Genomic DNA, 144179 nt, shown 5'->3' with positions numbered 1-144179 from the left:
TGCTGGCTTCTTCATGCCACACTCCTGGGCCAATATCGTCACAATATTTTTTTATTAGTTTCTTTACTTAAAATGTTTTAACGGCGCAGCACCAGCCATTCCTTTTATAGGTCAGGTAGGTAGGTCAGTGTGTGTATGTCAGGTAGGTCAGTTTAGTGGTCAGCATTGGTGGACACTGATAAGCCAGTCAGAAACCAGCAAGTGAGCTTACCCCCCGCCACACAACCCCGCACCACTGGAGTCCCCCCGCCCAACCACCAGCATCAGTGCTGCCCATCAGTGCCGCCAATCAGTCCTGCCAATCAGTGCCCTTCAGTGACACCTTTGAGTGCACATCAGTGCCGCCTATCAGTGCTCATCAGTGCTGCATATCAGTGTGTGACAGACCTAGCTGGGACCGAGGCTCTTGGAGGGGACTGAATGCGAGCCTCTTGACTTGTTATTATGGGCCCTCGCATTTGGGGGAACGGTGTTTTTTTGTGAGCTGTATGCCTGGGGACCCCTGAGGTGGTTTTACTTGGATTCAGGTCAGTGCCCCCCGAAGACACACAGACTCTGGATATGTAAATGCCATGTTAGCAATAGACTGAATCACACTATTAGGACACAAACTCTTAGATGCTAATATCATCACCTGTGTCTTGTATAATGTAAATGAGTCTAGTCTGGCTTGACACAGATTCTAAAGAGTATTTCACCTATTGTTGTTTTGTTGTTTGTGCTAATTAACCTGCAATTGAATTGTTAGTGAGCTAGGAGCCGAAAAGTCTTTTCCCTCAGTCAGCTAGTCTGGGTGTTGATTTCAATAATTAGCTCATGCTAATTAGGTTAGGTTTTAGTCTTCTACTGTATTATAAATACTTGGCATTTTGGTTCTAATAAATCAGTCCATGTTGAGCAGCTAAGCAAGTGTCGTCTTGTTTTGGGCTTGTAAGCGGTTGGAATATCTGATTGGAGTCAGATTGGAGGAAGCGGGATATACTGACGGAAGCACTCAATCGGAGTGTGGGATCGGTTCCATCACACAGTGCCACCTAACAGTGCCCATCAGGGCTGCATATTAGTGCCTTCTCGTCAGTGCCACCTCATCAGTGCCCATAAGTGCAGCCTCATCAGCGCACATCAGTGAAGGGGAAAAATTATATATTTACAAAAATTTCGAACAGAAACTAAGAAAAGCAGGGGTCCGGTGTATCCCTGTTCAACGTTTCAGGTCTGATTTCAGCCAGAATTTTGGGCTGAATTCAAACCTGAAATGGACCAGAAGGGGCACTGGACTCCTGTGCAATTTTCTTCGGTAAGTGAAAAAAGCTGCCCCACCACTGGGTACGGGGTGCACTCCCACTGGGGCTCCAGCTTGCTTCCTATGGTGGATTTGGTATGGTTTACCAACACCTGGTCCCCCGACCACAGTGGCAGTTGTTTCAAAACAGGTTCTGGAACCATCTCCTTGTTCTTGACCACCATCAACTACTTGGCCTTTTTCATCTGCAATGTTCCTGTACCCAAAAACTAGGTGTTTGGGGTAGAAGGTGTTCCAGTTTCATCAAAAGGAGGGGCAGAAGGTGTTCCAGTTTCATCAAAAGGAGGTCCATGGGCATTCTGCCATACTGCACAAACATTAAGAGAATAAACTTCAGACCACCTCCATAGGCCTGACATCAGAAGAGCAGCATCTCTTCTCCAGCCGGTGACATGGTCTGTTCCTACCTGCCCCAGCACATAGAGAAATCTTGGGGCAAAACACTAACTATCCTCCACCAATTCTCTAGCACACTCCACTTGTCTTGCTCCAACCCATAAGGTATAGAAGGGGAACACCTTTCACCTGTGATGCCTCGCATGTTCCGTGGTCTAGACCTTGGGTTGCCACCTCATTGCTTTAAAACTGAACACCTATTAATTACCCGGGTTCTAAGGTTAATTTAATGCAGATAAGGCACTGAGTTTAATTACCACATTAATCAGCCATAGAACTTGTGTAATTATTACGTGTTCGGTTTTAAAGTGATGACCTGGCAACCGCATCCGGACCCTGTCCCTAAAAAAGCTCCACAGCAACCCTAAAATGGGGACTCATGCAGAGAAGGGCATATTTAGACTAACAACAAACTACCCTTCTGAGTGGAACCTTCTGTCATTAGCCACCACCTTTCCCGCTTGTAGGAAGGTGTAGTTCAGCCTCCCTGCACATGTGGCACTGTTCAACAGCAGCCATGCGTAGAGAGAGGAGGACAGGGGGAACTCATGTTCCTATGAGGAATCCATAGGTGTCATCAGGAGAGCAGTAGTCCAATTGGATGGTACTGAACTGGATGACCTTAGTGGCCATCTTTAGTGTGGGCATGTCAGGGCTGGCTTAGCCCTTCCTCCTCTGGGCTGGCCGCTTAGCTGTCGGATAATTGCCAGCTCTCTTCTCTTTCCACATTTACCAGCTGTTCCCGATGATGCTCGCCTGACCTGCCTATTTAAAGCCTTCCAGCTCACTCTTTCCTTTGCCTTCGCGTTGGTCACATCACTAGGAACCATCTCCTGCTGTTTGTTTCAAGACTGGCTTGCTGACATCCCTCCTGGCTTCTTATCCTTCTTGCAGTTGCTCTCCTTGGATCCCTGACTTAAGGCCTGGCTGATTACCCGATCTGGTTAATGAACTTTGGACTGGCTGACTACCCGATCTGGCTACTGGACTCTGGCTATGCTTGACTACGCTTTTTCCTATTTACCTTTTTATTTTTATTAATAAACAAGTGTGATTTGATTGTACTTCTGTCTCAGTCTGTTTCATGGTTTCTGACAGGGCAGTGGTAATACGTAGCACTGTCCCCTTTTAGTTGGCACACATTTGAGGAGTAGCTAGTGAGGGACAGTGTGTTTAGTGCAGGGAAAAGTTCCAGTGGAGGAGGGACAGATAGGGAATGCCTGATGCTTGCACTGCCTGTCCATAGCTTGTTGCCCAGGCTTAAAAACCACATCATGGATGCCAGCTGCCAAAGGTTTATGCTAAGGTGCCCCCCTTTCACCAACTAGCTATGGGTTGGTGAGCCGTGATATCACAACTCTATGTAGAGTTAGTAAGAGCTGCCACAAGGAAGCACACCGCAGACCACAAGACATTTGTCTGACATGGATAGTGATGATAACATCATTTCTATTATATATAGAATAATCAGAGAACACAGAGAGGAAGATCGGAGGATTACAGATCAGAATTTCCTGCCCTCATGTTCTGAGGTTCATGATAAGTGAGGATTCAGTTATGATAAAGAAATCATACAATAAACCTCAAAAAATTGGATTTTATGGGCAATTTAAAGAATATATTTAGAAAAAGACTTCACATATAGAAAATGTAATTTATTATAGAAAAATTGTTTAAAAAAGTCTCATATTAATAATACAAACCATTGAATGAATAGTGCAATCAACATTGCAAATGATGTTTGTAAACATTGCACATTTGGCTGTTTGGCCATAGAGTGGTAATCCCCATCTTACTTGCTGTTCCCTTGAGTCATGGATTTAGACAAGGAATACCGCAGAGGGGGATATCCAACGCGTTTCAAAAATATTGTTATGAATCTTCTTCGGGGAATAATACCACTTCTGAAAAAAAACAGCTTAACCACTTGCCGACCAGCGCACGACGATGTACGTCGACAGAATGGCACGGGCAGGCAAATGGGCGTACATTTACGTCCCTTTAAATTTGCCCCCACAATGCTGCAGTCACAATAAAAATCGCTGATCGCCGCCATTACTAGTAAAACTGCGCAAACCAATCAATAATCGCTTATTGCATTTTTTTTTTACCAAAAATATGTAGAAGAATACGTATCGGCCTAAACTGAGGGGAAAAAAATGTTTTTTTATATATTTTTGGGGGATATTTATTATAACAAAAAGTAAAAAATAATGTGTTTTTTTCAAAATTGTCGCTCTATTTTTGTTTATAACGCAAAAAATAAAAACCGCAGGGGTGATCAAATACCACCAAAAGAAAGCTCTATTTGTGGGAAAAAAAGGACGTCAATTTTGTTTGGGAGCCACGTCGCACAACCGCGCAATTGTCAGTTAAAGCGACGCAGTGCCAAATCGCAAAAAGTGGTCTGGTCTTTGACCAGCAAATTGGTCCGCTCTGCAAGTGGTTAAATTAGTAAAACGTGGATACAAATTCATATGTGAGTATGCATCTAAATTATCATTGACATGCACTTACAAAGAATGTGTATGTTATAGCAGAAGCACTTCTCCAAAAGACACGGATGCCACATGACGGCCATTGAAGGCCTGCCCTAGGTGGATGCCAGTTGTCCACGTCCAAAAACTGCCAGATATCACTGCCCTGAGTGGCATTGAAGGGGCACTGTGGGCTGGGGGAAAAGAAGCAAAAAAATGACGATAAATCCCCGGGAAGAAAATAAGTATGATTCAGAGGGGATGAAGGGTCAGCCTGGGGTGTTATTCCCCATAAGGCTGGCCCAGTACCTAATAAAAAATTGCTTACTTGAGATGTTCTTAAGTCAAATGAGCATGGGTCCAAAAGGTCCCACATTGAGATGTCAAAGTTGCGCTGGTCGGGACCCCCGTGGAGAAGTGCCGTTGTAAACAACATTTCTCCATTCTGCCTAGCAACTAGTGACGCTGATCTCTGCTCCATGTGATTGGAGCAGAGATCAGTGTTGACTAAATGAAAGCCCAACCCCCCCACAGTTAGTAACACACCCCTAGGAACACTTAACCCCTACACTGCCACCCACTGGTTAACCCATTCACTGCCAGTGTCATTTACACAGGAATCAGTGCATTTATATAGCAGTGATTACTGTATAAATGACAATGGTCCCAAAAATGTGTCAAAAATGTCCGATGTGTCCCCCACAATGTCGCAGTCACAATAAAAATCGCTGATCGCCGCCATTACTAGTAAAAAAAAATAATAAAAAATTATTAATAAAAATGCTATAAAACTATCCCTATTTCGTAAACGCTATAACTTTTGCGCAAACCAATCAATAATCACTTATTGCGATTTTTTTTTACCAAAAATATGTGGAAGAATACGTATCGGCCTAAACTGAGGGAAAAAAACGTTTTTTTATATATTTTTGGGGGATATTTATTATAACAAAAAGTAAAAAATAATGCGTTTTTTTCAAAATTGTCGCTCTATTTTTGTTTATAGCGCAAAAAATAAAAACCGCAGAGGTGATCAAATACCTCCAAAATAAAGCTCTATTTGTGGGAAAAAAAGGACGTCAATTTTGTTTGGGAGCCACGTCACACGACCGCGCAATTGTCAGTTAAAGCGACGCAGTGCCGAATCGCAAAAAGTGGTCTGGTCTTTGACCAGCAAATTGGTCCGGTCTGAAAGTGGTTAATCAGTCTTTTCAGAGAAAAATCCATCCGAAAAGGGTATAAAACTTTCACATTCAATAATAGTGATGGACGAACTTCCGACGGGACGTTTCGCGAACGCGAAATGCGAACGGACCCAAACGTTCGCGAAACCGAACGTTCGCCGCGGGCCCCATTGACTTCAATGGGAGGCGAACTTTGCAAACCTTCATGTCGAATTTGCGGCCACGTGGTAATTATTAGGGGGTAAAACGTAGTCCCACCATCTGGACAATGACATAATACATGTATGAGGTGAATTTGGGATCGATAACTACAAGCATTTTTATTTTATTTGGGAAATTGTTCTAACAATTCAGGACTATGGAGCTAATGAAGGCAATGGAGGAGAGGGAAGGTCAGGGACCAGGGTAGGCAAAGAAGAGGGTGCAGGAGATGATCACCAGCAGCGTGACATACCGGAATGACACATGCACCGTGATAGAGGCATCTGACAGCAGCACCGTAATACAGAGCACTGACAGCAGCACCGTGACATACAGCGCTGACAGCAGCACCGTGACATACAGCGCTGACAGCAGCACCGTGACATACAGCGCTGACAGCAGCACCGTGACATACAGCGCTGACAGCAGCACCGTGACATACAGCGCTGACAGCAGCACCGTGACATACAGCGCTGACAGCAGCACCGTGACATACAGCGCTGACAGCAGCACCGTGACATACAGCGCTGACAGCAGCACCGTGACATACAGCGCTGACAGCAGCACCGTGACATACAGCACTGACAGCAGCACCGTAAGCAGCCCCAGGAGGAAGTCAGCACAGCACAGGGATGGTGTGATCCCCTCATAATAAGAACCCCCAGGAGGAAGTCAGCACAGCACAGGGATAGTGTGATCCCTTCATAATAAGAACCCCCAGGAGGAAGTCAGCACAGCACAGGGATATCATAAGCAGCCCCAGTAGAAATATGACACCGCTCAACCTCTTCAAAGAGGAGGGTAGGGGCATATAGTACGGTGTGCTTTTTTGGGTCAAGGAAGTGAGCCAAATGAATTAAGAAGGTCTGTGTGCTTGATTAAAAAAATAGTTTATAGACATATACATGGTCTACTGGTCACATGTGTTGAATTCCTCCGAGATCCATGCCTCATTCATTTTTAGAAATGTGAGGTAGTTAACACTGTGGTGAGCTAGGCGAGTACGCTTATCGGTCACAATCCCCCCTGCTGCGCTGAACGTCCTTTCGGACAGGACACTGGATGAGGGGCAAGCCAACAGTTCGATTGCAAATTGGGCAAGCTCTGGCCAGAGGTCAAGCCTGCCCACCCAGTAGTCTAGGGGTTCATCACTCCTCAGAGCGTCCACATCGGCCGTTAACCCAATGTAGTCGGACACCTGACGGTCTAGGCGTTCCCTGATGCTGGATCCGGATGACACCTGTCGATGGGTCGGCTGAAAGAATGACCTCATATCCGAAGTCACCAACACATCTTCAAACCGGCCTCTTCTTGCAGGCGCTGTTGGATTGGTACCCGCAAATCCTTCTCTGGGAGTGGGAATTGCTCCTCTGCCAGCGCACACAAAAGCAGAATGCAGCATTTCTCGAAGCAAGGCCTGGAAGTGCTGCATTCTGACAGCCCTCTGCGACGGCGGTAACATTTCCGCCATTTTGTGTTTGTACCGGGGGTCTAAGTACGTTGCCACCCAGTACTGGTCCTTGACCCTCATGCTTTTTATACGGGGGTCCCTATTAAAACACTGGAGCATGAAGGCCCCCATTTGCACTAAAGTGGAAGCGGTGTGGTGGCCTGGCTCCTGCTCATCATCCAGGATAATGTCGTCCTCTTCATTCTCCTCTCCCCATCCTCGCACAACAGGGATCCCAGAAAGGTTTAAAGCATGCTCTTCTTGCTCCTGCTCATCCGCCCCGGCACCATCCTCCTCTGACTCCTCATCAGACTCCTGTTGTTGACTTGTCTCAGATAGAGTAGCCCCCCCTGGGAATTCATCCAGCATTGCGACTTCCTCATCTTCCCGCTCCTGCTCCTCCACAGCCTGATCAATGACACGACGCAATGCACGCTCCAGAAAGAAGGCATAAGGTACCATGTCACTGATGGCGCCATGGCTGCGACTGACCAGTTTGGTGATCTCCTCAAATGGCCGCAGAAGTCTGCATGTGTCGCGCATGAGCAGCCACTGGCGCGGTGAAAAAAAACCCAGCTCCCCAGAACCGTTTCTTTCGCAGAGTTCATACAGGTAGACGTTAACTGCACGTTTCTGCTGGAGCAGCCTATCAAGCATATAGAAGGTTGAGTTCCATCGCGTCGGGCAATCGCAAATAAGACGTCTGACCGGCAGATGGTGTCGCCGCTGAATGTCAGCAAGGCGAGCCATGGCCGTGTAAGATCTTCTGAAATGGGCCGAGATTTTCCTTGCCTGCCGCAAGATGTCCTGGACCCCAGGGTATTTGACAAGGAATCGCTGCACGACCAAGTTTAAGACGTGTGCCATGCACGGCACGTGCGTGATTTTGCCCTGTTTCAATGCGCTAAGCAGATTGGCACCGTTGTCACACACCACTTTACCAACTGTCAAATTGAGCGGTGTTAGCCACTCATCTGCCTGTGAACGCAAAGCTGAAAGGAGTGCCGGGCCAGTGTGGCTCTTTGCTTCCAGGCACAACAGACGCAGCACGGCATGGCAACGTCTCACCTGGCATGTGGAATAGGTTCTGGGGAGCTTGGGCGGTGCAGTGGAAGAGACGCTAGCAGCGGAAAAGGAGGAGGCAGCTGAGGAGGAGAGGGAGGAGGATGGAGTAGGAGGAGGAGAAGAAGAGTCAGGCCTGCATGCAATCCGTGGCGGTAAAACCAAATCTACACGGGTGCCACGGGTTACATGCTTGACGGCCGTCAGAAGGTTCACCCAGTGGGCAGTAAAACTGATATACCTTCCCTGCCCGTGTTTGCTAGACCACGTGTCTGTGGTCAGATGTATCTTGGCACCGACACTGTGTGCCAGAGATACATTCACTTGCCGCTGAACATGGCCATATAGCTCTGGGATGCCCTTCTCTGAGAAATACTTCCTTCCTGGGACCTTCCATTGTGGTGTTCCAATGGCCACAAATTTGCGAAAGGCCTCCGAGTCCACCAGTTTATATGGCAGTAGTTGGCGGGCTATGAGTTCTGACAAGCCAGCCGCCAACCGTTGGGCAAGAGGGTTATCCGGCATCATCATTTTTTTACGCTCAAACATTAGGCCCACGGAAGCCTGCCTTTTTGCAGAAAAATGTGAGCTTGGCGTGATGGAAGGTGGAGTGGAGGACAATTGTGAGGAGAGAGGAGAAGGAGAAGTAGAAGACGAGGCTGGACGGTGAGAGCCTGCAGTGTGGCTTTGTGTGTTCCGTTGCTCCCACTGGGCTCGGTGATGGCTGCTCATGTGCCTTCTTAAGGCGGTCGTCCCTAGGTGAGTATTGGGCTTACCGCGACTAACGCGTTGACTGCAAAGATTGCAGATGGCAACGCTATTGTCAGCAGCGGACACGTTAAAAAAAGCCCACACTGCGGAGCCATGTGCCGGTGTCCTGGGAGCGCCAGATGTGACCGTACATGGTCGATGACTCGCTCCTGATACATTTGCAGTCTGCTTTGTCCCTGCTGTGCAATGTAAGTCATTGCTGCTTCTCCTCCCTATCTGCTGGTCCATATCTCCCTCTGAACTCCCCTCCTCTTCCTCTCTTGTGGGCACCCACGTGACATCACTAGACACGTCATCATCAACGTCACCTTCCCCACCGCTATAAGTAGAGATCTCGGAGTAGGCAGCAACACCGGGGACCAACCTCCTCCTTGGGCTGATCTGGGTACTGGCGTCAGACTGCTGAGTAGCGCTTGTTGCTACCTCCTCTTCCTGATCCAATACCAAGAGTGGCTGCGCATCAGAAATGTCCTCTTGATATGGATCGGAAAATAATTCCAGTGACTCAAGCGGAAGGTATGTGGTGGTGGTGGTGGTGGTCGTGTTGTTGGTGGTAGTGTCTTTGGGGGTGCACATAGCAGAGAGTGAAGAAGAGGGTGCAGATCGAGAGGATGAGGAGGGTGCAGAAGAGTAAGGCTGAGCGAGCCACTCAACCAAGTCTGGTGCATCCTTTAAAGTAATTGAACGCACCTTCTGCAACTTCCCACTTTGGCTCAAGCCTGTTGCTCCTGCCCTACCCCTACCACCCCTGCGGAAGGGCCTGCCTCTTCCTCTGCCTGTCATTTTTTAAATGACCCTGTGACAAAACTCTTAGTCCCTATACCGCTGAAGGACTGCTGCAGTATAGGTGAGCGGTCAGCAGTGGTGCACGTCAACCCTATCTATTGTGGACCTATAGCGGTCCTTACAGAACAGCAGACTGTACCGCACTCAAGCCTATGTACCGTAGCACCCTATACCAAGTTACCAGTCCTTATAAGAACTTTTGTGGACCAAGCAGGTTGTGTATTAGTGTTTAGCAGACTGTACGTCAGTCCCTATACCGCTGAAGGACTGCTGCAGTATAGGGCAGCGGTCAGCAGTGGTGCACGTCAACCCTATCTATTGTGGACCGATAGCGGTCCTTACAGAACAGCAGACTGTACCGCACTCAAGCCTATGTACCGTAGCACCCTATACCAAGTTACCAGTCCTTATAAGAACTTTTGTGGACCAAGCAGGTTGTGTATTAGTGTTTAGCAGACTGTACGTCAGTCCCTATACCGCTGAAGGACTGCTGCAGTATAGGGCAGCGGTCAGCAGTGGTGCACGTCAACCCTATCTATTGTGGACCGATAGCGGTCCTTACAGAACAGCAGACTGTACCGCACTCAAGCCTATGTACCGTAGCACCCTATACCAAGTTACCAGTCCTTATAAGAACTTTTGTGGACCAAGCAGGTTGTGTATTAGTGTTTAGCAGACTGTACGTCAGTCCCTATACCGCTGAAGGACTGCTGCAGTATAGGGCAGCGGTCAGCAGTGGTGCACGTCAACCCTATCTATTGTGGACCGATAGCGGTCCTTACAGAACAGCAGACTGTACCGCACTCAAGCCTATGTACCGTAGCACCCTATACCAAGTTACCAGTCCTTATAAGAACTTTTGTGGAACAAGCAGGTTGTGTGTTAGTGATTAGCAGACTGTACGTCAGTCCCTATACCGCTGAAGGACTGCTGCAGTATAGGTGAGCGGTCAGCAGTGGTGCACGTCAACCCTATCTATTGTGGACCGATAGCGGTCCTTACAGAACAGCAGACTGTACCGCACTCAAGCCTATGTACCGTAGCACCCTATACCAAGTTACCAGTCCTTATAAGAACTTTTGTGGACCAAGCAGGTTGTGTATTAGTGTTTAGCAGACTGTACGTCAGTCCCTATACCGCTGAAGGACTGCTGCAGTATAGGGCAGCGGTCAGCAGTGGTGCACGTCAACCCTATCTATTGTGGACCGATAGCGGTCCTTACAGAACAGCAGACTGTACCGCACTCAAGCCTATGTACCGTAGCACCCTATACCAAGTTACCAGTCCTTATAAGAACTTTTGTGGACCAAGCAGGTTGTGTATTAGTGTTTAGCAGACTGTACGTCAGTCCCTATACCGCTGAAGGACTGCTGCAGTATAGGGCAGCGGTCAGCAGTGGTGCACGTCAACCCTATCTATTGTGGACCGATAGCGGTCCTTACAGAACAGCAGACTGTACCGCACTCAAGCCTATGTACCGTAGCACCCTATACCAAGTTACCAGTCCTTATAAGAACTTTTGTGGAACAAGCAGGTTGTGTGTTAGTGATTAGCAGACTGTACGTCAGTCCCTATACCGCTGAAGGACTGCTGCAGTATAGGTGAGCGGTCAGCAGTGGTGCACGTCAACCCTATCTATTGTGGACCGATAGCGGTCCTTACAGAACAGCAGACTGTACCGCACTCAAGCCTATGTACCGTAGCACCCTATACCAAGTTACCAGTCCTTATAAGAACTTTTGTGGACCAAGCAGGTTGTGTATTAGTGTTTAGCAGACTGTACGTCAGTCCCTATACCGCTGAAGGACTGCTGCAGTATAGGGCAGCGGTCAGCAGTGGTGCACGTCAACCCTATCTATTGTGGACCGATAGCGGTCCTTACAGAACAGCAGACTGTACCGCACTCAAGCCTATGTACCGTAGCACCCTATACCAAGTTACCAGTCCTTATAAGAACTTTTGTGGAACAAGCAGGTTGTGTGTTAGTGATTAGCAGACTGTACGTCAGTCCCTATACCGCTGAAGGACTGCTGCAGTATAGGGCAGCGGTCAGCAGTGGTGCACGTCAACCCTATCTATTGTGGACCGATAGCGGTCCTTACAGAACAGCAGACTGTACCGCACTCAAGCCTATGTACCGTAGCACCCTATACCAAGTTACCAGTCCTTATAAGAACTTTTGTGGAACAAGTGAGTTGTGAATGTTTAGCAGACTGCAGCAGAAGGGCAGCAGTCAAGTATAATATCCTTTCTGTATTTGGAAGAAAGAATATTATACATGTACAAGCCTATTACTGTACCACTGATACCAGTCCTGAAAAGAACCTTTGTGGAACTAATAATAACAGCAAGTCTTTAAAATTACCCTCACTGCCTGACAACACTGCTTCCTTCCTGTCCCTATACAAATTGGCAAAAAAAGAGAACGATTAGTGGTTACTGGAACAGCTCTTTTGTGGACCTTGATAGTAACAGCTAATGATGATGATGATGATGATGATGATGAAAGACTAATCTGGCTGTCCCTGTAGCATACACCGTCCTTTCCCTTTCTCTAAACTAACAAAAGACACTCAGGCTGCTGCAAGAATCAGCAGCACAGCAAACCTATCAACACCTAACACCTATACCAGTCCTGAAAAGAACTTTTGTGTACCAAATAGCTAGTGGTTTATCTCTCCCTACTCCACACAGGAACCTGTCCCTATCGTAACAGAAGAAAGAATGTAAAATGGCCACCGGATCGGGTGTATTTATAGGTTAGGGGGAATGTACAAGTGTCCATGTGCTGTCATGTCTCAATTGGCTGTCCTGTATCACATGATAAACGTGTCACCAAAGGTTAAAGTTCTTGTATACATTAAACACGTAAGTCCGCCGCGGCGAACGACGGAAAAAGGCGTTCGAACGTGCGGACCGCGAATGTCGGAAATTCGCAGCGAAACGACCGCCGGGCGAAACGTTCGTCCATCACTATTCAATAACGCAAGTCTTAGCCCTTGTACACACGGTCGGAGATTCCCGACGGAATGTGTCCTATCGGACCGTTTTGTCGGATATATCCGACTGTGTGTGGTCTTCATCGGACTGTTTCCGTCGGAGTATCCAACGGACCAAATTTTCCAACTTGACGGTAAAATTTTCCAACAACATGATCCGATTGGACCTTGTCCAATCATGTGTAGAGAATTCCGATCGGACAAAGTGCCACGCATGCTCAGATCAAATTCCTACACCAAAAGCTATTGGCTACTAGCCTGAATGTAGTCCCGTCGTAACGAAATAACGTCACCACGTTCTGAACGATCAGATTTTTCGACAACTTTGTCCGACCGTGTGTATGCAACAGTTTCGGACTAAATCCGACGGATTTGGTTGTCGGAATGTCCGACTGTGTGTACAAGGGCTTAAACAATGTCATTGGTGCTCTATACCCCGTCCTTCTCTGCTCCACCGTTTTTGGGACTGTCCCACCATTACCAGGTACTGGGACTCGGTTTTAACCTACGCTGGTAATATTAACAAAATGCAGATCCCGAAAGACCAGCTGTTATGTATCTTTGGCTATACACCCCAACTATCCCCCTCAACGATAAAGGGACCTGTGAATAAGGTACATCTTACCCTTCTTATAGCTCGCCGAATGATTATGACCCGCTGGATCTCCAAAGACCCACCTACTCTACCCGCAGTGCAAAGAGCAATGGAATCGCTTTTCTACATGGAAAGACTGGACACCATCACAAGGAACTTTCGCCCTACTTCCCTTTTTTTGCACGATGGCATACTTACATGGAAGCCACACTAACGCAGGCAGACATGCAAACGGTCATGGATCCGTTCCGATACACAGCCTGGCACCTGAGAGGGAAGCTCTCTGGGCCCCTAGGCAACCAGCGGCGGACTGACAACTCATGGGGCCCCCGGGCAATAGGAGATTATGGGGCCCTCGGGCAATAGGAGAAGATTATGGGGCCCCTGGGCAATAAGAGAAGATTATGGGGCCCCTGGGCAATAGGAGATTATGGGGCCCTCGGGCAATAGGAGAAGATTATGGGGCCCTCCGACAATAGGAGAAGATTATGGGGCCCTCCGGCAATAGGAGAAGATTATGGGGCCCTCCGGCAATAGGAGAAGATTATGGGGCCCCTGGGCAATAGGAGATTATGGGGCCCCCAGGCAATAGGAGATTATGGTGCCACGTAGTATACACACACACACACATACTGTATACACACAGACACACAATATACACACAGTATACACACACAGAATACACATACACACACTGAAAAGGTACTGGAGAGGCGGGGCAGCTATTATCTTGGGATTTAATAAAAAACACAGATACTGGCATACTTTTTTGACCCGAAAGTACGGCGGACTTAGAAAGTAGTTTTGCACTCCAATCTTCCCGCCGGACTCGCATTTTGGCGGACAATCCGGCCGTGTGTATGCCAGTCCGCCCTACTTTTGAAATGAACGGACTTTTCCCGCCCGGAGAAAAGTCCGCTCATTTCGAACGGGTCTCCAGGTAGGCGGGGCCCGCGAAGGAGACGTCGCTGGCCCCGCCACCTGGTATGGACTTAAAGGGGAACACCAACGCCAAAAAAAATCGGCGTGGGGGTCCCCCCAAGTCCACAACAGACCCTTGTACGAGCACGCTACCCGGCCGGCCAGGAAAGGAGGGGCGCGCGGCCCCCCCACCCCAAAGCACCTTGTCCCCATGTTGATGAGGACAAGGGCCTCTTCCCGACAACCCTGGCCGTTGGTTGTCGGGGTCTGCGGGCGGGGGGCTTATCGGAATCCGGGAGCCCCTTTAATAAGGGGGCCCCGGATAACCGGCCCCCCACCCTATGTGAATGAGTATGGGGTACAATGTACCCCTACCCATTCACCTGTAAAATAAAGTACAAAAAAAACCACAACACACAAGATAAAATAGTTTATTGCACAGCTCCGGGGGTCTTCCGTCTTCGGTGGTCTTCTCGCCGGACTCCTCCGCTATCTTCTGCTAGCTCTTTTGCTAGCGGAGGAGCCCGGCATTCTTCTTCGTCGCCGCGGCCTCTTCTTCCGACTTCGGGGGTCTTGTGCCCCTCTTCGGTTATTCTGCCGGGCCACCGCACCTTCTTATAGCTCTTTTACAGGCGGTGGCCCAGTTTTCTGTCGCCGCCGCCGCCTTCCGTTCTTCTTCTTCTTCTTCTCCTTCTTCTCCTGGAGATGTTGACTCGAAGTTCTCTCCGGCCGCAATGCCAGGGACACGCTGCGCGGCGACTTATATAGGGACAAGGGGCGGGGTCATTGGTTGATGTCACATGGGTTGAGCCGTGTACATGAGCAGCGGGTGGGACGTTCTGTCTCTGCGCCCTCTGAGCTCAGCTCACCTCCCATAAAGCTGAGGCGACTGGGAGTGAAGACTGCTGGTGGTAAAGAGCCTGACAAACAGCAGACATTTGCATGTCGCCAGCTGTTCCAGGATTTACCTCCTAGAACCAGCAGCACAATTCATAGCAAAAGTGGCACTACCACCTCTGCCACTGCTGCTGGTAACATGCTGCCCATTGGTACCTTTTATGAAAGAGGGCAGGCCAAAGGGGTTCCCAGTGCACATACATTTGTGCTGCCAAAGCTGGAGATCCTGGCCATGCAGCAGGAAACGTGTCAGGAGGCCGAGGCTCATGATGATGTCACCGCCACCATTGCTGCCAGTGCCATCACCACTACAGGGAGCTTGTCCCAATGTGCTCCAATATGCCCTGATGTTCCCCGATGTGCCCCAATGTGCTCCAATATGCCCTGATGTGCCCCAATGTGCCCTGATGTGCCCCAATGTGCCCTGATGTGCTCCAATGTGCTCTAATATGCCCTGATGTGCCCCAATGTGCTCTAATATGCCCTGATGTGCCCCAATGTGCCCTGATGTGCTCCACTGTGCCCTGATGTGCCCCGATGTGCCCCAATGTGCTCCAATATGCCCTGATGTGCCCCAATGTGCTCCAATATGCCCGGATGTGCCCCAATGTGCTCCAATATGCCCCGATGTGCCCCAATATGCTCCAATATGCCCTGATGTGCCCCAATGTGCCCTGATGTGCTCCAATGTGCTCTAATATGCCCTGATGTGCCCCAATGTGCCCTGATGTGCTCCACTGTGCCCTGATGTGCCCCGATGTGCCCCGATGTGCCCCAATGTGCTCCAATATGCCCTGATGTGCCCCAATGTGCTCCAATATGCCCGGATGTGCCCCAATGTGCTCCAATATGCCCCGATGTGCCCCAATATGCTCCAATATGCCCTGATGTGCCCCAATGTGCCCTGATGTGCTCCAATGTGCTCTAATATGCCCTGATGTGCCCCAATGTGCCCTGATGTGCTCCACTGTGCCCTGATGTGCCCCGATGTGCTCCAATATGCCCTAATGTGCCCCAATGTGCTCCAATATGCCCTGATGTGCCCCAATGTGCTCCAATATGCCCTGATGTGCCCCAATGTGCTCCAATGTGCCCTGATGTGCCCCAATGTGCTCCAATATGCCCTGATGTGCCCCAATGTGCTCCAATATGCCCTGATGTGCCCCAATGTACCCTGATGTGCCCCAATGTGCTCCAATATGTCCTGATGTGCCCCAATATGCCCTGATGTGCCCCAATGTGCTCCAATATGCCCTGATGTGCCCCAATGTGCTCCAATATGCCCTGATGTGCCCTGATGTGCCCCAATGTGCTCCAATATGCCCCGATGTACCCCAATGTGCTCCAATATGCCCTGATGTGCCCCAATGTGCCCTGATGTGCCCCAATGTGCTCCAATATGCCCTGATGTGCCCTGATGTGCTCCAATGTGCCCCAATGTGCTCCAATATGCCCTGATGTGCCCCAATGTGCCCCAATATGCCCTGATGTGCCCCAATGTGCTCCAATATGCCCTAATGTGCCCCAATGTGCCCTGATGTGCCCCAATGTGCTCCAATATGCCTTGATCTGCCCTGATGTGCCCCAATGTGCTCCAATATGCTCTGATGTGTCCCAATATGCCCTGATGTGCTCCAATGTGCCCTGATGTGCCCCAATATGCCCTGATGTGCCCCAATGTGCCCTGATGTGCCCCAATGTGCTCCAATATGCCCTGATGTGCCCCGATGTGCTCCAATATGCCCCGATGTGCTCCAATGTGCCCTGATGTTTTCCCCGATGTGCCCCAATGTGCTCCAATATGCCCTGATGTGCCCCGATGTGCCCCAATGTGCTCCAATATGCCCTGATGTGCCCCGATGTGCCACAATGTGCTCCAATATGCCCTGATGTGCCCCAATGTGCCCTGATGTGCTCCAATGTGTCCTGATGTGCCCCAATGTGCCCTGATGTGCTCCAATGTGCCCTGATGTGCCCCCACCATTCTTCTCATTTACACATATGACTGCTAGAACAGATAAAAAGACATTTAGGGAAATTGATCAAAATTGGAGCGAACAGGGGGGCGTGGCTAACCGCCGAGCAGGATGGACGTCTGACTCCTCAGCTCCCGCACCGACCGGACTTTCGAACGGAGCATCGCCGTACAGAGCACACGTACGAACTCCCTAACACGACCGGGTGACTACCGAAGAGCCCAGCTATGCCTCAGGCGAACCGAAAGCGGAAGGAATACCGGACGCCGAAGAAATTGACCGATTATTTTACTCAGCCGCCTGACACAGAAATCCAAGATGGCGCCCGCGGCCCTGTCAGAAAACCTTTGGATTACACTGACCTCCCTGATGCGGACGAATCTGCAATATCCATCCAGCAGCACTCCCCTGCAATATCTCCACAGAATTCTCCCTCTTCAGCCAGTAACAGCCCTGCCAAAGCGCGGATGCGAATGGATTCTGCAGGGCCCAACTCTGAGGTAAGCCCTGCATCCATCTTACCCACACGCCAGCCCTCAGCTATTGCGGCCTTCCCCACATCAGACCAGCCTGTCCTGGACACTACTATGAAGGAGATGCTCATCTCCTTGCAATCTTCTATACATAATGAACTATCATCCATGTTTACCCAGTTTTCATCTCATATGCTACATATGGGGCAAAAAATCCAACGTATTGAACACCATATGAGTGACCTGACTATTACGGTTAATGACCTAGTGGATGCCCAAGACCACACACATGACGAACAAAAATGGATGAAATCCAAAATGGCGGACCTCGAAGACCGCTCTAGACGTAATAACGTCAAGATCAGGGGTATCCCCGAATCGGTATTACCTCATGACCTTAACACCTACGCCAGGAAAATGATCTCAACACTGCTACCTGATCTGTCACCGATGGAGACCATTATTGATCGCATACACCGCATCCCTAAGCCGTCGCACTTGGCTGACACCATACCCAGGGATGTCCTGATGAGGGTGCACTTCTATCATGCTAAAGATCAGCTAATGTTCAAGTCCCGGCATATGAATAGGCTACCGGAACCATTCTCTGATCTACAACTATTTGCGGATCTGTCTCAACACACCAGACAACTGCGCAAACAGCTGATAACGATTACCAAACCGCTGTTCAACCACAAAATCCCCTATCAATGGGGTTACCCGACTAAACTCATTGTAACCAGGAATGGGTCTAAACACATTATTACATCAGTACCTGAGGGCATAAAGCTTCTACAACAATGGGATATTCTCCCGGAAGAGCCTGCCGTACAGTCCAACAACCGTGGAGGGCCTTCTCCGCCTCTATATCCTAAACAACCGCCTAATGCCCGCTGAATCTTTACTGCTGGCGATGCTCACCCGCTTCAATTCATGTTCTGCACCACATTACTCCGGTTGGTGCCCTGCTCGAGATGTGTTATCCATAAACTTTCACCCCGCATAGTTTCAACAGCCTAGTGTTTTTTTTTGGCTGTTCTGCACTACAGTATTAAGTACCTCTTTATTGTTCTGCCTACCACTACTGAAGTACTAATTTCTACCCTTTCTTTCCACTGTTCCTGCTTCTCCTCTTCCCTGGTTTGCCTCTGTTTTGAGAACTGCACCTGCTCCGGCTACAGGAACCCGCATCCGGACACCATCTGACATCTTATAGAGAACCTCACTCACTGTAAGTACCGGCCACCACGCCTGACATCTGCACCTGACCTGCACAATGCCGAAATTTCTATCCCTTAACACTAAAGGACTTAACCACCCAGCGAAGAGATCCTCCATGTGGAGGACCGCTCTCCAATCCAAATGTGATGTCCTCTGCCTCCAAGAGACCCACTTCAAAAAGCTAGACAGCCCCCGTTGTTCCAATCGCCATTTTCCTCACATCTTTCACTCCTCAGGACCTGACAAACGTAATGGGGTTATGATAGCGGTAAAAGACACTGTCACCTTCGCCCTCCACAATAGCATGGAGGACGAGGATGGAAGATATATAGCCCTGGATTGTACCCTCAACAAAACCAGATATACTATCGTTAACGTCTACTCTCCCAATACGGGCCAAATTAAATTCCTCTCTAGACTGATGAACAAGCTTAACAAGTTCCGACAGGGATGTCTCATTGTCTGTGGGGACTTTAACATAGTTCCAGATAATTTCATGGATGCCTCCTCCCGTTCCTCCAGGCTATCCTCCCCTATGACTACCTTCATACGGAACAACGACTTGTACGACATCTGGAGATGCCAACATACCACCGAAAGAGACTACTCCTTTTTCTCCCACAGACATAACTGCTACACGAGAATTGACTACTTCCTTGTAGATAAATGGACGCTGACCAACTCCACCGAATCAGGAATTGGTACGATCACTTGGTCGGACCACGCTCCGATCTCACTAACTGTCACTGATCATCTGAACTCCCCACGGCATACGGTATGGAGAGCGAATGCGGACATCATTCACTCTCCGGAACACTCCTTGTACATACGTAACCAGCTTGAAGAGTTTTTTACCCTTAATACTGGCTCAGTCTCCAGTAATACTGTCCTCTGGAATGCTCATAAGGCATTCGTCAGAGGGATTATAATGCAACTCTCTGCTCGAGAGAAGAGGAGGAGATCACAGCGTCTAGACACATTAATAGCCAAAATTCATGCACTCGATGTTCAAAACCAAACCACACCAGACCCTAATTCAAAAGACCAGTTAGTCCTCCTTAGACAGGAACTTAGAAATTTACTCCTAGAATATCATACTCGCACCAACACGAAATTCAAAGCACACTATTATACTACAGGTAACAAGGCGGGGAAAGCACTTGCTCTAAGGATCAAGGGTCACTATGCTAAATCTAGAATACATCATCTCTTTCATCCAACCACAAAGCAGAAACTTCTAGACCCTCAAGCTATTGCAGATGCCTTTAGCCAGTACTACCATACTTTATATAACTTGAAAGATGACCCCAACACCACTCAACCCTCTATTGCTGACATCAATTCCTTTCTTCAAACGATCGACCTACCAACATTATCACAACAACACATCTCTGACCTGAACACCCCCTTCACACACTTAGAAGTTCAAAACATAGTATCAACCTTGCCTTCCCACAAATCACCAGGGCCTGACGGCTTAACTAATGAGTACTATAAACAATTCAGTACTACTTTGGCTCCCTACCTATCCCAAGTGTGCAATGACGCTGCCTCCTCCTCTTCTCTTCCCAATGAAATGCTTAATGCTCTGATAATTACTCTACCGAAGCCAGGGAAAGAGCCCAACACACCACAAAATTTTCGACCAATATCTCTCCTAAACACCGACACCAAAATCTTCGCTAAACTCATAGCCAATCGCTTAGTCCAAATTATGCCCACTTTGATACACCCTGATCAATCTGGCTTCACGAAGGGTAGACAAACTTATGATGCTTCAAGGAGATTGATTAACATAATTCACCACGCTGAGACTAGTAGAACGCCTTCTCTGCTTCTATCTCTAGACGCAGAGAAGGCGTTCGATAGAGTCCATTGGGCTTACCTAGAAGCTACCCTTAAAAAATTTGGATTCCAAGGTCATATTTTTTCAGCAATTATGGCCCTATATTCTTCTCCATCGGCACAAGTCTACACGGACGGAATAACCTCCCGAGCTTTTCCAATTACCAATGGTACCCGCCAGGGTTGTCCCTTATCACCACTTATCTTTAACCTGATCATGGAACCCCTGGCGGCACACATCAGAAATTGCACAACCATCTCTGGCTTTAAAATAGGCCACATAGAACACAAAATAAATTTATTTGCAGATGATGTCATATTGATGCTTACTAACCCTATGACTTCCCTGGCTTCGGTACAACATGTTTTAACTACCTTTGGCTCCGTCTCTTATTATAAGGTCAATGAAACCAAATCATATATTTTAGAACTGGGCCTTGATGCTGTCACTAGCAATATTCTAAGAAACCAATATGCATACCCTTGGGCTGACCAAGGAATACCGTACTTAGGCATTGTACTCACTAAATCGGTGTCTAGATTGTTTCAAGCCAACTATGTTAAAACCAAACAATTGTTAATCAAAGATCTGTCCAACCTCGCCAAATTTGAACTTTCATGGTCGGGTAGGCTCGCTGCGTTTAAAATGCTCACATTACCTAAAATTCTATATCAATTTCGCACCCTTCCCATCCCCTTATCTAAATCATACCTAGCTTCTTTGCAATCTATTCTTAGTAAATACATGTGGCAAGATAAAAAACCTAGAAGCAACTACTCCAAACTTCTCAAACATAAGCATGCTGGGGGTATGGGATATACAGACATCCGGGACTATTACTTGGCCACCATCCTCTCCCAACTGCGGGAATGGACTAACCCCCCCCATACTACGCTATGGGGAGATATAGAAAATTGTGCCACACCTGGTCCCGACCTCAAAAGCTGGTTATTTAGCTCCCTAGTCTCGGTGACAAATCTCAGCATCTACTCACCCACCATAAAAGCATCGCTTTCTGCATGGAAAATACTTCACAATAACACATGGTCATCCCTCCCTATGAAAGACATACCGGTATCATTACAGACCCTCCAAATCTTATCACCTGATCTAACTATCCCTACATGGCTCACATCCAGGGCATCCCACACTAATGATCTTAGGACCCTCACGGATAACAAATCTTTCCCTGAGATCCAGTCCATTTATGGGGCACCCTCGTCAGATTTTTTCAATTATCATAGATTACGCTCCTGTCTGACCACACACACCCGATTAGAGGGTGCAATACCCTTAAAACTATGGAATTACTATTTCAAACAAGATTCCACATATAAAGGTATATCGATTATTTACCCCCTGTTACAGGAGAAAAATATCTTCTTCAAATCCAAACCCTTCCTAGACTGGGAATCAGACACACTTCTCCACTTCTCTGATGCCCAATGGCAACAAGCCTTTACCTCTATATACAAAGCCACACGGTGCACAGGCTTATGGGAACTGACGTCAAAAATCACTCTTCGCTGGTACATGACTCCCCATAGACTCGCTAAATTTCAACCCGGCACTACCCCACTGTGTTGGCGCAACTGCAACTATACAGGTACTTTACTCCACATTCTGTGGCAATGTCCACGTATTAATCTCCTTTGGTCAGACGTTACGAAACTTATTCGAGACGTATGCAATGTTCCAATCTCTCTGTCTCCGCAACTTGCTATACTCAACATATTTCCGGACGATGTCCCTCATACATGCCGCACAGTCCTTACTCATATCCTTCTGGCAACTAGACTACTTCTAACCAGAAATTGGAAATCCTCTACTATACCTAGCATCCTAGACGTTACCACACTAGTGCACTCTCACTATACATACGAGCTGATTGGGTCCAGAGGCTTACCATCCTATGCAAAAACCCAGGCCCAATGGCTCCCATGGCACAAATGGTACTCATCCCAGATAACCTGACTTTGTTCCTGATGAATATCGTTTTTGTTAACTTACTTGTGATTGCTGGGTCATCACTCCATACTTTGTTCTCAAAACCTCCCCCCCCCTTCCCTCCCACACCCCATTCTCCCCCCCATCTTCTTCCCTTCTTTTTATCTGTCTCTCCCTCCCTTCATTACCCTACCCTCTACCCCACTTTTACTGCTGTACTATGTTCCAAGGCACACCCTTGAGTTACACATATGCTAGTACCTGTTTTCTGATTCAGATACAACTATGTGCCGAAGTTACTGTTGTTAATATCGTCATTGTTCATGCTGCCTATATCTGTATGACATCCAAGAATTGTATTGGATGTAGTTGCTATACATACTTTGTATTTTGTGAAATTTAATAAACATCATTTTGAAAAAAAAAAATTGGAGCGAACAGAATCCGGAGCAGTTGCCCATGGAAACCAATCAGCTTGTCTTCAGTTCGTTCCATTAAGATTTGAAAATTAAAGAGAGAAGCGGATTGTCTGCTATGCACCGCTGGTCCAGTTTTCGCCTGCTCCAGTTTCGATAGATCCCCCCACACCATTTGGGGTCACCGGGGATGTGCGGAGAGCACATTCTTGGTAACACCAAACAATTTCCAGTGACCCCGCACATCCCCGGTGACCCCCGTACAGTGCGGGGGATCAAAACTGGAGCAGCTGTGCATGGCAGCCATGTACCCCTGCTGTGCTCAGTATGTCAGCACAGCACAGGGATGGTGGGAGCCCCTCATAATGAGCACAGCAGAGGTACAGCCCCAGGAGGAAGTCAGCACAGCACAGGGATGGTGGGAGCCCCTCATAATGAGCACAGCAGAAGTACAGCCCCAGGAGGAAGTCAGCATAGCACAGGGATGGTGGGAGCCCCTCATAATAAGCATAATGAGTCGTCGATGTGATGACAACTGATCCGTAAACAAAAGTTCGTATCGCGTATAAAATTCGGACGCGTGGCAATTCGTATTTCGGATCCTCCTGAACGCACGAATTTAGGAATATTCGTACGAATTTGAGATTCATACGAAACTAATAGCACATGTCTACTGGCCTGCTTGGTCCCTGGCTTGGCACACAAGGCTGCTCTGCATGCGTCCCCTCCACTGGCTGGGTCCCTGGCTTGGCACACAAGGCTGCTCTGCATGCATCCCCTCCACTGGCTGGGTCCCTGGCTTGGCACACAAGGCTGCTTTACATGCGTCCCCTCCACTGGCTGGGTCCCTGGCTTGACACCTGCTGAAGTTTCCCAATTCTTCACCGTCCCCGGGTTGGTGAGAATACTGCTACTCACTGTGGTCCCTGGTAATAAGGTGGATGGTCCCTTTTTTGTGACAGCTTCCCCTCTACCCCCGACCACGACTGGTTCTCCGGCCGGAAGAACCGTCACTTCTGGTTGGACCTCAAGCCACAATCCCAACTCTTTCCTGCTCTCTTGCTTCTGGATAGGCCCTCAGACAGCCTAGCAGCCAGGTGTACCCGGGATAGGCCTCAGGCTCTGGCCTAGCAGCCCGGGGCAGCATAACACACTTCCACCCAGGTGGCACAGAACCCAGATCACCTGACTCAACCCAAATATATAGGTTCTCCCAGCAGGCCGAGGGATTCAAGAAAACCTTAGCCCATTGGCTGAGATACCCCATATACTCCTAACCTGTCCTTGCAATTACCTTATTGTATCTAATGCTACCAAGTAGGGATGAGCCGAACACCCCCCTGTTCGGTTCGCACCAGAACCTGCGAACAGACCTAAACTTCGTGTGAACTTTAGAACCCTATTAAAGTCTATGGGACTCGAACGTTCACAATCTAAAGTGCTCATTTTAAAGGGTAATATGCAGGTTACTGTCCTAAAAAGTGTTTGAGGACCCGGGTCCTGCCCCAGGGGACATGGATCAATGCAAAAAAAAGTTTTAAAAACGGCCGTTTTTTCAGGAGCAGTGATTTTAATAATGATTAAAGTGAAACAATAAAAGTGTAATATTCCTTTAAATTTCGTAGCTGGGGGGTATCTATAGTATGCCTGTGAAGGGGCGCATGTTTCCCGTGCTTAGAACTGTCCCTGTACAAAGTGTCATTTGTGCAGGAAAAAAAGTCTTTTAAAATCACTTGCGGCTATTGTCGGGTCCCATAATACAGAGAACACTCAATGAGTGTTCTCTGCATTAGCCGACAATTCATTCATTCATTGATAAAAAAAAAAAAAAAAAAAGCGTGGGGGTTCCCCTAAATTCAATTACCAGGCCCTTCAGGTCTGACATGGATATTAAGGGGAACCCCGTGTCAAATTAAAAAAAAAATTGACGTGGGGGTCCCCCTAAATATCCATAACCAGACCCTTCAGGTCTGATATGGATATTAAGGGGAACCCCGCATCAAATAAAAAAAAAATTGACGTGGGGGTCCCCCTAAAAATCCATATCAGACCCTTTATCCGAGCACGCAACCTGGCAGGCCGCAGGAAAAGAGGGGGGGACGAGAGAGCGGCCCCCCCTCCCTCCTGAACCGTACCAGGCCACATACCCTCAACATTGGGAGGATGCTTTGGGGGTCTGTGACCCCTCAAAGCACCTTGTCCCCATGTTGATGAGGACAAGGGCCTCATCCTCACAACCCTGGCCGTTGGTTGTGAGGGTCTGCGGGCGGGGGGCTTATCAGAATCTGGAAGCCCCCTTTAACAAGGGGACCCCCAGATCCCGGCCCCCCCCTGTTTGAAATGGTAAGGGGGTACAAAAGTACCCCTACCATTTCACAAAGAAAGTGTCAAAATGGTTAAATAAGACAAACACACTTTTGAAAAATTCCTTTATTAAAAATAAAAAAACAAAAAAAAAGATTCCAGCGGTGCTAATCCACTCTTGCTATCCAGCGACGGATCTCCGGGGTCCAGCGATGGATGATCATATCCAGCGACGGGGGATCTCTCAGTCCAGCGCTGTCCATACATCCTTCTTCTGTCTCCACTCCGGAGACACTGCAGAGAGCCCAGCGCTGACGTTTCTTATATTAGGAGGGCGGGGCCACCCGTCACCTGACCCCGCCCCTCTGACGCTGGAGAGGGAAGCCAGGGGTTCCCCACACGTCACTGGATAGCAAGAGTGGATTAGCACCGCTGGAATCTTTTTTTTATTTTTTTTATTTTTAATAAAGGAATTTTTCAAAAGTGTGTTTGTCTTATTTAACCATTTTGACACTTTCTTTGTGAAATGGTAGGGGTACTTTTGTACCCCCTTACCATTTCAAACAGGGGGGGCGGGATCTGGGGGTCCCCTTGTTAAAGGGGGCTTCCAGATTCTGATAAGCCCCCCGCCCGCAGACCCTCACAACCAACAGCCAGGGTTGTGAGGATGAGGCCCTTGTCCTCATCAACATGGGGACAAGGTGCTTTGAGGGGTCACAGACCCCCAAAGCATCCTCCCAATGTTGAGGGCATGTGGCCTGGTACGGTTCAGGAGGGAGGGGGGCCGCTCTCTCATCCCCCCCTCTTTTCCTGCGGCCTGCCAGGTTGCGTGCTCGGATAAAGGGTCTGATATGGATATTTAGGGGGACCCCCACGTCAATTTTTTTTTAAAATTTGACACGGGGTTCCCCTTAATATCCATGTCAGTCCTGAAGGGCCTGGTAATTGAATTTAGGGGAACTTTTTTTTTTTTTATCAATGAATGAATGAATTGTCGGCTAATGCAGAGAACACTCATTGAGTGTTCTCTGTATTACGGGACCCGACAATTCAGCCGCAAGTGATTTTAAAAGACTTTTTTTTCTGCACAAATGACACTTTGTGCAGGGACAGTTCTAAGCACCAGAAACATGCGCCCCTTCACAGGCATACTATAGATACCCCCCAGCTACGAAATTTAAAGGAATATTATACTTTTATTGTTTCACTTTAATCATTATTAAAATCACTGCTCCTGAAAAAACGGCCGTTTTTAAAACTTTTTTTTGCATTGATCCATGTCCCCTGGGGCAGGACCCGGGTCCCCAAACACTTTTTAGGACAGTAACCTGCATATTACCCTTTAAAATTAGCACTTTAGATTTCTCCCATAGACTTGTACAGGGTGTTCCGGCTTTTCGAATTTGCTGCGAACAGCCCAAATTGTTCACTGTTCGCTGAACAGGCGAACAGGCAATGTTCGAGTAGAACATGAGTTCGACTCGAACTCGAAGCTCATCCCTACTACCAAGCACCCGGCCACCTAGTGATATAAGAGAGAAGTGCAGCAATTCCAGAATTAGGGTGAAAATATTGATCCCTAATAATTTGGCCAAGGCAACTACACCTGGCATGTAAATTTAAGAGCAAGCCTGCCTAAACATCAGGGTGCTACATATACATAACAGAATGGAGAAAAGACTTTAAAGCTGGACTCCAGACATATAGAAGACACAATTACTGAATTACTCTAATTCATTATTACATCCAGGGCTTTTTCTTTTGTAGGAACGCAGTTAGAGCACCTCCAGCACTGAATGCATGTAATGGCAAGGGGTGCAGGGGTCTCCTGGAGAGTCTATTGAATCTGACTGCTGGGGGATCTATTGCTGCTTGGGGGGGATCTGTTGTTGAGGGAGGGGCCTATTGTTGCTGGAGGGTCTACGTATGCTGGCTGCTGGGAGATTGATTGTTTCTGGAAGGGGTATATTGTTGCTTTGGGTTTGTTATGTTGTGGGGGGGTCTATTGTTGCTGGGGGGGGGGGGGGGATATACTGCAGCTCTGTGTTCGTTATTACCTCCAGGGCGTTTTTTCAGCAGGAACGCAGTTACAACACCTCCAGCATTGAATGCATGTAATAGGCAAAGGATGCTGGGGTCTCCTGGAGAATCTATTGATCCTTTTTGCTTGGGGGGATCTGTTGTTGCTTGGAGTCCATTGTTGCTGGGATGGATCTACTGTTGAGGGAGGGGTCTGATGTTGCTGGCTGCTGGAGGGTCTATTTATGCTGGCTGATGGGAGATTTATTGTTCCTGGGAGGGATCTATTGTTGCTGAGGTTTTATTGTTGTTGGGGGGGGGTCTACTGTTGCTCTGTATTCATTATTACATCCAGGGCTTTTTTTTCAGCAGGAACGTGGAGGAAATGCAATTACAGCACCTCCAGCACTGAATATACTGTATGCAATGGCAAGGAATGCTGGGGTCTCCTGTCTCCTGCAGAGTCTATTGACTCTGGCTGCTGGATCTATTGTTGCTTGGGGGGATCTGTTGTTGCTAGGGGTCAGTTGTTGCTGGGAGGGATCTACTGTTGAGGGAGGGGTATATTGCTGCTCGATCGTATATTTATGCTTGGAGGTGGGTAGGGGGTGGAACCAAGGGACAGAGCTTGAAGGTGGTAGGGGGTGGAGCAAAGGGACAAAGCTTAGAGGTGGGTAGGGGTGGAACCAAAAGACAGAGCTTGGAGGTGGGTAGGGGCGGAACCAAGAGTCAGAGAATGGAGGTGGGTAGGGGGTGGAACCAAGGGACAGAACTTAGAAGTGGGTGGGGGTGGACCCAAGGGACAGAGCTTGGAGGTAAGTAGTGGCGGAACCAAGGGTCAGAGATTGGAGGTGGGTAGGGGTGGAGCCAAGGGACAGAGCTTGGAGGTGAGTAGGGGGCGGAAACAAGGGACAGAGTTTGGAGGTGGATAGGGGGTGGAACCAAGGGACAGAGCTTGGAGCTGAGTAGGAGGCAGAACCAAGAGACAGAGCTTGGAGGTGAGTAGGGAGCAGAACCAAGGGACAGAACTTGCAGTTGGGTAGGGGGTGGAACCAAGGGAAAGAGCTTGGAGGTGAGTAGGGGGCGGAACCAATGGACAGAGCTTGGGAGTGGGTAGGGGGTGGAACCAAGGGACAGAGCTTGGAGGTGGGTAGGGGGTGGAATCAAGGGACAGAGCATAGAGGTGCATAGGGGGTGGAACCAAGAGTCAGAGATGGAAGGTCGGTAGGGGGTGGAACCAAGGGACAGAGCTTAGAGGTGGGTAGGGGGTGGAACCAAGGGACAGAGCTTGGAGGTGAGTAGGGGGCGGAAACAAGGGACAGAGTTTGGAGGTGGATAGGGGGTGGAACCAAGGGACAGAGCTTGGAGGTGAGTAGGAGGCAGAACCAAGAGACAGAGCTTGGAGGTGAGTAAGGAGCAGAACCAAGGGACAGAACTTGGAGTTGGGTAGGGGGTGGAACCAAGGGAAAGAGCTTGGAGGTGAGTAGGGGGCGGAACCAAGGGACAGAGCTTGCGAGTGGGTAGGGGGTGGAACCAAGGGACAGAGCTTGGAGGTGGATAGGGGGTGGAATCAAGGGACAGAGCATAGAGGTGCATAGGGGGTGGAACCAAGAGTCAGAGATTGGAGGTCGGTAGGGGGTGGAACCAAGGGACAGAGCTTAGAGGTGGGTAGGGGGTGGAACCAAGGGACAGAGCTTGGAGGTGAGTAGGGGGCGGAAACAAGGGACAGAGTTTGGAGGTGGATAGGGGGTGGAACCAAGGGACAGAGCTTGGAGGTGAGTAGGAGGCAGAACCAAGAGACAGAGCTTTGAAGTGAGTAGGGAGCAGAACCAAGGGACAGAACTTGGAGTTGGGTAGGGGGTGGAACCAAGGGAAAGAGCTTGGAGGTGAGTAGGGGGCGGAACCAAGGGACAGAGCTTGCGAGTGGGTAGGGGGTGGAACCAAGGGACAGAGCTTGGAGGTGGATAGGGGGTGGAATCAAGGGACAGAGCATAGAGGTGCATAGGGGGTGGAACCAAGAGTCAGAGATTGGAGGTCGGTAGGGGGTGGAACCAAGGGACAGAGCTTGGAGGTGAGCAGGGGGCAGAACCAAGGGACAGAGCTTGGAGGTGAGCAGGGGGCAGAACCAAGGGACAGAGCTTGGAGGTGTGAAGGGGGTGGAACCAAGGGACAGAGCTTAGAGGTGAGTAGGGAGCAGAACCAAGGGACAGAGCTTGGAGGTGGGTAGGGGGTGGAACCAAGGGACAGAGCTTGGAGGTGGGTAGGGGGCGGAACCAAGGGACAGAGCTTGGAAGTGTATAGGGGGTGGAACCAAGGGATAGAGCTTGAAGGTGGGTAGGGGGCGGGACCAAGAGACAGAGCTTGGAGGTGGGTAGGGGGTGGAACCAAGGGACAGAGCTTGAAGGTGGTAGGGGGTGGAGCAAAGGGACAAAGCTTAGAGGTGGGTAGGGGCGGAACCAAGGGTCAGAGATTGGAGGTGGGTAGGGGGTGGAACCAAGGGACAAAGCTTAGAGGTGGGTAGGGGGTGGAACCAAGAGACAGAGCTTGGAGGTGGGTAGGGGCGGAACCAAGAGTCAGAGAATGGAGGTGGGTAGGGGGTGGAACCAAGGGACAGAGCTTAGAAGTGGGTAGGGGGTGGACCCAAGGGACAGAGCTTGGAGGTAAGTAGGGGCGGAACCAAGGGTCAGAGATTGGAGGTGGGTAGGGGTGGAGCCAAGGGACAGAGCTTAGAGGTGGGTAGGGGGTGGAACCAAGGGACAGAGCTTGGAGGTGAGTAGGAGGCAGAACCAAGAGACAGAGCTTGGAGGTGAGTAGGGAGCAGAACCAAGGGACAGAACTTGGAGTTGGGTAGGGGGTGGAACCAAGGGAAAGAGCTTGGAGGTGAGTAGGGGGCGGAACCAATGGACAGAGCTTGCGAGTGGGTAGGGGGTGGAACCAAGGGACAGAGCTTGGAGGTGGGTAGGGGGTGGAACCAAGGGATAGAGCTTGGAGGTGGGTAGAGGGCGGGACCAAGAGACAGAGCTTGGAGGTGGGTAGGGGTGGAACCAAGGGACAGAGCTTGGAGGTGAGTAGGAGGCAGAACAAAGGGACAGAGCTTGGAGGTGGGTAGGGGGTGGAACCAAGAGACAGAGCTTGGAGGTGGGTAGCGGGGGAACCAAGGGACAGAACTTGGAAGTGGGTAGGGGCTTTGATGTGGGTAGGGTGTGGAACCAAAGGACAGAGCTTGAAGGTGGGTAGGGGGTGAAACCAAGAGACAGAGCTTGGAGGTGGTTAGGGGGTGGAACCAAGAGACAGAGCTTGGAAGTCGGTAGGGGGCGGAACCAAGAGACAGAGCTTGGAGGTGGGTAGGGGGTGGAACCAAGGGACAGAACTTGGAAGTGGGTAGGGGCTTGGATTTGCATAGGGGGTGGAACCAAAGGACAGAGCTTGGAGGTGGGTAGGGGGTGGAACCAAGGGACAGAGCTTGGAGCTGAGTAGGAGGCAGAACCAAGAGACAGAGCTTGGAGGTGAGTAGGGAGCAGAACCAAGGGACAGAACTTGCAGTTGGGTAGGGGGTGGAACCAAGGGAAAGAGCTTGGAGGTGAGTAGGGGGCGGAACCAATGGACAGAGCTTGGGAGTGGGTAGGGGGTGGAACCAAGGGACAGAGCTTGGAGGTGGGTAGGGGGTGGAATCAAGGGACAGAGCATAGAGGTGCATAGGGGGTGGAACCAAGAGTCAGAGATGGAAGGTCGGTAGGGGGTGGAACCAAGGGACAGAGCTTAGAGGTGGGTAGGGGGTGGAACCAAGGGACAGAGCTTGGAGGTGAGTAGGGGGCGGAAACAAGGGACAGAGTTTGGAGGTGGATAGGGGGTGGAACCAAGGGACAGAGCTTGGAGGTGAGTAGGAGGCAGAACCAAGAGACAGAGCTTGGAGGTGAGTAAGGAGCAGAACCAAGGGACAGAACTTGGAGTTGGGTAGGGGGTGGAACCAAGGGAAAGAGCTTGGAGGTGAGTAGGGGGCGGAACCAAGGGACAGAGCTTGCGAGTGGGTAGGGGGTGGAACCAAGGGACAGAGCTTGGAGGTGGATAGGGGGTGGAATCAAGGGACAGAGCATAGAGGTGCATAGGGGGTGGAACCAAGAGTCAGAGATTGGAGGTCGGTAGGGGGTGGAACCAAGGGACAGAGCTTAGAGGTGGGTAGGGGGTGGAACCAAGGGACAGAGCTTGGAGGTGAGTAGGGGGCGGAAACAAGGGACAGAGTTTGGAGGTGGATAGGGGGTGGAACCAAGGGACAGAGCTTGGAGGTGAGTAGGAGGCAGAACCAAGAGACAGAGCTTTGAAGTGAGTAGGGAGCAGAACCAAGGGACAGAACTTGGAGTTGGGTAGGGGGTGGAACCAAGGGAAAGAGCTTGGAGGTGAGTAGGGGGCGGAACCAAGGGACAGAGCTTGCGAGTGGGTAGGGGGTGGAACCAAGGGACAGAGCTTGGAGGTGGATAGGGGGTGGAATCAAGGGACAGAGCATAGAGGTGCATAGGGGGTGGAACCAAGAGTCAGAGATTGGAGGTCGGTAGGGGGTGGAACCAAGGGACAGAGCTTGGAGGTGAGCAGGGGGCAGAACCAAGGGACAGAGCTTGGAGGTGAGCAGGGGGCAGAACCAAGGGACAGAGCTTGGAGGTGTGAAGGGGGTGGAACCAAGGGACAGAGCTTAGAGGTGAGTAGGGAGCAGAACCAAGGGACAGAGCTTGGAGGTGGGTAGGGGGTGGAACCAAGGGACAGAGCTTGGAGGTGGGTAGGGGGCGGAACCAAGGGACAGAGCTTGGAAGTGTATAGGGGGTGGAACCAAGGGATAGAGCTTGAAGGTGGGTAGGGGGCGGGACCAAGAGACAGAGCTTGGAGGTGGGTAGGGGGTGGAACCAAGGGACAGAGCTTGAAGGTGGTAGGGGGTGGAGCAAAGGGACAAAGCTTAGAGGTGGGTAGGGGCGGAACCAAGGGTCAGAGATTGGAGGTGGGTAGGGGGTGGAACCAAGGGACAAAGCTTAGAGGTGGGTAGGGGGTGGAACCAAGAGACAGAGCTTGGAGGTGGGTAGGGGCGGAACCAAGAGTCAGAGAATGGAGGTGGGTAGGGGGTGGAACCAAGGGACAGAGCTTAGAAGTGGGTAGGGGGTGGACCCAAGGGACAGAGCTTGGAGGTAAGTAGGGGCGGAACCAAGGGTCAGAGATTGGAGGTGGGTAGGGGTGGAGCCAAGGGACAGAGCTTAGAGGTGGGTAGGGGGTGGAACCAAGGGACAGAGCTTGGAGGTGAGTAGGAGGCAGAACCAAGAGACAGAGCTTGGAGGTGAGTAGGGAGCAGAACCAAGGGACAGAACTTGGAGTTGGGTAGGGGGTGGAACCAAGGGAAAGAGCTTGGAGGTGAGTAGGGGGCGGAACCAATGGACAGAGCTTGCGAGTGGGTAGGGGGTGGAACCAAGGGACAGAGCTTGGAGGTGGGTAGGGGGTGGAACCAAGGGATAGAGCTTGGAGGTGGGTAGAGGGCGGGACCAAGAGACAGAGCTTGGAGGTGGGTAGGGGTGGAACCAAGGGACAGAGCTTGGAGGTGAGTAGGAGGCAGAACAAAGGGACAGAGCTTGGAGGTGGGTAGGGGGTGGAACCAAGAGACAGAGCTTGGAGGTGGGTAGCGGGGGAACCAAGGGACAGAACTTGGAAGTGGGTAGGGGCTTTGATGTGGGTAGGGTGTGGAACCAAAGGACAGAGCTTGAAGGTGGGTAGGGGGTGAAACCAAGAGACAGAGCTTGGAGGTGGTTAGGGGGTGGAACCAAGAGACAGAGCTTGGAAGTCGGTAGGGGGCGGAACCAAGAGACAGAGCTTGGAGGTGGGTAGGGGGTGGAACCAAGGGACAGAACTTGGAAGTGGGTAGGGGCTTGGATTTGCATAGGGGGTGGAACCAAAGGACAGAGCTTGGAGGTGGGTAGGGGGTGGAACCAAGAGACAGAGCTTGGAGTTGGGTAAGGGGTGGAACCAAGGGACAGAGGTTGGAGGGGAGTAGGGGGCGGAACCAAGGGTCAGAGCTTGGAGGTGAGTAGGGGTGGAACCAAGGGACAGAGCTTAGAGATGGGTAGGGGGTGGAACCAAGAGACAGAGCTTGGAGTTGGGTAGGGGGTGGAACCAAGGGACAGAGCTTGGAGGGGGGTAGGGGGCAGAACCAAGGGTCAGAGATTGGAGGTGGGTAGGGGGTGAAACCAAGAGACAGCTACTACAGTTTTCATCAACAGTTTCCTTTGAATAAATGCGGCTTTCCGGGCGGAGATCTTGGGGAGAGGTACCCTACAATCATGTAAATGGGGGGGGGGGGTGGCTGTGCATGTTGGCCATATTTCCTGTTGCACCCTAATTATGAATCTAACATGAACCATGGTCTGAAAGGTGTGGTTTTTAAAGCAGACCTTCCATCTTAATAGCAAGGTCCACTTATTTAAAGTGCCCCCTCCCTAAAATGCTACATAAAAGTAGCTGTGAGTTCTTCCATATAAGTAGGTGACATTAGCCTCCTGTCGACAAGATCCTGGGGAATGCAGAGTAACCCAAATCTCTTAAGATTCTGTCAACATTCTCCAAGATCTGGCTGGCCAACCTGCTAGCATTTTATTAACATAACTTTAAATTGAATCTTCTGACTCAAGTTATAGATCTCACTATCCCAACCCTTTTCCTCCAGCTCTGTCCAACAGCTCTTTGTTCTTTTCAGTGTGCAGACTGCACTACCCATCTGCTGAGATCACTAACTGCTCAACACGATTTACATAGATTTCACTTTGATCTTTCCAACTGATAAAAAGTATTTTTCACAAACCCGTACGGGGTGATATGACAAGGGGAGGAGAGAGAGAGTTTATGTCTAAGACAGGAAATGTTTTGTGTTATTGACTCATTACACCGACGGACGGGAGGAATCGGGGCGATCAGGGTGATCGAATTGTAATCCAGGAATCAGACTGCTGGACTTTCTAGGTGGGATGTGACTCCAAAATGAATTTCATATACAATATATATATATATATATATATATATATATATATATATATATATATATATATATATATATATATATATATATATATATATATATATATATATATATATATATCACTGTTTGCATATTTTAGCTCTTTTGTAACCATTGTAATATTATTTGTAGCTAGCACATAATAGAGGGGACTTTGCATTATTATTAAGTCAGATTTAGATTTAGATTTAGGTTTTCACTGAATTTATATTTATATATTATATTTATTTTGAAGTCCACAAACGCTGTCCATACATGAACCGTTCTAGTAAGTTTACCTAGAACTGTATGGAAGTCTAAATATCTATAAGATCCAATGTTGTCCTGATCTGGATGAGGTTTTAGGAGACAAAAAATAGATACATTATAACGATTTTAGTTACAATTATTAGATAGTAGATTGTAGAAATGACTACATTATTACAGTCTAATTGTATAATATATTATTACAGTCTGCTTACATAGTCAGGTTGAAAAAAGGCACAAGTCCAGCCAGTTCAACCAACAAATAAAATACAATCCCATATACACAATCCTATACCTACAGTTGATCCAGAGAAAGGCAAAAAAAAAACCCCAGCAGAGCATGATCCAATTTGCTCCAGCAGGGGAAAAAATTCCTTCCTGATCCCCGAGAGGCAATCAGATTTTCCCTGGATCAACTTTACCTATAAATGTCAGTACCCCGTTATATTTTTATGTACATTTAGGAAATAATCCAAGTCTTTCTTAAAGTAATCCACTGAGCTGGCCAGAACCACCTCTGCAGGGAGTCTATTTTACATTTTCACAGCTCTTACTGCGTAGAAAACTTTCCGTATTTGGAGATGAAATCTCTTTTCCTCTAGATGTAAAGAGTGCCCCCTTGTCCTCTGGGATTGCCTTAAAGTGAATAACTCAAAGCCAAGTTTACTATATGGACCCCTTATATATTTGTACATGGTGATCATATCCCCCCTTAATCTCCTCTTATCAAGAGAGAATAAATTCAGTTCCTCTAATCTTTCCTCATATCTGAACTCCTCCATGCCTCTTATCAGTTTGGTTGCCCTTCTCTGCACTTTCTCCAGTTCCCTGATATCCTTTTTTGCGAACTGGAGCCCAAAACGGAACTGCATATTCCAGATGAGGTCTTACTAATGATTTGTACAGAGTGGAAAAATGATATCTCTCTCTCTGGAGTCCATACCTCTCCTAATACAAGAAAGAACTTTGCTCGCTTTGCAAACCGCAGGTTGGCGTTACATGCTATGATTGAGCTTATGATCTACCAAAACCCCCAGATCCTTCTCCACCATTGATTCCCCAAGTTGTACTCCCCCTAGTATGTATGATGCATATTCTTATACCCCCAACTGCAGAACTTTACATTTATCAACATTAACCCTCATTTGCCACATAGTCGCCCAATTAGACAGAGTATTGAGGTCGGCTTGTAAATTGGAGACATCCTGTAAGAACATTATTACACTGCATAGCTTGGTGTCCTCTGCAAAGACTGAAAAGATACTTTTAATCCCAGATCCAATATCATTTATAAAGATATTAAAAAGTAAGGGTCCCAGCACTGAACCTCCGTGTACACCACTGATAGCTTTAGACCATTCAGAGTAAGAATGATTAACCACGACTCTCTGAATTCTGTCTTTTAGCCAGTTTTCTATCCATTTACAAACTGATATTTCCAAACCTGTAGACTTTACCTTACACATGAGCCGTGTGTGCGGAACTGTATCCAACGCTTTTGCAAAATCCAAGTATACCACGTCCACCGCCACCCCTCTGTCCAAGTATACCACGTCCACCGCCACCCCTCTGTCCAAGTATACCACGTCCACCTCCACCCCTCTGTCCAAGTATACCACGTCCACATCCACCTCTCTGTCCAAGTATACCACGTCCACAGCCACCCCTCTGTCCAAGTATACTACGTCCACCACCACCCCCCTGTCCAAGTATACCACGTCCACCACCACCCCTCTGTCCAAGTATACCACGTCCACCTCCACCACTCTGTCCAAGTATACCACGTCCACCGCCACCCCTCTGTCCAAGGTTTTACCTCCTCAAAAAAAGAAACCAGATTTTTTTGACAACTTCTGTCTTTCATGAATCCATGCTGTCTGTTGCTTACATTTTTTTTTTCCCAGCAAGAACTCGTCTATGTGGTCTTTTACTAAACTCTCCAGTATCTTCCCAACTATAGAAGTTAAACTAACAACAGGTCTATAGTTACTTGGTAAAGACTTTGTTCCCTTTTTAAATTATGAGCATCACATTAGCCCTGTGCCAATTCATTGCAGTACCATTCCAGTCGTTAACGAGTCCCTAAAAATTAGAAACAATGGAATTGAAATGACAGAGCGTCATTCTTTTAGGATCCGTGGGTGGATGCCATCAGGTTCAGGCGCTTCATCCACCTTTATTCTTTCCAAATATTTCTGGACCATGTCACTTTTGAGCCATTGTGGATCATTCGGGGCTGTGTCACTACCACCTCCATTATGGACATGAGCTCCCCCATGCTCCTTTGTATACACGGAGCTGAAGAAAGTATTTAATACATTTGCCTTCTCTTTGTCCCCAGTCACCCACTCCAGATTATTTTGTAAAGGGCACACATGCTCAGACCTGACCTTTTTACTATTAATATATTTGAAGAATTTTTTGGGGGTTTGTCCTACTATATTTTACAATCTGTCATTCTGTTATATTCTTTGTAACATTTAAACGATGATAGTGTTCCTTCATTTTTATATATTTTTTAAAAACCTTTTTTTATTACTTATAGTCATATTCATGGTTGTATGATACATTATTACAGTCTGATTGTATAATACATTGTTGCACGCTGCTTGTATGATACATTTTTACAGTCTGAACATATAATACATTATTACACACCGGTTGTATGATGCATTATTACAGTCTGATTATATGATGCATTAGAACAGTCAGATTGTATGATAATTTGGACATTCCTCCTAACCAATTGAAAATCTCGTCAGGTCCAAAGCCAGCCTCTACTTTTGCAAGAAATATTAAGATTTTTACACCAATTCAGCTGTCTGTGTTATTATCTTTATTTTATCTACTGATTGCATTACAATGTGTTTGTTTTGTGTGTGTGTGTGTGTGTTTTTTTTTTTTGCTGTTGGTCATTTCTAAATGTGAACGTTTTGATCATATACTCAGATCTTTTTCTCCAGATTTATTACAGATTGATGAACGCCCATCATTACTCTTATTGATCAACCTCAAAAAATAAGCAGGTGAATGTTTTTGAACCTTCCAGCTTAACATGTGGCCAGCTTAAAACTCATATTGAAGTTTAGTATTCTGAACTGTTATTAATTTATATGTATGCGATGTATATCGTATATACAAGCTATACCTCTCAGCTTGTACATTTCAATCAGAAAGTGTGTGTGTAATCTTCATTCAGAATTCAGTTCTATGCTGCTATTTTAGTTGTACATAAAATGTGATTCATCATGTACCCGACCACAGGGCAGAGAGGCGAGAATACACAATGTTACTTTGTATCTCTCTATCTCCTCAATGTTTATAAACAATGTTAGTTTGTATCTCTCTATCTCCTCAATGTTTATAAACAATGTTAGTTTGTATCTCTCTATCTCCTCAATGTTTATAAACAATGTTACTTTGTATCTCTCTATCTACTGTCTGATCAATGTTTATAAACAATCTTACTTTGTATCTCTCTATCTCCTGACTAATCAATGCTTATAAACAATTTTACTTTGTATCCCTCTATCTCTCCTTTTAACAGTTGTTGGTTTGTTATATTTTTCTGGTTAATATAGGGTCAGTTCTTGTAACCTCTTATGGTTAGGCTTGTTGTCCTTGTCTTTAGATTTCTGTATCAAAATAAATATTGAACTACTTAAAGGGGTTGTAAAGGTAAACGTTTTTTCACCTTAATGCATTCTATGCATTAAGGTGAAAAAACATCTGACAGTACCGCCCCCCCCCAGCCCCCCTGTTTTACTTACCTGACCCCTCGAAAATGTCTCGCGCTCGCCCCCGACATCTTCTTCGCCACTCAGCCTGCCCGTTGATTGGCTGGAGTGGATGGATTGAAAGCAGCGCAGCCATTGGCTCGCACTGCTGTCAATCACATCCAATGACGCGGCGTGCCGGGGGGGCGGGGCCGAGTGATACAGTGAGCGGCTATAGCCGCCGGCTGTATCACGGGAGCGCGCCCTCAAGTGCTTCCCACCATGTGAGGGAGCTCGCATGAATGTGAGAAGTACCTGTGGGGAGAAGCAGAGACAGCCGCTGAGGGACCCCAGAAGAGCAGGTTCGGGGGCCACTCTGTGCAAAATGAGCTGCCCAGTGGAGGTATAACATGTTTATTATTAAAAAAAAAAAATTCTCTTTGCAACCCCTTTAACCTTTGGTGTGGTGCTATTGCTCTCCTTATACATTCAAAGAAACAATCGACAGCAGCAAACTAATAATAAACAATCGCCAATAATTAAAAGCAAAAACAAGTATCAAACAACTACCATTAATTTACAAACAACAAGAACTACCATCATTACCAACAACAACAAGCTATAAACAACACCATTAATATTACTACTTGTCAGGAAAGGGCTCTCCCATTGGTGGTGCTGTCGGTCTCTTGGATCGCAGTACCAGTGTCCACCAGCAGGTGTCTTCCAACGCTCAGGATCTGTAGTGGTGGTTTCACCTGTTGGTGGCACTGTTGGATCCTTGGACTGTAGTACCGGTGTCCACCAGCGGGGGATTCCCGGCAGTGTGGAGCAGACAGCACCTCCTGCATTCAGGTGTCACTTGAGGCTAATCACAGGCATGCATATAAATACCTGGCTGATTAATGCTCTCATCGCCTTGGTATCGTCCTTGCGCCCTGAACCTGTACCCGATCCTGTATCTGAGCCCCATCCCGAGCCTGTCCTGATCCTGTCCCTCGTGTGTTCCAGTTCCCTTTCATCCTTGTCTTGTGCCCTGATTCCCATTCACCTTTCCCCATCTGCTGATTCCCTGTGTATGACCCTGGCTTGGCTGACTTGTCAGGAAAGGGCTCTCCCGTTGGTGGTGCTGTCGGTCTCTTGGATCGCAGTACCAGTGTCCACTAGCGGGTGCCTTCCAACACTCAGGATCTGTAGTGGGGGTTTCACCTGTTGGTGGCACTGTTGGATCCTTGGACTGTAGTACCGGTGTCCGCCAGCGGGGGATTCCCAGCAGTGTGGAGCAGACAGCACCTCCTGCATTTAGGTGTCACTTGAGGCTAATCACAGGCATGCATATAAATACCTGGCTGATTAATGCTCTCATCACCTTGGTATCGTCCTTGTGCCCTGAACCTGTACCCGATCCTGTATCTGAGCCCCATCCCAAGCCTGTCCTGATCCTGTCCCTTGTGTGTTCCAGTTCCCTTTCATCCTTGCGTTGTGCCCTGATTCCCATTCACCTTTCCCCATCTGCCGATTCCCTGTGTATGACCCTGGCTTGGCTTACGTTTGTGATTCTGGAACTGCCCTTGTTTATCTGCTCATCCTCTGTGTATGACCCTGGCCTGGCTTACGTTCTCGATTACGGTATTCCCCATCTACTGTGTATAGTTATTTATTATTTGTGGGTCACTGTTTGGTTTATTGTCACTGTTTGCTATTGGAGGTGTTTGTGTATTTCTATATCACTAATCTTAATAAACGTTTATATTCACTTACATGCATTTTGGTTTCCTCTTTGCAATCCACACAGTCTGGTCACACCTGGTTTATGGCACTACTACTAATAGTAATAATAATAATGATAAGAAGAATCTACTTTTGTGTTTTATGCACCTAGAAAATGTAACATAGTATCAGGTAAACTCACCTTTGTATGTTGCCAGTATTAGAAGACGCAGATCACGCGGCATTCGGAAATTCCATTTGCACTCGGTGCACAATGAGCAAAACAGAAGATCTGGAGACGGAGTCGGGTAAGTCAGAGCTTTGATGGGATCCTGTAGAATGCTGGTTTTGGATGGAGTGAAGATGCATTAGAACCACGAGGACAAAAAAGAAGAATAGTTCTAGGGGTTTAGCATTATCCAGTTGCCTCTAGAAGTTATATTTGGACTCATTTTATGGATTCCGGGTTGGTAGCTTCTCCACGCGAATGAACATCCATTATCTCCTTTGTATGTTACAGTAAAAGTCTAAGATTGAAGCTTCACGCTGGAAGTGGATTGTCCAGCCACAAATTTATTCCAAAATAGTGTAAAAGATTTTTTTACAGAGTCAATGCCTTTCAAGGGCCAGAAAATCCCCCCCAAAAAATGTTTGGTGTATACAGTATGTGGTTTTAGAACCTGGTGTTAAGCAGCCTTCCAGTTTCTCCTGTCAGCTGAGAGCTAAAGGGTCTTCTCAGTCTCCTAGATGTTCTCATCAGCTGCCAGATAACGAGTCTACTCACATACCCCCTAGCTCAGGGGTGTCAAACTGGCGGCCCTCCGGCTGTTGTGGAATTACAAGTCCCATCATGCCTCTGCCTGTGGGAGTCATGCTTGTAACTGTCAGCCTTGTAATGCCTCATGGGAATTGTAGTTCTGCCATAGCTTGAGGGCCGACAGTTTGACACCTGTGTCGGAATCGGTCCTCAGATCAGGAAACGCCTTACTTAAACCCAGGGGCGGACTGACAACTCATGGAGCCCCCGGGCAATAGGAGATTATGGGCCCCCCGGGCAATAGAAGATTATGGGGCCCCCGGGCAATAGGAGATTATGGGGCCCCCGGGCAATAGGAGATTATGGGGCCACACAGTATACACACACACACACACACACACACATACAGTATACACCAGGGTTTCTCAACCAGGGTTCTGTGGAACCCTTGGGTTCCTCTAGAGTTGTTAGGGGTTCCCTGAGAAATGGTCAATTTCTGCCTCTCAGGTAATTTCTCAAGGACACCATTGATCTTTTTAGTTATCTGTAAGGGGGCAATTCTCCCCAATAACCACAAGTGTAAGAAGCATTCTTCTCATTGACCATCACACTAATGTATGATGAGTTGTAAAATTTTCATTTTTAGCAGGGGTTCCCCCGAGACCGGAGAATTATTTCCAGGGTTCCTCTGTGTTGAAAAGGTTGAGAAAGGCTGGTATACACACACAGACACATACTGTCCCTGGTTTTATTGAGGCTGGCAACCCTGATGGGGCCCCCTAGTGGCATGGTCAGTCCGCTCCTGCTTAATCACTGACACCAGCACAGAGATAGAGAGCACTGACACCAGCACCGTGATAGAGAGCACTGACACCAGCACCGTGATAGAGAGCACTGACACCAGTACCGTGATAGAGAGCACTGACACCAGCACCGTGATAGAGAGCACTGACACCAGCACCGTGATAGAGAGCACTGACACCAGCCTTAACCACTTAAGCCCCGGACCATTTTCCAGCTTTCTTTTGTTGGTATTTGATCACCTCTGCGTTTTTTTTTTTTTTTGCGCTATAAACAAAAAAAAGCATCAATTTTGAAAAAAAAGCGTAATTTTTTTTTTACATTTTGCTATAATAAATATCCCCCAAAAATATATAAAAAAAACATTTTTTTCCTCAGTTTAGGCCGATACGTATTCTTCTACATATTTTTGGTTAAAAAAAAAAAATCTCAAAAAGCATTTATTGATTGGTTTGCGCAAAAGTTATAGCGTCTACAAAATAGGGGATAGTTTTATGGCATTTTTATTATTACTTTTTTTTTTACTAGTAATGGCGGCGATCAGCGATTTTTTTTTTTTATTGTGACTGCTACATTATGGCGGACACATTGGAGAATTTTGACACATTTTTGGGACCATTGGCATTAATACAGCAATCAGTGCGATTAAAAATGCACTGATTACTGTAAAAATGTCACTGGCAGTAAAGGGGTTAACCACTAGGGGGCAGTGTAGGGGTTATGTATGACGTTATGTGTTTTTTTAACTGTAGGGGGGGCGTGGCTTGGCATGTGACATCACTGATCATCTTTCCCTATAACAGGGAACAGACGATCGGTGACAGCCTCAGTAGGAAGCACGAGGAGAGGTTTGTTTACACTTACCTCTCCTCGTTCTTCAGCTCTGTGACCCGATTGCGGGACACCGGCGGCGATCGGGTCCGCGGGTCCCGCGGCAACGGTCACGGAGCTCAGGACCGGGTCATGAGTGCACCGCCGGCGGGCCCTTAAAGGGCAACGTACCTGTATGTGCTTGTGCCCAGCCGTGCCATTCTGCCAACGTACATTGGCATGAGGCGGTCCTTAAGCAGTTAATAAAGGGGATGTGCTCTGACCTCTGAAATACATTGGATCTGTAATAAAAATACTTTTACTCATTTTTGGAATAACTTTTTGCCTGGACTGTTTCGTAGTACCGCAGGGCCTCCTGCCCCTTTGACTATTGTCAACTGATATTTTTCTCAGTCAGAGACATTCTTGGTCCTGGCACTTTTTCTGGTGTGTGTGCACTGCCTGCAGTACCAAAATGCCGTGTACACTCCCAACCCACTTCTGTTATCTGTAAGATGCCAAGAATGGAGCCAGATGCCTTCCATGCATAGTGCTCCCTCCCGTAGAATGCTACTATTTTATCTCCCTGGGTCCTTTTTCTCATAGGTATACCCACAGCCAGGCACACAGTCATAGTCACTCCTTTGGCTCATTAACCAGTCTTGGGGTGTGCTTTTCTGATGCTTTATTGCAGAATTTGAACTTGGATAGGTGTAGGGTAACTGTGGTATACTATAGTAACTTTAAGCGGTAATTTGTGAACAGTAAGCTTCCTCCTGAAAATCTGAGCATAGTCCTTGCACAAGCAAATATTGGACTGAACTATACCAGCACACCATGAACAATGCCACCTATGAGCAACACTGACTCTAGCACATAAGGGGTGGCAACAGCACAGGGATCTCTCACACCAGTCTGTACTCACTAATGCCATGTACACACGATCAAACAATCCAGGGAAAAAGTCCGGCAGCAATCCCCCCGTGTGTAGCCTCCGGCTGACTTTTTTTTACCCAAAAGTACGGCGGACTTAGAAAGTAGTTTTGCACTCCAATCTTTCCGTCGGACTCGCATTTCGGCGGACAATCCGGCCGTGTGTGCGCCAGTCCGCCGTACTTTTGAAATAAACAGACTTTTCCCGCCCGGAGAAAAGTCCGCTCATTTTGAGCGCGTCTCCAGGTAGCCGGGACCAGCGAAGGAGGCGTCGCTGGCCCCGTCACCTGGTATGGACTTAAAGGGGAACCCCTACGCCAAAAAAAAAAAAAAAAATCGGCGTGGGGGTCCCCCCCCTAGGTCCACATCAGACCCTTATCCGAGCACGCTACCCGGCCGGCCAGGAAAGGGGGGGACGAGCGAGCACCCCCCCCCTCCTGAGCCGTACCAGGCCGCGTGCCCTCAACATGGGGGGTGCCATGGGGAAAAAATTCCGCTACGTGTATAATAATTGGTTTGTGTGATCATGTACAGATGTGCGCAGATGATCACACACATATGTGTGCAGATGATCATTGGGACATATGATTTTACTTTTAAATATGTGGGGGACAGTTGTTTTTACTGTGTGGGGACAGTGTTTTGGGGACATTGTGTGTTTACATTGTGTGGGGACACTGGGCCGATGATCAGTGTGTAAAAAGCTGTAAGAAACAGCTCATACTTACTGATCACTGGCTGGCTGCAGCGATCTGCTCTCCTCTCCTCAATGACAACTTCCGTGGGAGGAGCGGAGGGCCGATCGCCTAGCAACCAGCTCTTAATTTACATCCCATGACGGCTGTGATTGGACACAGCCATCGTGATCAGGAGGGCCAATCACAGAGCCCTCCTGCCGATCGGAGATGCACCATGTCCAGGTGATACGAGCGCATCGGGATCGAGCTGCTGCTTTGGCATGCTCATAAGCGATCCCCCTCCTTCTGAGCGATGTTCCTGAACGTCCACTCAGAAGGTGGAAGCACACACCCAGCCGTATATGTGCAGTGGCCGGGTGGGAGGTGGTTAAATTATAAATGAAAACAGACTTATTTTTAGTTTTGGATGGAGTGGAGATGTATTAGTATCCCCGTTAGTCTTTATTGTTGTCTGTGCCCCCGTTAAGGAGATACCTCATCTCTATTTTTCATGTTTACCATTATTACTGAAAGTGAAAAAAAAATTCTAAAACTTTGTGTGGTCACCAGAACAGAAATTGAGGGGAAATCTTCCAATGGGGACACTAGTTCTGGTGACAACCAGGGATTCCCTCACTTTGGAGAGATTTCCTCTTACTTCCTGTTGTAGCTATGGGATGGACAGGAAGTGAAGGGAAATCTCTCCAATGGGACACATTGTAGGTGTGGTGAAGTGTGGTGCAGAGACAATAATTCACAAAGGCAGGTGCAATAGAACTGGCATTGAATGAATGTAGCAACAGTTCACAACAAGCCTGGTGGGACACCCACCCAGCCAGGTACACTCACAGTTCAGTAGTGTGACACGGTAGACTCCAGTTGGAATAACAGCTTCTAGTGAGAGTGGGCCAAATGCAGCCTGGCCATCTGCCCCCAATTGGGAGTCAGTCAGAAGAGATGAGGCCCTACGCTTGCCCACCTAGTCTGGAACCTTTCCCCAGTGCTGTTAATGACCCTTGCAGAAGAGGTACCTGTCCCTACTCTCTCCTCCCGCCAAAGCATGCTAAAACCCAAGAGCCAGGGCCTTAAGTAGATGTAGTAAATGTGTCAGAAGCATCCAATAGGATAGCTGCTCCAGTGACCCAGGAAACCATAAGCGCTCCACAAACTGTTGGCGCTATATAAATCCTGTATAATAATAATAGGAATAATAATTAGAGGAACCTGTTGGGTATCTCTGCCATAAAACTGCTTCCCAAGTTCTGGAACCCAAGAGCCACAAGTCTGGCTATAGTTACCCCAAGAACTAGGCAATACCAGTTTTGGAGTAAACCAGAATAATAATTTATTTGAACAAGAATACAGGCTTTTATACACTTGAGAAGGAGGTTCTTCCCTTCTGATCAGATTACCCTAACAATAAAAACTGTAACCAGAAACAGGAGCTAATTAATTAGTCATTTAACCAGCTTAGGTGACTCAGAGGTCTGACCTTTCAAGGCCAGACTTGCCATCTTCTAGCTCAGAAGACACAATACACATAATCATAAGTATAAACACAGAACACCTTCAGTCAATAGCAGGAAACCTACTTTCAATAAACATATTATGGCCAGGCATCACCCGACAGTTGGCTATGAGTCCCAAGTTGGCAGAGACCACCCTGGCCCTTTTAACAATGTCTTTTTGCATTACATAACAGAACATCTTCCCAAATGCTTCTAGCTCCCTCAAATGTCAGGGCCCATAGTTGGTAAGCAAGAGGCTAGCATTCAGGCATTTTAAAAGCCTCTGCCCTGGGTGAGTCTATTAGACCTCGTTCCTCCTGATTTCCTTTCCAGAAACAGTGCCACTACGGCCAAGTGCCACCTGCTGTGGAGAAAACAGACTGCACCTGCCTACAGCCTGAGAGGGGTAATACCCATCCAAAATTTAAAGAAAAATCTTTCCCTTTATTTCTAGTTTAAGTAGACAAAACACAACCACGCAACAAGACACATGTATTCCATTTTTAACCAAAGAATGTATTAATGACTCGTGGACAATGAGTTCTTATAAGATCAGTATCAATGTCTTATAGAGGTTATAACTCATATACAGTCAGTTTGTTACAGAGATAAAAGAACAGCAGCTCTGAGATGCAAAAATGCTTATGACGTCTTCCAGTCAGGGTTTAGATTTACTGAATCAAATTTAAAGGCCGTTCCAATTAAACTATCAAAGCGGGATCTATGGTGCCAGGAGATATTGAGTGGAGGATTCAGACTGGCACTCAGAGAGAACCGTTATATCTGCAATGCATTTCTTGAAAACCCTTTCTGGGTTTTAAACATGTTTGAAAATCTATATTAAGGTCTCTTTTTATCCTCAGATGAAATGATGAAGAATGAAGCAAATGATAAGGGTGAGTTTTCATATGATAAGCATCTTCCTCTCTCATCTTTACCCCCCAAAGAAGCTGTGCTGTTTCTCAGGCCCCCTCTTCCAAGTCCCAATGACTCTCTGGGCAGCACCACATTCTCCGACACACCAGGACAGAAGGGTGAACATTTGTTGTAACAACAACAACTCAACATCCAAAAGAATGGAAAGCAGCAATAAAAATTTCAATCAGTAAATAAAAACAGTTACAAAATGACTGTATGCCTTAGTAAAGAACAAAGGGGGGTGATGACTTTACCCCTAATCCCTATACTAAGGGGAGTCCTAACTAAGGGGTGATACAAAGAAAGGGGTCTGACCATCTCTGGCTATCCCTCTCCCACTAGCCAGTGCCCAAATCCAGCGTCGGAGCACTCAAATGTGAGCGCCACAATCCTGGGTGTAAATGTCCAAACAGTGTCCAAGCGGGCAACACTGTTCCTTTATATAATGTGCAGAGTTTATGGCCAGCAGCCTCTCGCCTTCACCTATGATGACAACTTACCTCCAGGCTCAGTGATGCCAGCTGTGCTGACATCCTCCCCATGACCAGGCAGCAACAGCAGGCTTGACAGTGGAATTCTGTCAGGAACCATGAAACAGACTGAGACAGAAGTACAATCAAATAACACTTGTTTATTAATAATAAAAATAAAAAGGTAAATAGAAAAAAGTGTAGTGAAGCATAGCCAGAGTTCAATAGCCAGATCGGGGTAGTCAGCCAGTCCAAAGTTCATAAACCAGATCGGGTAATCAGCCAGTCCAGAAGTCAGGGATCCAAGGAGAGCAACTGCAAGCAGGATAAGAAGCCAGGAGGGATGTCAGCAAGAAAGTCTTGAAACAAACAGCAGGAGATGGTTCCTTGTGATGTGACCAACGTGAAGGCAATGGAGAAATGAGCTGGAAGGCTTTAAATAGGCAGGTCAGATGAGCATCATCGGGAACAGCTGGTAACTGTGGAGAGAGAAGAGAGCTGGCAATTAGCCGACAGCTGAGCGGCCAGCCCAGAGGAGAAAGGGCTAAGCCATCCCTGACACATTCCCAAAGGCTAGGAGATATCAGGGACTTGGGCTCTCTGTGTCTACAGAAATGTGGCAAATCATTCAATAGGCAGCTTGCCCCAAGCCCAGAAGGATCTTTCCTTTTCTTCTTCTGCACAGTCCTGGTATTGTTGGGATCTGTAGTACAGGCTCAGTCTCCATGGGGCAACATCCTACAGTAGTCATGGCTCCTCCCAGCAGGCTCTGTCCTTCCCAGGATCCACATCAGTTCAGTTTCCTCTTCCTTTCTGTGTTCCCAGGTGGTGGGCAGGGCTTCCTCAGGCTACATACACAGCCCTACAGCAGCTGTGTCCTTTCTCTATCTTTTCTCATACACACAGCAGCTCTGACAGCTGGAGGTTAGGGTTGCCACCTGTCCAAGATTCACCCGGACAGTTCGGGTTTTGAATCATGTGGGCTGAAACCCAGACACATTATTCAGACTGGACTGTGGCTCCCCAAGTAACCAAGATAGTCACACACAAATCTGTTGTGCACCACATAACTACTCTACTTGGGGCACCCAAAGGTGACCCAGGCTGCTAAAGTGTTCGGGTGAATGGCAGGACTCAAGGTTTCCCAGCAGAAAATTGCCCAAGCATCACACTGCCTCTGCGAACTTGCAGTGGAGGCTGCTGTTTATTTTGGGGGCGGCAAACAACCACCGCCTAGGTTGGCCGTTGGCACCCCCCACCCCCCACTCCCGCTGGTGGGGTTACCCGCTACACCCACCCAGACCCCCCCGGGAGGCGTGGTTGGTTTTCACCCAGCACTTGCTGCATCTAGGGTCCAGGCGGGCAGCACTGCGACTGGCATCTCTTCTCCTCCTCTGCATCACGGCAGCTTCTGCTTCTCATCCCTCCTTCACCTAGGTGTCCAATAGGATTGCCTGTCTTTTCAGCCAATATGGTGATGGGTCTCACGACCCCCTTCCTGATTGGCCAGGAGGTGGATCAGTGTGAGAATAACAAATATTAATTCGCTATTCTCACACAACTGGGTGGACTCGGAGCGCAGTGCTCTGCGCCCCGTGCCCATCTTATTTTGAAGCATATTAGTGCCTCTTGCTCTAATCATGAGTTGCACAAAAAACACTCCCCCATTGAAATCCATGCATATGGGTGCCCTAACTCTAGATTAGGGTGCCGGACGCATGGATGGGGGGCAGGGCCCGTTCGCCCATAATGGACGGGCCACCACTGCCAACTTTCTTTCTTCCCATACTTCAACCTGGTGCCATCTCTTCCCCAGGTAAGTGACTCACAAGCACCTGGCTATCCACACAATGTTAAAGAAAAGGGATTCACCAGGCCAGGCCACCTTCTTCCATTGCTCCGTTCTCCAGTTTTGATGCTACTGTGCCCATTGTAAGGACATTTATTGGTGGACACGGGTCAGCATGGGCACCCTGACTGGTCTGCTATGCTCTGTGTGTTCTGACACCTTTCTATCAGAAATAGCATTCACTTTTTTAGCTATTTGAGCTCCAGTAGCTCTTCTCTTGGAGCGGACTACACAGGTCAGCTTTTCCTCCCCACCTCCATTAATAAATCTTTCCTCCCCACCTCCATCAATGAACCTTTCTCCACTTCCATCAGTGAGCCTTCCCTCCACAACTCCATTAATAAATCTTTCCTCCCCACCTCCATCAGTGAGCGTTCCCCTTCCCCACCTCCATCAATGAGCCTTCCCTCTCCACCTCCATCAATGAGCGTTCCCCTTCCCCACCTCCATCAATTAGCCATTGCTCCCCACCTCTGTCAATGAGCCTTCCTTCCCCCCACCTCCATCAATGAACTTTCCCCTTCCCCACCTCCATCAATGAGCCTTTGCTCCACACTTCCATCAAGCCTTCCCTCCCCTCACCTCCATCAATAAGCCTTCCACCCCCACATCCATCAACAAGTCTTCCCTCCTCAGCTCCATCAATGAGCCTTCCCTCCCCACCTCCATTAATGAGCCTTCCCTCCCCATCCTCATCAATGAGCCCCCCCTCACCCCCTCCATCAATGATTTACCCCTCCCCACCTCCATCAATAAGCCTTCCCTCCACACCTCCATTAATAAACCTTCCCTCCCCACCTCCATCAATCAGCCCTCCCTCCCCACCATCATCAATGAGCCTTCCCTTCCTACCTTGATCAATAAATCCCCCCTCCATCAATGAGCCTTCTCTCCCCCACCTCAATAAACGAGCCTTCCCTCCCCACCTCCATCAATGAGCCTTCCCTCCCCACCTCCATCAATGAGCCTTCCCGTCCCACCTCCATCAATAAACCTTCCCTCCCTCCTCCATCAATGAGCCTTTCCTCCCCACCTCCATTAATGAGCCTTCCCTCCCCACCTCCATCAATGAGCCATCCCATTCCACCTCCACCAATGAGCCTTCCCTTCCTACCTTCATCAATAAATCTTCTCCCCCTCCATCAATGAGCCTTCCCTCCCCACCTCCATCAATGAGCCTTCCCATCCCACCTCCATCAATAAACCTTCCCTCCCCTCTCCATCAATGAGTCTTCCCTCCCCACCTCCATCAATGAGCCTTCCCGTCCCACCTACATCAATAAACCTTCCCTCCCCTCTCCATCAATGAGCCTTCCCTCCCCTCTCCATCAATGAGCCTTCCCTCCCCACCTCCATCAATGAGCCTTCCCATCCCACCTCCATCAATAAACCTTCCCTCCCCTCTCCATCAATGAGTCTTCCCTCCCCACCTCCATCAATGAGCCTTCCCGTCCCACCTACATCAATAAACCTTCCCTCCCCTCTCCATCAATGAGCCTTCCCTCCCCTCTCCATCAATGAGCCTTCCCTCCCCACCTCCATTAATGAGCCTTTCCTCCCCCCTCCATCAATGAGCCTTTCCTCCCCCCTCCATCAATGAGCCTTCCCGTCCTACCTTCATCAATAAATCTTCCCCCCCTCCATCAATGAGCCTTCCCTCCCCACCTCCATCAATGAGCCTTCCCATCCCACCTCCATCAATAAACCTTCCCTCCCCTCTCCATCAATGAGTCTTCCCTCCCCACCTCCATCAATGAGCCTTCCCGTCCCACCTACATCAATAAACCTTCCCTCCCCTCTCCATCAATGAGCCTTCCCTCCCCTCTCCATCAATGAGCCTTCCCTCCCCACCTCCATTAATGAGCCTTTCCTCCCCCCTCCATCAATGAGCCTTTCCTCCCCCCTCCATCAATGAGCCTTCCCGTCCTACCTTCATCAATAAATCTTCCCCCCCTCCATCAATGAGCCTTCCCTCCCCACCTCCATCAATGAGCCTTCCCTCCCCACCTCCATCAATGTGCCTTCCCATCCCACCTCTATCAATAAACCTTCCCTCCCCTCTCCATCAATGAGTCTTCCCTCCCCACCTCCATCAATGAGCCTTCCCGTCCCACCTCCATAAATAAACCTTCCCTCCCCTCTCCATCAATGGGCCTTCCCACCCCACCTCCATCAATGAGCCTTCCCTCCCCACCTCCATCAATAAACCTTCCCTCCCCACCTCCATCAATAAACCTTCCCTCCCCACCTCCATCAATAAACCTTCCCTCCCCACCTCCATCAATAAACCTTCCCTCCCCACCTCCATCAATAAACCTTTCCTCCCCACCTCCATCAATAAACCTTTCCTCCCCACCTCCATCAATGGGCCTTCCCTCCCAACTACAATTAATGAGTCTCCCCTTCCCACCTCCATCAATAAACCTTCCCCCCCACCTCAATCAATGAGTCTTCCCCTCCCACCTCCATCAATGAAATTTCCCTCCCCACCTCCATCAATGAGGCTTCGCTCCCCACCTCCATCAACAAGCCTTCCCTCCCACCTTCATTTGTTAGCCTTCCCTCCACACCTACATCCATAAGCCTTCCCTCCCCACCTCCATCCATAAGCCTTCCCTTCCCACCTCCATCAATAAACCTTCCCTCCCCCACCTCAATCAATGAGCCTTCCCTCCCCACCTCCATCAATGAGCCTTTCCTTCCCACCTCCATCACTACACCTTCCCTCCCCCCTCCATCAATGAGCCTTCCCTCCCCACCTCCATTAATAAGCCTTCCCGTCCCACCTCCATCAATGAGCCATCCCTTCCCACCTCCATCAATGAGCCTTTCCTTCTTACATTCATCAATAAATCTCCCCCCCTCCATCAATGAGCCTTCCCTCCCCACCTCCATCAATGAGCCTTCCCTTCCCACCGCCATCAATAAACCTTCCCTCCCCACCTCCATCAATGGGCCTTCCCTTCCAACTACAATTAATGAGCCTCCCCTTCCCACCTCCATCAATAAACCTCCCCCCCCCACCTCAATCAATGAGTCTTCCCTCCCCACCTCCATCAATGAAATTTCCCTCCCCACCTCCATCAATGAAATTTCCCTCCCCACCTCCATCAATGAAATTTCCCTCCCCACTTCAATCGATGAGCCTTTCCTCTCCACTTCCATCAACAAGCCTTCCCTCCCCACCTTCATTTGTTAGCCTTCCCTCCACACCTCCATCCATAAGCCTTCCCTCCCCACCTCCATCCATAAGCCTTCCCTCCCCACCTCCATCCATAAGCCTTCCATCCCCCCTCCCCCCTCCATCAATGAGCCTTCCCTCCCCCACTTCAATGAATGAGCCTTCCCTCCCCACCTCCACCAATGAGCCTTCCCTCCCCACATCCATCAATGAGCCTTCATCCCCACCTCCATCAATGAGCCTTCCCTCCACACCTCCATCCATAAGCCTCCCCTCCCCACCTCCATCAATGAGCCTTCCTTTCCCACCTCCATCAATGAGCCTTCCCTTCCCACCTCCATCAATGAGCCTTCCCTTCCCACCTCCATCAATGAGCCTTCCCTTCTTACCTTCAACAATAAATCTCCCCCCCTCCATTAATGAACCTTCCCTTCCCACCTCCATCAATAAACTTTCCCTCCCTACCTCCATCAATGAGCCTTCGCTCTCTACCTCCATCAATGGGCTCTCCCTCCCAACTACAATTAATGAGCCTCCCCTTCCCACCTCCATCAATAAACCTTCCCCCCACCTCAATCAATGAGCCATCCCTCCTCACCTCCATCAATGAATCTTCCCTCCCCACCTACATCAATGAGCCTTCATCCCCACCTCCATCAATGAGCCTTCCCTCCACACTTCCATCCATAAGCCTTCCCTCCCCACCTCCATCAATGAGCCTTCCCTCCCCACCTCCATCAATGAGCCTTCCCTTCTCACCTCCATCAATGAGTCTTCCCTTCTTACCTTCATCAATAAATCTCCCCACCTCCATCAATGAGACTTCCCTCCCCACCTCCATTAATGAGCCTTCCCTTCCCACCTACATCAATGAGCCTTTCCTCCCCCCTCCATCAATGAGCCTCCCCTTCTCACCTCCATCAATAAACCTTCCCTCCCCCACCTCAATCAATGAGTCTTTCCTCCCACCTCCATCAATGAATTTTCCCTCCCCACCTCCATCAATGAAATTTCCCTTCCCACCTCCATCAATGAGCATTCGCTCCCCACCTTCATGAATGAGCCTTTCCTCCCCACCTCCATGAACAAGCCTGCCCTCCCCACCTTCATTTGTTAGCCTTCCCTCCACACCTCCATCCATAAGCCTTCCCTCCCCTCCTCCATCAATGAGCCTTCCCTCCACACCTCCATCCATAAGCTTTCCCTCCCCACCTCTATCAATGAGCCTTCCCTCCCTACCTCCATCAATGAGCCTTCCCTCCCCACCTCCATCAATGAGCCTTCCCTCCCCACCTCCATCAATGAGCCTTTAACCCCACTTCCATCAATGAACCTTCCCTCCCCACCTCAATCAATGAGCCTTTGACCCCACCTCCATCAATGAGCCTTTCCTCCTCACCTCCATCAACAAGTCTTCCTAAGAGGGGTGCACAGAGGGGTGTACAACTGACCACACAACACATACATGTCAGTCATTCAGTAGTGATAGTGGAGCTATGCATGTAGAACATTGCTTCATAGATCATCCAACCTTTACCCAAATGTCTTCATGTATGCATCTCACTACCATGTTGTAATCCAATTTCTGCTGAAATATTCTGCCTTATCCATAACCCATTCTGTCTATAATTATTCCAGGGACTCCGGCACCAAAGAACACGCACTTTTGGGTCGTCCTCATCCTTGTGATTATTGTAATGTTCATGTTCCTAATTTTGGTCTTCTTCACAATTCTCCAGTTTATTCACTGTGAGTATCACTATTACATCTGCCATCTTTGTTTTCTTTGCCGGCTGGTGGGAATGGCCAACAAGGTGCTGTACATATCTTCCTGAACACTTTCCAGCACCTGGCTTCAGTACTCCTCTCAAGAGCCCTCAGTCCTCATGCAAAAGGTATGCTGGCTCTTGGGAGGAGGCGTTGTGAAAAAATCAAAATGCCATGATGGGTGTTCCTAAGCAGATTGTATTTGCATGCACACAGCCCTAGGCCCACATGTAATGTTCAGTAGAGATGAGACGAATTTACCTGGGTTTGCAGTGAAGCAGGCTCAGAGAACTGAAATTTGGGTGCTGAATCTGCCCCGCTTTGAAATGAGGATCAACTTTATTCTTTTAAATAACAAGTCTGGTGGATGCCCTGACCCCGCCTATGAAGTACACACATATGGCACATATGTACAGCGTATTCAACCGACCACAGCAGGGGTATCCAAACTTTTTTCAAAGGGGGCCAGATTTGATGAAGTGAACATGTGTGAGGACCGAGCATTTTGCCTGACATGCTTTAAACCATTAAAATTCGGTCTTATGCCGTGTACACATGATCGCACATTCCAACAACAAAATCCATGGATTTTTTCGGACGGATGTTGGCTCAAACTTCTCGTGCTTACACACGGTCACTAGGGATGAGCTTCGAGTTCGAGTCGAACTGATGTTCGACTCGAACATTGCCTGTTCGCCGAACAGTGAACAATTTGGGGTGTTCGTGGCAAATTCGAAAAGCCGCGGAACACCCTATACAAGTCTATGGGAGAAATCTAAAGTGCTAATTTTAAAGGCTAATATGCAAGTTACTGTCCTAAAAAGTGTTTGGGGACCTGGGTCCTGCCCCAGGGGACATGGATCAATGCAAAAAAAAGTTTAAAAAACTGATGTTTTTTTCGGGAGCTGTGATTTTAATAATGATTAAAGTGAAACAATGAAAGTGTAATATTCGTTTAAATTTCGTACCTGGGGGGTGTCTATAGTATGCCTGTGAAGGGGCGCATGTTTCCTGTGCTTAGAACAGTCCCTGCACAAAGTGTCATTTCTGCAGAGAAAAAAAGTCATTTAAAATCATTTAATGAATTATCGGCTCCCGTAATACAGAGAACACTCATTGAAAGTCATTGATAAAAAAATTAAAAAAAGCGTGGGGTTCCCCCAAATTCAATTACCAGGCCCTTCAAGTCTGGTATGGATATTATGGGGAACCCCGCGTCAAATTAAAAAAAAAAATTATGTGGGGTTCCCCCTAAATATCCATACCAGACCCTTTATCCGAGCACGCAACCTGGCAGGCCGCAGGAAAAGAGGGGGGGACGAGAGAGCGCCCCACCTTCTGAACCGTACCAGGCCACATGCCCTCAACATTGGGAGGATGCTTTGGGGCCTCATCCCCACAACCCTGGCCAGTGGTTGTGGGGGTCTGCGGGCGGGGGGCTTATCAGAATCTGGAAGCCCCCTTTAACAAGGGGACCCCCAGATCCTGCCCCCCCATTTGAAGGTAAGGGCCTATCATTTCACAAAGAAAGTGTAAAAAATAGTTAAATAAGACAAACACACTTTTGAAAAATTCCTTTGTTAAAAAAAAAAAAAAAAAAAAAAAAAAAGATTCTAGCGGTGGTAATCCATTCTTGCTATCCAGCGAAGGATGATCATCTCTCCGGGGTCCAGCGATGGCTGATCTGATCCAGTGACGGGTGATTTTCAGTCCAGCACAGCGCAGTCCATCCATGCATTCTCTGTCTCCACTGTCGGAGACACTGCGGGATCCCGGCGGCCTGGCGTTTCTTATATGAGGAGGGCGGGGCCACCCGTCACCTGACTCCGCCCCCCTCTGACGCTAGTGCGGAAGCTGGGCTTCCCCAATGACGTGTGGGTGACCCCGCGCTTCCCCACTAGCTTCAGAGGGGGGCGGGTTCAGGTGACGGCGGGAATTTTTCAAAAGTGTGTTTGTCTTATTTAACAATTTTTTACACTTTCTTTGTGAAATGGTAGGGGTACTTTTGTACCCCCTTACCATTTCAAACAGGGGGGGGGCTGGGATCTGGGGGTCCCCTTGTTAAAGGGGGCTTCCAGATTCTGATAAGCCCCCCGCCTGCAGACCCCCACAACCACCGGCCAGGGTTGTGGGAATGAGGCCCTTGTCCCCATCAACATGGGGACATGGTGCTTTGGGGGGGACCCCAAAGCATCCTCCCAATGTTGAGGGCATGTGGCCTGGTACGATTCAGGAGGGGGGGCGCTCTCTCGTCCCCCCCCTCTTTTCCTGCAGCCTGCCAGGTTGCGTGCTCGGATAAAGTATCTGGTATGGATTTTTAGTTAATTAAAAAAAAAAAAAATTAATTTGACGCGGGGTTCCCCTTAATATCTATACCAGACCTGAAGGGCCTGGTAATTGAATTTGGGGGAACCCGATCCTTTTTTTTTTATCAATGACTTTCAATGAGTTTTCTCTGTATTACGGAGAGCCGACAATTCATTATAGCCGCGAGTGATTTTAAATGACTTTTTTTCCTTTGCGAAATGACACTTTGTGCAGTGATTATTAAAATCACTGCTCCCGAAAAAACAGCCGTTTTAAAAACTTTTTTTTTGCATTGATACATGTCCCCTGGGGCAGGACCCAGGTCCCCAAACACTTTTTAGGACAGTAACCTGCATATTAGCCTTTAAAATTAGCACTTTTCGATTTTGAAAGTTCGAGTCCCATAGACTTTAATAGGGTTCTAAAGTTCACACGAAGTTTAGGTCTGTTCGCAGGTTCTGGTGCGAACCGAACAGGGGGGTGTTCGGCTCATCCTTAACGGTCACACAGATGTGGTCAGAAATTCCGAACATCAAGAACACGATGACCTACGACGAGCCGAGAAAACTGAAGTTCAATAGCCAGTGCGGCTCTTCTGCTTGAATTTTAATGCGTTGGAATTGTGTACACACCTTCGGAATTTCCAGCAACAAGCTTCCATCGAACATTTGCTGTCAGAAATTCCGACCGTGTGTACGTGGCATTAGTTTGTTCTTCCAAGCACTAAAACTGCCCAACAAGAATTCTCTTGCCTTTGTAGCTGTGTGTGGTGAAGAGATGAGCTTGGGCGTGTTATTTGGATGTACCGTATTTATCGGCTTATAACACGCACCTTCACTTTAAAAAGGAAGTTTCAGGAAAAAGTCTTACATTTTAAAAAAGAACTGTGAAGCAAAATAAGGGTCAGTGCCCATCAATGCAGCCTCACAAGTGCCATGGATGCAGCCCCACCATTGACATTAATGCAGCACCCACATTGACATTAATGCAGCAACCCCATTGCCATGAATGCAGCAACCCCATTGCCATGAATGCAGCAACCCCATTGCCATGAATGCAGCAACCCCATTGCCATGAATGCAGCACCCTCCGTTGCCATGAATGCAGCAACCCCATTGCCATGAATGCAGCACCCTCCGTTGCCATGAATGCAGCAACCCCATTGCCATGAATGCAGCACCCCCCGTTGCCATGAATGCAGCAACCCCATTGCCATGAATGCAGCAACCCCGTTGCCATGAATGCAGCACCCCCGTTGCCATGAATGCAGCACCCCCATTGCCATGAATGCAGCAACCCCGTTGCCATGAATGCAGCAACCCCGTTGCCATGCATGCAGCACCCCCGTTGCCATGCATGCAGCACCCCCGTTGCCATGAATGCAGCACCCCCCTTGCCATGAATGCAGCACCCCCATTACCATGAATGCAGCAACCCCATTGCCATGAATGCAGCACCCCCATTGACATGAATGCAGCACCCCCATTGACATGAAGGCAGCACCCCCATTGACATGCATACAGCACCCCCATTGACATGCATACAGCACCCCCATTGCCATGCATGCAGCACCCCCATCGACACAAATGTAGCACTAACCCCCGAAGGAGCTGCTGAATTTTTCTGGGCTTACCGATTACCTCCTCCAGCTCGCACTCGTTGTCCTTGTCTAGGGGGTTCCCAGGGTTGATAACCCAGTAACTGTAGAGACCGACACCTGAATTCCTTGTTAGGATTTTTATTTTGCATAAAACAGTTGAACAAACTCAGTCTCTAAGTTGGGAATAGAGGGTATCAGGGTAGAGTTTAGCTCAGTGCCACCTATCAGTGCCCATCAGTGCCGCCTATCAGTGCCACATATCAGTGCCCATCAATGCCACCTCATCAGTGCCACTTCATTGGTGCCACCTCATCGGTGCCGCCTTATCAGTGGCCGTCAGTGCAGCCCCATCAGTGCCCATCAGTGAAGGAGAAAAACGTACTTATTTATAAAGTTTTGCAACTGAAACAAAAAAAAAAACATATTTTTTTTAAAAATGTAGCAAAAAATAAAAACCGTAGAGTTGATGATAAAAATGTAATTTGGGTACAGTGTAGCATGACCGCGCAATTGTCATTCAAAGTGCGACAGCGCTGAAAGCTGAAAATTGGGCCGGGACTGGAAGGTGTTTAAGTGCCCCCTGGTATTGAAGTGGTTAACTGTTGGATAAATCCTTGAGTTTGGATTTAGCAGCCAACAGGTAATTCCAGCTTTGCAAAGTCTCTCTCTCAGACTTGGTTGGAAACTTAGTTACAACTGGAAGGGCAGAAGTAGAAACTTTTCTTACTGTACCAGAATCTTTCAGCCGGTCCGGTGATACCGTAAGAATTGTGGATTCAATCAATGTCCATGGCAGCTCAGCTTCCAGGCTCTTACCGAGCAGCCAGCCTTGTGCGTGGCTCTCTCACCGAAGAGTCCTCCCCTGGTCACGTGTAGAGTTGCTGGGCCTCTCCAAAACCTGAGACGGCACCGGAACACCTCAGAATCCTCCTTCCAGTTACTGCGCCTCAAACTAGCCAGTTCCGAGGCTCGGAAACGGATGGATCCGCACCCCAGGCCACGAGGGCCCCCGGGGGCTGGTCATGGGGGACCAGGACCATGGAATCAGCAACAACTTCTGGACCGGAACCCAGAACCACGTGACTTCGGCACTTTAAGCACCCTGCCTCGGAATACACAGCAAGACAAACGCGCCTACTGATTGGCTCCAAGATAAAGATTTGTACCCAATGCGTCCAACCAGACTGCGTTCTATAGCCTCTCACAGGTGTACAACCCCCACCTATGACCAGGCAGAACTTCTATACAGCCCAGCCAAACTGATACCAAAGTGCAATTTAACACAATTAACCCCAAAACTCACTACAGTTTTGAGCAAAAACTAAATTTAAACACATAGCGTGTGCTCGTTAGGAGTACCGGCGCTACATATATATATATATATATATATATATATATATACATTTTTTTTTAGCAGAGGCCCTAGAGAATAAAATAGCGGTTGTTACAATTTTTTTTTTTACGTCGCACGGTATTTGCACTGCAATATGTCAAATGCATTTTTTGGGGAAAATTTTTTACTTTTATTGAATGAAAAAAGAACGTAAAACACAATGTACAGTATAACCCAATTTATTTGTAAAATATGAAAGATGATGTTGCGGCAAAGTAAATAGATAACCAACATGTCATGGTTTAAAGTTGCGCACGGTCGTGGAATGGTACTTAAAAATCTCCATAGGCGACCCTTTAAAAATGTCTACAGGTTACGTGTTTAGAGGCTACAGAGGTCTGTGCGATACCTCACATGTGTGGTTTGAACACTGATTACATATGTGGGCGTGACCTATGCAGGCATTCACCACTGCCTGCGAGCACGGGGGGACGGGGGCAGTTTACTTTTTATTTTTTATTTTTATTTTTTATACTATTTTATTACATTTTTCTTTTTTTCACACTGTCCCATAAATCCTTTTTTTATTTTTATTTTTTAATCACTTTTATTCCTATTACAGGGAATATCACAAACCTTGCTTTATGCACTGGTCCAAATCATTTGGTGGAGGGGGGATTATGGTGTGGGGTTGTTTCTCAGGGGTTGGGCTTGTCCCCCTTAGTTCCAGTGAAGGCAACTCTTAAGGCGTCAGCATACCGAGACATGTTGGACAATTTCATGCTCCCAACTTTGTGGGAACAGTTTGGGGACGGCCCCTTCCTTTTCCAACATGACTGCACACCAGTGCACAAAGCAAGGTCCATAAACACATGGTTGAGCGAGTTTGGGGTGGAGGAACTTGACTGGCCTGTACAGAGTCCTGACCTCAACCTGATAGAATAGCTTTGGGATGAATTTAAGCGGAGACTGCGAGCCAGGCTTCCTCGTCCAACATCAGTGTCTGACCTCACAAATGCTCTTCTGGAAGAATGGTCAAACATTCCCATAGACACATCTCCTAAACCTTGTGGACGGCCTTCCCAGAAGAGTTGAAGCTGTTATAGCTGCAAAGGGTGGGCCAACTCAATACTGAACCCTACGGACTAAGACTGGGATGCCATTAAAGATCATGTGCGTGTAAAGGGAAGTGTCCCAATACTTTTGACAATATAGTGTGTGTAGAGCTCTGTATATTTAGGCTTTCTATATGCATATACTATGGAATATATATACCGGGGGACATCCTCTGATATTATTTTTGTTTCCTCTTCAGATGGTAATCTTGCTGAGGAGCAGGCACTGCTGAAGAATGGCGGTAGGCAGAGAGAATCCATTATCCGATGTCTGCTATAAATTGCCTCTCGCTGTGTGAAGTCATAAAGAGTTTTCAGAAATGAAACTCTGCTGTGACAATTTGTGGTTTTAAAGGACCGCCATGATTAAAGTCCTCGGAGAGGACAAACACAACAGACAGTCTAACGGCACCGATAAAATTTATATTTCGATATCAATTGATGTTTTATTGCTTCTAAACGTATTATGTGGAAAAAAAACAAATATAACTTTTTTTGATAGTCTTTATTTGCAGTCACGTGACCACAAATTCTCTGTGGTAGAGCCTTTGCTGTACAGACGGTATATATGTACTTCCAAGGATGGAGGCATGTACTATAGGGGCAGTGCTCTTGTAGCTTTTGTACTTCAGGGGTGGGGGCATGTACCTCAGGGGTGGTGGCATGTACCGCAAGGACATAGGCTTGTACCTCAGGGGTGGAGACATTTACTGCAGGGGCGATAGGCTTGTACCTCAGGGGTGGTGGCATGTACCACAGGGGTGATAGACTTGTACCTCAGGGGTGGAGGCATTTACTGCAGGGGCGATAGGCTTGTACCTCAGGGGTGGTGACATGTACCACAGGGGCGATAGACTTGTACCTCAGGGGTGGAGGCATTTACTGCAGGGGCAATAGGCTTGTACCTCAGGGGTGGAGGCATATACCACAGGGGCAATAGGCTTGTAGCTCAGGGGTGGAGGCATTTACTGCAGGGCCAATAGGCTTGTACCTCAGGGGTGGAGGCATATACCACAGGGGCGATAGGCTTGTACCTCAGGGGTGGAGGCATGCACTACAGGGGCAGTGGGCTTGTACCTAAGGGATGGAGGCATTGCTTTTGGAGCTCTTGTACCTTAGAGGTGGAGGCATGTACTACAGGGGTGGAGGCATTAACCCCAGGGGGGTGAAGGGTCTACCCCGGGGGTGGAGGCATATACTTCAGGGGCGGAGGCATGTACTACAAGAGCGGTGGGCTTCCTCCTCCTTCTACAATGTTACAACGTACAGTCTTATCACTGGGGGAGGGGAGACAGAGGAAACGCTTCCTCCTCCTTCTACAAAGTTACAATATACAGTATGATCACTGTCCCCATCTGTGAATGGTGGTCTGCTCCAGTCTGCCTTTACCTGTGCATATACTATTTCATGGTCCCCAGCCATAAACTGTTCCGGTCTGCCTTTACTTGTGCTCATACTACTTCATGGTCCCCAGTCGTGAACCATTCCAGTTTCCCTTTAACTGTGTTTATACTGCTTTATGGTACCCAACTGTGAACTATGGTCTGTACCAGTCTGCCTTTACCTATACTGCTTCATGGTCCCCAGCTGTGAACCGTGGACTGTCCCAGTCTGCCTTTACCGGGTCTCATACTGCTTCGTGGTCCCCAGCCGTGAACCGTGGCCTGTTCCAGTCTGCCTTTACCGGTGCTCATACTACTTTATGGTCCCCAGCTGTGAACCGTGGACAGTTCCAGTCTGCCTTTGCTGGTGCTCATACTGCTTCATGTTCCCCAGCCATGAACCGTGGACTGTTCCAGTCTGCCTTTATCAGTGCTCATACTGAATCATGGTCCCCATCTATGAACCGTGGACTGTCCCAGTCTGCCTTTACTGGTGCTGTTACTGCTTCATGGTCCCCAGCCGTGAACCATGGACTGTCCCAGTCTACCTTTACCTGGTCTCATACTGCTTCATGGTCCCCAGCTTTGAACCATGGACTGTTCCAGTCTGCCTTTACCATACTCATACTGCTTCATGGTCCCCAGCCATGAACCATGGACTGTTCCAATCTGCCTTTACCGTACTCATACTGCTTCATGGTCCCCAGCCATGAACCGTGGACTGTTCCAGTCTGCCTTTACCGGTGCTCATACTGCTTTATGGTCCCCATCCATGAACCGTGGACTGTCCCAGTCTGCCTTTACTAGTGCTGTTACTGCTTCATGATGCCCAGCCGTGAACCATGGACTGTCCCAGTCTGCCTTTACCCGGTCTCATACTGCTTCATGGTCCCCGGCCGTGAACCGTGGACTGTTCCAGTCTGCCTTTACCACTACTCATACTGCTTCATGGTCCCCAGCCATGAACCATTCCAGTTTCCCTTTACCTGTGCTCATAATGCTTCATGGTCCCCGGCCGTGAACCATGGACTGTCCCAGCCTGCCTTTACGGGGTCTCATACTGCTTCATGGTCCCCAGCCGTGAACCGTGGACAGTTCCAGTCTGCCTTTGCTGGTGCTCATACTGCTTCATGTTCCCCAGCCATGAACTGTATACTGTTCCAGTCTGCCTTTCCTTGTGCTCATACTGTTTCATGTTCCCCAGCCATGAACTATCCTCTGTTCCAGGCTGCCTACAATAGTGCTACTGCAAGGGAAGTGTCACAATCCCCTCCCAAGTTCTACAAGCAAATAAACATAAAAAAAGACAACCCCCCAGCCTGATTAAGGGTCGATTCACATCTATGCATGTTGCTTTTGAGCGTTTTTGAGCGTTTTTGCGGTGCTTTTTGCGGTGCTTGTCGCGTTTTTGGACACGCGTTTTTACCGTGATTTTGCTGCTTTTTTGTTCTCTTTTTTTTTTACACTGTGGTTGCTTAGCAACCAGATATATACAGTAAAAAAACCCAAAAAAAACACAAAACGCAAATTGCGGCAAAATCGCAGTAAAAAAGCTGTACTTGTGTTTTTTATGCGGGTCCATTGACTTCTATTACATGCAAAACGCTGCATTTTGCATGAAAAAAAGTCCCTGACCCTTTCCAAAAACGAACGCAGAGGCACAAAAATGTATTGATGTGAAAATGTTCGATAGGAAACCATGTTAAAAAAATTTCCCTGCATTTCTGCAAAATGCATCAAAAAACGCGTTAGCCCTTGTACACACGGTCGGAGATTCTGACGGAATGTGTCCTATCGGACCGTTTTGTCGGATATTCCGACTGTGTGTGGTCTCCATCGGACTGTTTCCGTCGGAATATCCGACGGACCAACTGTTCCAACTTGCCGGTAAAATTTTCTGACAAAATGCTCCTATCGGACATACTCCGATCATGTGTAGCCTACTCCGACGGACAAAAGTGCCACGCATGCTCAGATCAAATTTCTAGACCAAAGCTATTGGCTACTAGCCTGAACGTAGTCCCGTCGTAACAAAATAACGTCATCACGTTATGTACAATCGGATTTTCCAACAACTTAGTCCGACCGTGTGTATGCAACATCACTTCCGGACCCCTTCCGGAATTAATCCGTCGGAATTACTCCAACGGATTTGGTTGTCGGAATCTCCAACCGTGTGTACAAGGGCTTAGCCCTTGTACACACGGTCGGACATTCTGACAACCCAATCCGTTGGATTTTGTCCGAAACTGTTGCATACACACGGTTGGACAAAGTTGTCGGAAAATCCGATTGTACATAACGTGATGACGTTATTTCGTTACGACGGGACTACGTTCAGGCTAGTAGCCAATAGCTTTGGTCTAGGAATTTGATCTGAGCATGCGTGGCACTTTGTCCGTCGGAGTAGGCTACACCTGATCGGAGTATGTCCGATCGGAGCATTTTGTCGGAAAATTTTACGGACAAGTTGGAAAACTTGGAAACTCTGACGGAAACAGTCCGATGGAGACCACACACAGTCGGATTATCCGACAAACCGGTCTGATAGGACACATTCCGTCGTGTGTACAAGGCTAGGTGTGAATCGAGCCTAATGAGGCGGAGTGATTGGATTGTTGTTGCTGTGTGCCTGGCTACAGCTGCATTATTTGGCAAAGAACCTGCCTACTCTTCCAGAGCCCCTCCGGGGGTATCTCTACATTTAGCTGGAATTCTGCTAATGAATGAATTTGTTGATGAATGCCGAAAGTGACCCAGAACTAATAGAGTTTACCTTCTTAAAAGTACACTATACCCGTAAAGGCATTTTTTTTTGTATGAGGTTGCTCCCCTCTTACACCTGATGGAGCTTATAAAATGGTATTTGGAGGGGCAGGGCATGCTATGTGGCCGACCAATCTTGCTAACATGGGATGCGTAATTTGTTCCTCTTCATTTCAGTTGGTAACCTCTCTGCACTACTGGAAGACCTTACAGAAAAAAGTAAGTCAGAATCATCTATAGCCTAAAAGAAGTCAACCAGTTTGGGCACAGAAGTTGGAAATGCGCAGTATCATGTTTTTGTTTTTTTTTCCTTCAGTCAGCAACTTCATTTTACGGCAGGAAGATGTCACTTCACAACAGGAACGCCTCTCTTCGGAGCAGAGTGGTTTCTCTTCACAACTGGAAGACCTTCATTCCACATTGAACTTGGTAACAAAAAGAAGTAAGTCCATAGGATATAGAGTGTATGTAAGCCTGTTCTGTAGGGTCATATGAGATGGTCCTCACCAGACCGTGTGCCCAGACCAGGGCTGGATTAACGTAGGGGCTATTGGAGCTGCAGCTCCAGGCCCCTACCTCAATATAGGCCCAGCCACCCAAAAAAGGACATGGAAAGCAATGGGTCAACGGGAAGAAATCTCCCCTGATGGGGCCCTGAATTCCACATGCACCGCCTGGGCAGAGTGGTGGGATTTTTAATGGGCACTGCATGAGCAGTCCTAACAGAAGCCTGGGGCAAACCAATGCAGGGCTCTTAAAGAAGTCTGGGGCTTCCATAGTGTTAGGCCTGCACAGCTGCACTCTTTCAGCTCAGAGTGCACACCAATGCATGGCCCTTACAGAAACTTGGCAAGTCAAATGCCAGGCTTCCCTAGTGTTATGCCTGTGCGGCTGCACACTTTTGAGTTTGGGCGCATGCCAGCACAGGCTCTTGGAAAGCAGAAGGGTGCCCAATAAAAGGCCCACCAAAATCCTCAGCACCAAGCGCATGATGCTATTAATCCGGCCCTGGCCCAGACCTCTTCTCTCAGCATCTGGTAAACTAGGAGACCATGTGGGAGATATGAGACTCTTTGGGTTTCTTCTCTAGCGCCATATAAATAAAGGGTACTAGTGCGCTTCACCTTGCTAATCAATGTGTAAGGTAATAAAAATGAAATACTATAAGTGTGTGAAAGCAGCCTACAAGAAATAGTGATCTCAGCACTAATAGTGATACAATAAAAGTGAATAAATTGCGGCGCTAACCATGAAAAACAACTAAATAAAAAATAATCCTTATCTAAAAAATGTAAAGTGCAACAAGTGTGAATCACCTCACAAAGTGCAAAATGTGCGATACAGAAAATGCAAATAAAATAATTACTACAATATTACATGTGCTTGCATAACATAATCATGCCAAAATATATAAAATCCAGAGAAATTGCTGAGAAGAAAATGTGCAAAAAAATGCAAAAATCAAAAAATATATTGATAGATAATTAATGCTCATTAATTCCAGTTCATGCAAATGCTTCGTGAACACAAAACAAAGTCCATGCACAAAAGTGACTTCCAAAGTGTGTGCTAATCCAGTGACTGAATTCAGTGCCAAGCCAGTGCACCACCAGTTTCCCCCAGCCTCTCACCTCAATTACTTGGTATAGAAACACAATTTAAAAGCCAAAGCTAATCCATCCACATTCGTCCAGCGGCTAGTATCCACCTGTATCTTTCTTTCCCAGGTTCTTCACATCTCACTCGTTAAGGTGTGCGATACATACAGTGTGGAACAAAAGGACAGGGGGGCTCTCATGTGTAGTATGAAAATATGACGTTTTAATAACGAAAATAGCAACTTACATTGAAGTAGAAATCAGCAAGTAAATGTATTACAGTCCGAACTTCCGGTCTCGGCCGCGACCGGAAGGGACAAGTGCAACCACTCCTTCCCTGACGCGTTGCGTCACGATCACATGACTTTTTCAAAGGGTAATTACCCTTTGAAAAAGTCATGTGATCGTGACGCAACGCGTCAGGGAAGGAGCTGTGGTGTTGCACTTGTCACTTCCGGTCGCGGCCGAGACCGGAAGTTCGGACTGTAATACATTTACTTGCTGATTTCTACTTCAATGTAAGTTGCTATTTTCGTTATTAAAACGTCATATTTTCATACTACACATGAGAGCCCCCCTGTCCTTTTGTTCCACACTGTATGTATCGCACACCTTAACGAGTGAGATGTGAAGAACCTGGGAAAGAAAGATACAGGTGGATACTAGCCGCTGGACGAATGTGGATGGATTAGCTTTGGCTTTTAAATTGTGTTTCTATACCAAGTAATTGAGGTGAGAGGCTGGGGGAAACTGGTGGTGCACTGGCTTGGCACTGAATTCAGTCACTGGATTAGCACACACTTTGGAAGTCACTTTTGTGCATGGACTTTGTTTTGTGTTCACGAAGCATTTGCATGAACTGGAATTAATGAGCATTAATTATCTATCAATATATTTTTTGATTTTTGCATTTTTTTGCACATTTTCTTCTCAGCAATTTCTCTGGATTTTATATATTTTGGCATGATTATGTTATGCAAGCACATGTAATATTGTAGTAATTATTTTATTTGCATTTTCTGTATCGCACATTTTGCACTTTGTGAGGTGATTCACACTTGTTGCACTTTACATTTTTTAGATAAGGATTATTTTTTATTTAGTTGTTTTTCGTGGTTAGCGCCGCAATTTATTCACTTTTATTCTCTAGCGCCATGTCTTCACTCGGAAGGCCCTTAAACATTGCAATTGGGATCCCCAACTGAGCAGACCATGTCACCAGGCTGTGGCACTTGGATTGTTGCTGAAAACAGGTCCAGTCATTGAACATCTTGCTAAAGCGGTATTAAACCCAAAAGCAAACCTTTATTATATTTCAGCCTATCAATCCATAGATGTGGTGGCTGCTTTAGCCCTTGTACACACGGTCGGAGATTCCGACGGAATGTTTCCTATCGGACCGTTTTGTCGGATATTCTGACTGTGTGTGGTCTCCATCGGACTGTTTCCGTCGGAATATCCGACGGACCAAGTTTTCCAACTTGCCGGTAAAATTTTCAGACAAAATGCTCCGATCGGACATACTCCGATCATGTGTAGCCTACTCCGACGGACAAAGTGCCACGCATGCTCAGATCAAATTCCTAGACCAAAGCTATTGGCTACTAGCCTGAACGTAGTCCCGTCGTAACGAAATAACATCATCTCGTTATGTACAATCGGATTTTCCGACAACTTAGTCCGACCGTGTGTATGCAACATCACTTCATCACAACATCACTTCCGGACCTCTTCCGGAATTACTCCGACGGATTTGGTTGTCGGAATCTCCGACCGTGTGTATAAGGGCTTAGTCTTATTTCTTGTGCCTTCTTTCTTTTTATTTTTACCTGGTCAACTGGCCACTAATGCCTGGTACACACTATTATTATTTTTGTTCAACCAAGCGGGGGAAAAAAAAGTGACAGCTTCGTTCGGAGCCGATGTACTAATGATCCGATGTACCTGCTGAGCTGTTGTGTTCTGACAAGGGGACAAACCCCCCCCCCCCACCAGAAAACTCTGATCAGCACCCTCTGCCATTGGCTGAGAGTGCTGATCGGGAGTCGGTCAGCTGTTGGTTTTCCAGCTTGCTTGTCCAACAGAAGCCAGTCAAACGACCGGTGTTCTGTCAAATGCTCCAACCCATCAGAAACTCCAACTACTTAACTTCCGATTTCTTTAAACCAGCAGTAATTGGAATTTTTGATGAATTGGTGGTTGGATAACAACACTGGCAAGCAAATAGAGTCCGGTGCAGGATATTATGAACGAGCATTCTTACTCCGCTCCACTGACACTAGCCAACAAAACGGCCGCCTCCGAGATGGCGACAACTTTGTCTGCGTTAGACACTGTGCTGTCAAAACAGCTTAATTTTCCTATACTGGACTCTACTGGGTTGGCGGTGTTCAATCACCAATTAGTTAAAATCTCCAATTACTAAGAAACTCCAACTACTTAAAGCGGGAGTCCACCGGGACTCCGCGTTTTTTTTTTTTTTTTTTAAAAGCCAGCAGCTACAAATACTGCAGCTGCTGACTTTTAAATAGTGACACTTACCTGTCCAGCGCACCCGCGATGTCGGCACCCGAAGCTGATCGCTCGCTCATCTGGCGGGTCCTGCCGCCGCCATCTTGGGTATGGGAATCAGGAAATGGAGCCTTTCGGCTTCATTTCCCGGTTCCCTACTGCGCATGCGCGAGCCGCGCGGCGCAATCCGGACGGTCCCCGCTGCCTCTGGGAGCTGTGTGTTTCCCAGCAGGCAGCGGGGCACTTGCTGAAGGGGGCGGGTGCTTGCGGAAAGGGGCGTAACGTACGCCCCTTTCCGCAGAGAGCTAGCCCGGAAGTGGGTGCAGTTACCTGGATTATCCAGGTAACTGCACCCCCCTCCCCCCTGAAAGGTGCCGATTGTGGCGCCGGAGGGGGGGGGGGGATTCCGATGAGCGGAGGTCCATTTTAGGGTGGACCTCCGCTTTAACTTCCGGTTTCTTTAAACCAGCAGTAATTGGAATTTTTGATGAATTGGTGGTTGGATAACAACACCGGCAAGCAAACAGAGTCCGGTGCAGGATATTATGAACGAGCATTCTTACTCCGCTCCGACACTAGCCAACAAAATGGCCGCCTCCGAGATGGCGACAACTTTGTCTGCGTTAGACACTGTGCTGTCAAAACAGCTTAATTTTCCTATACTGGACTCTACTGGGTTGGCGGTGTTCAATCACCAATTCGTTAAAATCTCCAATTACTAAAGCCCCGTACACACGAGAGGACTTATGTCCGACAGACATCCGAAGGAGTTCTGCCGGAGTTCTGCCGGAGTTCCGACACAGTTCTGACGGACTTTTCGACTGAGCGGACTTGGCCACACACAATCACACCAAACTCCGACGGATTTGAACGTGATGACGTACGACTGGACTCGAATAAGGAAGTTCATAGCCAGTAGCCAATAGCTGCCCTAGCGTCGGTTTTAGTCCGTCGGAATAGCATACACACGAGCGAATTTTTCGGAGGAACCGGGTCCGGCGGAGTTCCGTCGGAAAAATTTGAAGCATGTTCCATATTCTAAAGTCCGTCAGACTTTTGCGAATCAAAAGTCAGTTGCAGCCCACACACGATCGAATAGTCTGACGGAATCATTCCGTCGGACTTTGGATGTTGAAAAGTCCGCTCGTGTGTACGGGGCTTAAGGGTTTAGATCAGTGATGGCGAACCTTGGCACCCCAGATATGTTTTGGAACTACATTTCCCATGATGCTCAACTACACTGCAGAGTGCATGATCATCATGGGAGATGTCGTTTCAAACCATCTGGGGTGCCGAGGTTCGCCTTCACTGGTTTAGATAAACCGGAAGTGACGTGGTTAGGTTGGAGAAATTGACAGAACACCGGCTTCTGTTGGACTGGATGCCATACACACGGGCTGAATATTGAATGGTTTTTAATGAATGCCGCTCAACATTCGACCCCCCCCCCTGTGTACTCGGCATTAAGTCTGGTTCTTTTCAAAAGAACAAGCTGCCTTGCAGATATATCAGTTACAGGGTTGAGAGAACCCATTTGCAGGCTGGCTGGTAAATGAGCTGGGAATTTTTGGTTTGCTTTTTATTAACTTTTTATTTTTTAGATTTACAAATTATAAAAAGAAAAACAGGATACAAAATACTGCATTTGTTTTTTTGACATGTGCTGCCCTTCCATGTGCTCCTTGCTGTAAAGGCCAGTTATAGGTCGGGGGTGGTTGACATTTGTTTGTATAGTGTGTGAATTGTTAAGATTATGCACTGGATACCTTCAGCTACCATTGTGCTTTTGCTGGGTGTCCAGTGCGCTCCGGTGCCTTTAAGGAGGGGTGGGATCCCTCCAGGCGTACCTGCCCTTAATCCATCCATTATTATATATGTGCTCCAACTTGGGTGACTCTCAATCTTATAGCGATAGGACTGCAGTACACTGGGGTAGGCTGTCACAACCTCTGCAGCTTATGCCTACTGTATATTTGCAAAATGTGTGCAAACAAAACCCCTTGGTTTTAATGTGAACTGTTAGACAGGACAATTCGGTTTGTTGCAGGCTGGCTGGTAAGTGAGCTGGGAATTCGTCTTTGTTTTGTGCTCCTTGCTGCAAAGGCCAGGTATATCTTGGCGTGGTTACCATTTGTTTGTGTTGAGACAAACCATTTACCACTGTTGACTACCCTTTGCGAGAAGCTATGCATCGCTAGATTTTTCTAATGCGACACCTATCACATTCCCGCTAGAGCCCATGGACATTAGGCTCCAACAAAATGGCCGCAGACAGAGTATTTGTGTGTGTGTGTGTATTATATATATTAATACAGGGGTGGACAAATTTGCTTGGAATCTAGGAGCCAGCTTAAAAAGTTAGGAGCCAGGTCCGTGACGGCGATCCGGACCTGTCCCTGGCCTGACATGGAGACGAGTGAGGGGAAGATAGCAGCGCCGCCGTCGCCGCAACCCGCCCCCCTACCCCCCCCCCCCCCCCCGTCTCCAAGTCATTGGCCATAGCTCTTAGAGGGACATTTTATTAATTTTTTTCAAATGACAATTTTTTTTTCAATTGCATTTTAGTGTAAATATGAGATCCGAGGTCTCTCTGACCCCAGATCTCATATTTAAGAGGACCTGTCATGCTTATTCTATTACAAGGGATTTTTACATTCCTTGTAATAAGAATAAAAGTGACACAACATTTTTTTTAAAAGAACAGTGGGAAAAAAAAAAAGTTAAAATAAGCAGAAAAAATAATAATTTTTAAACGCGCCCTGTCCTGCCCGCATATAAAATCGGTGTTCGAACCACACATAGGAGGTAGCCCCGTGATCGGTAGAGCGAGAGCAATAATTCTAGCCCCAGACCTCCTCTGTAACTCAAAACGTGCAACCTGTAGAATTTTTTTAAACATCGCCTATGGAGATTTTAAAGGGTAAAAGTTTGTCGCCATTCCATGAGCGGGTGCAATTTTGAAGCGTGACATGTTGGGTATCAATTTACTCGGCGTAACATTATCTTTCACAATATAAAAAATAATTGGGCTAATTTTACTGTTGTCTTATTTTTTTATTAACTAAATTATTTTTCCCAACAAAAGTGCGCTTGTAAGTCCGCTGCACAAATACGGTGTGACAGACAGTATTGCAACAACCACCATTTTATTCTCTAGGGTGTTAGAATAAAAAATATATATAATGTTTAGGGGGTTCTAAATAAAGGGAAGAAGAGGCAGGTAATATAAAACAGGCAGAGGCATTGCTGGTTTGTCATACCAACGGCGACCACAAGAGGGCGCCAGATTCCATAAGGAATCATAGGACCGCAGAAGGCCTCAAAGCCGCGGCCTAAATTTTCGGCCGCCGGCGGAACGGCCCGACGCGATCACGCTGGGGGGGTCCACAGAGACAGGATACCCCCAGCTGTGCTGCCCCAGGCGCGAGGTCGCTATTTCTAGTCGCCAATGCAACCTGGCGCCCGGGTTTTGTCAAGCCCTGTATTAATATATAATATATTAATATATATTAATATATATATTAATGAATTTGTTATGTTCCATTCGTTTAGATGCGGCATTCGTTATTTCGGATAATTCGGAACTTCGGATAAATTTGTATTCATTACGTTCACTAACAGCCAAATTTGAAAGGAAATTCCAATTCCTATAATTTAATAGTTAGTAATATTTAAGTTATTATTAGTTTGTGATTATTTCAGATCTTCAGGTTTCGGATTTTTGTTCTTTTGAATTTTCATTCTTATTTTCGAATTTTTGAGTTTCGGAATATCTTTCACCGGAGTCACTTCCGGGTTCGCAACTCCGGCACTGTGATTGGCCGGGATGACGTCACTCCCGTGGATGTGCGGGAGCTACCGGTCACGGCATGAGTCCTGAAGAAACGGCACCAGCAGCCCGTTTCGTCAATGCGCAAGCGCCAATGACGGCAGCAGCACATATACTGAATAGCTCCTAAACCAGGGGTAGGCAACCTCAATCCTCCAGCTGTTTTGAAACTACAAGTCCCATGAGACATTGCAAGACCCTAACAATCACAAGCATGACTCCTAGAGGCAGAGGCATGATGGGATTTGTAGTTTCCCCACAGCTGGAGGGCCGAGGTTGCCTACCCCTGTCCTAAACTGTGCAAGTTTTGGAGATATGCAGGGTACCTACAGGTAAGCCTTGTTACAGGATTACGTGTAGGTAAAAGAGGTTATACAGGGTTTACAACCACTTTTTTGAAAAAAAAAAATTCTGACTTTACAGCCCCTTTAATACCGCTTTAAAGGTTTTATTGCAGAACTAACCATGGGAAGTTGAAGTGCTCAAAAGTTTTGGCCGTGACAGCTTCTTCTGCTTCCCTGGATGGGGTTCAACTTCCCAAGCAAACATCCCACTGAAGTCACTTTCCACAAGACATTGGTTCTTGTGTCTTCTCTGCACCAGATCTCTGACTTTAGCCTTCAGACCAGTAGAGGTTCTCCAGGATCCCCTAGCTCTGGCGTTCCACACTCAAGAAAAGCTTGGGTGGGGGTCTCCTGAGATAAAACATCTTCTAACACTCAGCCCCGAAAGTGCTGAGCTCCTGTAGCCCCAGGCTGTTCCAATAAGCTTTCTAATGATTGTTCTAGCCACAGTGCCCCCCTCGTGGCCGCTTCCCCCCCGCAGGCGTGCGATTAAACCCTCCACTGCCACGATTGCCCAGACTTGTAGGAGCTCAGGGACAGCCTACCTTCCTGGGGAAACTTTCTTGGCGCTCTGCTGCCTAGTGGCAGCTCCCTTCCTTAACCTAAACCCCTCCCTGCCATGACTCCTAGCCAATCCCTAACCCTTTCACAAAATAATCCCTGATCCAATGACTGTAATGTTAACACAGTCATGCCAGCCCTCTGCCTATGTGTTTTTTCAACCCTCTCGGCGCCGGGCTTCTCTGGAACAACTGCAATGTCAGGAACAGGCAAAGGTTGGCAACTGGCTGGCAACAAGATACATAAACGGAAGGCAAGTTCGTAGTCAAGGACAGGCAGAGGTTGGCAACGGGCTGGCAGCAAGGTACAGAATCAGGAAGGAGTATAGTAGTGAATCCAAGCCGAGGTCTGTATAATCAGTAGAGGTAGATAACAGGCTGGGGTGATCCAGGAGAATGGTCAAGGAAGCCGGGTTTGTCAGGAGCAAGGTAATAGGTCAAACAGCAATCAGGAACTCAGGAACAAGCTGAGGATGATCCAGCACTGGTATCAGGCAGAGACACTGTTTATATAGGGCACCATGCGCCAGGATTGGCAGAAGCGAATGTGTGCGCACGTGCGTTCACATGGGAGAGCGAGTGCATGCACATGGTTGTATGGGTGCACGAGTGTGCGCATTCGTTCCGGAAATCATTTGCCTCTGTCGGGGACACTGCGCATGCTCATTGGCATTAGCGGAGACGGGCATTAGCACTGCGAGTTCTCTGACAAGGGCTCTTACAGAAGTCTGAGGCTTCCATAGTGTTAGGTAGGGATGAGCTTCGTGTTCGAGTCGAACGTATGTTCGACTGGAACATTGGTCGATCGGGCGTTCGGCGAATTCCGAACGTTTGGGCCGTTCGCGTCAAAATTTGTGTGGCCCACAATGCACTGCGATGGCGCAGTGCATTGCTGGCTCATGATTGGCCAAGCATGCACTGTGACCCCGCATGCTTGGCCAATCGCAGTGCCAGCAGCGAGGAGAGCCATGATTGGCCACGGGAGTCCTGCCTGTGGCCAATCATAGCTCAGGCTGTGTAGTGCACGCCCCACACTATATAAGGCCGCCTTTGAGGCGGCCTCGTGTAGTGTGTTGGCATCTGAAGCAGTGGGTGTTCTGTGTACCTTCAACACAGTTACACACCAATCGTTTTTGGCTGATTTCCTATCTTGCTCTTGTGTAGTGGTTGTTGTCTGTGCTCTGACCGCAGTATACACCACTATATTCACCTCACCTATATAGCTAGTGGTCCATCTTTAATAATAGAGCTTGCAGTCAGTAGTGTCAGGAGATGGTGCGTGCTGTCTGCGTGCTCTGTACCCAGTACATACCGCTATAATCCACCTACATAGCTGTTCTCTATTTGGGCCCAATTGCCATCTGCAGGAGTTATTGGAAGTTGTGTGTGCTTCCAGCACAGCACAGTATACATCTGTATATACCCCTTTATCTCTGCTGTTCTATAAAAAAGGCATCTGCAGGAGTTAGTTGGTGTTGTGTGCCTCCAGCACAATATAAACTACCCAACTACTGTTTTACCCAACTCCCTTCAGGCCATTACCATGTCTGGAAGGCCAGCAAGGAGAGGCAGACAGGCGCGAGCCGATAAAAGAGGGCAAGCAGGCTCTGTGTCTAGAGACAACAGTGCTGGTCGTGGACGCGGTGCATTGTCATCAGCACGTGGCCATGGGACATGCTTGTCCTTCTTTTCTGCAGCTGGACATGTTGAACCGCAACATGCCAACGACTTGGTAGAGTGGATGACCAAGCCCTCTTCTTCCTCCTCATCCTCTCTCACCCAGTCTCAGGGTAGTAGTGTTAGGTGTGACCTCAACAAGTCACCTATTTGTCAGGTTATGTTACCGTTTCCCAATTGTTAGTTAGAGTTCTTATCCAAGCAAAGAGACACGGAGATATTCAGTATTTCTGCTCAGAAGTCCGTCGTTAACTCTGACTGTCTCTGACTGACTGTCGCTCTGAGGCTTCTTTATTACATCTTTTATAGACAGAAAAGGGCAAACATCAGCAAATGTAAAAAAAACAACATTTTCAAAGTAAAGACAATTCTCCGGGTGTTATCAGCTGATAAGACAATCTTCTGGGCGTAGACTGCTTTTTAGGGCTGATGCGGCCTCTTCTTGATGAGTACGTGACAATAGATGACGAATCCTTATTTTACAGAGAAGGATAGAAAAATATATGTATTTAGTAAGACATAAGGTCAACCATTTTGTTTCATCATATACCTTAATCCTTACATTTCCCCCTTTGACATCACCCCTCCCTCTTGCCCTGGGTCCACCTGAACAAGTTCTAGTCAGCCTATATCCAGAGTACTCTCCCTGACCGCGAGTTGTCAGAGGGGTATACACCCATCCCCCTGGACAGTACCAACATCTAAAATTCAGGAAGAGTGGCTTTTCTGACAGATGGGTGATGTCAAGAAACTAAATCTACCTATCTTCACAAAAGTTCCATCTTTTCCGCATCATTTACCTTGGCTTTCTTGCAAAAGCACATAAACAACTTAAAGCATGCATAAAAGAAAAATACGAATAAGAGCACCACTATAATCGTCATTGCTGCCTTCTTAACCCAAGAGAATAACCCTGAGAAACTAAAAGTTCCACTAAACGGATCCCAGTCGCGACCAATATTTCGGGCCTTCTCTTGTAAATTCATTACTTCCGTACGGTGTTGTGCAATGATGTCATAATAGTCAGGTACCTCAATGCTGGTGTTATGTATCCAAGTACAGCACTCATAGTCCTCAGTAGTTTCACAGAGTCCTGTCAGTGCTGCACTCATACTTTCAATTGCTAATTCATGTAATTCTAATTGTTGTCTGATGGCTCTGGTCTCCAGATTTAACTTAGTAATGTCATCAGAGTTTTTCTCCAAAACATCATTAATAATTCCTGTATAGTTATTTAGTCGTTTCATTAAGTCTATACCCCATCCTGTCCAGGACGGGAACCAAACCCATGCCATGTCCTTCTTCAGGAATATTTCTCTTTTACTACGATACCTGAGGGGATATCTAGGATGCATGCTAGCTTCTAATAGGTGATCACCTCGTTCATCACCTACTACTCCCATTACTGGTACTAAACTTGCGAGGTAGCACCATCCCTGAGCTCTTCTAGGTATCCAAGTATAACATTTATCCTCACAACAGATATATATATTATTTCCCAGTGCTACTGATCTTGAACTGATATCATTTCTATAACGAGAGGTGTATCCATAGAGGGATAAGTTGGATACTAACCACCTAACATTATTATCCACAATGTTAGTGAGGAAGTCAGATAATGTCTGGTGTGTGCTGGAATTACTGGGATAGAAGCTTCCATTTAATACGACAATGGACAAATTAAACTTGCTGTCTTGGCATTCTCCATTTCCTCCCGTTGTGTTCCCTAGGTTGAAACACCAATCAGGGAAAAAGGCGAGACCATTTGACTTAAACATTACTGTCTCATTGGTATTTGTTCTAATTATGTTAATGCTACTGTTAGCAAGATCAGTATAGTTTATAGGAACTGCCATCAGTGGTATACTTGCTGTGCTGGGGTGTAATTTGCTACAAATCCAACATTTCTCATATCCTGACTTCTGGGCATAAGCATATTTAAACTTCAGTAATAACATTTTTTTAGAAAATCCTTCATCCTTGTGTATTTTATTCTGTGAGGTAACCAAACTATTAGCCAGAATTACTGAAACAATAAAAAGATACATGTTGTCATTTGCCAACTGGCTCCTTTTTACAATGAGAAGCGTGGATCCAGGTAGGTTTCCCTTCCAATTTCACTGAGGTTGCTGTAATCAATAGCACCTGGAAAGGACCTTCAAACCTTGGTTCCAGTGTCTTTCTGGTATGTTTCTTTACATACACATAGTCTCCTGGTTGTAGATCGTGTGTACCTGTGACAGAATTAGGGTCTGGAAGAGAAGAATACACACTCTTGTGGATTTTAGTCAGACGCTGTTGCAACTGTATTACATACGTAGTTAAACTATCACATTGTAATTGCATACTTTGAGGAAAATATAAACCTAATCTAGGTGCACTTCCAAACAGTATTTCATATGGGGATAACCCTGTTTTTCCTGTTGGGGTGTACCTAATAGAGAACAAAGCTAAGGGTAGGCACTCAGGCCATGGTTTGTTCAACTCCTGCATAGCTTTTTGTATTTTCAGCTTGATTGTACCATTTACTCTTTCTACTGATCCTGAACTCTGTGGGTGGTAAGGAGTATGAAAACTTTGTTGAACCCCTAACATTGCCATCACATTTTGCATTATTTCTCCCGTGAAATGTGTCCCCCTATCTGATTCTATTGTTTCTGGGAGACCAAACCTAGGTATCAGCTCAGTAATCAGTTTCTTGGCGGTGGCTTTTGCCGTAGCTGATTTCACAGGATAACTTTCGGGCCAGCCTGAAAAATAGGCAGATGCACACGAGAACAAATTCAAAGGGGCCGCTCTTAGGCATTTGTATGTAGTCAATCTGCAGTCTCTGAAAAGGATATTGGGCCCGGACCTGATGTTTACGTGGGGTTTTCACTCTCTGTCCTGGGTTATTAATCAGACAGATTTGGCATGCAGCACAGTAGTTCCTTGCAGTACTACTGAATCCAGGGGCTAGCCATCCTTGGCTTACAATCCTATACATAGAATTGGAGCTGACATGAGTGGGTAAGTGAACAGCCGCTGCCATTGCTGGGTATAGAGAAGCGGGTAGACATATTTTGTCTCCTTCTCTCCATACATTGTCAAGGCCTGGTGCAGCTCCCTCCTTAACCCAACGGTCCTTCTCAATAGCCCCTGCTTGTTCCTGTAGTTCCATTAGCTGCTGCCATGTGGTTTCGGGCATACTCACCTGTACCGTGGCTAAGGTCTCAGGGCTTACTTCCCCTAGAGCTGCCTTCTTTGCAGTTAAATCTGCAAATGCGTTTCCTTTTGCCTCAGTTGTTTTTGCGCTCGTGTGTGCCGCTATCTTCATGATGGCTACTCTTATAACCTTTTGAAGATTGTTCAGGACTCTTTTGATTCCTTCACCATGTTTAACAGGTGTGCCTGCTGCTGTAAGGTAACCTCTAGCTTTCCATATGTGGCCATAATCATGTGCCACACCGTAGGCGTATGCGGAATCAGTGTAAATGTTCCCTTCTTGTCCCTCCAAGTGTTCTAGGGCTTTCTCTAGAGCGGTTAGTTCCGCTTCTTGTGCCGACATGTGTGCTGGTAGTGACTTTGCCTCAATTACCTGTGTGTCCGTTACCACAGCATAACCTGTGTGATATTTACCTTTGTCATCGGCAAATCTACTACCATCTATGTACAGTGTGTGTTCTGCATTTGCAATGGGTACGTCTGTGACATGTGGGAACCCCGTGGTTTCTTGTTCCATAAGTTGGAAACAATCGTGTTCATCAGATGTTATGTCCTGAAACGAAAGTGTGTCAGAATCCTGAGTATCTTGTGCTGTATCTACACCATTATCATCATTACTCCCCCCTGTCAAATCTGTCTGTAATGGTAAAAGCTGTGCTAAGTTAAAAGAAGTGCATCGCTGAAAGGTAACATTGGGGGGTAGGAGCAAAGTGCATTGTAGACGCAGCTGCCTTGCCATTGATATGTGTTTTGGTTGGACCTGTGACAAGATGGCGTGCATGTCATGTGTGGTATGTACCACTACAGGATTGTCTAAGACAATTTCTGAGGATTTGTCAATGATAATTGACACTGCTGCAACTGCTCGTACACAGGACGGTGATCCTCTAGAGACAGGATCGAGAGCCGCCGAGAAGTATGCTACCGGCCTTTGTTTGATGTGTTGTTGTGTCAACACCCCTGTTGCGTGTCCCGTGATTTCAGCAATGTACAAATGAAATGTTTTGGTATAATCAGGGATCCCGATCGCAGGTGCTGAAATTAGTAACCTTTTTAAGGTGCTAAAAGATTCATGACCTGCTTCTGTGAGTACATAGGGTACTATTTTCAAGCAATCATATAATGGCTGCATCAGAGAACTGGCATGTGGTATCCATTGTCTACAATATGACACCATTCCCAGAAACATACGAAGTTGCTTAAAGTTGCGTGGGATATTCATTTGTCTTATGGCCTGGACTCGGTCTTCAGTGAGATGTCGAGTACCCTGGGATATACAGTGGCCCAAAAAGACAACCTTTTTCTGACATACCTGTAACTTAGTTCTATTCACCTTGCACCCTTTTTCAGCCAGGAATTGTAACAATGAGAGAGTGGCTTTTAAACAAGTATCGTTATCCGGACAACATAACAATAGGTCATCTACATATTGCAACAATACACAAGTGTCAGGCGGTAGCCATTCTCCCTATTTTTACTTTTTAAGGTTTAGTCAGTGGAGCATCAGTCAGGAGTCCGTCATAACCACTTATGGGTATGGTGTCACGGGACGTCATGTGTGGAGGGACTACTGAATCAGACAACAGACTGCGTGACGCTCCTGTGTCAACCAAACAAGGAATATGTTTACCTTCCACCTTCATCAACATGTGGAGCATTTTGTTCTCTGATTCAGCTAGGACTGGGGCAAGTCATGCGGTCGGATCGTCCCTATCATTGGTACGCCTCTGTCTGTAGTCCCTCGTGTCTCTGTCCGTGTTTCCTTCCTGTTCGTCTTTTATCCTTTTCCTACAGTCTCTTTTTATATGTCCCACCTTGTTGCAGTAATAACAGGTAAGAGGTTTACGGGAGGAATTCCCTACTTCATTGACCCGGGCAACAGTGTTAACTCCCGGTGTCCTTCTGGGTTTAGTTTCTGCTAAATCAGCCTCTATGCCTTGTGCTTTCTGCAACAATGTTCCTCTGTCCCGTATGGCTCTCCATTCGGGAGTACATGCCTTCAGTTTGTCACCTATTTGGGGTACTAGTCCTTCCATAAACTGTCGATTGAAAGCCCTAATGGTGACGGGTAAGGCTAAATCTAGACCTTCGTCAGCCATCATGCTTTCCATGTTGAGGTAAAATTCTGTAACAGTCTGACCTGGGGCCTGTTTTATGGGCGCTGTCGAACCCCTTTCCTGCTGTTTCCCTTGGCAAAATTCTCGTAACTGAGCAATAAACAGGGGTCTAGAGTCTATATGACGAGGGTGTACTCCTGGTGGGTCCGTGGTAGGATCCCCTTGTGGTCTATGTGGAGCAATTTCATTCATAAATTGATTAAACATTGTTAGTGTCATTTTATGTCTACACAAATCTTCCCCATCTTGCCAAGTTGCTTCATGTGTGTCTAGTAATTGTGTCACGAATCTACAGAATGCGGCAGGTTTTGCTACGGGATCAGGAGCATTCTGTATTAATGCCATAAGAGTGTCAGCCGACCAAGGTGTCCATGTCCTCAGAACGACTTGTCGGGTCACTGTAGGTGGCTGTCCTGCTTGACCCGCATTTGGATTATTTACTTGTATTACCCTAGTCCGACTATGGACTGGAGCTACGGGCTCTGGTCTTTGAGCGCCGCAATGCACACATTCCTGTGCCCAGTCTGGGTTCTGGATACCGCATACTCGGCATACCCATCCTCTTCCTCTTAAGGAAGGATAAAGTTTTGGTCTTTCATTACCTGGTGTGGTAGTGTTATAAGGAGGTGGAGTATCTCCCGTATTTACCCTATCGCCGGGAGCAGAAGGAAGACTTTTGTGTCGGACCTTCATATCCCATCCACCCTTTTCCTGACAATACTCCCATCCCTCCTCTTTAGCCCTGTTGGAAACCTTAATTAAACATTGTATTTGTGATACCCATCTGTTCTGCAATATCTCTCCCTGTCTGTCTTTCTTTATTTCTTCCCAACCTTCTACACTTAGCCCATTTTCTCCATCCATCCCCAATTTCTTGAGAATCCTATTTGTGCCCTGTGCCTTATCCTTCCCATACAACATTGTAATTATGTCTTTAACAGCATAACATTTCTGAGATTCCTCCTGGGGTTTACCATGTGTCTGGCCCATTTTGACAGTCCTGCCTAGATGGCGTTTGGATCACTTACTAAGTGTCTCGTTGCCTTCTCCTCCTAGGGTGCCAAAATACTAAAAACCTCTCCTGGATGAGATTTCTGAAATCGAATTACCTTATATGCTAGCCAACTGACAAATATTATGACCAGACTGACGGCTACAACATATACAAGCATTCCCTTTTGGTGGCCAAACACATATGACTAGGTCTCCGGGCTTTGTGGAGACCTTATTTCCTTCCCATTACCATGGAATCTCTCAGCATTCGTTTCTTATTTCTGCTTTATCGAGGCAGTCAGGACTTATACTTTCAACCCGTTTTTAGGCTCATGAATCAAAAAGCGTATATCAAACTTAAGTGTCGGACCCCCAAAGTACTCTTACGAGTTAAGGGCGCATTCCGTTACCCATTGGGATGATATATGTTTCAATTCACACCATACAAACAGGGCTTATCTCATTCACAACAGACAGATGACAAGTAGACAGACAAGAAACAACGGTAACATAAGCCAAAATATTAAGTTCAAGACCCACTTACTACAGAGGTTGGTGTTTACCTGAAGAACAATTCAGACAGATCAGGTGGGCACAAATCTAAGAAGCACAGAGTTTATAAGAAAATAAAGCTTTTCTTACCTGCGCAGGATTTGTCTGTGGTTCTTGATGTGCCCGGCCTTTTTGTTCCGTCCTTATGTTCGTTCGCCTCTTGTAGTTTCTTCAGCGAGTCCGTGTTCGCGGCGCCAGAAATGTTAGGTGTGACCTCAACAAGTCACCTATTTGTCAGGTTATGTTACCGTTTCCCAATTGTTAGTTAGAGTTCTTATCCAAGCAAAGAGACACGGAGATATTCAGTATTTCTGCTCAGAAGTCCGTCGTTAACTCTGACTGTCTCTGACTGACTGTCGCTCTGAGGCTTCTTTATTACATCTTTTATAGACAGAAAAGGGCAAACATCAGCAAATGTAAAAAAAACAACATTTTCAAAGTAAAGACAATTCTCCGGGTGTTATCAGCTGATAAGACAATCTTCTGGGCGTAGACTGCTTTTTAGGGCTGATGCGGCCTCTTCTTGATGAGTACGTGACAATAGATGACGAATCCTTATTTTACAGAGAAGGATAGAAAAATATATGTATTTAGTAAGACATAAGGTCAACCATTTTGTTTCATCATATACCTTAATCCTTACAGTAGCAAAGCAGCTGCCAACACATCGTCTTCCCTCCTCTCAATGTCATCATCAGTGACTCCTTCCCTAGACCCACCACGTCCTCCTGAGGAGTCTCCTGAACTCTTTGAGCACAGTGTTGGGTACATGCTCCAGGAGGATGCCCAGTGTTTGGTGGGCTCTGATGATGACACTCAGCTAGAGGAAGGCAGTAGCGTGAGTGCAGAGAGAGGGGATGCTCAAGAAGGACAGCAATCTGGCAGTCATGTTCCACAAGCTGCAGCATACTGCCAGGTTTGCTACAGCGATGAAGAGGGAGGGGATGATGAGGGCACTGACTCCACGTGGGTGCCTGGAAGGAGGGAGGAGGAGGAGGAGGAGGAGGAGGAGGAGGAGGCACATGTCCAACGAGGCAGGATGCCCTCCGGGGGTCAGCTTAGGGGCAGCACACCAACTGAATCCCACCGCAGAGCTCCGCCTGCGCAGAGCGCTTCCTCTGCGCGTTATTCTAAAAGTTCTTTGGTGTGGGCCTTTTTTGAGACGAGTGCATCAGATCGCACCGCTGCTATTTGCAACATATGTCTCAAGCGTATCTCACGTGGCCAAAACATCAGCCGCTTGGGCACCACATGCTTGACCAGACATATGTTGACCTGCCATGCAGCTCGTTGGCAAGCGTACCTCAAAGACCCACACCAAAGAACAAAGCGGACCTCTCCTTGCTCCTCATCAGCTGGCATCTCCAACCCCACTAGACCTTCAGTCCTCTCTGAAACCTGCTCTGAGAGGAATGAAGGTGTAGAATTAGGTGTGTCACAGCCAAGTGTTTCCGGGAACTCTGCTAGTGGTACATCCACATCCGATTATAGCAGGCAAATGTCCCTGCCCCAGCTGCTGGACCGGCGGAAGAAGTTTACTCCCAGCCATCCACATGCCCAGCGGTTGAATGCTAGCTTGGCTAAATTGCTAGCACTTCAACTGCTGCCTTTTCAGTTGGTAGACTCGGCCCCCTTCCGTGAGTTTGTACAATGTGCGGTTCCTCAGTGGCAGGTCCCCAAACGCCACTTTTTCTCACGGAAGGCGATTCCGGCTCTCTACCGGCATGTGGAAGGCAATGTCCTTGCCTCGCTGGACAGGGCGGTCAGCGGTAAGGTGCATATTACCGCTGACTCATGGTCCAGCAGGCATGGACAGGGATGTTACCTGTCTTTCACGGCCCATTGGGTCACTCTTCTGGCTGCTGGGAAGGATGCAGGACAAGGTGCAGTAGTGTTGGAGGTTGTTCCGCCACCACGCCTCCAAAATGCTACTATTGGTTGTGACACACCTCTCTCCTCCACTCCCTCCTCTTCTTCTTCCTCCATGGCCTCTTCCAGTGCTCTGTCCTCAGAACCAGCGGTGCTCCGTAGGCGTTCCAGGGGCTACGCAAGTACGCAGGCAAAACAATGCCATGCCGTGCTTGCGCTGGTTTGTTTGGGGGACAGGAGCCACACTGGGGCGGATGTTTTGTCAGCTAGCAGGGGCAGGCCGAGAGGTGGTTGACGCCACGCCAGCTTAAGCCAGGAATGGTGGTTTGCGACAATGGCACCAACCTCCTCTCCGCCCTCCGACAGGGACAACTGACCCATGTGCCCTGTGTAGCTCACGTCCTTAACCTGGTGGTGCAGCGGTTTCTGGGCAGGTACCCCGGCTTACATGATGTCCTGAAGCAGGCCAGGAAAGTCTGTGTGCATTTCCGCCGATCATTTAATGCCTGTGCTCGGCTGGCTGAGCTCCAAAAGGAGTTGAACCTGCCCAAGAACCGCCTTATATGTGACATGCCCACCAGATGGAACTCAACATTGGCCATGCTGCAGCGGCTGCACACGCAGCAGAGGGCCATCAATGAGTACCTGTGCAACTACGGCACCAGGACAGGGTCAGGGGAGCTTGGTTTTTTCTCACCACGCCAGTGGGGCATGATCAGGGATGCATGCACTGTCCTGTCACCGTTTGAGGAGGCCACAAGGATGGTGAGCAGTGACAGTGCATGCATCAGTGACACTGTACCTCTTGTCCACCTCTTGGAGCATACGCTGCGTGGAATAATGGACAGGGCACTTGAGGCAGAACAGAGGCAGGAAGTCTTGGATCACCCACAGCTACCAAGCACCTGAAGCTGATGTAACCGAATAATTTTTTTTGAAATACCACATCCCTTCAAGACTGCCTATGCTGATGCTGAGTGAATGTCCTGTTATGTTGATTGTCTATCCTCTTCCTCCTCCGCTGATATGTTGGAAGAACATTTTTGGTTCTGGGTGATGCCATCAGCCCAATTTTTCTGCCCCTGTTTAACAGGGGCGTTTAATTACAATTTTTGATGCAATGCTTTGCAGCAGGGCTAATTCCTGCAATAAAACTAGAGTATATGGAAGAGGTTGCAGTGTGGTGGCACCAGCACCAGTGCCTAAGGCCCAATTTTTCTGCCCCTGTTTAACAGGGACATGTAATTACAATTCTTGATATAATATTTCACAGGAGGGCCCCTTCCTGTGCCCACCCAGGGTAACTGTGCGGACTTATAGTGTTGTGGCACCAGCACCACAACCACCAAAGTTCAATTTTTCTACCACTGTTCAACAATGGCATGTAATTACAATTCTTGATATAATCGTTCACAGCAGGGCGCTCCAGCGCCCACCAAGAGTCACTTTCAGGGCTTACAATGTTGTGGCAAAACCAACACCTTGTTCCGCCATTTCTGCAGAGCATATAGGGCAGGCCCCTACTTTCAAACATCCAACTTACAAACATCAGACAGCAGCAAGTGAGATGAAAAAAGATGGACGACAAAACAAATTATACAGGGGTGATAACCCTTCCCTATGTTTTCCAAAAAGCTTAAAAATTGTTTTTTTTGACTGGAGCTACACTTTAAAAATGTACCAGTTGAAAATTACAAACAGATTCAACTTAACACAACAAACCTACACAGTCCCTGTCTTGTTTGCACCGCCTGTATACTGCTGTTCTGAGTATATAGGGCCTGGGGGCCACACGCATTTCCTTTTTTTAATATGGGTACGGGGTTCCCCTTAATATGCGTACAAGACCCAAATAGGCTGGTAATGGGCAGGGAGGGCTACCCATGCCATTTTTCTGAATGATTTTCAACCATATTGCAGGAACCAGATATAACATTAAAACCACAAGCAGTTTTAAATGGTGTTATTTCCGTTTAATGTCATTTTGTGCAGGGACTGTTCTAAACACGGGAAACACGTGGCACTTCCCAGGCATACTACAGACACCCCCCAGGCACCATATTTAAAGGAATATTTCACTTTTTTTTTTCACTTTAATCGTCATTAAAATCAGTGCTCCCGCCAAAACGGCCATTTTTAAAACCTTTTTTTGCATTGACCCATGTCCCCTGAGGCAGGAGTCAGGCCCCCAAACCCTTTTTAGGATAGTATGTTGGATATTAGCCGTTAAAATTAGCACTTTCCATTTCGAACGTTCGAGTCCCATAGACTTCAATGGGGTTCTAACGTTCGTAACGAACGCGGGGGTCGTTCGCAAGTTCTGGTGCGAAACGAACCGGGGGGTGTTCGGCTCATCCCTAGTGTTAGGCCTGCGCAGCCGCACTCTTTCAGCTCAGAGTGCATGCCGATACACGGCCCTTGCGAAAATCAAAAGCCAGGCTTCCATAGTGTCACGCCTGTGCGGCTGCACCCTTTTGAGTTTGGCTGCATGCCAGCATAGCCTCTTGAACAGCAGAAGGTCCCCCAGTAAAAGGTCCATCAAAATCCTCAGTACCAAGTACATAATGCTCCTAATCCGGCCCTGCTCCTAGGGCAGTGATGGCGAACCTTGGCACCCCCAGATGTTTTGGAACTACATTGCTCATAATGCTCATGCACTCTGGGAAATGTAGTTCCAAAACGTCTAGGGTGCCGAGGTTCGCCATCACTGTCCTAGAGCCTGGGCTCCAACTGAGTAACCCCATGTACAGACTTCATAGGCTCAGACAAAGCAACACCTTCGGGACAGTGCTTAGCATATATTCGATAAAGATTGGTTCAGCCAACTAAAGACAAACTCAACAGGAACTGGCCAACCAACTAGCAGGATACACCTCTGACCCTCCACCCGGGATCCTACTCAACATAGTCTGCCATATAATGTAACAGAGAATACCAGAGATAATTCTACAAAACAACAACAAAAAATATGTGAAAGCATGGCTTGGAGAACACCAATCCCTAAATGTACACTCAAAGAAATGCGTCTCTTTGGACACAGGAGGGTGTAAACATATATTTGTAAAAATTTTATTTTTTACATTTTTTTTTTTTTTTTTTTTTTAGCTATCAGCCTCTATTGGAACCTGGAAAAGCTTAAGGAGGAGACAAGTAAGTCAAACACATCACTTCTATTGTATCCTATAAATGATAGACTGACCTTTTAAAGCAGGCCTCAACTCAAGGAAATTCTACTTGTGTTTAGAGTTTCAGCCATCGCCAAACTCTGTTCCATACAAAGACTCCGCACTCCTTCCTCTAATTCTATCTCCACTGCAGTGACCCCATAACTACCTACTTCAGCTCCGGAAAGTTTTACCCCCCCCCCCTTCATGACCAGGACATTTTTTTGTGATGCGGCACTGCGTTATTTTAACTGACAATTGGGCAGTCATGCAACGCTGTACCCAAATAAAATTTATGTCATTTTTTTCCACCCTTTATTTTGGTGGTATTTGATCAGCATTGCATTTTTTTTATATATAAATAAAAAAATCAACAATTTTGAAAAAAAAAAAATATTATTTTTTACTTTCTGCTTTAAAACACATCCGATTAAAAAAAATGTAAAAAAAAAAAAAATCAAATATCTTAACCCTTTCATGACTAAGCCTATTTTTGGAATTTGGTGTTTACAAGTTAAAATCCATATTTTTTGCTAGAAAATTACTTGGAACCCCCAAACATTATATATATATTTTTAGCAGAGGCTCTAGAGAATAAAACGGCGATTGTTGCAATATTTTATGTCACACGGTATTTGCGCAGTGGTGTTTTAAACGCAACTTTTTGGGAAAAGGGACACTTTCATGAATAAAAAAAAAAAAAAACAGTAAAATTAGCCCAATTTTTTTGCGTAATGTGAAAGATAATGTTACGCCGAGTAAATAGATACCAAACATGTCACACTTTATAATTGCGCGCACTTGTAGATTGACGACAAAGTACGGTACCTAAAAATCTCAATAGGCGACGCTTTAAAATTTTTTTACGGTTACCAGGTTAGCGTTACAGAGGAGGTCTAGTGCTAGAATTATTGCTCTCGCTCTGACGATCGCGGCGATACCTCACATGTGTGATTTGAACACCGTTTACATACGCGGGCGCGACTTCCGTATGCGTTTTCTTTGCTTCGCGAGCTCGCGGGGACGGCGGGCGCTTTGAAAATTTTTTTTTTATTTTTTTATTTATTTTATTTATTTTAAAACGACTAAATTGTTTAAAAAAAAAAAAAAAAAATGGATCACTTTTATTGCTGTCACAAGGAATGTAAACATCCCTTGTGACAGTAATAGGTGGTGACAGGTACTCTTTATGGAGGGATCGGGGGTCTAAAAGACCCCCCACCCCTCCTTTACACTTCAATGTATTCAGATCGCCGAAAACGGCGATTCTGAATACCGGATATTTTTTTTAAACCGGCGCCATTGGCAGCCGAGTAAACGGGAAGTGACGTCATGACGTCGCTTCCGTGTTTACGATGAGGAGACTGGAACGAAGCCGATTACGGCTTCGTTCCAGTTCCTCCGCAGCAGCCGGAGGTGTCGGACAGGGAATCGGTGCTCCCGATCGAGCGGGAGCACCGGTAACAGCGGCGAGAGGCGGCGGGAGGGGGGGACGTCCCCTCCCGCTCCTCCGGCATAACAGCCGAGCGGCTTTTAGCCGCATCGGTTGTTATGGCTGGAAAGCCAATCGCCCGCTGTAAAAAACGGTACCGGGATGATGCCTGCAGGTGCGGGCATCATCCCGGTATACCCCCCGGAAGCCGAGTACGCAGATCTGCGTACGCTCGGCGGGAAGGGGTTAATACATTATGGGCAAAATGCATTCTGCTACATGTCTTTTAGTAAAAAAAAAGAATCCAAACAAGTGTATATTGGTCGGTTGTGTGGAAGTTATAGCGTCTATAAACTATGGGATATTATATATAGTAACATTCGGGGTTGTTTAGCTTAGTGTAGAGCCTACCAGTGTCAGGGCTGGCTTAGCCTTTCCTCCTCTGGGATGGCCGCACAGCTGTCGGCTAATTGCCAGCTCTCTTCTCTCTTCACAGTTACCAGCTGTTTCCGATGATGCTCGTCTAGCCTGCCTATATAAAGTCTTCTAGCGCATTTCTCCTTTGCCTTCACGTTTGGTCACATCACTAGGAACCATCTCCTGCTGTTGTTTCAAGACTGGCTTGCTAACATCCCTCCTGGCTTCTCAGAGGCGGCTCTTTAATTAGGCAAATTAGGTGGTCGCCTGAGGCCTCGCGCTCAAAGAGGCCTCGCGGGCTGCCTAATTTGCCTACCGGAGGAGGGAAAGCACTGGAGTAGCGTGGGCAGCCGGTGGACACGCGTTGTCCCTGGGTCCGATGTCCCAGCCAAACGCGGGAGCTGCAACAACAACGTTACTGACAGCACACAGCACTGAAAATGGTGTGAGATCGCTGCAGTGGGCTACCCCATTATCTGAGAAAGTCTCCTGTCAGACTTAGTAATCACGGCCTGACATATCACATCCAGTGCTTGTACAGGAGTACAGGACCTGTGGGCGGGTGTAGTAGGAATCGGGAGCAGCCCTGGAAGAAGTACATGCTCAGACCGGTGAGTGGAGGGCTCAGCTGTGTGTGATAGAGGCGGAGGCTGGGCGGGATAGACGTGTCCGTGTGCCCCATTGTGGAGGGGAGTCTGTGGGACTGGGACTACAATGTCCAGCATGTCTGTGGAGGACGAGCAACTAACTTAGTGTGAGGCTGGAGGGGGAAGCATAGTTCATCGGTCCCACTCTCAGTATACCGTGTCTGGATGGCTTTGCAGTGTGAGGAGTGAGGAGGAGCCCTGAACACCCTGATATATACACTGTTTCCACATTTCCCAATTACCACATGTCTGCCCCCCTCCTCCTTCTACACCCCCCTCTAACCCCCTCCCTCTGCCCTCTACCCCTCCTATCTCCCCCTTCCATTCCCCCATTATTTTCTTCAACCCCTTGCTCTTCTCTCCTCACTTGCCCCATCCTCTCTCTCCCTCTGTCCTCTCTACCTACATCCTTCTGTTCACTCTCTCCTCTTCCCCCTCCTACTGTCCCGGCTATCCCCCCCTATCCACTCTCTATCCTCTCCCCCTCTCTCTATCCTCTCCCCCTCTCTTTATCCTCTCCCCCTCCCCTCTCTCTATCCTCTCCCCCTCCCCTCTCTCTATCCTCTCCCCCTCCCCTCTCTCTGTCCTCTCCCCCTCCCCTCTCTCTGTCCTCTCCCCCTCTCACCTCTCTGTCCTCTCCCCCTCCCCTCTCTCTGTCCTCTCCCCCTCCCCTCTCTCTGTCCTCTCCCCTACCCTCTCTCTGTCCTCTCCCCCTACCCTCTCTCTGTCCTCTACCCCTCCCCTCTCTCTATCCTCTCCCCATCCCCTCTCTCTATCCTTTCCCCCTCCCTCTCTCTATCCTCTCCCCCTCCCCTCTCTCTATTCTCAACCCTCTCCCCTCTCTCTATTCTCAACCCCTCCCCCTCTCTGTCCTCTCCCCCTCTCTGTCCTCTCCCCCCTCCCTCTCTCTATCCTCCCCCCTCCCCTCTTTCTATTCTCAACCCCTCCCCCTCTCTGTCCTCTCCCCCTCTCTGTCCTCTCCCCCCTCCTTCTCTCTATCCTCTCCCCCTCCCTCTCCTCTATCTATCCTCTCCCCCCTCCCTCTCTCTATCCTCTCCCCCCTCCCTCTCTCTATCCTCTCCCCCCTCCCTCTCTCTATCCTCTCCCCCTCCCTCTCTCCTCTCTCCCCTCCCTCTCTCTATCCTCTCTCCCCTCCCTCTCTCTCTCCCCTCTCCCACCTCCCTCTGTCCACTCTGATCTCCTCACACCCTCTTCCCCCCCCCCCCCTTCTGCCCAATCTCTATATCCTCTCCTCCTCCCTCTGTTCACTCTCACCTCCCCCTCTCTATCCTCTCTCCTCTCCTTTCCCTTCCCTCTCTCTATCCTCTCCCACATCTCTGTCAGGGAGCAGAGCGCTCCCCCCCCACCCTCTCTCTATCCCCCTTCACTCTGTCTACTCTTTCTTCTCCCCACTTTCTTTATCCTCTCCCCCCTCCATCTGTTCACTCTCACCTCCCCTCTCTCTATCCTCTCTCCCCCATCCTTTCTCCTCCTTCGCTCCCCTCCCCCTCTCTTTTCTCCCCCCTCCTTCTCTACTCTCCCCCTCTGTCCTCTTCCTCCCTCCCATTCTCTGTCCTCTCTCCCTCCCCTCCCTCTCTCTGATTACCTCAATTCACTCTCCCTCTTTCTGCCCTCTCTCCCCCCTACCTTTCTCTGACCTCTCTACCTCCCCTTCCTCTGTCCCCCCCCCCCCTCCTCCTCCAGGATCATGTATTGTGTAAAGACCATGGACCTCTACACCGTAAGCATGGGGTCTCATGCTTACGACTATGAACAGCGAGGTCTAGAGGGGTGGCCAGGACACTTGGAGTTAGTTCAGCTTTTTTGTGTGAAATGGTGAACTTACTCTTTAAGCCTTCCAAACTATCTCAGGGCATGAAAAAGGCCCTATAGGTGCTGCATTCCTCCTCTTGAGAGAGAGGTCTATGAACTTTGGACTGGCTGACTACCCGATCGACTGGCTGACTACCCGATCTGGCTATAGGACTCTGGCTATGCTTGACTACGCTTTTTTCCTATTTACTTTTTTATTTTTATTAATAAACAAGTGTGATTTGATTGTACTTCTGTCTTTGCCTGTTTCATGGTTCCTGACAGTACGCAAAGGCCATTAATTCAGAAGATACAGTCAATCCACTTGTTGGTAATATTTTTTTCCAGATTAGATGAGCAAGATCACCGCATGGATCAGTTTGCCTTGGCATTACAAATGCTCCTGAATCGCACGGCTCACCTGGAATCCCCCACGATGGCTGCTCCGGTACAACCTGAGTGATAGGCCGTCCCTGCTGCTGCGCCAGTCTCTGTGCAGGCACCCGCCTCGAGTATTACCTCTATAAGAGGTATGTCTGGTTCTGCTCCGCTTCCCCAGCGATTTGGGGGCGATCCAGTTCAATGCAGAGGGTTTCTCAATCAGGTTGAGATATACTTCGAAATGCTGCCCCAGGCGTTTCCCACGGACAGAAGCAAAGTAGGTTTCGTGATATCTTTGCTTTCTGAGAGAGCCTTGGCTTGGGCTAACCCTCTATGGGAGACGCAAAACATGTTGTCTTGAATTACCCTCAGTTTGTGGCCTCCTTTAAAAGGGTTTTTGACGTTTCCGCACGCTCAGCTTCTTCTGCCAAGTGCCTCATGTCCATCAAACAGAGTACGAGAACTGTTGCCGACTACGCCATTGAATTCCGTACTCTGGCAGCAGAGGTTGCTTGGAACAATGAGGCCTTCATTGCTGCTTTTTCTCATGGTCTCTCGGATTCCATCAAGGATGAGATAGCAGCCCGAGATATACCCACTGATCTGGAGAGCTTGATCTCGTTTGCCATCCTCATTGACTCCAGACTTAGAGAAAGACTTTCTCTTAAGGAGCGCTTGCGGTAGCCTCCTGTACGTTTGCCTCCGAGCTTTGTAGTCCCACCCATGCCTCCCTCACCTCCCATGCCTCCTGGCACCGAGTTGGTCAGTGAAGATGAACCCATGCACCTGGGCTTAACGCGCCTCTCTGCGGATGATAGAGCCTTTAGGACAGGGGTCTCACATTTGCGGCCCTCCAGCTGTTGCAAAACTACAAGTCCCATCATGCTTTTGCCGGTGGGAGTCATGCTTGTAACTGTCAGCCTTGCAATGCCTCATGGGACTTGTAGTTTTGCAACAGCTGGAGGGCCGCCAGTTTGAGATCCCTGCTTTAGGAGGAGGGAGAGATTGTGCCTTTATTGTGGCCAGGCAGGTCACTTTTTGAAGTCTTGTCCTACCTGTTCAGGGAACGCCCGAACCTTGAGGTCCTGTCATGGACAGACCTTAGGTGGCGTTGTTTCATCCCCAGTTATCCAGAAGGATAAGCCCCTGGTTTTGGTCACCCTTTCTTGGGCTGAGTTGTCCATCGAGATACAGGCTCTAATCGACTCTGGGGCTGCAGGCCTGTTCATTGATGCTGCATTTGTTTCGCAGCATTCGATTCCGCTGCAGCTGCGTGACACTCCACTTGCCATTGAGGCTCATGATGGGAGACCTTTACAGCCTGCCCATGTGACTCATGAGACGGTTCCGTTGTCCATGGCCGTAGGGGCTCTTCACCATGAGATAATCCAATTCCAAGTTATTTCCTCACCCAGATTTCCGCTGGTTATTGGTTATCCTTGGTTACAGAGGCACAACCCCTCTTTTGATTGGCTCCATGCTGAGATTCTCTCCTGGTCACCACAATGCAGTGAGACATGCTTCCTGAAGGTATCCAAGGTCCTGTGCACCTCTTCACTCCCCTCCCTGCCGGAGGAGTACTGTGATTTTGATGATGTCTTTGATAAAGGTCAAGCCGGTAGTTTGCCTACACACCACCCTTATGATTTCGCAATTGACCTTCAACCTGGTGCCATACCTCCTCGTGGCCGGGGTTTACCCTTTGTCGGTCTTGGAGGATAAGGCCATGGAGGAGTATGTTGCTGACGCACTTTCTCGAGGTTTCATCCGCAAATCCTCGTCTCCTGCTCGTGCTGGTTTCTTCTTTGTGAAAAAGAAGAGCGGTGAACTGAGACCTTGTATAGATTATAGGGGTCTCAATCGTGTCATGATTAAGAATTCCTACCTGATTCCATTGATTATTGAGTAATTTGACCGCCTCAAGGGAGCAACAGTTTTCACAAAGCTTGACCTGAGAGGGGCATACAATCTCGTGCGCATTAAGGAGGGTAACGAGTGAAAGACTGTGTTTAATACCAGAACAGGTCATTATGAATACCTGGTAATGCCTTTTGGCCTTTGTAACGCCCTGATAGTTTTCCAGGAATTTATTAACGATGTCCTCCGAGATATGTTGCAGTTGTGTGTGGTGGTTTATCTCGATGATATCCTCATATTTTCCCTGGAGAGCCACCACACAGATGTCTGTCATGTACTTCAGAAACTAAGAGAGAACAATCTCTATTGTAAACTGGAGAAGTGCGAGTTCCATCGTGAACAGGTTACATTCCTGGGCTATGTCATTTCCACTGCTGGTTTTTCAATGGAGAGAAACTTTCGGCAGTCCTACAAGACTCGCCCCGTGGGTTTACGTCCTCTGCAGCGTTTCCTGGGCTTTGCCAATTACTATCGGAAGGTTATTCGTAACTTCTCGTCTCTGACTGATATGACCAGAAAGGACGGTAACCCACAGAGTTGGTCTCCGGAGTCCATTAAGGCCTTTGAGACTCTCAATGCTGCCTTTGTTTCTGCTCCTGTGTTGGCACATCCTGATCCTACGTTGCCCTTTATCCTAGAATTTGATGCTTCTGAGACTGGAGTTGGCGCCCTTCTGTCTCAACGTCCTAACTCTGAGAGCGCTATGCATCCATGTGGCTACTTTTCCAAGAAATTGTCACCTGCTGAGTGCAATTATGAGATTGGTGACAGAGAGCTGTTGGCGATCATTTTAGCCCTGAAAGAATGGAGACATCTCCTTGAAGGTACCACTGTGCCCGTTCTTATTCTTACTGACCATAAGAATCTTACATTCTTGTCTGAGGCTAAGCGACTCTCTCCCAGAAGGGCGCGATGGGCTCTTTTCTTGTCGAGCTTTAATTACGTTGTCTCATTCTTACCCAGTACTAAGAATGTAAGGGCTGATGCCTTGTCACGACAATTTTCCTCCGCTTCCAAGTCGGAGTTGGTTCCGGTTCCTATGATTCCTCCTAATCGTATCTTAGCTACGGTTCGCACCAGTCTTACTTCTCCTTTGGGTGACAAAATTCTTGCTGCTCAGGTTCATGCTCCTCCTGATAAACCTTGTGACCACTGCTTTGTCCCAGAGAGTCTCCGTACTGCAGTGCTCCAGGCTTACCATTCTCCCAAGGCAGTTGAGCATCCTGGGAAGAATCAACTCATTTGGGCCATCTCCCAACAATTCTGGTGGCCTAGTCTATGGGCTGATGTTACTGCCTTCGTAGCTGCCTGTCCGGTGTGTGCTCAGAGTAAGACTCCATGACACCTTCCAGTGGGCCTCCTACCACCCATACCCAATGGAGAAAGGCCCTGGACTCACCTGTCTATGGATTTTATTGTGGAATTGCCCAACTCCCAAGGCAACACTGTTATCCTTATGGTGGTTGACCGGTTCTCAAAGATGTGTCATTGTATTCCACTTAACAAGTTGCCCACCTCTAAGGAACTGGCTTCCATTTTTGCTCGGGAGATCTTTCGCTTACATGGGCTACCCAAGGTGATGGTCTCGGATAGGGGCAGTCAGTTTGTCTCCCGGTTCTGGCAAGCCTTTTGTGCACAGTTGGGAATCCAGCTTGCATTCTCTTCTGCGTATCATCCGCAGTCTAATGGGGCCGCAGAACGAGCCAATCAGTCCTTGGAGCAATTCCTACGTTGCTATATTTCTGACCATCATAACAACTGGTCTGACCTATTACCTTGGGCAGAATTTGCTCACAACAGTGTCTTGAATTCTGCCTCTCGATTGTCTCCATTTATGGCGAATTATGGTTTCCAACCTTCCATGTTGCCTGACTCATTTGTTCCGCAGAGTATTCCTGTGTCAGAGGAGCATCTCCGTGGCCTTCGTTCCACTTGGGTACAAGTCCAGGAGGCTTTGCGTCATGCTAATGATAGGTACAGACTCCATGCTGACCGCAGACGTCTGCCAGCGTCTTCCTACCAGGTTGGGGACAGGGTCTGGCTGTCATCTCACAACCTCCGTCTTCGTGTTCCCTCACTGAAGTTTGCACCTCGGTTTATTGGGCCTTTCCGTATCCTTCGCAGGATAAACCCAGTAGCTTACGCGTTGGAACTTCCTCCTAGTATGCGCATCTTTAATGTGTTTCATGTCTCCTTATTGAATCCGTTGGTCTGTAACCGATTTACCACCTCGCCTCGTTCAGGTTGAGAACCATGAGGAGTATGAGGTACAATCCATTGTTGACTCCCGTAGGTTCCATGGGCGCATACAGTACCTGGTGCATTGGAAGGGGTATGGTCCGGAGGAACGCTCCTGGGTTTCGTCCTCCTCCGCGAGTTCCATAGACGGTTTCCACTCAAGCCCGGTGGCCCTCCGAGGGAGAGGGGTCATTGAGGGGGGGGGGGGGGGGTACTGTCAGGGCTGGCTTAGCCCTTCCTCCTCTGGGCTGGCCGCACAGCTGTCGGCTAATTGCCAGCTCTCTTCTCTCTCCACAGTTACCAGCTGTTTCCGATGATGCTCGTCTAGCCTGCCTTTATAAAGTCTTCTAGCTCATTTCTCCTTTGCCTTCACGTTTGGTCACATCACTAGGAACCATCTCCTGCTGTTGTTTCAAGACTGGCTTGATAACATCCCTCCTGGCTTCCATCCTGCTTGCAGTTGCTCTCCGTGGATCCCTGACGTCTGGACTGGCTGATTACCCGATCTGGTTTATGAACTTTGGACTGGCTGACTATCCGATCTGGCTACTAGACTCTGGCTTGCTTGACTACGCTTTTTTCCTATTTACCTTTTTATTAATAAACAAGTGTGATTTGATTGTACTTCTGTCTCTGTCTGTTTCATGGTTCCTGATAACCAGTGAGCCCATACCAGATATGTTGTTTAAGGGCTTGTTGGCCCACATTTATAAAAAAAAAAAAAAGTCCAATAACAGAAGAGACAAGATGAGAAAGACAGAAGAGATGAGACGAGAAAGACAGAAGAGACGAGACGAGAAAGACAGAAAGGTCCCACCCAAAGTCCAAAGCAGGCCCTTATCCATGTGTGCAGCCCGGCCAGTCAGGAAAGGGGGTGGGGACGAGCGAGCACCCCCTTCCTGAGCCGTAACCAGGCCACTTTCCCTCAACATGGGGGCCCTGTGGCTGCCCACCCCAAAGCACCTTATCCCTATGTTGATGAGGACAAGGGCCTCTTCCCGACAACCCTGGCCATTGGTTGTCGAGGTCTGCGAGCAGGGGGCTTATCAGAATCTGGGAGCCCCTTTAATAAGGAGCCCCCAGAATCCGGCCCCCCACCCTATGTGAATGAATATGGGGTACGTTGCACCCCTACCCATTCACCTGGGGAAAAAAGTGTACATAAAAAAAACACAACACAGGTTTTTAAAATACTTTATTAGACAGCTCCGGGGTCTTCTCTTCTTCCGTCTTCGGGGGTCTTCTCGCCGGACTCCTCCGCTATCTTCTGCTAGCTCTTTTACTAGCAGAGGAGTCTGGCTTTCTCCTTCCTCGCCGCCGCCATCTGGGGGTCTTCTTCCGACTTCGGGGGTCTTGTCTCGCTCTTCAGGGGTCTTGTCTCGCTCTTTGGTTCTTTTTGCCGGGCTTCCTCTTTCTTCTTCCAGCTCTTTAACTAGCGTTGGCCCGGTCTTCTCACACTGTCACTGCCGCCGCCATCTGCTTCTTCTGCTTCTTCTTCCTTCTTCAGATGTTGACACGGCGCTCTCTCTGGCCTTAATGCTGGGGACACGTTGTGCGGCGACTTATATAAGGACAAGGGGGGGGGGTCACTGGGTGATGTCACAGCCCTGGAGGATGCTGGGACTGTGAAATCATAAGGTCACCATGTGACATCACCCTGTGACCCCATCCCTTGTCCCTACATAAGTTGCTGCACAATGCGTCCCCAGCATTATGGCCAGATAGAGCGTCGTGTCAACATCTGAAGAAGAAGCAGAAGCAGAAGAAGCAGAAGGCAGCGGCGGCATCAGCGACTGAAGACCGGGCTAACGCTAGTTAAAGAGATGGAAGAAGAAAGCAGAGGCCCGGTAAGAAGAACTGAAGAGCGGGACAAGACCCCCGAAGAGCGGGACAAGACCCGAAGTCAGAAGAAGACCCCCAGACGGCGGCGGCGATGAAGGAGAAAGCTGGGCTCCTCCTGTAGTAAAAGAGCTAGCAGAAAATAGCCGAGGAGTCCGGCGAGAAGACCCCCAAAGACGGAAGAGGAGAAGACCCCGGAGCTGTCTAATAAAGTATTTTCAAAACCTGTGTTGTGCTTTTTGTATGTACACTTTTTTCCCCAGGTGAGCCCCATACTCATTCACATAGGGTGGGGGGCCAGAATCAGGGGACCCCCTTATTAAAGGGGGCTCCTGGATTCTGAAAAGCCCCCCACCCTCAGACCCCGACAACCAACGGCCAGGGTTGTCGGGAAGAGGCCCATGTCCTCAACAACATGGGGACAAGGTGCTTTGGGGTGGGGGTGCCGCAGGGCCCCCCTTCCCCAAAGCACCCCCCCCATGTTGAGGGCAACCACCCTCTTTCCTGACTGGCCGGGCTGCATGCTCGGATAAGGGTCTGCTATGGACTTTGCGGGGACCCCCATGCCGTTTTTTCGGCGTAGGGCTTCCTCTTTAAATCCATACCAGGTGACGGGGCTCGCGAGGTGTCAATCTCGCCGATGGAGGCGCCGACAATGCCATCCTTCGCTAGTTCCGTCTTCCTGTAGCCACGTTCAAAATGAATAGACTTTTCTCCGTGTGTGGGCAAGTCCGTTGATTTCAAAAGTCCGGCGGACTAGCACACTTTTGAGTCAAAACTTCTTTCAAAGTCTGCCGGACTTTTGGGAACAAAAAGTCTGCCGGAGCCCACACACAGGCGGATTGTCCGTCGGACCAAGTCCGCCAGATAATCCGATCGTGTGTACACGACATTAGAGTCTGCAAAATACTTGAGACTGGGGTGGAGGTTCCCCTTCCAGCAGGACAACAACCCTAAACATACAGCCAATTCTACAGTACAATGGTTTAGATCAAAGCATATTCATGGGTTAGAATGGACCAGTCCAGACCTAAATCCAATTGAGAATCTGTGGCAAGAATTGAAAATTGCTGATCACAGACGCTCTCCATCCAATCTAACAGAGCTTGAGCTATTTTGTAAAGAAGAATGGGCAAAAATGTCCCTTTCTAGATGTGCAAAGTTGGTAGAGACATCCCCAAAAAGACTTGCAGCTGTAATTGCAGTGAAAGGGGGTTCTATTGACTCAAGGGGGGCGTCATACAAATGCACCTCCCCCACACTTTTCACATATTTATTTGTAAATACATTTGAAAACCATTTATCATTTTCCTTCCAGTTCACAATTATGCACCACTTTGTGTTGGTCTATCTATAATATAAAATCCCAATAAAATACATTTACGTTTTGGTTGTAACATGACAAAATGTGGGACTATATATATTCTATATACAGGAATATATATATATATATATATATATATATATATATATATATATATATATATATATATATATATACATTTTGGGAGTCTCCCACGTGCCTTTTCGCAAACTCAAATCGTGCCATTTTGCTTTTTGCTGAAAGTAGCTGTGGCTTTCTTCTGGCCTCTCTGCCATAAATCCCAACTCTATGGACGTACGTCTTATTGTCATCCTATGTACAGATACTCCAGTCTCTGCTGTGGAACTCTGCAGCTCCTCCAGGGTTACCTTGGGTCTCTCTGCTGCCTCTCTGATTAATGCCCTCCTTGCCCGCTCCATGAGTTTTGGTGTGTGGCTGTCTCTTGCCAAGTTTTCTGTTGCGCCATGTTCTTTCCATTTGGTTATAATAGATTTGATGGTGCTTCTAGGGATCATCAAAGATTTGGATAATTTTTTATAACCCTGACTTGCACTTCTCAAAATCATTGTCCCTTACTTGTTTGGAGAGTTCCTTGGTCTTCATGGCAGTGTTTGGTTAGTGGTGCCCCTTGCTTAGGTGTTGCAGCCTCTGGGGCCTTTCAAAAAGGTATGTATACAGTATGTAATGACATGTGACACTTAGATTGCACACAGATGGACATAATTTCACTAATTATGTGACTTCTGAAGGTAATTGGTTGCACCAGAGCTTTTTATGGGCTTCATAAAATAGGGGGTAAATACATACGCACATGCCAATTATCAGTTTTTAATTTATGAAAATTTGTTTTATGTATATATTTTTCGAATTTTACTTCACCAACTTAGACTATTGTGTTCTGATCCATCACATATAATTCAGATTAAAAAAAACATTGAACTAAAGGCTGTAATGTAACAAAATAGGAAAAAAGCCAAAGGGGGGGTGAATACTTTTGCAAGGCACTGTAGCTCTCCGACACCTTATATCCCCCCAATACAGTGATGTACCCCCTACCTCTCTAAGGTCCACTCACCAGACCTCACATGCAACCGGAGTGTTCAGTTAGTAGAAGTCCTCTCCTTGGTTGTGTCATGTGACCTCTCATATCAGAACTGAGGAAGAGCCTTCCTCTGTACTGTATCTGAGGTCTGAAATGAACAGTCATCTCTTGAATCTGGGGTAACCCGAAAGAGATGTTGGGCATGGTCCCTGGGTGCCCGCTGCTGGCAACCCCAATGATAATGATTAGGATCCTCATTTCTCCTATTCCATATTAGATGTAAGGTGTACCGTATATACTCGAGTATAAGCCGAGATTTTCAGCCCCTTTTTTTAGGCTGAAAGTGCCCCCCTCGGCTTATACTCGAGTCACCGCCGTCTGTCTACCTGATCAGCGTGTCGTGCAGACAGACGGCGGCCATTCCACTATTCAAAAGCCGCGCCTCCCTGTCTGTGATAGGCGGAACACTCAATTTCCCAGCAGTCAGTGGCCCGCCTATCACGGACATCCGCTCATCCTCATACTACGGACGAGGATGAGAGGATGTCCGTGATAGGCGGAACACAGACTGCTGGGAAATTGAGTGTTTCGCCTATCACAGACGGAGGCGCGGCTTTTGAACAGTGGAATGGCCGCCGTCTGTCACAGACGAGAAGAGGTGCGGCGATCCTGGCATGGCCGCCGTATGTGCAGAAGGACACAGGCTCAGGACACAGGTAGGCTGGACACACAGGGCGGCTGGACACACAGGGCGGCTGGACACACAGGGATGGACGGACACACAGGGATGGACGGACACACAGGGATGGACAGGCATGTCTCACCCTCGGCTTATACACGAGTCAATACATTTTCCCATTTTTTTGTGGTAAATTGGGGGCCTCGGCTTATATTCGGATCGACCTATACTCGAGTATATACGGTAATGATTAGGACCCTCATATCTACATTTCTTTATTACATGTAAGTTCTAATGATTAGGAACCTCATACCTCTTGGTTTCTATTGGATGTAAGCTGTAATAGGCAGGACCCTCATACCTTCTGTTCTCTATTAGATGAAATAACCAGGACCCTCATACCTCCTGTTTCCTATTAGATGTAATGACCAGGACCCTCATACCTCCTGTTCCCTATTAGATGTAATGACCAGGACCCTCATACCTCCTGTATACTATCAGAAAATACACTTTAATACTCATTGTCCTTTTATTTCCTATGTACTGTATTGATGATATAGATATGATCCCTATGCATGCTGTAAAGGGTGACAGAACAATGTAACATAATGATTGATGAACCCTTTGTAGCTTTGATGGGGGACTTGTCACCCTTCCTGTACTATGTATTGTAGAGCAGCTGTGTTGCCCACTGAGATCTTCTGGTCTTCTATAACAGGGCCTCGTTCTAATGACATTCAGAGGGTTTCAGGAGCTGTGGGAAAACTGGAAGATGGAATCTGGAAAGCACACGGTGAGTTGTTCCTGATACATTCATTGGACCACCAAACTTCCCTGTACCCCATGTAAAAAGGGGTCACCTTATTTCAATTTAATCTGGGCCCCTCCTTGTCCATTCCAAAAAAGTGACATCTAATCTCTTCCCTTTATGATTGATTTCCCATAAATAGAACAGGTGGAGTTTAAGAGTTGTTGTTGGGAGTAGAGGCCAAGCAAGCAACATTAGGGAGGAAGGCTGTGGCATTGTGTCCTTGCCCCCCCCCCCCCCCCCGTGGCATTACCCTTTGGTGGGATCATGGTGGGATTTTGTAGGTCATTAACTGAACTAACCTTGGACCTTGTTTGTGATATAAAATTTCTTCAATGTCATTATTTAAAATGATATATATATGACTTATATAATTAAAAGAGATGATGGATTTGGCTTCTGGCTGTAAGCCCTTGTACACAATGTCGGAGATTCTGACAACCAAATCCGTTGGATTTTGTCTGTCGGATTTTGTCCGAAACTGTTGCATACACACGGTCGGACAAAGTTGTTGGAAAATCCGACGTGATGATGTTATTTCGTTACGACGGGACTACATTCAGGCTAGTAGCCAATAGCTTTGGTGTAGGAATTTGATCTGAGCATGCGTGGCACTTTGTCCGATCGGAATTCTCTACACATGATCGGAGTATGTCCGATCGGAGCATTTTGTCTGAAAATTTTACCAACAAGTTGGAAAACTTGGTCCGTCGGATACTCTGATGGAAACAGTCCGATGTAGACCACACACAGTCGGAATATCCGACAAAACGGTTCGATCAGACAAATTCCGTCGGAATCTCCGACCGTGTGTACAAGGGCTTAAGCCGCGTACACACGGGCGGACTGTCTGGCCAACTAAGTCCGTCAGACAATCCGACAGACAGTCCGTCCTACTTTTGAATGAACGGACTTGACCACACACGATGAACAGACAGTCCGTTGAAAGCTTGCGCGAAGACGTGTACAGCACGTACGACGGGACTAGAAATACGACGTCCAATACACTGCAATGCAACCTTCGGCCGTGTAAATCCTTTCTGAGCATGCGCCATACTTAGTCCGTCCAACTTGCCTACTCACGAGCGGACTGTCCGCTGAAACCAAAGTTGGACGGACAATATTACGGAAATTCCGAAATACTTAGTCCGCCAGACTGTCCGCTGAAAAAGTCCGCTGAAGCCCACACACGAGCGGACTGTCCGCTGAAATGTGTTTCAGCGGACTAAGTTGGACAGACAGTCCGCCCGTGTGTACGCGGCCTTAGTGTGTTATTTGAAGAGGATGCCTAAATAATGGATGGCATGTAAAGTGGGCTGGTACACTATTGGCTATAGGGCGACAGAGAGAACAGGATCCTGAATACAAGTAACAAGTGTGGTGGAAAGTGAGTGGTGGTGGTTAGGGAAAGAGGTCAACCTCCTGGTGGAAAAGAACAGACCCTTAAAAGGAACACACAAAAGTTGACTTGTTCCCGTGTCTCATGGGCCTCAGGTGTTCTCCTGGCTTAATATGAAACCACAAGAGAAATTCAAAGCCTTGCATTATGACTACTCCTGGCCAAATAAAAATTTTAAAGACCAGTGCAGTGGTTAGATGGTGCTGTGAGGTGTTGGACCTACCATGAGTACATGTTGGAGCACATAGTACAGGTCTATACAGTCTTTGGGGTGGTTAGGGTATAGAGAGGATGCTCCTTGACAGCCCTTTAATCCTGCAGCCTATTGTGGAGTAACAACTACGAGGTATGACTAGGGACCAGCCTACACTCAAGTCACAAAGCTCAACTCCTAGTTACCCCTAGTTTACTCACATTTAAGCAGCTTTTTTTCCAATTTTATCTTAAAGGAAATCTCCAGAAGACTTTCCTTTTCAAGGTGTAAATCCCTAGAAACATAGTGACTGAAGACACGGTTCAGAACCCCTAGGGATCTATTATAGTCAGACCAAAACATTGAATATACAGTAAAAAGGTAAACATGTATATTCATATAACAATAGTGGACATATAGAAATCAATACATAAAAACAGTATCTGATACCCAATTAGTACAATTGTATGAGCTGACCACTGTCCTGGTATGAGATGGACTAGTGATGATCAATACAGATGTAATTTTGTAAAGTAGAAGAAGAAATGGACTTTAGAGGCACATGAAAAATTATAACAAATTTTAATAGTTCACAACTCATATATACAAATACACATTAATCAAAACACTTGAGTACAAAAAAATGAAAAAGAAAAAAAATGAAAAAGGAGAATAAGAAAAACAGGATGGACCCACTGATCAACCCCAAAACATGAATGCCGTAAATATACTTCCTGTGGGGTATTGATGACCAAGTCATAGAAGCCTCCACTAGGATATGGCATGTATTGGTAGGGTGTTCATTGGTCCTAGAGATTTAAAAAACACTTGATGCTCAACATGTTTTGCAATTTCCACAATTATTGCTGCTTCAGCAGCTTCTGTTTAGTTTAAAAAGAGAATTTTTAGAAAAATGTATAGACCATGGATATATATATATATCTATATATATATATATATATATATATATATAGTTATCATACATGCAATATCAGTGTGCACTTATGCATACGTGTGTTGTAAACTCACCACAATTGGTGTTTATAGCAATGTTTCAGACTTGCCCGCCGTTAAAGTGCCACCGCTGCCCCACCACTGAGAACCCCTCCCGATGGATGGCTTCCCTAGTGGAGGCTTCTATGACTTGATCATCAACACCCCACAGGAAGTATATTTACAGCATTCATGTTTTGGGGTTGATGAATGGGTCCATTCTGTTTTTCTCATTCTCCTTTTTCATTGTTTTTTGTACTCAAGTGTTTTTTGATTAATGTGTATTTGTATATATGTGTCATGAACTATTAAAATTTGTTATAATTTTTTATGTGCCTCTAAAGTCCATTTCTTCTTCTACTTTTCAAAATCATTAATAGGACGTGGCACTTTGTTTATTGTGGGGTTTTTTGATTGCCATCTGAGGGCCTAGCAATCGATCTCTTTTTGTCAATACAGATGTAAAACACCTTACATGTTACGGACTAAAAGTCCTTCTTCAGAGGTCAAGTTGGGTACAGATTTTCTACAAGAAAATGTGCAAATAGTACAATATTAGTATAAAATAATTAAAGTGGTGGTAAAGCAGCACAGCTTGATATATTCGAACACCTTTTTATATTCAATTTTTTGGTCTATCTATAATAGACCCCTAAGGGGTTTCTTAAACGAGTCTTCAGGCACCAGGTTTTCTTCATTGGTAGTTAAATTGGGTCGGACAGACCAAATCCTTGTCCACACACATTCCAATCTCTCCCCCTCTTTTCTTGCCATACCTAGAGACATGCAGGCATGTACTGGCCATTGGGACTACAGGGAGTTTCCCGGTGGGCCGATGGCTCAGCGGGCCACTCTGATGTAAGGGGGCTGCTGATGGGACACTTTGATGTAAGGGGGCTGCTGATGGGACACTCTGATGTAAGGGGGTGCTGATGGGACACTCTGATGTAAGGGGGTGATGATGGGACACTCTGATGTAAGGGGGTGATGGGACACTCTGATGTAAGGGGGCTGATGATGGGACACTCTGATGTAAGGGGGTGATGATTGGACACTTTGATGTAAGGGGGTGATGATGGGACACTCTGATGTAAGGGGGCTGATGATGGGACACTCTGATGTAAGGGGGTGCTGATGGGACACTCTGATGTAAGGGGGCTGATGATGGGACACTCTGATGTAAGGGGGCTGATGATGGGACACTCTGATGTAAGGGGGCTGATGATGGGACACTCTGATGTAAGGGGGTGATGATGGGCCACTCTGATGTAAGGGGGCTGCTGATGGGACACTCTGATGTAAGGGGGTGCTGATGGGACACCCTGATGTAAGGGGGTGCTGATGGGACACTCTGATGTAAGGGGGCTGCTGATGGGACACTCTGATGTAAGGGGGCTGATGATGGGACACTCTGATGTAAGGGGGTGATGATGGGCCACTCTGATGTAAGGGGGCTGCTGATGGGACACTCTGATCTAAGGGGGTGCTGATGGGACACTCTGATGTAAGGGGGTGCTGATGGGACACTCAAAATGTAAGTGGGCCAGTCTGGATGAAGTCCAGGGCCAAATTTCTGTCCCAGTCCAGCCCTGGAGACATGTTCACCTAACTGTCCCTTTGAAGAGATTTCCTCTCAACTCCTGTTAAGACTCTGTTACAGGAAATGAAGGAAACATTCCCACTTGGACATGGACAGTTAGGAAGAAAACAAAATAGCCATTTCCTTTTCTATCTATAACAAAAAAACAAAAAAAAACACCCGTGTACACACGATCGGACTATCCGGCGGACTTAGTCCGGTGGATTGTCCGCCGGACTTTGCAGCCTGAGGTCGGCCGGACTTTCAAGCGAACGGACTTGGCCACACACGATCACTCCAAAATCCAGAGGATTTGAACGTGATAACGTAAAATAAGGAAGTTCATAGCCAGTAGCCAATAGCTGCCCTAGCATCGGTTTTAGTCCGCCGGACTAGCACACAGATGAACGGATTGTTCACTAAAAGCCAAGTCTGGCGGAAAATTTTTAAGCAAGTCTTATTTCTAAGTCCGCCTGACTTTTGGGAAGAAAAAGTCCGCTGGAGCCCACACACAATCGAATTGTCCGGAGGACTCTGGTCCACCGGACTAAGTCCGCCAGATAGTCCGATTGTGTGTACGCGGCATAGTAGGCTCTTGTAACTGGGCAAGTCCTACATGGTCCCCACCATCCTCTCTCTCTTTCTCGCACCTTACTATCTCTTCCCGTCTCTCTTTCAGGCCCTTCTACTCCGTTGTGTGAAACTAACTGGGTTCATTATGGCCTCAGCTGTTACTATAAGTCTTGGAAAGCGGAATCTTGGGAAGATGCCAGGAAAGACTGCAAGTACAATATGTCTGACCTGGTGGTCATTAATGGAGACGATGAGATGGTAAGAACGCTGAGCACCACTATGGACAATGGGGAGGGTCATGTATATGTAACCAGGCATGTTATTACTGAGTTATGCAGAATATTAAGTTTATTGTTATTGTGAAAGTCGCCAGAAAAAGCTTCCTTCTTTCTACCACAAGATGGATCTCGTGGACATATTGTGCTTCTGAATTACAAAAGCTGAACATTGAATGCTGGGAGATGTAGTTTGTAATATTAACAGTGCCAATGCAGCGGCAAAGAGAGAAAACTACGAGTTCCGATGCAGCTGGGGGCAGGAGTAGTCTACAAGGATCAATGTAAATTAGAAAGCCCAGGATAGAGCACTGTTTTTGTTTAGTTTTTTTTGGGGGGGGAGGGCACCAGCCAGGACAGTAGGAGATGTAACAGACCCCTGATATCTCATGAAGCCCCCGGCAGGGATGATAAAAAAAAAATAAAGAATTGTAATAAATAGATATTTAAAAGGTTAAATTGTAAAAAGAATGACAGATAAAATATAAAAACACAATGACACGAGCCACCCCCCCCCCCCCCCCCCCCCACACAAAAAAAAGAAAGCATTGTAAAAAAAGAAAAATAAGAAAAATATAATAAAATGTAAAAAAAGAAAATTGTGAAAAAAAAAAAGAAAACTACTGACAGTCCACGTGTCAATAGTGCTGCATCGGTGCAACCCTAGTTGATACACATTCCTTCAATTTGCCAAATAGGACATGTTTACCTATAGAACATTGCCACGCCTACTACTCTAATCCATTCTTAGTGTGCCTGAGTCAGCCTATAAATATGGTGAAGCCAACAGGGAGTTGGGAAGAAAATGGAGTGCTGAGAAGACTGACGGTGGCCTAGGAGGGACCCCTGGGTGGCGCTCTGCCTCCAGTAGGGATGAGCTGAGTGTTCAAGTCGAACCCATGTTCGACTCGAACACCGACTGTTCGCCCGTTCAGCGAAATCCGAACACTATGGGCCGTTCGCGCCAAATTCGAGTGGCGCTCACGGCCCATAATGCACTGCGGCATCGCAGTGCATTGCTGGCTGATGATTGGCCAAGCATGCACTATGACCCGCATGTTTGGCCAATCACAGCACCATCAGAGAAGAAAGCCATAATTAGCCACATATTGGCCACAGCACGGTGCCACTCCAAGGACTGTTGTGTGTATGTGTATGTAATTATGGGAAATGTTCATCATATTTTCATACTGCCATGTATTTCAAGTTGATATTACTTTGTACCCTTGATGTCCATGCTCTGTATGTAATTGACATATCATCATGAGTTTCCAAGTTGATATGAATATGTGTCTCTAGTGTCCATGACATGCATGTAACATTTTGTACATATCGTCTTAAACTTAATTTAAAGTCCCAAATTCCCCTTTTTCTCATTCATTCCTCTCTGAAACCTGCACTGAGAGGAATGAAGGTGTAGAATTAGGTGTGTCACAGCCAAAAACATGTAAACAGTGCTGCGCAAAAAATATACTAAATGTCCATAATCTATGGGAGACAATCAGAAAAGGTGCAAGTGGATAGATGTAGATCAATAGGTCTGATATTCAGTGATCCCTTCACCACATAAAAGGATGGCCTCTCACCTCCAACCTTCGACCTAAAAGGTCACTATGCAGTAAACGATCGGTAGGACCAAAACATCTTGCAACCCTCTGTCTATTGCTAATCCCTATACAGTGAAGGAACGGTGAAGCCAACAGGTCCTCGTATCATAGAAATATGGGGATCCGAAGTTTCAAAAGGTCATGTGTAAAAAAGAGAACATACGATCTAATGCTCTCTTTATTGCATCTTTAATAATATAAAACAAACTGAATTGCACTTACAAAATGTCGCACTCCAAGCCAAGTGCTAGGCATCCAGATTACAATGTGTATCAATCCGATGTGATGGCTGCGGGTAACGTCGTGTGTGACACCTGACCCCTCGTATGCGTTACGTCCGTAGGCAGGACTTCCTCAGCGCAGGGCAGTGTCACAGCCAAGTACTTGCGGGCAATCTGCTATTGGTACACCGACGTTCGATTGTACCAGGCAAATTTCCCTGCCCCAGTTGCTGGACCATCGAAAGAAGTTCACTCCCAGCCATCCACATGCCCAGCGGTTGAATGCTAGCGTGGCTAAATTGCTAGCACTTCATCTGCTGCCTTTTCAGTTGGTAGACTCTGCCCCCTTCCGTGAGTTTGTGCAGTGTGCAGTTCATCAGTGACAGGTTCCCAAACGCCACTTTTTCTCATGGAAGGCGATTCCGGCTCTCTACCCTCATGTGGAAGGCAATATCCTTGCCTCACTGGACAGGGCGGCAGCGGTAAGGTGCATATTACCGCTGACTTATGGTCCAGCAGGCATGGACAGGGACATTACCCATCTTTCCCAGCGCATTGGGTGACTCTTCTGGCAGCCAGGAAGGATGCAGGACAAGGTGCAGTAGTGTTGAAGGTTGTTCCGCCACCACACCTCCAAAATGCTACTACTGGTGATTGTGACACACCTCTCTCCTCCACCCCCTCCTCTTCTTCTTCCTCCATGGCCTCTTCCTGTGCTTTGTCCTTGGAACCAGCGGTGCACCGTTGGCGTTCAAGGGGCTGCGATGCCGTGCTTGCGTTGGTGTGTTTGGGGGACAGAAGCCACACCGGGGCAGATATTCTGTAAGCTCTGCAGGGGCAGGCTGAGAGGTGGTTGATGCCACGCCAGCTTAAGCCAGGAATGGTGGTTCGCAACAATGGCAACAACCTCCTCTCAGTCCTCCGACAGGGACAACTAACCCATGTGCCCTGTGTGGCTCACGTCCTTAACTTGGTGGAGCAGCAGTTCTTGGACAGGTACCCGGGCTTACAGGATGTCCTGAGGCAGGCCAGGAAAGTCTGTGTGCATTTCCGCCGGTCATATAATGCCAGTGCTCAGCTGGCTGACCTCCAAAAGGAATTGAACCTGCCCAAGAACCGCCTAATCTGTGACATGCCCACCAGGTGGATCTCAACGTTGGCCATGCTGCAGTGGCTGCACAGGCAGCAGAGGGCCATCAATGAGTACCTGTGCGACTATGGCACCAGGACAGGGTCAGGGGAGCTCGGTTTTTTTCCCCATGCCAGTGGGCCATGATCAGGGATGCATGCACTGTCCTGTCACCATTTGAGGAGGCCACGAGGATGGTGAGCAGTGACAGTGCATGCATCAGTGACACTGTCCCTCTTGTCCACCTGTTGGAGCACACGCCGCGTGGAATAATGGACAGGGCACTTGAAGCAGAAAGAGGCAGGAAGAGGAGGACTTCCTTGCCTCTCAAGGCCCCTTTTATCCAGACAGTGTTTCTGCTGGCCCGCCGATCACACAGGAAGAGGACGAGGAGGAGGAGGATTGTGTCAGCATGGAGGTGGAGCCTGGGACTCAGCAGCAGTCTTTTAGGGATCATTTACAGTCCCAAGAAACCCGTGGACTTGTGTGTGGCTGCGGATCATGTCATCCTTACTGACCCACAGGACTCCGGACCGAATGCCTCATCTAACCTACGCTGCATGGCCTCCCTGATCCTGCAAAGCCTGAGGAAGGATTCTCGTATTCAGCGGATCAAGGAGAGAGATCATTACAGGCTGGCAACTCTCCTTGATCCCCGATACAAGGGTAAGGTTCGCAGAGGGAGCCAGGGTGGGATATCTTCAGGAGGCCTTGCAGAAAGGTCTGTGCAACGCATTGCCAGAGACTGGGAGGTTGCAAGTTCCTGGTCCTGGACAACGTATTTCTGAGGCTTCGGTTAGTCACAGAAGGAGTGGTAGAGAAGGTGGCCATTTGACCTATGTGTTCAGACAATTTTTTAGTCCACAGCCCCAAGGTATGATCAGTTCCAGCAACCATCACCGGCGTCTGATTTACATGGTGCAGGAATACCTAGGGGCAAGATCAGACTTGGACATCTTTCCCACCGAAAACCCTCTGGGTTACTGATTCTTGAGGATGGATCACTGGTTAGAGCTTGCACAGTATGCAATTGAGCTACTGGCCTGTCCTGCATCCAGCATTCTTTCGGAACGCACATTCAGGGCTGCTGGAGGCTTTGTAACCGATCAGTGGGTGCACCTGTCCAGTTGATCGACTGACCTTCATAAAGATGAATCAGTCTTGGATCATCACCAGCTACCAAGCACCTGAAGCTAATGTAACCGAATAATTTTTTTTGAAATGTCAGATCCCTTCAAGACTGCCTATGCTGATGCTGAGTGACTATCCTGTTATCCTGACTAACTATCCTCTTCCTCCATAATGATCCTGCTGATGGCTTGGAAGAACATTTTTGGTTCTGGGCACCGCCACCAGTGGCTAAGGCCCAATTTTTCAGCCTCTGAAAAGCATGTAATTACAATTTTTGATGCAATACTTTGCAGCAGGGCTCATTCCTGCACTCCAACTAGAGTATGTGTGAGGGGTTGCAGTGTTGTGGCACCAGTGCCTAAGGCCCAATTTTTCTACCCCTGTTCAACAAGTGCATGTAATTACAATTCTTGATATAATATTTCACAGCAGGGCCCGTTCCAGTGCCCACCAAAAGTAACTGTGAGGACTTACAGTGTTATGGCACCACCACCACCAAAGGCCCAATTTTTCTACCACTGTTTAACAATGGCATGTAATTACAATTCTTGATATAATCGTTCACAGCAGGGCACTCCAGCGCCCACCAAGAGTCACTTTGAGGGCTTACAATGTTGTGGCAAAACCAACACCTTGTTCCGCCATTTCTGCAGAGCATATAGGGCAGGTCCCTACTTTCAAACATCCAACTTACAAATATCTCCTACTTGCAAACAGAAGGAGACAACAGGAATTGAGATTAAAAAAGACGGACTAAAAAAAAATGTTACAGGGGTGATAACCCTTCCCTATGTTTTCCAAAAAGTTAAAAATTGATTTTTTGACTGGAGCTACACTTTAAAAATATACCAGTTCAAAATTACAAACAGATTCTACTTAACAATAAACCTACACAGTCCCTCTCTTGTTTGCACTGCCTGTATACTGCTGTTCTGAGTATATAGGGCCTGGGGGCCCCATACCTTTCCCTTTTTTAATTTGGGTACGGGGTTCCCCTTAATATCCGTACAAGACTCAAAGGGTCTGGTAATGGGTGGGGGGGCTACCCATGCCATTTTTCTCAATGATTTTCATCCATATTGTTGGAACCAGATCCCATTAAAACCACAAGCATTTTAAATGACTTTTTTTCCTTTTAGAAATGTCATTTTGTGCAGGGACTATTCTAAACACGGAAAACACGTGCCAATTTACAGGCATACTATAGAAACCCCCCAGGCACGATATTTACAGGAATATTTCACTTTTTTTTTCACTTGAAGCATCATTAAAATCACTGCTCTCGAAAAAACATCAGTTTTTAAAACTTTTTATTGCATTGATCCATGTCCCCTGGGGCAGGAATCAGGTCCCCAAACCCTTTTTAGGACAATAACTTGCATATTAGCCTTTAAAATTAGCACTTTTGATTTTGAACATTCGAGTCCCATAGACTTCAATGGGGTTATAAAGTTCACGCAAATTTTCAGTTTGCAGGTTCTGGTGCGTGCTCATCCCTAGCCTCCAGGCTGGGGCTCAGGCTGGCTTGGGAAGATCCTAATGACATTATGGTTTGCAAAGGATTCTTGTCTGAGGAGTAAAGAGGACAGAGTTAGAACACACCCAGGGATTCACGAGGGGCCACATGTAGCAAGCTTTCTAGAGGACAAGGTTTTGCTTAACCCTTCCGATCCCTTACCCTGGGAGACCTTTGGAGAAGCTGGGTGGGCTGGTGGACAAGCAGCCAGGAGGACTGGTAGTTCCTGCAGTCAGTTGGAGATACTTCTGTATGCAGCTCACATCACACTGTGCTATTTTCTAAAAGGGACTGAGAGTTCCTCCTAGTCCTTAAGGGACTTTTACTTTTAATCATCAAAAAATGTCAGTGTCCGGGGAGGAGGACACCTCATCCCTCAGGTTCTCGGTCTAATTTAATGCAGATAAGGCACCAAGTGAATTTAATGACCACCTTATTCAGACACAGAACCTGTGTACTTCATATGTGTTCAGGTTTAAAGGGGTGTGTTGGCAACTCTAGGGGACTCCTCCCTCCTCCTCCTAGGCATCCAATAGGATCGTCTGTCCTTTCAGCCAATCAGGTGACGGGTCTCAGGACCCGCTTCCCGATTGGCCGGGAGGAAGATCAGTGGGAGAATAGTGATTATTAATTCTCTATTGTCACACAACTAGGTGGGTTCAGAGCGCAATGCTCTGCGCCCCTAAGCCCATCCTTTTTTGAAGCCTATTAGAGCCTCTGGCTCTAATCACGTGCTTCAAAAAATACTAAACATCCCCCCATTGGAATCCATGTGTCCGGCACCCTGCGTGTAGATTAGGAGGCCAGATGCATGGATGGGGGGGGGCAGGGCCATGCGCCCCTAATAGATGGGCCACTACTGATAAGGAGTTGTCCAGTTTATTGTTTCAGTCAAGCTGGGCATCCCTTAATTCCTATTCCCCATCCAAGTTATCACCCTGTCATGGTTATGCAATAGAGTTTGTCTGCTTACCTGTCTCCATGTGTTCATCTCTAGAGACCAGCCGACCCTCACCTGACTGCTTTTGTAATCCATCCTCTGGCATGGCTCCACCCTAGCTCCTATCAGAGAACTCTATATTAACCTGTGCACTGCAAGCCAAGCCTGCTGATCAACCTTTGTGTGTTTGGCTTCCTGTTACCTGCCGTGTGCGCTTCTGTTGTTCCGTTACCGACTTTGGCGCGTCCATGACTATCCCTGTTTGCCTGGGATCCTGACCTTTTGGCGTGTCCCTGACTATTCCTGTCTGCTTGTGGCCCCAACCTTGGCTTTATCCCTCACTATCCCTATCCTCCTGTTGCCTACTGTGGGTGTGAGCTGGGGGACCCTGGGGGCCGTGACCTGGAGCCAGTTGCAGCCCAGTCCATCCTCACCACTAGAGGCGCTGGTGAACACCTGCTGGCTCTTAGACTCTGCGCCCCAGGGAATCTTACGCTCTAACCCCAGTGGGATCTGTCTTGGTGTTCTGACGGCCCTGCCTCCCTTATCACCTTGACCCCCATCCACAGCAGTCAGCCGTAGGGTCCACAACCTTGTGGTGCACTCCTGATCCCAACGGTGTGCATCTGTCACCTGGCCTCAAGGTGACCTGACACACCCCTAATAAAGAAAAACCAAGTCAAGGACTGTTTCTTGTGTCTGGATGTAAGTGAGAAACGTTTGTCGTCTGGCTGTGCAGGAGTACGACAACCAGTTATTAGCAGACCTTGCGGGGGTGGTGCTACATCTATGAACCTTTCCATGCAACCAGGGTTTGGCAGTAATACATATAACCGCACACTGTGAGGTATGGGGCGGTGTGAGTTATCATATATTCTAGAACTGTAGACTTGGACATGGATAAATAAGTCCCGACTTTACAAAGTCTACCCAATGTGACCACAAACCGACTTGATTAAGTCATTACATCTTAATGTAAAAAAAAGAGCATGGGCTTGTACACATCTGGCTGCGGGGGCTTTACCCCAAGAACATTCTATCTGTACAAAAAAAAATAAACAAATGCAAGAAAATCTCCCATGGTAACAGATGCTGTCTTTTTTTTTTTCTTTCTGAAGAAATTTCTTCGTAACCTTTCGGAGGAGGCCACATGGATCGGTCTTGCGGGAAATAACAGAACCTGGAAATGGGTGGACAACACTTCTTATGACATGACTCCAACGTAAGACCCCCCCACCTCCAAATATCAAATCACTTCTCACATGACTTCAAAGGCTAAAAGCTACATTGTATCAAAATGCCTCTTTTTCTGTGAAGTAAGGGATTTCTAAACTGGGAAATATGATAAGTAGGTTATTTCACATAACCTAGCATTATTTTAGAGTTTTTAGATATGGTGGACAGTAGAAGCTGTGCCCAGCAAAGGCAAGCAGAAGAGAAGAGACCAGTCACCTGTAATGCATGTGGTCTCCCTGCAGCTGATCGTTTCCCCATTACTGACTTACCATGGCTTGTTCATAACAGTGTCACTGTGTGGAGGTGGCCATCTTGGTAGGGCTTTGCTTCCCCATGTCAGAGCTCCTCCCCTGAATGCCTAATGGGGTAATATAAGTACTTGTCGACCACCTAACTGGGAATTTATGTCATTACTTTGAAGTTTAATACCGGGGGTTATGGCTGCAGCTAGAGACTAGAGATTAGACATTGCATAGTGATGGGCCGAACACCCCCGGGTTCGGTTTAACACCAGAACTTCCAAAAGTGGAAAAAGTTCGGACCCGAACCCAGAACCCTATTATAGTCTAAGGCAGTGTTTCTCAACTCCAGTCCTCAAGGCGCCCCAACAGGTCATGTTTTCAGGATTTCCCTCAGGTGAAAAGGCTGTGGTAAATACTAAGGCAGTGAAACTGATCAAATCACCTGTGCAAAACAATGAAAAGCCTGAAAACATGACCTGTTGGGGCGCCTTGAGGACTGGAGTGGAGGAACACTGGTCTAAATGACCCAAGCTCAAAAAATAAATAAAAAGTCCCAATTTTTAAGGCTTATTTGCAAGTAATTGGCCATAAAAGGGGTATGGCACTCCCGGTACTGCCCTTTGGGACATGCACTTTCATTTTTTTTTTAAATATAGTTTTTAAAGGAGCAGTGCTTTTAATGATGTATAGTGAAACAATAACAATGAAAAATTCCTTTAAATAAAGTGCCTAGGGGTCCCCTTAGTCTGCCTTTAAATTGGCGCATCTGTACCATGTATAGAACCGGCTGCAGCAAAACTGACATAAACTGACTTCCCTGCTGCCAGCTGAATGAAAAAAAAAAAAACATTGTAGGCAATACAAAAATGTAAAAAAAAATAAAAAAATTAAAAATAGCGTGGGGTCCCTCCCAATCCATACCAGGCCCTTTGGGTCTGATATGGATTTTAATGTGAACCCCGCGCCAAAATAAAAAAAAAGGCAATAAAAAAAAGGCATAGGATCCCCCCGAAATCAATACCAGACCCTTATCTGAGCATGAAGCCTGGCAGACCAGGAAAGAGGGGGGGGGGGAGATGAGCAAACCATACCAGGCCATATGCCCTCAACATGGGGGGTACTGCGGGGGCTGCTGGGGGTGCTTCAAGACAAGGGGGCCCCAAAGGGCCTGATATGGATTGGGGTACATTTTTGTATTGCTGGCAATGTTGTTTTTTTGTTTTTTTTCATTCAGCTGTCAGCAGTGAAGCCTGTGGAAAGCTGTTGACTAATGCATTGTTAAGGCCACGGCAGCTGGCTTCCTCAGCCTGCTCCTTAACAATCAGCTATTCACTGTGCTCTGTGTCCTGATTGGGCAAAGCCTTGCACCTGGTACATTCGTTCAGCCAATCAGGGCTCTAGAATGCAGTGCGCAGTGGATGTTAATACACGCCAAGCGCCCCTCAAATTTGAGTGTTCGGCAAACACCCAAACGGGTGCTGTTCAAGGCCAAACTGATGGTTGTCCTGAACAATTCACCCACCATCTCTATCGCTGAATAATTTTTAGGGTGCCCCCCCCCCCTCTCCTGCCACTTTCTGGTGGTTCTTGGGCTTACCTGGCTCATTGTGAAGCCCGGGAACCAATGCAGTGGCTGTGGCAGCCGGCCATAATTAGCAGGAAAAATGGCTTCCACTCATCTCTCCTGCCTATGAGGCCCGGATCGGCGTCATTACTTCTTATTGACCCCCCAGATCTCTCCTTAAAGAGGACCTGTCATCCCTTATTTCTATCACAAGGGATGTTTACATTCCTTGTGATAGGAATAAAAGTGATACATTTTTTATTATTTTAAAGGGACAGTGTAAAAATAAAAAACATTGAAAAAAATAACTAATTAAAACAAATTATTATTATTTTTTTTTTAAAAGCATCCCTGTCCCCCCACACTCGCGCACAGTGGTGAACGCATCCATAGGTCACACCCACATATATAAACTGTGTTTGCACCATACATGTGAGATATCGCTGTGAACATCAGAGTGAGAGCGATAATTCTAGCACCAAATCTTCTCTCGAACCCTGAACTGGTAACCTGTAAAAATGTTTAAAACGACGCCCTATGAAGATTTTTGAGTACTGTAGTTTGGTGACATTCCACAAGTGAGCTGTTATATGACGGCGGCAGGTTGGCTCCCCTGCGCGAATCGCCAAGTAGCTGTGCGGCGGCCATTTTAACCCTTCTGCTTCACCGTTTGGTGGGGCACATTTTGAGTCACGCTAACTCATTGAAAAATGTGGACTTTAAAGGGTTAAGGGCTATAGGGGGTGCATGTGGCTGGCAGGACACCATGTCTGCCAGCGACCCGCGATCACTCCTCAGAGAGCCAGAACGAGGATCTGTCAATGTAAACACACAGATCCCCGTGTCAAAAGTGTCCGATATGTCCGCCGCAATGTCGCAGTCCCGCTAAAAATCGATGATCGCCGCCATTGCTACTACGATCTTTCCAAGCCTGTAGACTTTACCTCACCCGTGAGCCATGTGTGGGGAACTGTGTCAAAGGCTTTTGCAAAATCCAGGTATACCATGTCCACAGCCACCCCTCTGTCCAATTATACCACATCCACCTCCACCCCTCTGTCCAAGTATACCACATCCACCTCCACCCCTCTGTCCAAGTATACCACGTTCACCTCCACCCCTCTGTCCAAGTATACCACGTCCACCTCCACCCTCTGTCCAAGTATACCACGTCCACCTCCACCCTCTGTCCAAGTATACCATGTCCACCTCCACCCTCTGTCCAAGTATACCACGTCCACAGCCACCCATCTGTCCAATTATACCACATCCACCTCCACCCCTCTGTCCAAGTATACCATGTCCACCTCCACCCCTCTGTCCAAGTATACCACATCCACCTCCACCCAACTGTCCAAGTATACCACATCCACCTCCACCCCTCTGTCCAAGTATACCACGTCCACCTCCACCCCTCTGTCCAAGTATACCACATCCACCTCCACCCCTCTGTCCAAGTATACCACGTCCACCTCCACCCCTCTGTCCAAGTATACCACGTCCACCTCCACCCCTCTGTCCAAGTATACCACATCCACCTCCACCCCTCTGTCCAAGTATACCACGTCCACAGCCACCCCTCTGTCCAAGTATACCACATCCACCGCCACCCCTCTGTCCAAGTATACCACATCCACCTCCACCCCTCTGTCCAAGTATACCACATCCACCTCCACCCCTCTGTCCAAGTATACCACGTCCACCTCCACCCCTCTGTCCAAGTATACCACATCCACCTCCACCCCTCTTTCCAAGTATATCACGCCCACAGCCACCCCTCTGTCCAAGTAAACCACGTCCACCGCCACCCCTCTGTCCAAGTATACCAAGTCTACCACCACTCCTCTGTCCAAGTATACCATGTCCACAGCCACCCCTCTGTTCAATGTTTTTTTTACCTCCTCATAAAAAGAAGTTCCAACACAATATTGTACAGAAGGTCTCGCAAAACACTCAGTATTATAGAAGATATTCTGGAAGGCTTATGGTGCCTTGTAGCATCTGACAAAGGAGGTGGTTGGAAGGCGGTTCTGGCAGCAAGACACCCAAACACGGAAAGAACTCCTGACTGAAGGCTTGATCTGCAGTCCCTACTTTTCCCTCCTCCACTGAAACCTTTCCCTGCACCAGACACACTGTCCCTCACCAGGGGGTTCCTGTCCCTGACCTAGCCACTTCGCAAGTGTGCGCCAACTGTAGTGAGGCAGCGCTATTTATTAGCACTGCCCATACTAAAGATGGCTGCAGTGGTCATCCAGAGCAGCAGCGTCCATATGGATGGATGCACCCCTGATGACACGTGCTGTTCCTCTGGTTCTTAGTCTTATTCTCGGCATGATGGCTACCGTAACAGCGCCACCTGTGCAAGGAGGCTGAACTACACCTGCCTACACTCAGGTACAGCTTCCCCTCCAGCAAGGAGAATAGTAGACAGCACAGGTACAGTAGTCACCAAATCTCAGTTCAAATTTAGTGCGATGATGATTAGTACGATGATGATTTAGTCCTCTGATGATGATTTAGCCACCCCTCTGTTCAATGTTTTACTAACCTCCTCATAAAAAGAAGTTCCAACACAATATTGTACAGAAGGTCTCGCAAAACACTCAGTATTATAGAAGATATTCTGGAAGGCTTATGGTGCCTTGCAGCATCCGACGAAGGAGGTGGTTGGAAGGCGGTGCTGGCAGCAAGACACCCAAACACGGAAAGAATTCCTGACTGAAGGCTTGATCTGCAGTCCCTACTCTTCCCTCCTCCTCTGAAACCTTCCCCTACACCAGACACACTGTCCCTCACCAGGGGGTTCCTGTCCCTGACCTAGCCACTTCGCAAGTCTGCGCCAACTGTAGTGAGGCAGCGCTATTTATTAGCACTGCCCATACTAAAGATGGCTGCAGTGGTCATCCAGAGCAGCAGCGTCCATATGGATGGATGCTCCCCTGATGACACGCGCTGTTCCTCTGGTTCTTTGTCTTCTTCTCGGCATGATGGCTACCGTAACAGCGCCACCTGTGCAAGGAGGCTGAACTACACCTGCCTACACTCAGGTACAGTTTTCCCTCCAGCAAGGAGAATAGTAGACAGCACAGGTACAGTAGTCACCAAATCTCAGTTCAAATTTAGTGCGGTGACCTGCAGATATACAGATATGAGGGTGCAGAACAGGAGTGCCTAGGCACAGGATGTGTTTCAAGAGTTATAATGGACTAAATTAAGGGTAACGCTTAGGCACAATTAACCTTTTTAGATGTTCCCTATAAGATAGAAGATCTTGATTGTGTGTCCACTTTAAGGCTCTGCTGTTCAGATTATCTGTGTTTGCGTGGTCATTAATGTTTCTTGTTTTCCTGCAGGCATTGGTATTATCACCGTCATTATATTGGGTCAGCTTCTCATTTCGAAGGAATAGGAGATTGTGCCTTTTTGGTAAACGGAGATACATGGAATCAGGAAAATTGCTCCCACCAATTTATGTACATCTGTGAGAATAAACGCATTTTCCTGTAATGCCAAAAATCTGTAGACATATCAATAAATAATACAGCCGGCCTCATACAATAATTATTATTATAATAATATAATATATAAGACATATAAGTAGAACACACACCATAAACTGGAAAGGGAATGGAACCCCCCCCCCCCCCCCCCGGGAGGTGATTAATTTGTCATCTAATCACCAGATGGAATCCAAAGGGGGGTACAGCTACAGGGTCGGCTCGACGGTCGCTAGATGTGTGTGTGTATATTGCATGCTGAATGTAGGATTGACATTGGGTGAAATCTGTGTGACAACAAGGAGAAAAAGATGTTAACCGCTAGCCGACCAACCTCCGCAGTTGTACTGCGGCAGCACGGCTCGGCTGCGCGAATCGCCGTTATGCTACGTCGGTAGCATAAATGGGCACTAGGGGCTGCGCGTGCGTGCTCCCCGCTCGCTCCCCGAGCCGATGCGAGTGCCCGCCGGTCTTGATCGCTTCCAGGCTCCCGCCATCACTTGGATAACCGAGAGCCTTGTGTGTGTGTGTGTGTAAACACGCGGGTTTCCAGTTCTCTGAACAGTGAACTGACAGATCGTCTGTGTGAGAGTATGAACAGCGATCTGTTAGCTTCCCTGCACAGTCCCATCCCCCCTTCATATAGAACACTCCCTAGGATACATATTAACCCCTCCCCCGCCCCCTAGTGTTAACTCCTTCTCTGCCAGTGACATTTCTACAGTGATCAATGCAATTTTTATTCACACTGATCGCTGTATTAATGCCAATGGTCCCAAAAATGTATTAAAATTGTCCGACATGTCCGCCATCATGTCACAGTCATGCTAAAAATTGCAGATCGCCGCCATTACTAGTAAAAAAAAAAAAAAATATTCATAAAAATGCCATAAAACGATCCCCTATTTGGTAGACGTTATAACTTTTGCGCAAACCAATCAATATACGCTTATTGCGATTTATTTATTTTTTTACCAAAAATATGTAGAAGAATACGTATCGGCCTAAACTGAGGGAAAAAAATTAATTTTTATATATTTTTTGGGGGATATTTATTATAGCAAAAAAAAGTTTAAAATAATGCGTTTTTTTTTTCTTCAAAATTGCCACTTTTTTTTGTTTATAGCGCAAAAAATTAAAAACGCAGGGGTGATCAAATACCACCAAAAGAAAGCTCTATTTGTATGGAAAAAAGGACGTCAGTTTTGTTTTGAAGCCACGCCGCACGACCGCGCAATTGTCAGCGAAAGCGACGCAGCGCTGAATTGCAAAAAAAGTGGTCTGGTCTTTGGCCAGCCGAATGGTCCGAGGCTTAAGCTGTTAAAGAAAAAGAAAAGGTGTAATTAAAAAAAAAAAGAGAAAAGAAAAAAAAAGAACAAAATAATTTTTTTTTTTTTTTTTTATTACGCCTTTTTGTTTTCTTTAACATCTTTTTCACCCAATGTCAATCCTGCATTCAGCATGCAATATACACACATCTAGTGACTCGCTGCTGTAGGATTCCATCTGGTTATTCCCCGCCTCAGTCCCGGTTAAGAGCACTCTTACCAGACCACCGCATAACTCCACCCCAGGAACTGCCTTCCATCTATGGGCCACTTTGTAAGTAACAAAGTAATCATTTGTCTATTTTTTCATCCTTTGGGTCCGATACCTAGCTAACCAATAAAATAATTCCACATCTCATTACTTTATAGTACAACGCATGCATCCAACTCCCGACGATTGGCGCAAGGCCATGAAACGCGTAGAGTGTTCATCTAGTGACGCCAAGTTATGCTTGTTCCAACCAACCCCAACCTATCATGTTCTTTGTTTGTACTAAACATGTGAATTTTACATACATTGCCTTTGTTTGAATTGTATTCTCTTTGCTGTCATGAATTTTGCTGTCTGTCACAAATCCTGTACCAGTGACTAATCCTCGATTATTAAATGTTTTATGATTACATCAACTTATGTTGGATTTTTATGATTGTATTTTTTAGGGTTGTTACCGATTAAAATTTTCGTGTTCAATTAATCGATTTTTTTTAAATTGATTAATCGATTAATTTCGATTGATTATAACGCACATACAGATCCAACTACTTTTAGCTGATCTCCTTGCACTGCAGCTCTGCATTAGTCAGTGGTAAATGTGGTATACACTATATACAATCACCTGACACTAGTTAGTTTCCACAGTCCATGACTTAACTTCACAGTCCACACAAATACGTTTTAAATTCAAACTTTAGCACTGACGCAAGTAATTTTTTTTATTAAACTTTAAGAAAAACGTAGAAAGTTAGTTTAACTTTAATTATAGAATGTATCTAGTATATTGACTGTTGGTCACTTTATAGTAGGCATCACTTTAGCCAGTCACGCAGACATACCAGAGTGTTTTCATTTTGTTTTTTAAAGCAATGTTAAAAACAGAGGTTTTCAAATTTGCCTACACTTAGCTCACTGAATGATCCCAGTTAACCACATCCATATTTACCATCACTGTCCAGGCTGTCCGGGGACATCACAGACATCGACGTCACCGGACTCCTCCCCCCCTTCCCTTCGTTAGTAGACAGAGGCACTTGGGGAAGGGGGGAGGAGTCCGGTGACGTCGATGTCCGTAGGGCAGCAGCGGGTGATGTCACGCGTAACTCCTCCCCGTGCGCGTTACGTTCAATCAGAACTTCAGCGTCACCGGACTCCTCCCCCTTCCCTTAGTTAGCAGACGGAGGGGGGGGGTGTCAAGGACATCGACATCACCGGATCTCTGACAGAACTCCCTGAAGACCCGGAAGCCGGCTAAGACGTGAGTACTGATCAAAAGAATTTTGATCGATCAAAAAAAAAAGAACGATTAATCGAGGAATTCATCTTTAATTTTCCCAGTCCTAGTATTTTTACATCATAAATTCTTTATTATGTTGCTTAATTATGTCCTCTCAATATCTCTACCATGAACTGCCTCTAGGGGATTGTCACACTCAGGTTTCTTTCATGCGATACATCTATATTATTATATACACCTACAGGCCTCATTTAAAGTCCCATTCCTATCCCCCCCTCTTTGGTTTTTATACATATATATGCAGGGATGGAGGCTTGTTTGGTGTATAGTCCCAGCCTGAGACAGGTCGCAACCCTTATACAAATTCTGCTTTAAGCACTCCTTGCCCCCTTACGTGCCACATTTGGCATGTCATTTTGTTTTGGGGGGGGGGGGGGGTTGTGTACCTTATTTTAGGTGGGATTTCCTGTCCCGCTTCCTCTTTTTGGCCACCTAGGTGACTCCTCCTCTCGCCCTAGGCTGGCTCCTCCCTGCCAGCGATCTTCTGGGACACAACACAAGTCCTAGATTGGCTGGCCAACATCAGAGCGCGGCGCGACTCATGCATGCGCAGCACGCACCCGGCCGTGAAGCCGTAAGCTGTAACGGCCGGCTGCCCACAGTTGCCACGACAGCGCCAAGGAAAGGAGGGGGAGAGGAGAAGTCTACTGAGACGAAACACGTCGGGAGGACCCCATTGCCGCCACTTTCGTTTTATACAAGCGCCTGAAACACTTTTAAAATGTAAGTGTATTACTTTTTTAAATAAACTTCCGTTGTCATATGGAATTACACTATATGGTCTTCTCTATCCTTTCCTATCAACGGGTTGAAACTTGACACTACATATTCCTGTGCGGAGACGGACCTTTCGCCAAAAGTTTTGGGACGCATCTCCAGAGATCGTATTCCAGCTATCAGCTGACACTTTAAGCTCTATTGATTGGTTGTCAGTACTTGTCACCATTCACTTTTGCATATATGGTGGCCCTAGCATTCGTCTAGCTAGGCCATTGCTTCAGCTTTTTCAGCGCAACACTTTTTATACCTATCCGGGCGGCCGCATCACTGGACCGTGGGGCAGGTAAGTGTCGGTTTATTAAAAGTCAGCAGCTACGCTTTTTGCAGCTGCTGACTTTTAATAAACCAAAAATAAAGGAGGAACACTGCTTTAAGGATAGTGTTAATTTTTTACTAATTATTAAAGATTTTGTTATTCCAGAGTAACAATCAATTTGAAAGCTCTCTATCCCGTATGAGAAAGACCTCTGGGTTTTAGGACAGTTTTTGCAACAAGGAGGGCAACCGCAGAACACAAATTGAACAACTTTAATCTTGAACTTCTAAAGTTTGTGCTTACTTACAAAGTTTTTTATTTCGTGGCTCCCACTTTCTCAGGGTGCATGTAACAATGGGGACTTATTGTGCCCCATTCCTACGCCAATTTGTACCTGAGGGAGGGGATGGGCCATCTATGTACATGTGCCACATTCTTACAGGGCACAGGTATATAGATGACATATTTATCACCCGGGATGGTTCTAAGATCGAGCTACAAAATGGTCTATTCCATATGAATTCCAACTAATATAACTCAAAGTTCTACCATCCTGAGCACAATACTTTCCTTAACGCCAAGATATGAGTGGGGATGTCTTGATTTCTTGAAAGTACTCTTGTCAGGATTCAGGTCTGAACCGGCAACCTTTGCTGTGTCTGGCGACGTCTCTTGTTGCTCTGCCACCTGCAATGCTAGACTGCTCCCTGGACAATTCCTTGAATGATCCTACCTTGAACTCGATTTCCCTTGAACTTTGAACCCTTTGCTCCTCCTATGACCTTCCTGATTCAAACCATGTTTCTGTATTTCCTGTTTCCCAGATAATTGTGCTCTCTTAAGCCAATACAGTACAGGGGGTCCCCCAGTTGTGAATGGGTTAGGGACTGCCTGTTTATTCCTAAGTCTGATTTTTTCGTAATTCGGATGCGCATAACTGCGTTTTCCGATGTTTTCAATGCCCCTGTATCTCGCTCTTATCACTCCTGTTGCTTTTCCTATATTCGCTACCACTCATTACTGGCCTTTGGCTTGTTGCTTGACTATGCTTATGCTTGATCCTAACCTGCTATATCTGATACTGGACCCTGGCTTGCTTACCACCTTGGGGGGCCATCATGAAGACTGACCTGGTACTAACAAGCAGCAAAATCCATCTCCACCATCAGGAGCTCTGGTGAACACCATCCGGCAGGTGAATAGTTCCATCCTAAACCTTTAACCACTTCAATACTGGGCACTTTTACCCCCTTCCTGCTTAGGCCAATTTTCAGTGCAGTCAGACATGTAATCAGGGCACCAACCATCAGTGCCCTGATTATAATACACCGCCACCAGTGCCAGCAATCAGTGTCGACAAGTGCCACCAATCAGTGCCCATTAGTGATGCCAGTCAGTGCTGGCTATCAGTGCTCCCCATCAATGCCCATCATTGCTGCCCATAAATTCCCATCAATGCCCATCAGTGCCGCCTATCTGTGCCACCTATCAATGCCCACCAGTGCCACCTATCAGTGCCCACCAGTGCCACCCTTCAGTGCTGTCTATCAATGCTTATCAGTGCCACCTATCAGTGCCCATAAGTGCGACATATTAGTGCCTCCTCATAAGTGCCACCTCATCAGTGCCCATCAGTGTAGCTTATCAGTGCCCATCAGTGCCGCCTCATCAGTGCACATTAGTGAAGGAAGAAAATTAATTATTTACAAAATTTACTGACAGAAACTAAAAATTTTTAATTTTTTTTTATATATTGACTTTTTTTGGTAAAAAATAAAAAACCCAACAGTGATTAAATACCACCTAAAGAAAGCTCTATTTGTGTGAAGAAAATTATAAAAATTTCACATGGTTACAGTGTAGCATGACCGCACAATTGTCATTCAAAGTGCAACAGCGCTGAAAGCTGAAAATTGGCCTGGGCAGGAAGGGGGTGAAAGTGCCTTGTAGGCAAGTGGTTAATCACCACTGTTTTATTTTTTATTTTTTTGCTAAACAAATGAAAAAAGACTTAGCCCCCGTACACACGGTCGGAAATTCTGACGGAAAAGGTCCTATTGGATTATATTGTCGGAAAATCCGATCGTGTGTGGGCTCTATCGGACTTTTTCCGTCGGAATTTCCAACGGAAAAAATTTGAGAGCAGGACCTCAAATTTTCCGACAACAAAATCCGATCTGACTTTTTTCGATCGTTTGTAGTGAATTCTGAGTTGACAAAGTGCCACGCATGCTCAGATTAAATTACGCGACCGAAGCTATTGGCTACTAGCCTGAACGTAGTCCTGTCGTAATGAACTAATGTCATCATGTTCCGAACAATCAAATTTTCCGACAACTTTGTCCGACCGTGTGTATGCAACACTAGTTTCGGAAAAAATCCGTACGAAACCCTCATGATGTCACTTTAGCGGCAACAGGTAATTTGCACAATGAAATGTGACTTGGAGTGGATTAAAATATTATAAAGTCTCTATTAATACAAAATGTAAAAAAAAAAAAAAGTTACAATGCATATGAAAGATGGTTCTAACAAAGTATCTAATTGCAAAATACTCAGATTTTCAATTGAAATCACCAAAGAAGATAGTCAGATGGTAAACACCCAACGGGTTTCGACAAAACTATCTTCTTCAGGGGTGCATACACAATGGGGAAAGGAAGTTACTTTCTATAACCAAAGCATAACATTTGAATACATAAAAATACTACATGGAGTATAAATTATACTTATATAAACAGTTTCATTGCTATATAGTGTTGGTACCTTTAAGGCGATGAGAACTTCTTGAATGAAAACCTAGAATTAAAAATGTTACTGCATATTGTCCTCCATGCATCACCAGTGAACAACGGAACCAGCGCCCAACCAGTGAATCCTCTGGGGTCGGACAGATCACAGCAGAGAAAGTTGCGCGTGTGTTTGTGTGTGTGTAATGCTATTGGAAAAAGTAAAGAAATTCAATTTTTGTGACCCAAATATGGGACATGGTGGTACGCAGCTAGAAATTTGTTAGGTAGAAATGTGGGTACCTACACCCGGGGTAAATGCAAGAAAAGTTGTGCATAGAGAGGGGATAAGCTGCCAGCACACTGCTAGACATATAATGCAAAAGGATAACAAATTAACAGTGTGGCGCTAAATAATGAACAACTAAAAACATATATTGCTCCAAAACTATAAAGTGAGAAAACAACCCGCCTGCAATTGGCAAATGTGGGAAAAATGTGAAAAAAATTTGAGAAAAATATATATAGTGATGTAAAACATATAAAATACTACAGTAGAACCTTGGATTAGGAGCATAATCCGTTTCAGGAGAATGCTTGTAATCCAAACCAGAGAGCCTCCGAAATACTCAGGGACAGCTCAGATTTTGAGGGGGACCCCCACACCATTTTTTTTTTACATTTTGGCACGGGGTTCCCCTTAATATCCATATCAGACCTGAAGGGCCTGGTATGGAATTTAGGGGGGCCCCCACGCATTTTTTCCCCTGTGGGAAAATCAATCCCTATGCCGTTTTAAAAAAATGAACTTTTATGTGTATTGCGGTCCGACAATTCATTGTAGCCGCGAGTACTTTTAAATGACTTGTTTTCCTTTAGAAATGTCATTTTGCTGTCAGACTGTTCTAAACACGGGAAACATGCGCTCCTTTACAGGCATACTATAGACACCCCCCAGGTACAACATTTAAAGGAGTATTTCACTTTTATTGTTTCACTTTAAGCATTATTAAAATCACTGCTCCCGAACAAACACAGTTTTTAAAACTTTTTTTTTCTCATTGATACATGTCCCCCGGGGCAGGATCCGGGTCCCCAAACACTTTTTATGACAATAACTTGCATATAAGCCTTTAAAATTAGCACTTTTGATTTCTCCCATAGACTTTTAAAGGGTGTTCCGTGGCTTTTGAATTTGCCGCAAACACCCAAAATTGTTCGCTGTTCGGCGAACAGCCAATGTTCGAGTCAAACGTGAGTTCCACTCGAACATAAAGCTCATCCCTGCACAGGAGGAAGTGGCTTGGGTGCACTTGTTCTACTATGCAGGGTTAATGACTGGAGTTGTCTAAGCTAAGAGTGTCTGTAATGCCACGTACACACGGACAATCTTTCCAGCGGAGGTCCGCCGGACTTTTCGAACGAGTGGACTTGCCCACACACGACCACACAGGAACCGACTTTTTCGGCGGACTATGTCCAGCGGACAATCCGCCAGACTTTTGGCGGAGGTCTGCCGGACTTTCCAAATTAACGGACTTGCCCACACACGGACTAAAGTTCGTTCATTTTGAACGTGACTTCAGGTACGACGGGACTGGTGAAGGAAGTCAATGTCGCCTCCTCCATCGGCGAGATTGACACCTCGTGATCCCCGTCGCCTGGTATGGGTTTTAAAGGTAACCCCTACGCCGTAAAAATGGCGTGAGAGTCCCCCCAAAGTCCATACCAGAGCCTTAACCGAGCACGCAGCCCAGCCGGTCAGGAAAGTAAAAGGGGACGAGCGAGAGCCCCCCTTCCTGAACCGTACCAGGCCGTGTGGGCCCCCACCCCAAAGCACCTTGTCCCCATGTTGATGAGGACAAGGGCCTCTTCCTGACAACCCTGGTCGTTGGTTGTCAGGGTCTGCGGACGGGGGGCTTATCGAAATCCGGGAGCCCCCTTTAATAAGGGGGCCCCCAGATCCCGGCCCCCCACCCTATGTGAATGAGTATGGGGTACATCGTACCCCTACCCATTAACCTGGGGGAAAAAGTGGCAACAAAAGAAATACACTACAAAGGCTTTTAAAGCAGTTTATTTGGCAGCTCCGGTGGTCTTCTTCCGACTTCGGGGGTCTTCTCGCCGGGCTCTTCCGCTATCTTCTGCTCTTTTGCTGCTCTTTTGCTAGCGGAGGAGCTGGCTTTCTCCTTCGTCGTCGTCGCCATCCAGGGGTCTTCTTCCGACTTCTCCGCACTTTCTGGCCTCTTCTCCTGCTCTCCGGTTCTTCTGCCGGGCTCCTCCGCTATCTTCTTTTAGCTCTTTTACTAGCGTTGGCCCAGTCTTCTCGTTAGTCGTCATCGCTGTCGCTGTCGCCGCCGTCGCCGTCTTTTTCTTCCTTCTTCTTTTCTTCCGATGTTAACACGACGCTCTCTCCCGCTGTAATGCTGGGGAGGCGTTGCGCGGCGACTTATATAGGCATAAGGGGCGGGGTCACCATGTGACATCACCCGGTGACCCCACCCCTTATGCCTATATAAGTCGCCGTGCAACGCGTCCACGGCATTACAGCGGGAGAGAGCGTCATTTCAACATCGGAAGAAGAGAAGAAGGAAGAAGAAGAAGACGGCGGCGGCGGCGACAGCGCCGACGAACGAGAAGACCAGGCCAACGCTAGTAAAAGAGCTGGAAGAAGATAGCGGAGGAGACCGACAGAAGAACCAGAGAGCGGGAGAAAAGGCCGGAAAGCACGGAGAAGTCGGAAGAAGACCCCCAGACAGCGACGATGATGAAGGAGAAAGCCGGGCTCCTCCGCTAGCAAAAGAGCGGCAAAAGAGCAGAAGATAGCGCAGGAGCCTGGCAAGAAGACCCCCGAAGTCAGAAGAAGACCACCGGAGCTGATTAATAAAACTACTTTAAAAACCTGTGTAGTGTGTTTTTTTTATTGCCACTTTTTCCCTCAGGTGAATGGGTAGAGGTACGATGTGCCCCATACTCATTCACATAGGGTGGAGGGGAGCGGGATCTGGGGCCCCCTTATTAAAGGGGGCTCCCGGATTCTGAAAAGCTCCACGCCCGCAGACCTCGACAACCAACGGCCAGGGTTGTCGGGAAGAGGCCCTTGTCCACATCAACATGGGGACAAGGTGCTTTGAGCACCCACCCCCCCATGTTGAGGGCATGTGGCCTGGTACAGTTCAGGAGGGGGGGAGCGCTCGCTCGTCCCCACCCCCTTTCCTGACCGGCCAGGCTGCGTGCTCAGATAAGGGTCTGGTATGGACTTTGGGGGGACCCTCATGCCGTTTTCTCGGCGTAAGGGGTTACCCTTAAAACCCATACCTGGTGACCAGGCTCGCTGCCTCAGATACATCTGGATAAGAGGTGCTAACTGCCAAGGAGTGAGTGAGCTCACCATCCATCCCTGTCTGTGACTGAAGTCTCCTCCCTTCTCTCTCCTGCCTCTGAGTGAGTACTCTAATGTAAATCAGGGTTCTCAGAGCACCCCTTACATCAGAGCTCCCCTTTACACCAGACACCACAGTGTCCACCACTTACATCAGAGTCCTCTCCGTGCATCCGAGTTCTCAGTGTTCCCCCTTAAATAAGGGTTCCCAGAGCATCCCTTATGTTAGAGTGCCCAGAGTTCTCTCTTAAATCAGAGTCTGCAGAGTCCCCCCTTACAGTGTAAGGGAACTCTGCAGATTCAGATGTAAAAGAGGAACTCTGCGGATTCTGATGTAAAGGGGGACTCTTGTGATTAACGTCATATAACAAATGTTATTTAATTACTAAATATATGTAGCAAGGTCCCCGACCTCCTTAAGTCCAATGAGGACCTCCAGGACCAGAGACAGCTGACATCCTTCTGTATATGGCTTGTGAGGCATAGTGGGTGCAAGGTGGATAACGCTATTGGGCACCAGACACTTCTTGAATGCAAAAAAGATGTTTATTTCTCTCACAAACTTTTATGGGGGAAAGAGGGTTAGGGCCAGGACAATTAGCAGACTCCAAGACTTCAATAGGTAGACAGCATGGGAAAGGCCTCCAGCAAGTCGCCACATCTGCATGGGCAGCGATGCTGTGTCCTATGGCAACAGTCTTTAACAGTTCCTAACACAAAGCGTAACAGTTCCTACACTTTCACGACAACTTATCCTGGTAGTTGTTCAGCACACTGAGCTCCTGGTCTCTCACTCAGTGGCATCACTAGGGTTGGTGTCACCCGGTGTGGAAAAAAAATGGTGTCACCCCCCCTCCACCAACTATAGTCCATCCTCAGTACAGACCCCCTTCGATCAGTACAGACCCCCCTCCCTCAGTACAGAACCCCCTCCATTAAGTATAGACCCCCCATCCTGCAGTATAGATCCCCCTCCCTCAGTACAGACCCCCCACTAAGTACAGACCGCCCTCCCGTAGTATAGATCCCCCTCCCTCATTACAGACCCCCTCCATCAGTATAGATCCCCCTCAGTGAAGACCCCCCTCCTCCATCAGTGCAACCCCCCCTCCATCAATGCAGACCCACTCACTCACCCCCTCCATCAGTGCAGAAACTCCCCTCCAACAGTGCAGGCCTCCCTCATCAGTGCAAACTCCCCTCAGTGTAGACACCCCCATGCATCAGTGCAGACTCCCCTCCATCAGTGCAAACCCTCATCATGGCAGACCCCCCTAAATCAATGCAGACCCCCCTCCATCAGTGCAAACCCCCCTCAGTGCAGACCCCTCTTGCATCAATGCAAACCCCCCTCAATGCAGACTCCACTCCATAAGTGCAAACCCCTTCTCCATCAGTCCCAACCGCCCTCAGTGCAGACCCCCCTGCATCAGTGCAGACACCCCCTCCCTCCCTCTCCTCCTCCATCAGGACAAACATTAAAATTTACAGACCTCAGAACAGCACGGGATACAGCAGTGTGTCCCTTGGAATCCCTCCTCCCTCTCACACAATGAAGCGAACTGAAGCCTCCTCCCCTCCTGTAGATGTAAACAGAGAGAAGGGGAGGCAGCTTCGGTCCGCTCTGCTGTGTGAGGCAGCCGGCGAGACACAGATCAGTGAGGACTGTGCGGCTTTAGCAGTGCTGCTGCACACAGGTGTCACCCCATGCGGCCCGCACCCCCGCCCCCCTAGTGATGCCACTGCTTTCCTGCTTCTCCAATTATTCACGGTGGTATTTTCCTCAAACGTCAACCCCGCCTTTCTGCTGGTCCCTAGCTTGGCACTCACTGATACTTCCCAAGCTTTACCCAACTGGCCTGCTCGGTTCCTGGCTTGGTAACACAAGGCTGCTCTGTAAGCGTCACCTCCACTGACTGGGTCCCTGACTTGATCACCGCCTGAAGTTTCCCATTTCTCCACTGTGCTCGTTCGGTAATAATACTGCTCCGGTACTTGCTTCAGCTACTTACTGTGGTCCCTGGTAATAAGGCGGATGGTCCCTTAATGGCGACAGCTTCCCCTCTACCTCCGACCATGACAGGTTCTCCAGCTGTTAGAACCGTCAACTCTGGTTGGACTGCAAGCCGCAGTTCCAACACTGCGCTGCTCTCTTCCTTCTGGATAGGCCCTCAGGCAGCCTAGAGCCAGATGCCCCCGGGATAGGCCAATTCTCTGGCCTAGCAGCCCGGGGCAATACGACACACATCCACCCAGACAGCCATTCAGGTGGCACAGAACATGGATCACCTGACTCCACCTAAATATATAGGCTCTCCCAGCAGGCCAAGGGATCCAAGAAAACCCCTGCCCATTGGCCGAGATACCCCATATACCCATAACCTGACCTTGGGTTGCCCTTCTCGGATCTAGTACCACCAAGTACCCGGCCATCTAGTGGTAGAAGAGAAAAGTGCAACAAGGTCAAACTTCAAAATAGAAAGTAATAGATCTCTAACAATCCATCAGGATAACTACTCCTGGCAAGTAAATTTGTGAGGAGCAACCCTGCCTAAACTCCAGGGTGTTACATCTATGTATAGTTTATACTATAAAAAACAATTAATAGAAATAAAGATTAATCACTGCACTATAATATCTACAGAGCAGCTGGCATAAAAATGGTGGTAACAATAAGACAAGGGAAAATACAGGTATATTTGACAGAAAATATGCAAATATAGAGTCCACTGTAATTTAGCATGAAGAGTCCATATTATGAAAAACTGGAATAACCCACGGTGTATACAGGACAAACTAAGATGAATTAAATTATCCTCCACCGAACACCAACACATCGGGCCTCTTACCGCAAACAGTGGACCACTAAGTTATAATCGGTCACACAGGCATAATATATCATACCATGACTCCACTCAGGTAACCGATAGCTGGATCTTGTACAAACTCAACATATGATGGATCCGCAGGTTCCTTTCAGTGATGCTGCTGCTCGGTTAAAGGATTATGCATGACGGTGGGATGAATAGACGTTTAGGGTAAAGCGCAGCTGCTGAACCAGCAAAATTTCCATCTGTCTATGGTTGGCTTCAATTATTGTATCTGTCAGACAGATCTATGCCTGTGTATGGTTGACTAAAAGACCTGTCAGCATCCAAACTGCTAGGTGGTGGCAAGCTAATGTGAATCATGTGACTGGCGTGCGGGTGTATGTGTGCCGCAGGGACATTGATTAACACCGGGATTCTGGCTTGCAGGATAACTTGACAGATCCCAGAAGTGTGTAATATTTGCTAGACTGCTCCCCTATTTCCTATTGAACCAAACAAGGTCCTCGCCTCGGTTAGCTGGTCGACTTGACAGTTATGAATGGTGGTTATGGGTGAGGTTGGTGGGTTCCAATCAGTAGAAGTGACCATAGCAGAGTACCTAGTATGGGGAGAACATGGGAATGGTTAATTAGAGAAGGGAAAATTATAAAATAATAGGAGGAAAATATCTGAGCACTCTGAGACTATTACGCTATCATATTTACTCAGAATTATTCATCTAGATTACAGGCAGATGTTGAGCAGCTTCATATCATTCTGATAGAGGAAGCCAGATGATACGCTGTGATAGTGTTAGACTTTCCATGTGATCCGACCATCCACCAACCACAAAACCTTCCTTAGTTTAATATATTATAAAGAAAGAAATATACATTAAAAGCCTCAACTTCTTCTTGGACACTGGCCCTCCATTGAAAACCTGATGGCAACCCCAGGCCCCTACCGTCGAACCATCTGGAGAGCGATTCAACTGCGTCATTGTTTGCAATCTTTGTCAATTCCTCAAGGTGTCAGTCGCAATCTAACAACTTTTGAGGAGTACTGCTCTGACAGAGGAACCTTACCCCAGGTTCTCTCTAAAACTTACACCAAACTTTCACAGCCCGGCAGCACCAGAACATTATTATGTTTTCCCTAAAATCCTCCATCTGTACAAAAATTCAGGAAGCAAATTACAAGATTCTGATGAGATGGTATCGTACTCCTTTACTACTACATAAATTTTACCCCACAACTACAGACCACTGTTGGAGATGTCAGGAGGGAAGGGGAACATTGCTCCATATATTGTGGTCCTGCCCCTAAACTCGACCACTTCTGGAAAGAAATCCAGAGAATTACTCAGAAGTTTACTGATTATGAGATCCCTGACGATTCGACTTTTTTCTTATTACATGTTTCGAAAATTCCAGAAAAAAATGTATAAAAAAAATAAATTATACATCACTAGTTGATTGCCGCCAAAGCCTGTATCCCCTTGAACTGGAAAAATATGCTACCCCCCACTATCTGTTGCTGGCTCCATAAAGTGGAGGATATCAACAAAATGGAAGACTTGATTCTTAAGGCGCAAAATAAACACAAAAAATATTTAAAAAGCTGGAGATTGTGGAATATGTTTGTCCTCTCTGATGAAGGGAAAGCACTTTTTAGCTCTTAATTAATCTGTTCAGAGGACTCTTTCTGAAACTCTGAGCTCGATGGAACCTTTGCACCACCTTAGTACCCCACCCGTTTTTGTCTTCTGTTTCTTCTCTTTTCCAGCTCCTCCATTTCCTCCTTCATTTCTTGTTTTACTACTAAATTAAAATTTAACTTGGAGTAGGAGGCATCATCCCTTTCGTAATAAAGCTTACCTCTTAGTCCAACAAAAAATAAATGCTCTACAATGATTCCTTGACGTATATGTTTTTTACATTTTCTTTTCCTTTTACAATATTGCATCCTGCAGCTGGAGGACCGGTATGCTTTATCTGTTTTATGATGGGACTAAAATGCTGATAATGTGATTTCTTGGATCTGCCTGTTACTGGTGTTCAATAAATAAAATATTTGAAAAAAATAAAGTCTCAACTTCATTCTCATCGGTGCCGCTCAATAGGCACACATCCACTTCTATACATGTAATGCCAGCCATACATCATCATCCTCCTGATTGGTACTATCCAATAGGCACACATCCACTACTACAAATACTATATTATCTATGACATCATACCCCCCTCCCAAACAGTGCTGCCCAATGGGTACACATCCAATACTATATAACAGCCATGACATCATCATCTTCCTGACCAGTGCCACACAATGGGCACATATCCCATACTATGTATACAATATCAGGTGTGACATCATCCTCCTGATCGGTGCTTCCCTATAGACATACATCCTCACTTGGTGTATCCTGAACACTCTGGAGGTTTATTGCCAATGGTGCAGACTGGAAGAGGTTATACATTTTGGAGTAACCTTGGGAAGCTGATCTTCCCCCAGGGGAGTAATGAAGTTGTATGTTTTACCCTCCTAGGCTTGCTTCCTGGAGAGGGTACCCATGTGCTTGGACAGAAGTCTGATATTGAGGCCTAGAGTACTTTGCAAAGAGATGGAAGTACTATGGAGGAATGTCAGATTAATTGGGGAACTGGGGAAGTGCGTAGAATTTTGGTCCTCAAATGAAATATGGTCACCCCAAGTAATCGGTAGCTGAACCATCTTTTACTTTGCACCCAGGAGCTGAATTCAACAGAAGGCTAGGTTGGCTTGAAGGTCCTCTATCTGTGAAGGCTGTAAGTAGTTTTTGTCACCCCTCTGGAGCCTGCCACATCCATGGTTGTCCTGTGCCCTAACCCTTCCTCCCAGGATTTGTAATTAGAGGTTATAAGCAGGCCCCAGCAACATCACTGCTCTCACTAGACCCTCTGATTTACTACCACTGAATCCCTTGAGCTCCTCCAATCTTCACAGTGGTATCTTCCTCAAACGCCACCCTCTCTGCTGGGTCCCTAGCTTGGCACTCACAGGTACTTCTCAACCTTTACCCCGCTGGCCTGCTTGGTCCCTGGCTTGGTAAAACAAGGCTGCTCTGTAAGCGTCACCTCCGCTGGCTGGGTCCCTGACTTGATCACCGCTTGAAGTTTCCCATTTCTCCACTGTGCCCGTTCGGTAAGAATATTGCTCCAGTACTTGCTTCAGCTACTCACCGGGGTCCCTGGTAATAAGGCGCATGGTCCCTTTTTGGCGACAGCTTCCCCTCTACCTCCGACCATGACAGGTTCTCCGGCTGGCAGAACCGTCAACTCTGTTGGACTGCAAGCCGCAGTCCCAACCCTGCTCTCTTGCTTCCTAGCAGCCAGATGCCCCAGAGATAGGCCCAATCTCCGGCCTAGCAGCCCGTGGAAATACGACATATGTCCATCTAGACAGCCGTCCAGGTGGCACAGAACACAAATCACCTGACTCCACCCAAATATATAGGCTCTCCAAGCAGGCCAAGGTATTCAAGAAAACCCCTACCTATTGGCTGAGATACCCCATATACCCATAACCTGACCTTGGGTTGCCCTTCTCGTATCTAGTACCACCAAGTACCCGGCCATCTAGTGGTAGAAGAGAAAAGTGCAACAAGGTCAAACTTAGGGAGATATCAATAGATCTCTAACAATCAATCAAGATAACTACTCCTGGCAAGTAAATTTGTGAGGAGCAACCCTGCATAAACTCCAGGGTGCTACATATATGTATAGTTTATACTATAAAAAACAATTAATAAAAATAAATATTAATCACTGCGCTATAATATCTACAGAGCAGCTGGCATAAAAATGGTGGTAACAATAAGACAAGGGAAAATACAGGTATATTTGACAGAAAATATGCAAATATAGAGTCCACTGTAATTTACCATTAAGAGTCCATGTTCAGAAAAACTGGAATCACCCACGGTGTATACGGGAATAACTAAGGTAAATTAAATTATCCTCCACCGAACACCAACACATTGGGCCTCTTACTGCAAACAGTGGACCACTAAGTTATAGGTGGTCAAACAGGCATAATATATCCATAATACCACGACTCCACTCAGGTAGCAGATAGCTGGATCTCATACAAACTCAACATATGATGGATCCGCAGGTCAGGGCACAAGGCACATCAGGGTACAGGGCACATTAGGGCACAGCACATCAGGGTACAGCATACCAGGCCACATCAGGGTACAGGGCACAGCACATCAGGGTACAGAGCACAGCACCTCAGGGTAAAGCACATCAGGGTACAGAGTCCAGCACATCAGCGTACAGGGCACATCAGGGCACAGCATTTTTGACCCGAAAGTACGGCGGACTTAGAAAGTAGTTTTGCACTCCAATCTTCCCGCCGGACTCGCATTTCGGTGGACAATCTGACCGTGGGTATGCCAGTCCGCCGTACTTTTGAAATGAACAGACTTTTCCCTCCTGGAGAAAAGTCCGCTCATTTCGAGCGGGTCTCCAGGTAGGCGGGGCCCGCGAAGGAGGCGTCGCTGGCCCCGCCACCTGGTCTGGACTTAAAGGGGAACCCCAACGCGAAAAAATCAGCGTGGGGCTCCCCCCCAGGTCCACATCAGACCCTTGTCCGAGCACGCTACCCGGCCGGCCAGTAAAGGGGGGGCGAGCGAGCGGCCCCCCTCCTGAGCCATACCAGGCCGCATGCCCTCAACATGGGGGGTGCCTTGGGGAAGGGGGGGCCAAAGCACCTTGTCCCCATGTTGATGAGGACAAGGGCCTCTTCCCGACAACCCTGGCCATTGGTTGTCGGGGTCTTCGGGCGAGGGGCTTATCGGAATCCGGTAGCCCCCTTTAATAAGGGGGCCCCCGGATACCGCCCCCCCACCCTATGTGAATGAGTATGGGGTACAATGTACCTCTACCCATTCACCTGTGAGGACTCGACGAGGCAACATCTGAAGAAGAATAAGAGAAGAACAGAAGAACAGAAGGCGGCGGCGACAGCGGCGACAGAAGACCGGGCCACCACCTGTAAAAGAGCTATAAGAAGGCACGGTGGCCCGGCAGAAGAACCGAAGAGGGGGACAAGACCCCGAAATCGGAAGAAGGGCGGCGGCGAGGAAGAAAGTCGGGCTCCTCCGCTAGCAAAAGAGCTAGAAGACGATAGCAGAGGAGTCCGGCGAGAAGACCCCCGAAGACGGAAGACCCCCGGAGCTGTGCAATAAACTATTTTTACCCTGTGTTGTGTTTTTTTTGTACTTTTTTCACAGGTGAATGGGTAGGGGTACATTGTACCCCATACTCATTCACATAAGGTGAGGGGCCGGTATCCCGGATTCTGATAAGCCCCTCGCCCGCAGACCCCGACAACCAACGGCCAGGGTTGTAGGGAAGAGGCCCTTGTCCTCATCAACATGGGGACAAGGTGCTTTGGGGTGGGGGGGCCGCGCGGCCCCCCTTCCCCAAGGCACCCCCCATGTTGAGGGCACGTGGCCTGGTACGGCTCAGGAGGGGGGGCGCTCGCTCGTTCCTCCTTTCCTGGCCGGCCGGGTAGCGTGCTCGGACAAGGGTCTGATGTGGACCTGGGGGGGACCCCCACGCCGATTTTTTTGGCGTTGGGGTTCTCCTTTAAGTCCATACCAGGTGGCGGGGCCAGCGACGTCTCCTTCGCGGGCCCTGCCTACCTGGAGACGCGCTCGAAATGAGCGGACTTTCCTCTGCATGTGTGGGCGAGTCCGTTCATTTCAAAAGTAGGGCAGATAGTACGGCGGACAGACTTAGTACGCCGTATTAGTCCGCTGAAAAAGTGCCGTGTGTGGGCAAGTAGCCCGTTCGGAAAGTCCGACGGACAGTCTGGCGGGAAGTCCACCAGACTAAGTCCGTCGGATAGTCGGCTACGTGTGTACGCGGCATTAGGGTAAAGCACAACTGCTGAAACAGCCAAATTTCGATCTGTCTATGGTCGGCTTCAATTATTGTATCTGTCAGACAATTCAATTATTGTATCTAGGCCTGTGTATGGTTGACTAGCAGACCTGTCAGCGTCCAAACTGCTAGGTGGTAGCAAGCTAATGTAAATCACGTGACTGGCGTGCGGGTGTATGTGTGCCGCAGGGACATTGATTAACACCGGGATTCTGTCTAGCAGGATAACTTGACAAATCCCAGAAGTGTGTAATATTTGCTAGAATGCTCCCTAACAAGATTGTATGTAAGATTTGTATGTGCCTGTGCTAAATATGGGTGAAGTCTTCCTATATTTGTGCCCTGAGGTATTGCAGGCTGAATCAGGTTTATCACAGCTGGTTTTGCTTGTTTAAAAGAAGCTCCTCTCTCATTTCCTCCTGCACCAAACAAGGCCCTCGTCTCGGTTAGCTGGTCACCGTGGGCTTGCATCCTTGTCAGTTATGAATCGTGGTTATGGGTGGGGTTGGTGGTTCCAATCAGAAGAAGTGACCAGGGCTGTACTGGGACAAACATGTGGCCCTGGACTTCATCCAGACCAGCCCAGAGCACAACACATCAGGGTAAAGTGCACATCAGGGCACGGTACAGAGCCCAGCACATCAGGGCACAGCACATCAGGACACATCAGGGTACAGAGCCCAGCACATCAGGCCACATCACATCAGGCCACATCAGGGTACAGGGCAAAGCACATCAGGGTACAGAGCCCAGCACATCAGAGCACAAGGCACATCAGGGTACAGAGCCCAGCACATCAGGGCACAATGCACATCAGGGCACAACACATCAGGGTACAGGGCACATCAGGGCACATCACATTAGGGTACAGCACACCAGGCCAAATCAGGGTACAGGGCACATCACATCAGGGTACAGCACACCAGGCCACATCAGGGTACAGGCACAGCACATCAGGGCACAGCACATCAGGGTACAGAGCACAGCACATCAGGGCACAGTACATCAGAGTACAGCACATCAGGGTACAGAGCCCAGCACATCAGCGTACATCAGCGTACAGGGCACATCAGGGCACAGGTCACAGTACATCAGGGCACATCAGGGCACACAACATCGAGGCACAGCACATCGGGGCACAGGGCACATCAGGGGACAGCACATCAGGGCACATGACATTGGGGCACAAGGCACATCAGGGCACAGGGCACATCAGCGCATGGGGCACATCAGGGCACATAGCACATCAGGGCATGGGGCACATAGCACATCATGGCACATAGCTCATTAGGACATGGGGCACATCAGGGCACATAGCACATAAGGGCACGGGGCACATCAATGGCACATAACACATCAGGACACATAGCACATCAGGGCACATAGCACATCAGGGCATGGGGCACATAGCACATCAGGGCACATAGCACATCAGGGCACATAGCACATCAGGGCATGGGGCACATAGCACATCAGGGCACATAGCACATCAGGGCACGGGGCACATCAGGGCACTTAGCACATGAGGGCAGGGGGCACATGAGGGCACATAGCACATCAAGGCATGGGGCACATCAGGGCACATAGCACATCAGGGCACGGGCCACATCATCAGGGCACATGGCACATTAGGGACCATAGCACATAGCACATCAGGGCACGGGGCCCATCAGGGCATGGGGCACATGGCACATTAGGGCACATGGGGCACATAATGGCACATCAGGGCACATGATGGGGCACATGGCAAATTATGGGGCACATCATGGCACATTATGGGGCACATCAGGGCACATGGCACATTATGGGGCACATTGTTTACTAGCCAGCATGCAGAGTAGCGCAGGAAGTGTCTGTAATAAGTTCTCTCTCATGTCATGCTGCTCCCTGGTGGCCCCTCCTCACTTCTCATCTCTCCCAGATGATGTCACAAACAAATGGGGATGGATGAGAAGAGGGGAGGTGCCGCCGGGGAGCAGCATGACATGAGAGATAACCTATCACAGACGCTTCCTGCGCTACTCTGCATGCTAGCTAAATCTCGATCTACTTGTCATCCGCCAGCTGTCGGCGATTGACGGGTAGATCGCCACGGACCTCTGGTGCAATAGGCAGCCGCTGAAACCGGCCCACTGAGCCATCGGCCCACCGGGAAACTCCCGTTAGTCCTGATGGTCAGTCCATCCCTGGAAGAGACCATAGCAGAGTACCTAATATGGGGAGAACAGGGGAATGGTTAATTAGAGAAGGGAAAATTAATAAAATAATAAGGGGGAAATATCTGAGCACTCGGAGACTATTACTCATCATATTTACTCAGAATTATAGATCTAGATTACAGGCAGATGTTGAGCAGCTTCATATCATTCTGATACAGAAAGCCAGATGATACGCTGTGATAGTGTTAGACTTTCCATGTTATCCGACCATCCACCGACCACAAGTGACTCCACAAAACCTTCCTTACTTTAATATATTATAGAGAAAGAAATATACATTAAAAGCCTCAACTTCTTTGTGGACACTGGTCCTCCATTGAAACCCTGATGGTGACCCCGAGCCCCTACTGTTTAACCATCTGGAGAGCGCTTCAACTGCATCATTATACTACATAAATTTTACCCCACAACTACGGACCACTGTTGGAGATGTCAGGAGGGAAGGGGAACGTTGCTCCATATATTTTGGTTCTGACCCTAAACTTAACCACTTCTGGACGGAAATCCGGAGAATTAATCAGAAGTTTACTGATTATGAGATCCCTGAGGAGCCAACTTTTTTTATTATTACAAGTTTTGAAAATTCCAGAAAAAATGTATAAAAAAATCAAGTATAGGTCATAAGTTGATTGCCGCCAAAGCCTGTATCCCCTTGAACTGGAAAAATACGCTTCCCCCCACTATCAGTTGCTGGCTCCATAAAGTGGAGGATATCAACAAAATGGAAGACTTGATTCTTATGGCGCAAAATAAACACGAAAAATATTTAAAAAGCTGGAGATTGAGGAATATGTTTGTCCTCTCTGATGAAGGGAAAGCAGTTTTTAGCTTTTAATTCATCTGTTGAGAGGACTCTTTCTGAAACTCTGGAACCTTTGCACCACCTTAGTACCCAACCCGTTGGCCCCTCCCTGTACACAAACAGCCCCCTCTCTTTCCTTCTCAGCCCCTACTTGTAAAGGAAATCTTCCTACCTAGTCCCAGCTCGTTTTCACAAAGCTGACATGTTTCTGACACCGAGGAGCACAGTATAGGCAGCTCACACGAGGGGTGCACATGGACATAGTAGCCAGAGGTGGCGGTAAAGAGCTCGATGTTTGAGCTCAATGACACAGAGAATAGCAGAAGCTGCAAGATTGTTTTCATAGTGCATGACATGGCTCCCCTTCACCCGTCCTGCTTTCTTCTAGCCCGGATGGGCCCCTCTGACCCCGGGGCCTCTTACAGTTGTATCGGCTGTACCCCCCTGATGGCGGCCCTGCATGTAATGCCAGCCATACATCATCATCCTCCTGATTGGTACTGTCCAATAGGCACACATCCACTACTACAAATACTATATTATCCATAACATCATACCCCCCCCCCCCAAACAGTTCTGCCCAATGGGTACACATCCAATACTATATACCAGCTATGACATCATCATCTTCCTGACCAGTGCCACTCAATGAGTACATATCCCATACTATGTATACAATATCAGGTGTGACATCATCCTCCTGATCAGTGCCATTCCATAGACATACATCCTCACTTGGTGTATCCTGAACACTCAGACTGGGAGAGGTTATAAAATTCTGGAGTAACCTTGGGAAGCTGATCTTCCCCCAGGGGAGGAATGCAGTTGTATGTTTTACCCTCCTAGGCTTGCTTCCTGGAGAGGGAACCCATGTGCTCGGACAGAAGTCTGATATTGAGACCTAGAGTACTGTGCAAGGAGATGGAAGCACTATGGAGGAATGTCAGATTAATTGGGGAACTGGGCAAGTGGGTGAAGTTTTGGTCCTCAAATGAAATATGGTCACCCCAAGTAATCGGTAGCTGAACCATCTTTTACTTTGCACCCAGGAGCTGAATTAAACAGAAGGCTAGGTTGGCTTGAAGGTCCTCTATCTGTGGAGGCTGTAAGTAGTTTTTGTCACCCCTCTGGAGCCTGCCACATCCATGGTTGTCCTGTGCCCTAACCCTTCCCCCTAGGATTTTGAATTAGAGATAATAAATTCTTTGATTGCTCTGAAAAGCGACTGCCAACCCATCTGAATACACATCACACCACTACTGCCAAAGGTGTTACCCTGAGATGAAATGCTAGCCCACCCCGCCTCTGAGGTCCCTAATAAGCCTTTGGGGGTCAAAGGTGCTACATGTTGCTACAATGTGCCCTGTTTACAATGACGCTAAAGTATCTGTTCACACTGCACTGTCATGGGCAAGGCTGCCCAATGCAGGATAAGCCAAAAAGCACCTTGCCCCCTATCAGGCCAATATACTGAGGTGGTGAGCTCTGTAAAAAAAAATGATGGCACACAGTACTGTTTAGAGAGCAGTGTGGTGCGTCCACCACATCACACAGTGCTGTGGCCAGTAATACTTAATAAAATGTTGCTTATGACATTTCCATATACAGTATCTCACAAAAATAAGTGCACCCCTCACATTTTTGTAAATATTTTATTGTATCTTTTCATGTGACAACACTGAAGAAATTACACTTTGCTACAATGTAAAGTAGTGAGTGTACAGCTTGTATAACAGTATAAAGGGTGTACTCACTTTTGTTGCCATCGGATTAGACATTAATGGCTGTGTGTTGCGTTATTTTGAGAGGACAACAAATTTACAAAAATGCGAGGGGTGTACTCACTTTTGTGAGATACTGTATACAGACAGTCTAGTATATATATATATATATATATATATATATATATATATATATATATACTCTGCAGCCTCCAGTGTAGCGTATATCTACAGTGCATTCCGTGGTGTACTGTTTCTAATACTTTCCTGGTGGTGTACACAGTACACAATACAGTGCAACCATAGTGCAGTTACTCCTACTTTTCTGGTAGTGTACACAGCACGCAAAACAGTGCAACCATAGCGCAGTTGCTCTTACTTTTCTGGTGGTGTACACAGCACACAATACAGTGCAGTGTGGTGTTGCCAAACAAAATATACATCATGTCCGGAAGGCCACCAAGGAGAGGCAGACGCTCACAGGCCACTAAAAGAGAGCAAGCAGGCTCTGTGTCTACAGTAAACAGTGCTGGTTGTGGACATGGTGCATCCTCTGCAGGTGGCCGTGGGGCACGCTTGTCCCTTTTTCCTGCTGCTGGCCATGTTATTGAGCCAGAACATGCAGAAGAGTTGGCGGAGTCTATAACAAAGCTGTCCTCATCCTCCTCCTCTTCTGTCACCCAGGCTCAGAGTAGTTTTCCTTCCAATGCAGCTGCTAAAGTGGCCTATTCCACTCGCTCCTTGCCCACAGTCACTCCTTCCGTAGCCCCACCATCATGCACGGAGGAGTCCCCGGAACTATTTGACCAGAGTGTTGGGTACATGCTGATGGAGGATGTGCAGCAATTAGAAGGCTCCGATGTTGGTTCCACGGGTTGAGGAAGGGAGTAACGTGAGCCTAGAGAGAGGGGGTGCCCAAGAAGGACTATAAAATGGTAGTCATGTTCCCTCAGCTGCAGCATACTGCCAAATTTTCTCCAGTGACGAGGAGGGAGGGGATGATGAGGTCACTGACTCTACTTGGGTGCCTGATAGAAGAGAGGAGGAGGCACAACTCCAACGAGGCAGGATGTCCTCTAGGGGGCAGCTTAAGGGCAGCCACCCTACTGCATCACACCGCAGAGCTCCACAGGTGCAGGGAGCTGCTGACTCCCTGCTGATTTTGAAAAGTTCCTTGGTGTGTGCCTTTTTTGACAAGTGTACAGCAGATCGCATCATTGATGTTTGCAACCTATGTCAGAAGCGGATAAAGCGTGGCCAGAATAGCAGCCGCTTGGGCACCACATGCTTGACCAGACATATGACGACCTCCCATGCAGTCCGTTGGCAGCAGCACTTGAAAGACCCACATCAAAGAAAAAGGTGGACTTCTCCTTGCTCCTCATCTGGGATCTCCAACCCCACTATACCTCCAGTCCTCTCAAAAACCTGCACTGAGAAGAATGAAGGTATACCAATAGGTGTCCCAAGTACTTGCAGCCAATCTGCTATCAGTACACCTCCACCTGATTTTAGCAGGCAAATTTC

The 144179-nt window shown here is 47.5% G+C and overlaps 1 protein-coding gene across 1 annotated transcript; it reads left to right on the top strand.

The window, feature by feature from the left end:
* The first annotated feature begins 34095 nt into the window (after positions 1–34095).
* LOC143956883 (C-type lectin domain family 10 member A-like) lies at positions 34096–120535 on the top strand. The gene is made up of 13 exons (XM_077467044.1): positions 34096–34228; positions 37493–37555; positions 40174–40263; positions 46305–46337; positions 53498–53608; positions 60182–60223; positions 64307–64348; positions 64446–64571; positions 86489–86533; positions 100994–101068; positions 105927–106078; positions 113758–113861; positions 119038–120535. Exons 3-13 carry the CDS (start codon positions 40230–40232, stop codon positions 119189–119191), a joined length of 918 nt encoding a protein of 305 aa, XP_077323170.1. The 5' UTR covers positions 34096–34228; positions 37493–37555; positions 40174–40229; the 3' UTR covers positions 119192–120535.
* Positions 120536–144179: the final 23644 nt, after the last annotated feature.

This window comes from Lithobates pipiens, unplaced genomic scaffold (genome assembly GCF_037356315.1).
Source record: "Lithobates pipiens isolate NorthernLeopardFrog02 unplaced genomic scaffold, aLitPip1_a1.2 Scaffold_44, whole genome shotgun sequence".
In the NCBI taxonomy this organism is placed as follows: domain Eukaryota; kingdom Metazoa; phylum Chordata; class Amphibia; order Anura; family Ranidae; genus Lithobates; species Lithobates pipiens.
The sequence above is the reverse complement of the archived record's forward strand: the minus strand, read 5'-3'. Positions and strand labels throughout refer to the sequence as shown.

Bases quoted from the DNA above. Each gene is read 5' to 3' on its own strand.
- LOC143956883 (XM_077467044.1), top strand. From the start codon at position 40,230: ATGAGCAAAACAGAAGATCTGGAGACGGAGTCGG. The intron at 60,224-64,306 runs GTAGGCAGAGAG...TCTTCATTTCAG, and splicing joins GGCACTGCTGAAGAATGGCG to TTGGTAACCTCTCTGCACTA. The intron at 113,862-119,037 runs GTAAGACCCCCC...GTTTTCCTGCAG, and splicing joins TCTTATGACATGACTCCAAC to GCATTGGTATTATCACCGTC.